Source organism: Phascolarctos cinereus, unplaced genomic scaffold (genome assembly GCF_003287225.1).
Source record: "Phascolarctos cinereus isolate Bilbo 61053 unplaced genomic scaffold, phaCin_HiC Scaffold_4;HRSCAF=312, whole genome shotgun sequence".
Lineage (NCBI taxonomy): Eukaryota > Metazoa > Chordata > Mammalia > Diprotodontia > Phascolarctidae > Phascolarctos > Phascolarctos cinereus.
Genome location: NW_027555847.1, coordinates 92,586,743 through 92,730,921, shown reverse-complemented (window position 1 = coordinate 92,730,921; position 144,179 = coordinate 92,586,743). Strand labels below are relative to the sequence as shown.

At 43.6% G+C, this 144,179-nt stretch overlaps 1 protein-coding gene, 1 long non-coding RNA gene and 3 pseudogenes across 9 annotated transcripts; 3 read left to right on the top strand and 2 right to left on the bottom strand.

Annotated features, from left to right (window-relative positions):
- Positions 1–9,898: 9,898 nt before the first annotated feature.
- LOC144456784 (ribosome biogenesis protein NSA2 homolog pseudogene) lies at positions 9,899–14,413 on the top strand (annotated as a pseudogene).
- A 25,665-nt stretch (positions 14,414–40,078) lies between these two features.
- PTH1R (parathyroid hormone 1 receptor) lies at positions 40,079–111,510 on the bottom strand. 8 transcript variants are annotated; one of them, XM_078152445.1, is made up of 16 exons: positions 111,299–111,379; positions 107,642–107,686; positions 99,578–99,685; positions 70,757–70,859; positions 66,194–66,319; positions 62,353–62,463; positions 61,350–61,468; positions 56,684–56,778; positions 53,812–53,998; positions 53,186–53,339; positions 48,854–48,914; positions 48,456–48,522; positions 44,742–44,836; positions 44,376–44,517; positions 41,463–41,504; positions 40,079–40,768 (listed from the first exon to the last, which is right to left on the bottom strand). In XM_078152445.1, the coding sequence occupies exons 3-16, from the start codon at positions 99,650–99,652 to the stop codon at positions 40,388–40,390; spliced, it is 1,758 nt and encodes a 585-aa protein (XP_078008571.1). In that variant the 5' UTR covers positions 99,653–99,685; positions 107,642–107,686; positions 111,299–111,379; the 3' UTR covers positions 40,079–40,387. The 8 variants fall into 8 exon arrangements, with proteins under 8 accessions (XP_078008571.1, XP_078008570.1, XP_020854758.1 ...); XM_078152444.1 differs by lacking the exon at positions 111,299–111,379 and adding an exon at positions 110,240–110,328; XM_020999099.2 differs by lacking the exon at positions 107,642–107,686 and having other exon boundaries at positions 111,299–111,389.
- On the top strand, positions 111,481–121,437 carry LOC144456783 (uncharacterized). Its single transcript, XR_013485877.1, has 3 exons — positions 111,481–113,638; positions 113,733–113,832; positions 116,429–121,437. It is a non-coding gene; the product is annotated as an uncharacterized LOC144456783 (long non-coding RNA).
- Positions 113,881–114,580, bottom strand: LOC110217093 (ER membrane protein complex subunit 8 pseudogene; annotated as a pseudogene).
- A 16,489-nt stretch (positions 121,438–137,926) lies between the features above and the next one.
- Positions 137,927–139,364, top strand: LOC144456504 (small ubiquitin-related modifier 2 pseudogene; annotated as a pseudogene).
- Positions 139,365–144,179: the final 4,815 nt, after the last annotated feature.

Genomic DNA, 144,179 nt, shown 5'->3' with positions numbered 1-144,179 from the left:
GTCTTAGACTTGGAGTTTGGCCTTATGTCATGTTTGTGGTACTTAGTAACACATTTCTTCATTGTGAAATGAGAGTGACAATACTGGCTTACATCCCAGGGGTTCCACAATCCTGACTGATGGCGGCCTCCCCTAACCTGCGATTTCAGGCAGGCCTCCCTACTCCTGACCGTTTTCTTGACAGTCTCACTAGCAATCAGTGTGTGGACCCTCTTGCCCTCTTCCTTGCTCCACCAGATTTAGAGTCAGAGGTCCTTGGTTTCACTATGTGCACCACCTTGGACAAGTTCTTTTATCTCTCTGACCTCAGTTTCCTCATCTGTATAATAAAACTTTTGGATCAGATGATCTCAAAAGACCTTTCAAAAATCTAAATTTTGTGGTTGATCTCTCTCTCTGGTCTTCACCCCTCCATTTCTCATTGTTTGAAACTACCAAAACTGCCAAAAACATCCCCCCCCAAAGTATTGGTCTGGGGCTGTCATTTCCTGGTCAGAAACCTTCATCTGCTCAACAAATATCTCTTATGCTCACCAGGCAGGTGTTAAGAGATATGAAGAAAGAAATTTAAATAATCTCTGCCCTCAATGAGTTTACATTCTTCTGGGGGCAAATGGGGTGGATACAGACAAATAAATATAAAATATACAAAGTTTTCCCCAAACCATTTTAGAGTGGGGGAGGAGTGCTCCCAACTGGGAGAGAGTCAGAAAGAGCCTCAAGCTGAATCTGGAAAGGAGTTAGAGGGTTGGTCAAAAGAGGTGGAAGTTAGAAGGTAATGCCTTCCAGGCATTAGAAATGGCCTTTCAAAAGTCACAGAGGGTGTTAGGAAAGGAGAAGCAGGTCCAGGGGCCTGGAATGTGGAGCTCAGGAGGAACCAGTGATGTGACTGGTGCCAGATTGTGAGGGCCTTAGATGGAATGTACCCTCAAAGGGTAGGGTTCTAACCTTAAAGAACTTTGCGGGGAGACCAAGAAAAATTTCTATCAGAACAAAACCAGGGGTTCTGAGAGTTGGAGAGGATCAGGGGAGAGCATTTCTGGCTTGGGGGACAGTTGGTACATGGAGATTAGAAGTGGGAGTATTGTGTGTGAGGAATGGCAAGGAAGCCAGAAGAGACTGTAGAGTTCATGGATTGGGGTAAAGTGTAAGGGGCTCGTCGGTGAAGGGCTTTAGACGCCCAAGGATTTTATATTGTCTACAGTTATTTTAAATGGAATCTCTCTTCCTATCTCTTGCAGCTGGCCTTTGTTGGTAGCATATAGAAATGCTGATGATTTTATGTGGGTTTGTTTTATATCCTGCAGCTTTGCTAAAGTTGTTAATTATTTCGTTTAATTTTTTTAGTTGACTCTCTAGGATTGTGAAGGGCTTTAAATGCCAAACAAAGGACTATGTATTTGATAGTGGAGATAATAGGGAACTGCTGGAGTTTATTAAGCAGGGCAGTGACTTATACTAAAGAAGAATCACAAGGGGCAGCTAGTTGGCGCAGCAGATAGAACACCAGCCCTGGAGTCAGGAGGAGCTGAGTTCAACACGAATCTGACACATGGTACTGACTAGCTGTGTGACCCTGAGCAAGTCACTTAACCCTGATTGCCTCACCAAAAAAAAAAAAGAAAGAAAAATCACTTTGGTAGCTGGGTGGAGGTTGGATTAGAGCTGGGAGAGAGGAAGCAGAGGACCAAGCAGGAGGAGATGGTATTGAAATAATCCAGACAAGAGCTGATGAAGGCCCTTCCTGCTGGGCGGTGGGGTGAGAGGGGCGGGTGGCTGTGTGATTTGAGACCACAAGGAATATGAGACATATTGTTCAGGTAGAATTGACGCTGTCCGTCTCAGGCCGTCTCTTTGGCTCACAAGATCCCCCGTGCCTGGAATGGATCTCACCCCCACTCCCCATTCCCTTCCCTGCCTTCTCCGTCTGATAAAATATTCTCCCCGCTTCAAGGCACAGTTTAGCTGCCACCTCCTCCTCGAGACCACTGGGGAGAAACGGGAGGCTGGCTGGGCTGCTAGAGATTCCAATGCAAAAACAAAAACTGTAGATGTTTATACTGAAATTATCTTACATCTCCTATTTACACTTTCGGTTTCCAGTGCTGATCAACAAACAATTTAGTTCGCAAACAATAGATTCCTATGCAAAGGCCTGCTTGGCACATGTGTGCAGAACTCTCAAATGCTGCTTCTTTAACAAGCAGAGCATTCCCATCTTCTCCTTTCTTTCTTCCCTCTTTCTCAATAATAACTCACATTTCTGTAATTCTTCAGGGTTTTATGTAATGCCCTTCTCACAACAGCTGTGGGACAAGAAGGAAGATGCAAGGAATATTCCTATTTTACAGATGGGAAAACTGAGGCCCAAGATGTTAAATGATGATCTGTTCAGCTAGGAAGTGTCTGAGGCAATCTGGTGCTCGATACTCACTACTTCCAGCTTCCTCTTCCTCATGTCTCCTCCCCCTCCCCCCCATTGTTTTTTCTTTTTTTTTAATTCTTCTCTTCCTCATTCTCTCCCCATTCCAATTTTTCTTTTGCCCACTAGCCAAAATAATCTTAACATTTTGTCTGATTATATCACTTCCCTGGCTTCTTGTTGCCTCTAGGATTATGAGGGAATTCCTCATTCATCGAGGTCCTTTTGTTCCCAAAGCTAATCCTCGGGTCCGTGACACATTTTTAATTAATTTTATTTTATTTTTTTCTTGTTGCTGAGGCAATTGGGGTTAAGTGACTTGCTCAGGGTCACACAGCTAGTGAGTATCATGTGTCTGAGGTCCTCCTGACTCCACGGCCGATGCTCTATCCCCTGCACCACCTAGCTGCCCCTCAGCGACACATTCCTGACAACCCTTAATGAGGGTGGCGGCCTTCATCTGAAGAATCAGATAACAGATAGGAGTTTGAGAATTAACCGAAATTCTCTTTAATTTCCTTTCAGAGCTGAGCTGGGTCTCCTTTTTAAGCTCTCTTTGCTGTTTTTTGTGACATGACAACATTCTGCTCTCTCCCTACCTCTTTGGCCACTCTGTTCCTCTCTTCTTTCCGACTTCTTATCTTCCTCCCATCACTTAGGAATGGTCTTCCTCCAAGACTGGATCCTTGGAGTCTTTCTCATCCCTTTCTACCCTCCTGTGGCATCGTCACACATTATGCTACTAATATCTCACGTCTCGGCAGATGACTCTCAAATCTTTATCTTGACATCTACCCCATATGTTGTACACTTAGTAAGTCTGGCTCCATCGATTCGGATCTTGCCTGGTTGTCTTGGGAGAGAGTTTCAAGAGAACGTTGAAAGCCTGAGGACCTAGCACAGTGTGTTGCACACAGTAGGTGCTTCATTAGTGTTTATTGAATTGAACCCAACAGCTGTTTATTCAGTTCTTACTGTTTGTGAGATCCCATATTCAGCACCTTGGTTACAGAGAGAAACAAACTTTGCTCTCAAGGATCTTATAGTCCCTTGGGATAGAGAAATGAATACTGATGCTATGATGTGAGTGGAAGGGAGGCAAATGCAAAGGAGATGCCCAGGCAAAATACTGCGAAGATTTTCAGATAAAGCTCTCTTTCACCTGGAAGTGGGAATGTCAGGGAAAGCTTCATGGAGGAGATAGTCTATGAACTAGCACTTGGAGTGAACACTTTGGCAGCCACTGATAAAATCCAAGTGCTGTGAATATGGTTTGAATACTTCCTACTCAGTTCTGGGTAGGGGGATACTCAGGGAGTGAACCGAGAACAGATGAGAAGCCCCTCGATTAAAAGGAGATGGACCTGATGGATGGGATGCCCAGCTGTGGGATCACACTTTAGGTCTGAGAAGGAACTTTGGGGTTATCTAGTTCAACTCTTTTATTTTACAGGGAGGGAAACTGAGGCCAGAGAGGGGAAGCGATTTGCCAAAGGTCACACAGGCAAAACAGATTCAAGCTCATTACCTTTGACTCTAGATCCAGTGTCCCTCCTCACCCCACCTTTATTTTCTTAATTTAAAAAAATTGAACATTCTGTTTCAACACATCATATGAAACCCTAACATACTCACAATTTACAACCTCAGAAAGCAGTTGAGCAAAACAGCATCAAAGAGCAGTTGAAATAGTTGGTACGTTCAGCCTTACAGTTTGAGGGGTTGACCCTTGTTGAAAGGAAGTGGGGGGGGTTGCGAGACTTCTGTTAGTCCCAATGTTTCCCAATGTTTGGGATCTGAGTTTTGTTGTTGCTGAAGCTGGTCTTCGTTTATATAACTGCAGGGATTGTGGTTCGCCATTCCTTTGCTTCTTCTGTGTTTACTCTTCCACTTTATGCATAGGATCAAAGAATTCCTGATTTGGAGTGGGAAGGGACCCTAGAGACCTCATAGACCAACCGTCATTTTATACCTGAGGAAACCTGGGATTCAGGGACTTTAAGACTTGCTTAAGGACACCCTGGCAGAGCTGGAACTCAAACTCAGATCCTCTGACTCCAGATGCAGCCTCTGGAAGCTCGGGGGGCATTCTCACCAAAGTTTACAGTCTCACTGATGAATGAAGCTGGCCCACCAGAGGTGGACTGACTCCATCATGCACTCCAGGTTCCAGGAATAGCTCTAAAGAGAGAGCAGGGTGGAGTCAGGAGTGATTCTCTGAAGCCTTTGGCTTGAGCCCTCCCTGGTGCTCTTCCCTAGGTAGCACAGAGGGTAGTGTGGGGCGGGGTGTGGTGGGGGGCTAGATGATCAAGTGAGATATTTGCAAAAGTGCCTGGCATATAGGTTCACAATAAATGCTTGTTCTCCTCCTTTCCTGAGGGTGGGTACTGTTACATTTTTGTCTTTGTATCTCCAGCACCTAGCGTAGTGCCTGTTGTGTATTAAGAGCTTAATAAATGCTGATTGATAGAGTGATGTCAGATTTTTATCAGAGATGTTTGGTGCAAAGATGTTTTTTCCCCCATTCAATATTTTTCCTCTTATTCTTGCTGTTTTTTTAATTGTGCAAAAGCTTTTTATTTTCCTGTCTTTTATAATATTTTTTACCTCGATTACAAATTCATCCCCTCTCCACAGTTGTGAAAAATATTACCTTCTCTTTTCCTCTAATTTTAATGGAGCAATATCCTTCCCCTCCCTCCCTCCCTCCCTTCCTTCCTTCCTTCCTACCTTCCTTCCTTCCTTCCTTCCTCTCTCTCTCTCTCTCTCTCTCTCTCTCTCTCTCTCTCTCTCTCTCTCTCTCTCTCTCTCTCTCTCTCTCTCTCTCCCCACCTTCCTTTCTTCCCTTATTTATCCATTTGGAAGCTTTTATACTACAAGGTGGAAGTAACATGATGTTCTAAACTTATTTCTGCTGAAACTGCTTTCTAGTTTTTCCAGTTGCTCTTGCTAAATAATTGTGTTCTTGAGTTTACTATGTATTAGTCTACTACTGTATGTGTTTCCTTCTAAGTCTTATCTTTGGTGTTTCATTGGTAATTTCAGTTTTTAAAAAAATCCAGTAACATATATACATATATATTTAAAACAACTACTACTTCATGACGTTATTTGAGATTTGTTTTTGCTAAACTTCTTTCAGTCCTACTTATTTTCATTATTGCCCTGTGTAGTTTTGATCTTTTGTTTCTTCATTATGAATTTTATTTTTGTCTACATCTATAAAGTATTCATTGGTACTTTGGTATAGCATTACATCTGTCAGTTAATTTCAGTAGTCTCATGTTTTTACTATATTGACCCGGCCTCATTCTGAATACCTTTTCACTTATTTAGGATTTGCTTTCTGTGAAAATTCTTTTATGTCTTGTGTTTTAATAAGTGCTTTGTGAGCTTTGGTAGATTGACTCCCAGGTGTTTAAAGGCATATTTGGTTATTATTTCAAATGGTAATTTGTGTTTCTAGCTCTCCTTGGTTTTTGTCAGTCATATGTAGAAAAGCTGATGATTTTCGTGAATTTGTTTTGTATTCCGCAACTTTGAGAAAACAATTAATGGTTCTTATTAATTTTTGTTGATTTCTTTAGGGTCTTCTAAACAATGTTAGAAATAGTTTTGCCTCCTCTTTGTTTTCTTTCTGCTTTATCCATCTTCAGTTTGGGGAATTGAGACCATTCCTATCTTATGGTTTGACAAAGTGCCTTCTTTCTGTCTTTTTGAAAATAATTTGTATAGCAGAGAAATAATTTTTTTCTTAATTATTGGATAGAATTTATAGGTCTTTGTGTTTTTTTTTTCCTGTGGGAATTCATTTATGGTTTTCCCAGTTTCTCTTTCTGAGATTTAGTTTTCTACATTACTTATTTCCTGTTTTGATAACTTTAGTATTTTGTATTTTTGTAGATATTTATCTCTCTTGTTTAAGTTTTCAGTTTATTGACATTCATTTCAGTCTATTAGATTCTGGCAGTTTCCTTTATTTCCCTTTCATTTGCTTTGAATTTTCCTTTCATTTTAAATTTTGTTAATTTACCTTTCATCTCTCATTTTTGGTCAAATTAGTGAAAAGGTTAGATTTTGTTAGTCTTTTAAAAGTCAGCTTTGTTTTAATTTTTTTAATTGATATCATTTGTTTTTTATGATACCTAAATTTCCTCATGTATCCCTTCTTCCCTCAGACAGCCTTCTGTTATAACAAATACTATTTTAAAAAAACAGAAAAGAAAGAAGAGGAAAACAGTCAATATAACCAATCAATATATTTTTTAAAAATCAGAAAATATGTGCAGTGATCCACACTCATGAACATTCTACCTCAGCAAAGTGAACCTATCTCCTCTTTGGGAACATTCTTGCTCTTTATAATTTTATAGCCTTCCTTTAAATTTTTTTCTTTTTAGTTATTGATCTTTTCATTTTTGTTGTAGTCATTGTGCATATTATCTTCCTGACTGATTACTTTGCTTTGCATCAGTTCATGTAAGCCTTTTGTTTTTTCTGGGTTGCCTATTTTGCCCAGTCTGAAAGGACAAGGAGCTACACAAGGGCCCGAACCTACTACTGATGGCAAATGGGAGTTTTGATTTGTTCCATTTCCAACCTGGGCTGGTTTACCCTTCTTTGGGCAGCCTGGTGTTCCCCTCACCACCTACTCCCCTTGTAGGGGTTCAGATATTGGTGCCCTATTTAGTTCAGACACCAGATGGGCTTAGATCGCTACAGCCTAGAACTCCTGAACTCAAGAGATCCATCAGCGTCAGCTTCCTCAATAGCTGGGATTATAGGTGTATGACACCTTGCTTTTCTCATGTAAGTCTTTCCATGCTTCTTTGTAGTCATGATATTTATTTTTTCTTATAGCAGAGCAGTATTCTATTATGTTTACGTACCACAATTAGTTTGATTATCCCCAAAAGCATCTACTTTGTTTCTAGTTCTTTATTACCATAAAAATGCTATTGTAAATACTTTTGTGTACATAAAGGGCTTTCTTTTTTAATCAATGACCTCCTTTGGTTATGAGCCTGGTAGTGCAATCTCTAGGTCAAAAGGAATGGGGATTTTAGTCATTTTAGTCGAAGTTGTTTTGATGTGCATATCCCTTATTATGAGTGAACATTCTTTCACAAAGTTACTAGTTTGCAATTCTTTTGAGAATTATTTGCTCATATCCTTTTATCTAGTTTTTAAAAAATTAGTTCAGTTGTTGAAAAAAGTTTAGGTGGTACAGGCACTGTTTTTTCACTTTTGTATTTGTATCCCTAGCGCTTAGCAGAGTGTTTGTCACCTAATAGATGCTTAATAAATTCTTCCTGATTGATTGATTATAGGTTTATGAATTTAAAATTTTGATCTATTGCTTGTACCTGTATCACTTCACTTTTGTACTGCCTGAGTCATTCTTTTCTTCATAGAATCCATTGTTTCCATGAAATTTTCCATTGTCTTTTCTATATCGTCAGTTCTCGTTTGCCTTCTTGAACTGTTCCTTCCATGATTTTATTTACAGTCTTATAGGTGTCAGGTCTCCTTCTGTATTTCTTACTGTGATCCTAAACCATTGTGGAGCTTTCTTCTTTATGTCCATTTCCTTTTCCAGAAGTTTGGTTGTTTTTGAGCCACTGTTCTTTCCTTCTGAACATTTCCCATTATTTCCAAATTTCCCCTCAATGTTTACTGTATTGAGACCTCTTTTTTTCCAAAGCTCTTTATTCAGTCATTTTGTTAGTTTTCCTGTAAAAGCTTATTTTCCTTCCCCTATTTTTAAAATCTGGCTCCTTTGTCATTGTTTGAGGTGGTTCAGAGGAATGGGGCTTATTCATGACCACTCTCTCAGCTACCTTGCCAGAACCCCTAAAATCAGTGTGTTTCCCATTACAACAGGCTGCCTTTGTCCTACAGATGGAAAAAGGATGGTAGACTTGGAGCATGATCTTTGGCTGCTAGATATGCTTTTAGAATCCATTGGATAGAGGGGGGCAGAGCCAAGATGGCAGAGTGAAAGCAGTGACTTGCTTGAGCTCTCCTCCAAACCCCTCCAAATACTCATAAAAAATGGCTCTAAACAAATTCTGAGCAGCAGAAGCCACAAAAAGACAGTGTGAAACAAATTTCCAGCCCAAGACAACCTGGATGATTGATCAGAAAGGTGTATGGCGCTGGGCTGGGAGCGCAGCGCGCCGTGGGCGTGCAAGCTGCAGCAAACCTGAAGCAGGCCTCAGAGGACTGAATCTCAGGCAGCTGTGGAGGTTTCCAGACTCCTCAATCCGCGAATGCCAAAGACAACTTAGAAGGTCAGTGGGAAAAGTCTGTTTCTGTCGGTGGTCAGAGAGGAAGGCGGGGTTTCAGCTCCATTCCCCAAGAGCTGGCCCTGGGGGGGCAGCTGCTTCCCAAGCTTCCGGCCCACAGACTGAGGGGGAATCCAGTGACTGATCAGAGAGGGAAAGCAGGGATCTCTTTGCCAGTGCTGAGGCAGGAATCTCTTGCTTTGCCCGTGTGTGGATCTGGGTCACAGTTCTGGGCCGCGGTGCTGGGGTGAGGAGAAGCACTAGCTGGTGGATCTTGGAGTGGCTGTGGAGAGGAACCCTTCCTCACAGTTACAGGACAGAAAGAAATACTTGTGGTCACAGGCCAGGAAAGGAGTAAACACCTCGCCCCTTATCATACCACCTTGGAAGAACTGAAAATTTACAGGTCCCTACAAGTATCTCTGAAAACAGCTATACAAACCTCTGAAGCTTGGGATAATACGTTCTCCACATTGGAGACTCTTACCTTAACAAAGAGTTTAAAACTCAAGTAATTGACTGGGATCATGAGCAAGCAGTGCAAAAAGAGTCAGACCATCGAATCTCACTTTGGTGAAAAAGAAGATCAAAATATACAACCAGAAGAAGACAACAAAGTCAAAGCTCCTACATCCAAAGCCTCCAAGAAAAATATGAATCAGTCCCAGGCCTTGGAAGAGCTCAAAAGGGATTTTGAGAAGCAAGTAAGGGAAGTAGAGGAAAAACTGAGAGTGATGCAAGAAAATCATGAAAAAAGTCAACAGCTTGCTAAAGGAGACCCAAAAAAATACTGAAGAAAATAACACCTTAAAAAATAGCCTAACCCAAATGGCAAAAGAGGTCCAAAAAGCCAGTGAGGAGGAAAATGCCCTAAAAAGAAAAATTGGCCAAATGGAAAAGGAAGTCCAAAAGCTTACTGAAGAAAATACTTCCTTAAAAATTAGAATAGAGCAATTGGAAGATAGTGACTTTATGAGAAATCATGACACAGTAACAAATCCAAAAGAATGAAAAATTAGAAAACAATGTGAAATATCTCATTGGAAAAACAACTGACCTGGAAAATAGATCCAGGAGAGAGAATTTAAAAATTATTGGACTATCTGAAAGCCATGATCAAAAAAAGAGCCTAGACATCATCTTTCAAGAAATTATCAAGGAAAACTGCCCTGATACGTTAGAACCAGAGGGCAAAATAGAAATGGAAAGAATCCACAGATCTCCTCCTGAAAGAGATCCCCAAAGGAAAACTCCTAGGAATATTATAGCTAAATTCCAGAGTTCCCAGGTCAAGGAGAAAATATTTCAAGCTGCCATAAGGAAACAGTTCAAGTACTGTGGAAACACAATCAGGATAACACAAGATTTAGCAGCTTCTACATTAAAGGACTACAGGGCATGGAATATAATATTCCGGAGGGCAAAGGAGATAGGATTACAACCAAGAATCACCTACCCAGCAAAATTGAGTATAATCTTTCAGGGGAAAAAAATTGTCATTCAGTGAAATAGAGGACTTTCAAGCATTCTTGATGAAAAGACCAGAGCTGAATAGAAAATCTGACTTTCAAATACAGGACTCCAGTGGAACATGAAGAGGTAAACAGGAAAGAGAAATCATAAGAGACTTATTAAAATTGAACTGTTTACATTCCTGAATAGAAAGATGATATTTATAACTCATGAGACCTTAGAATCATTTGGATACTTTTATGTAGCTGTCAAGTGAGGGTTGAGATGAAGGGAGAGCTCCAGTAGAAGAGATAATCTCCTTGTCTGCAAATCCATGAAAATAGATTCTATCACTTTCTCCAGGAACCTTTCTTTAGTCACTCCTTGGGCTCTGAGTAACAACCTTCCTTTCCCTTTGGATCAAACATAACCATTTATTTTATAACTCTATTGTGCTTACCTGTCCTATGTTACATTATAGTCATTATTTTACATTTACATTGCAGTCATTTACTACATTTACGTTATAGGCATTATTAGTTATATCTCCACAAAAGTGCTAATAATAATGGTAATAGCTAGTGTTTGGATAGCACTTTAAGCTTTACAGATATCTTATTTGATCCTCACAACAACTCTGGGCACTGTTATCATCCCCATTTGACAGATGAAGAAACTGAGGTCCAGCTAATAAAGTATCTCAGGCAGGATTTGAACTCAGATTTTCCCAACTCTAAGTCTAATCTATTAGTTAAGTCTAATCTATTCACTACACACCACATAATTGCCTTTGTTGCTACATAGTGATATGGAAATTGTCATGAATTCCTGAATGCTATTCTTGGAATGCAAACTGACAATTTTTCCATAGTGGAAAAGGCTTTGAGTATAATTCTTTTTATTTTTTAGAAGAGATTTTCTTTTTTTTTACCTTTAATTTAATTTTTCTCAATTACATGGAATCAAAAATAATTTTTAACATTTGTTTTTTTTAAAATTTGATTTCCAAATTCTCTTCCTCCCTTCTCCTCACCCCCTCCTTAGAAAGCAAGCAATTTGATATAGATTATACATGTGCAGTCATGCAAAACATTTACATATTAGTCATGTTGCAAAATAAAACACAAACAAAAAACCTAAAAATAATAAAGAAAGTTAAAAAAAACCCGTGCTTCAATCTGCATGCAGACTCCATCAGTTCTTTCTCTGAAGGTGAATAGCGTTTTTCATCATGAGTCCTTCAGAATTGTTTTGGATCGTTGAATTGCTGAGAATAGCTAAGTCATTCACAGTTGACCATCATATAGTTTTGTTATTACTGTGTACAAATATTGTGTACTGGTTCTGCTTATTTCATTTTGTATAAGCCTTCCCAGGGGTTTCTGAAAGCACCTTGCTCATCATTTCTTATAGCACAATAGCATTCCATCACAATAATATGCTACTACTTGTTCAGTCATTCCACAGCTGATGGGCATCCCCTCAATCTCCAATTCTTTGCCACCACAAAAGAGTTTATGTACTTATGCACATATACATATATTTGTACATATAGGTCATTTTCCTTTTTCTTTGATCTATTTGGAGTCCAGACCTCGTAGTGGTACTTCTGGATCAAGGGGTATGTACACTTTTATAGCCCTTTGGGCATAGTTCCAAATTGCTCTCCAGAACTGTTGAATCAGTTCATAGCTCCACCAATAATGCATCAGTGTCCCAATTTCCCCACATCCCCTCTAATATTTGTCATTTCCCTTTTCTGTCATATTAGCCAATCTGATAGATATGAGGTGGTACCTCAGAGTTGTTGTAATTTGCATTTCTCTAATCAATAGTGATATAGAGCATTTTTTTCACATGACTACAGATAGCTTTGATTTCTTCTTCTGAAAACTGCCTGTCCATATCCTCTGACCATTTATCAATTGGGGAATGACTCATATTCATGGAAATTTGACTGAGTTCTCTATATATATTTGAGAAATGAGGCCCCTATCAGAGAAACTTGCTGTAAAATACCCCCCCCAACTTTCCTGCTTTCCTTTTAATTTTGTTTGCATTGGTGGTGTTTGTGCAAATCCTTTTAAATTTGATGTAATCAAAATGATCCATTTTTAATATCTCATATTGAGTATAATTCTAGTAACAGACTGTGTTTGCTTTCTGAGGACCAGTTTTGCTAAGTATAAAAAGGCTTATGATACTTGGTGATGAATTATTTGGCTGGTGACCCATAAAAAAAGAAAATAGAAAATGTCTCTCAGGCTTTGTGGTTTCCCCTTCACTTTTGAAGTGATGGTGCAGAAGTGTGGGGAAAAGGACTAAGAGTGTTAAGAATCACATTGTTTTTAGACTGTCTGTAAACATTAAACTGTTGATTCTTGAACTGAGATTCTTGTCAATGACTAATGAGTTGACATACTCAGTGGAGAAATTGGATTAAATTAATCATGCATTCATAGTGTAAATGAAACTCGAAAATATTAGGATGTTGCAGCCATATGACTTCCAGGCAATAAAATGCAAATAAAGGAGTTGGTAGGACAATAAGCCATTTTCATGGGATGTTCTGTCATTGTAGCACTCATGATAAGTATTTGTGAAAAGATTACCAGGCTGCTCCTGTTATCGGACACCATTTTATCAGTAGAAATGACATTTAAGAAGAAGCATTACCACCTTTTTTCTTTTCCGGCTCCTGGGGAGTCGGACGCTAACTGCTAAGGGTCCGAAGTTTGGAAGCATTTTCGGCGGCTCTCCGATGGGCCCCCAGCCGTCAATATGCCACAGAACAAATACATAGAGTTACACCAAAAACGGTATGGCTACTGCTTGGATTACCATGAGAAAAAGAGAAAGAAGGAAAGCCGAGAGGCTCATGAATGTTCAAAGAAAGCAAAGAAAATGATTGGTCTGAAAGCCAAACTCTACCATAGACAGCATCATGCTGAGAAGATTCAGATGAAAAAGACTATCAAGATGCATGAGAAGAGAAATACCAAGTGAAAGAATGATGAAAAAACTCCCCAGGGAGCAGCATGTCTGCTGGACAGAGAGGGACAGTCCCGAGCCAAAGTTCTTTCCAACATGATTAAACAGAAACGAAAAGAGAAAGCTGGTAAATGGAAAGTGCAGTTGCCAAAAGTTCATGCCCAAGGAGAAACAGAAGTGTTAAAGGTTATTCGAACAGGAAAGAGAAAGAAGGCTTGGAAGAGAATGGTTACTAAAGTCTGCTTTGTTGGGGATGGCTTTACACGAAAACCACCAAAATATGAAAGATTTATTAGGCCAATGGGTTTATGTTCTAAGAAGGCTCATGTAACTCATCCTGAACTTAAAGCCACTTTTTGCCTACCTGTACTTGGTGTGAAGAAGAATCCCTGCTCCCCACTATATACAACTTTGGGTGTTATTACCAAAGGGACTGTCATTGAAGTGAATGTGAGTAAGCTGGGCCTTGTGACACAAGGAGGCAAAGTTATCTGGGGAAAATATGCACAGGTTACCAACAATCCAGAAAATGATGGATGCATAAATGCAGTCTTGTTTGTTTGAATGAAGTCCTACATCTTTGATACTTATTAAAGATTCTACAACGTATCAAGAAAACCACAACAGTTACTAAGTTGAACAGTCACAAAACAAAACCAAAGATACAATTCTACATATTGTTGTTTTGATTTGAGATTAACTTGGAAAAGAGATGAGACACTTTTCTATTCTTTTGAGACTTTTTCCCATTTTGGAGTGGCAATAAAAAAAGCTTGTACTTACTCTGAAAAATAAAAGAAGCATTACCATCTGCTTTGCTGATACATCCAAAGCTCCATGGGGACTTTTCATCTGATTTGCAGCTGAAACCTTCCACATATACAGTCTCCCACAGCAGAATGAAAGCTCTTCAGGTAGATTTCAGAAAACCTGGAAAGACTTATATGAACTGATGCTGAGTAAAATGAGCAGAACCAGGAGAACATTGTACACAGTAACCACAACATTGTGTGATGATCAACGATGACTGACTTAGTAATACAATGATCCAAGAAAATTCCAAAAGACTCATGATAGAAAATGCTATCCACATTCAGAGAAAGAACTATGGAGTATGAATGCAGATTGAAGCGTACCATTTTCACTTTTTTTTTGTTTTTTTTCTTATGGTTTTTCCCTTTTATTCTGATTCTTCTTTTACAATGTGACTAATGTGGAAATATGTTTAATATGATTGTACATGTGTAGCCTATATCAAATTGCATGCATCTTGGGGAGGGTAAAAGGGAGGGAGGGGGGAATTTAGAATTTAAAATCTTATAAATCTTATAAAAGTGAATGTTCAAAACTAAAAATAAATTAATAACAATTTTTAAAAAAGAGTGAGAGCTCTTTGGGAGTAGCACCTATTTTACTTTTCTTTTTGTATACTTAGCACAGTGCTTTGTGTGTAGTAAATCCTTAATAAATGCTTCATTCAGTCATGAAGATATTTGCAGCTTCTGTGCAGAGGATGGGGTGGTGAAATTCTATAAAGAACTTATGTGTATACACACACACACACACACACACACACACAAATACTTTAGTACTTGATGACTGGAGGTAAGGTGAGGTAGGGTCAGATGCCAAAAGAATGTTGGAAAATAAGGTTTGGTATCAAGAAGCCAAAGAATCCAAAGGCTTGTAGACTACACAGAAATCTCAAGCCTATGTATCATGAGTACTTCCTTCACTAAGAGAATTAGAAGGTGCTAGAAATGGTGAACACTAAAGAATATAATAAAAATTGGAATTGACTATATCTTATCAGAAAGGAAATGATAGCTGTCTCTGTACAGTCAGACCAATGACTTGTTAGAATAAAGGTTAATATCAAATGAGAAGAAAAAGCAAAAAGAAGAAAATGTGGCATATAATTTAAAAGGAAAAAAACCCTCTCTGACCATACCTACTTAAACAAGGTATTGATGCCCCACCCCTTAGATGTCAATGGATAAAAGAACAGACATTGATGGGAAGTTTTACCATTTCCTGTAAAAGTTTGCCGATGTAAAGAATTGCCACAACAAGGAGACCAAAAAAGTCTAGAAGTCACCTCAGTCAGCAAACACTCGATCTTCCTGCCAAGCAGAGAGAAATGGTAGCCAAGGGTAACACCAGCTTAGAATATAAGCTGACTTGTGAAATGTCATGGAGAAGGATGGTGGAAAAATATGAGCAATATTGTCTCATAAAACAGTGAGAAGTGGAGAGAAAAAACAAGTTGACAGAAAACTTGTCAAGAGACCCAATTAAGTCAGATTATTCCAAGGGCATTTAAGGAGGAAAATGGAAAGATGATAATAGATAAAAAATGGAAAAGATTTACAAACTTGTTATGAGTTAATAATGATAACTGATATCTGCATGGGACTCTAAGGTTTATAAAGGGCTTTATATAGATTATCTTCATTTTTCATTCATTGATTCATTCAATAAGCATTTATCAATATACCAGGCATTGGTATGGGAGGGAGGCAAAGGCAAACAAAGTAGTTCTTGCCCTGAGAAAACTAACATTCTGTTGATGGTGGTGAAGAATTATAGGTACATAGATAAGTCAATAATCACAAGAATGCTGTAAGCAGGTACTAATGAGGTTTTATCCCTATTTTATAGATGAAGAAATGGATGTCTTAAGAGTTAAAGTTACTCATAGACATTATATAGTCACACAGATAGTAAGGATTAGGAGTAGAATTTGAACCCAACTGTTGCTGACTTCAAGTCTAGCATTTTGTTTACCATACCACACTATCTCTCAGTGAGATGTGGCTGCCAAGAAAGTGAATTTAATCCTAAGCTGCATGAAGAAAGCACAGTGTCCAGGACAAGGAAGATGAGGGTCCTGTTGTCTGTCCTTTGCCCTGGTCAGGCCACATCTAGAACACTGTTCAGTTCTAGGTGCCACATTTTAGGCAGGGTAATATTAAATTGAAGCTGGCATCCAGATTATGACAATCAGGGGGGTGAGGGGCTTCAAGATCATGACATATGATGATCAGGAGAAGAATTGTGTTTAGCCTGGAGAAGTGAAGACTTGGAGGCAGGGGAACCAATTATCTCCAAATTTTTGAGCCAGCATTATTATGTGGGAGAAAGATTAGAGTTGTGAGGGTTGGTCACAGAGGCAAAGGACTTTGATAAGCCAGGAGAAGTGGAGTAAGATAGAAGCTCAATTTAAGAAAAACTTTCTAATAATTAGAGCTATCCAGAAGTGGAATGAGCTGCCTTGGGAGGTAATGGGCACCTCTTCCCTGGAGGTCTTCAAGTAAAGGGGGGTCATAGTGACATGTCGGGTATATTGTTGAGGGGTTTTGTGTTCGGGTATGGGTTGGGCTAGAAGGACTCTGAGGTTTCTTCTAACTTTGAGACTGTGATTTGTACAACAAACTGTTTTCTCCAAGGATAATGGAGCAACCACATTTGGACGCTAACATCACAGTCCCTAACATGACACATGGAGAAACAAAAGTGCCACTATAGACAATAAAATGTGAAGTCCATATCACATATACCTGGGAGGTTAGTATCTAAGTTGGCATAACTTGGGGGATGTTGAGGAAGTGATCTTCAAGATTTCTGAAAGAACAAAAGATACTGAATGATTGTGAAAAAATCACGGATGCTTACTATATGTGATTGAGAAGGTATCAGGAACATAGAGATAAGATACTCTCTTATCTCTACAAAAGCTTTATGAGCATGGCATACTCGTAGAAGATAGGACAGAACAGGGAGATTTTTGTAAATAATATTTTTAAGCAGATTATATCTGGATAAAATTTATAGGATGAGTTGTGGTCTATGCCCTGGAGGAAGAACCCATGTTGATCATATTATGGATCCATTGACGAAGTTACCCATGTTTTCTTTCCATCCTCTCCCCACTCCATTAGCCTGGGAGTTCCCTGAGGACAGCTATTGTGTCTTATCTAAACATTTAATCTCAGGGAGTTCCCCATACTCAGAGGTTCCCAAATTTATTTGGCCTACTGCCCCCTTTAAAAAAATTACTCAGTGCCCCTGGAAATATACTTTCTTTAACTCTTTAATGTTTTTTTTAAAATTTGCATCCTTTCAAAAAATATAAAATAGTCTTTTTAAAAAATGACATATTTATTGTGCTAAACAAAATGACAAGCAAGCAGATTTCAGAAAAACCTGGAAAGACTTGTATGGACTGATGCTGAGAGAAGTGAGCAGATCCAGAACATTGTACACAGTAACAGCCACGTCTTGCGATGACTGACTTTGATAGACTTAGCTCTTCTGAGCAATGCAAGGATCTAAGACATCTCCAAAAGTCTCATGATGGAAAATGCTATCCACATCCAAAGAAAGAACTATGGAGTTTGAATGCAGATCAAAGCATACTATTTGCTCTTTTTCTTCCTTCTGTTTTGTTTTGATTTTTCTTTCTTGTGGTTCCTCCTAGTGGTTCTAATTCTTCTTTGCAACATGACTAATGTGACAATAAAAGAATGATACATCTTAAACTTAATAATGTATTATAAATTTGTTTTTTTCCTGCATTGAAATTTTAATGACACAATATTGCATCATATAACCATATAATATCACGTTGCAAACAAGTCATTACACACACATATTCCTGCTGATGCATGCTGGACTTCCCAACAATGCATGACATGCTTACCTGCCAACACTTGCTTGTTAAGACCTGTTGGAGGACTTGATCGCTAATTGATTATAACTTGCATTTTGTGTGTTAGTTTGGAAAATAATGGAATCACTATGACTTTAACTTTGTTACACAACAGGTGAAACATATACAAACGGCTTTTCAAAAATTTCTTCTTTTCTCTTCTTTCCTTATGCTTCCACCACCTCTTCATTTTTATTCAATGTCCCCCAATTGCACTCAAGACTACTACTGCCCCCCGGATCATTCCAGTGCCCCCAGGCAGCACCATCACCCACTTTGGGTTTCTGTGCCCATTACTCTTGGCACATGATGGGATCATAGGATTATAGGATTTATAGTTGGAAGTGACCTTAGAGATCATATAACCTGTTCCTTTCATAGAGGAGGAAACTGAGGCTCAGAGAGCCTCTTACCCAGGGTCACACAAGGTAGTAAATAGTTGAGAGCCCTTGTATTACTGAGAAGGGTTAAGTCTATCAATATTAGTCATAGCACAACGTGACTGTTACTGTGGACAACGTTCTCCTGGTTCTGCTCATTTCACTCAGCATCAGACCATACAAATCTTTCCAGGTTTTTCTGAAGTCTACCTGCTCATCATTTCTTATAGCACAATAGTATTCCATTACATTTATATATCACAACTTGTTTAGCCATTCCCCAATTGATGGGCATCTCCTCAATTTCCAGTTCTTTGCCACCACAAAAAGAGCTGCTATAAATAGTTTTGTACACGTGGTTCTTTTCCCATTTGTATGATCTCTTTGGGATACAGGCCTAGAAGTGCTATTGCTGAGTCAAAGGGTATGCACATTTTTATAGCCCTTTGGGCATAGTTCCAAATTATTCTCTAAAATGGTTGGATCATTTCACAACTCCACCAACAATGCATTAATGTTCCAATCTTTCCACATCTTCTCCAACATTGATCATTTTCCTGTTTTGTCATATCGGTCAGATTCTCTTCTTGTTTGACTTATCTATGTTGTCTTTCCCTTTAGAATGTAAGCTCCTAGAGGGCAGGGACTATTTCTATTTTTTCTTTGCATCCTCACCTGCTTAGTGCAGTGTCTGGCACATTGACAAATGCTTATTGATTGCTATGATTTTGATCTTGAGCAAGTCAATTGAGATCTCTGGGTCTTGATTTCTTTATCAACCAAATTCTGAGGTTGGGCTGGATGATGTAATGCCCTTTTCAGTTTTGAATCACACAAGATTATAAGATTTAGGAAGGAAAGATCTCAGAGTTCATTACTAAAAGTATTATTAAACCCATTTTATAGATGAGACAGCTAAGCCTAAGGGAGCTTAACCAGCTTGCCACAGGATAGTAAGTGTTAAAGCTGGGCTTTAAACCCACGTCTCCACTTCCAAATTCAGTGCTCTTTCCCAGCCACATAATTTATTTCTATGAATAAAAACATAATAAAACACTCAGGGATGTCACAAAGCCACTCTCTTCTCCCTCCATTTTTTGGGTAGCAATCAGGGTTAAGTGACTTGCCCAGGGTCACACACCTAGTAAGTGTCTGAGGATGGGTTTGAACTCAGGTCTTCTTCACTCCAGGGCCAGTTTTCATTACCTGGCTGTTTTCCTCACCCTCATTTTTCCACAAAGCCTGACGTTCTTTGGAAGCTTTAGTTCTCAGAGACCATAAGGAGGATTAGCCCTAATATCAGGGCAAATCATTCCAAAGGAGGTTAAGCCCCTAGTGGTGTCCCTGTTTTCAGTTTCTTCGCTCTTTAATCCACCTTGATATTCCCAAAATACAGATCTTACTGTATCATCCCCCAATTTAACAATGACGACAACAACAACAACAACAATACTTTGGCAACTCCCTATTGCCTCTAGGAAAAACAAATACAGAATCCTCAGTCTGGCATTTAAAACCTATCACTACTATCTGGCTTCCACCTGCCTTTCCAGTCTTTCTCTGGTACTCTCCCTTCCTGCTAAATTCAGTTCCATCTCTAGCTTCCATATCTTTGCACAGGCCATCCTCCCTCTCCAGAAAGTGCACAGAGCCTCAAAGAAGTTAAAGGATTTGCCCAAGATAACACAGGCAGTTACTGCCAGGGCCAGAATTTGAACCCATGTCCTCTGACTCTAAGCTCCTCATTCTTATTCTCTACAACATGCTGTCTCTTGCTGCCTACTTATCTTTGTGCATGATATATTCCCCAGTAGGATGAAAATCTCTTGGAGGGTAGGAGCTGTTTCATTTTTATCTCTGTAGTATATAGTAGGTGCTAAATAAATGCTTGTTGGGTTGGACTGAAGGGTGGGCTGGATTTAAAGCCAGGATAGATCCTAAGCTCACCAGCCTGGAGGCAACACCAAGTGGAGATACCTAGTCAAGGTCAATGCAGCATCTGCCCCACACCCTGAGAATAGGTGAAGTCCAGAAGCCTGCGCTGTGGCCTTGCTACTATTTACTGGGAGCTGAAAGCTCCAAAATCACCTTTGCTGCTCCCTTATTGGCTTCTGTGTCTGCACCAAATAGCTGGGGGTTAGATGAGGGGCTGCAGGATATTGGCCTGGTCCCATGTGCAGTGGTCAGTAACTTTTTAAAAATATGTTTTCATTTATTTTGTTAATTATATGTAAACATATTTAATGTTTACTTTTTAACATTTTTAGTTTCAAATTCTTTCCCTCCCTCCACCCCTCATCCCTCCTTGAGAAGGTAAGCAATTTGATATAAATTATACATGTGCAGTCATGCAAAACATATTTCCATATTGGCCATGATGCAAAAAAAAAAAACAGACCAAAAAAGAAAAATAGAGTAAGAAAAGTTTGCATTCAGAGTTTATCAGTTTTCTCTCTGGAGGGGAAAGCATCTTTCATCATCATGGATCTTTTGGAATTGTCTCAGATCATTGTCTTGATTAGAGTAGCCAAGTCTTTCACAGGTGATCATCTTTACAATTTTGCTGTTGTGTTCAGCGCTCCCCTGGTTCTGCTCACTTTGCTTTGTATCAGTTTATATAAGTCTTCCCAGGTTTTTCTGAAACCATGCAGCTTATCATTTCTTATAGTACAATAGAATTCCATCACCATCTTATACTACAACTTGTTCAGCCGTGGTCAGTCACTTTGTAGTCTCACTTGTCTATACCTGTTGAGGGAGGGAGACAGGAAAAAAAGAAATGAAGAGATAGAGAAATTAGAGGCAGAAATGTAGGTGGGGAAAGACAGAAACAGAGGCAAAAACTTAGAATCAGAATCATGCAAAGACTTCTGGGGCTGATGAGGGAGAGTGCAGAATCAGTCTGAGCTGTGTCGGGTACCAGCCTGCCTGCAGGGAGAGAGTTGGATGAGATAATCCTTGTCTCCTCTTAATTTAGAAAAGTGCTTCCCTGGAATGGGCCCAGCAAGTCCCCTGGGTGGGACCCCAGTCTGTACCCCAAACACTCAGGGGTTTCTCCTCAGACTGGGGGCTTTCTGAGGATAGATGATGTGTCCACACTTTACTCTTCTCAGAGTCTGTCCCCCAAGTCTCTGCTCCAAGGGCTGCTGAGGCAATATTGTCACCTGCCTTCCTGGGCATTCTCCCTAAAATTTCTAGGAATCCTGTCCATGCCATTTGCTACTTGCAGGATGTTGAGCAAGTCATTTTATTCCCTGAGTCTCAGTTTCCTCATCTGTAAAAGGGGTGGGAGTTGACCTAGATGACCTCAAAGGCCTCATCTAACTCTAAATCTATTTCTTTTCTAGGGAGTTCACACTGGGTCAGAACTTTGTCTCATTTCACCTCCTTCAACTCTTCCTTTCCTGCTCAATTCCTAGTTCTCCCAGAGGCAGCCTCAGACCAGAGACTGAGACTATGTGACTAAGGATCTTCATGTTAAACCTTTCAGGGGACTACTGTCTCCTGACCGAAAAAAAGAAAGAAAGCAAGCAAGCCTTGGTGGGTAATTAAAAGCAGTTCACACTCTCAGTTTCAGCTGAAGGAAGGGATGGAGTGGGGTAGGGAGTCCCTGGCACCAAGGCTACTTGCTAGGACAGGATTCTTTTCCCACTGCAAGGTGATGGAAGAGGGCAACTTTTTAAGGTATATTCTGATTCCTTTCAGGGGAGATTTACTTCTTCCTGTCTTTTGACAAATGACTGAAAATTGCGCAGTTGAGACCTAAAATATCACGTTAACTTCAATTACCCAGGTCATTTGCTGGAGTAGTTTGAACCTCCATCGCTGGCGGGAAGCAAGGTCCTTCTCCTAGCCTGGAAGAGAAGACTGAGGGAAGCTATGTTACAGTGGGAAGAGCCCAGGACGTGGCTGCGAGGCCCATGAGTTCATATCCCATCTCTGACCCATAATATCTGTATGACATTGGTTCCCTGTGCCTCAGCTGCCTTGTCTGTAATTGCAAATGAAACGCTTGTTCTACCTACCTCTCAAGTTTATTGGAGGATCAGATGGATAAGCTCTGTGAGGTCTGGAATCATGTCTTATCAGAATTAGGTGAACTCCCCCAAGCCCAGCACAGGGGTCTACACTCAGTTTTAATAAGTATATATTGTTTGTCTGGCATATGTATGGTGTTTAATGAATGTATGTTGAGTTGAGTCCTCCTGACTCCAAATTCTTTCCACTGTCCAATGCTGCTTTACCCACTCTCCCTCTCCTCTTTCCCTTCCTTCTAAATTGGACAGTTGAGACCCAGGGAAGCCAAAGGAGTTGGCAAAACTCACACAGTGAGTCAGCACTGGAGAAGGTATGAGAGCCCCAAGGAGTCCAAATTCTTCATGCCAGCATTCAAGGCCCTCCACAATCTGGCCCCAGCCTTCCTTTCCAGGCTCATCTCCCAACACTTCCCAATATCTACCCCACACTTCAGCCAAACCAGCTGACTCACCCTGTTCTTCCTGGCCTCAGTACATACTTTTGCTCATACAGTTCTCTCAATTTGGAATGTTTCCCTGTTCTCCTCTGCCTCTCCGCTCCATGCTTCAAGTCAAGTGCCACTTCCACCAAGAAGCCCTCTCTGATTCTACCCCACTCCTACCCCCGCCCAGGGAAGGGTGATCTCTTGCCTCTGAGCTCTTATTCTCTTGACACTGGTGATGTCCTGTCCTCTGTAGCTAATTACTTGTCTACATGGTCTTGTTTTGTTGAGCAAGTCAGGACATCACCCCACGATGTTATCGGTCCTCTTTGAAAATGAAGGATGAACAACAACTTGTCAACAAGCTTTGTATCTCTGACACGTGTGAACAGGAACTGTGTCTCTAACCATTATTCCTACTATTGTCACCTGCCTTGCAACCTCTACAGTTTACAGAGCTCTCTGCTCATAACAGCTCAGGAAGGTAGGTCATATAGATATAATATCACCCCCATTTTACTGTGATTAAATTGAGACTCAGAGAGATGAGTGCCTTGTTCATACTTAATTAACAACATGGCTAATTAACACAAAGGCCATGTAGGTAATTTACAACAGGACTCAAACCGAAACTTGACTTATTCTTCTTTCTATTTCAAATCCAATTTTGTCCAGGAAGTTTTACCGGATGATTCCAATCAGCCAACGAATCAACATTTATTAGATGCCTACTATTTGCCAGTCATGGGGTCATACGTAAATCCTAATGCCCTATGGAGAGGAGAGCTATTTCTAGAAGCTACTCAGTAAATCCTGAAGTGGTTAAATGAGGACCACTATAAATCCTGATGCCTCCAAAGGCAATCGTTGAAGATCAAGTTCATTGGCTCTGTCAGGGTCTTGGTATTGATGCCGTTGTCGCCTCTTCTAAAACCCAGTCTTTGGGAGCTCTGCCAGAGGAGCACAGTGGAAGAAAGCTCTTTAAACCAAAACACTTAAGAAGATCCCACGCTACCAGCGGACTCTGTTGGGAGAGGGAGCAAGAGGAAGGTTCAGGGACCTGTTCTGCCCTCTGCTGTTCAATAGCTTTATCAGTGACTGGATGAAAGCCCAATATGTGGATGACAGGAAGCTGGGAAGGATTGGGGCAGGCTGAAATGATGGGCCAAATCTAACGTGATGAAGTTTAATAGGGATAAATGTGAAGCCCTGTGCTTGGGTTTCAAGATGGAGGAGATGTAGCTAGGCAGCAGTTTGTATGAAAAAGATCTAGGAGCTTTATTGGACTGAAAGCTCACTATGAGTTGGTGATGTGACATTGCAGCTCCAAAAGCTAGTGCAATCTTATGCTACATTAAAAGAAAGAGGAAGGTAATGTACCTCTAGTTAAACCATGTCTAGAATATTCAGTTCTAGGCACTATATTTTAGCAAGGAGGTAGATAAAGTAAAATAGAGCAACCAAGATGGAGAAGGGACCAGAGACCAATGCATATGATTTGTTGAAGGAACTGGGAATGTTTAGTCTGAAGAACAAGAGACTTGATGAAGGCGGAGGAGTAACAGTAGAATAATCACTGGCTCTGGAGCCAGGGACCTGGGTTCAAATCTGGCCTCAGAGGTTTATTACTTGTGTGACCTTAGGCGAGTCACTTAACCAGTCTGGGCCTCAGTTTCCTGATCTGTAAAATGGGGAGATTGGACCAGGTGGCTTCTGAGGTCCCTCCCGCCTCTAGAAGTATTTGACTTGGGTGAGGCAGAAGATAGAACATGACAGCAGTCTTCAAGTATTTGGAAGAGAGACTGGAACTTGTTTTGCTTGGCCCCAGAGCACAGAACTAGACACAGTGGGTAGAATTTGTGGGAAGGCATATTTGGGCTCAATGCGGTGGCACAAAGAAATCTTTCCTAACATTCAGAGCCATCCTAAAAGAATTGGGCTCCCTTGGGTGTTCAGGAGGATCCTTGTCCCTGGAGGCTGTCACGTAGAGGTTGGCTCACCATATGTCAGGGATGCTGTAGAAGGGACTCTTGCTTGTGTGGAAGGCTGGACTACATGGGCTCCAAGGTCACTTTCAGCAACAGAGAGCCCGAGATTCTGTGCTTCTGTGATTTCGAGAAAAGGCAAAGCAGAGGAGTCTTAATGATCAGATCTGCTTCTCTGCCTGTGTGTTTACATGTTCCCTGCGGCTTGGCTAGGGGAGCAGGTCTTGCGCCCTGGGCCTCTGGCCTCCCTCTCCCGCCCCGGAATGGTCTCGCTCCATTGACTGCCTGGCTCCAGCCCCTGCTCAAGGCAAACAGTTCTTGACCTCTCTCCAGCTTCTGCCTTCCCCAGCCAGGGCTCTTGTAAAGTTCTTCCAAGTTTTCGTATCCTCTTCGCCATCCACCTGGATGAAAATGGTCCAGGCAGGGGACAGATGGAGCTTGAAGTGGGGGCGGTGGGGGTGTAACTTGATCTTTCAGGGAGACCTCAGCTATCTGGAGAGATCTTAGTATTCAGAGGCAATGAGAGAGGCAAGGAGGCCTTAGTGTGTCTGAGGGGGAAGCACAAAGCCTACCTTCTCCTGGTCTGATGATGGAGAAATTGTTCCTGCCCCCAGGGAGCCCATGGTTTGAGGGGAGACACAAGCCTGTCCTCCACGTGCTCCCCTTCTGACCAGGGAGAGATAGATCCCATTCTTTCCAGGGGAATAGTGTCCTGCTGGGGCTGCCGGTGACTGGTCAGCATCAGAATGACTTACTGTATTTTATCATAAAATCTTGTTGCTTTTTCCCCTTTGAAGGGGCTATTTTTTTAAATGGCTGGATTTTTAAAAAAATTTGATTTTGGTGAGCTTAGGTCCTGGCTGTGTGAGTACTTCTCGCCTGGGCTGGTGGGGGGAGAAGGGAAAGTTCGAGGGATTGCCGCCAGGTGTGCTAAGTCAGGGTTGCTTCCCAAAACTGAGTGTTTCCAGATGGTGCATGCACCTTCTTGGAGTCTATTCCCGGGAGGGTTGGACAAGTCCTGGTGGATGGCCGTTCTGAGGCAGGGTGGCTCATGGTCCATCTCATGACTCAGCCAGAAGAGGTGACCATCAGTTCCATAGAGAATAGGGACTAGATCTGTGATTTCACTGATGCAAGGAACTCCTAGATGAGGACACTCCTTCTCCTAATGCAGGTCAGCACCTTTTCTGAAACTTTTATTCTTAGAGAGTTGCCTAGAGCAATGACCAGTTAAGTGACTTGGCTAGGTTGACACCTAGACAAATATGTGTCAGAGTCAGGACTTGAACCGTCTTTTCAGCTGAGACCAGCTTTCTGTCTATTATGCCATACTGCCTCTCTCTTTACAAAAGAATTCAATAAAACTCAGCAAATATTAAGTTCCTAGCAAGTGTCAGGCCTCAAGCTCAGGATAAGGGATGAAAAAGCTGATACCTATCCTACTCTTAGAGAGGTTATGATGGAATGGGAAGTAAAGTGCTGACACATACACATACACCTAGTTACAGTGCAAGGTAGAGGTAGGGAGAGGGAAAGGGAGAAAGAGAGAGGAAGAAAGAGAGGGTGAGAGAGGAAGGAGAGAGAGAAAAGAGAGAGAGAGAAAAGAGAGAGAGAGAGAGAGAGAGAGAGAGAGAGAGAGAGAGAGAGAGAGGGAGAGAGAGAGAGAGAGAGAGAGAGAGAGAGAGAGAGAGGGAGGTCCAGGCAGAGTGTTCTGAGATGATTCAAAGGTGGACGTGATTTTTACCTGGGGAGAAGATGTCAGGGAAAGCCTTATACAAGAGGTAGCATTTGAAGTGGGCCTTAGAAGGAGGGAATTTTAGGGAAAGCCTTTTTCCAGGTACATGTGACAGTGTCAGCCAGGATGCAGGAAAGGGTAGAGAGGGAACAGGGTGAGTACAGAAAAGAGATCCAGTTTCAATTTAGTATAGAGTGTATAGCATAGTAGTAGCATAAGATAAGACTGGAAAGGTTAGGGTGGTACCATATTGTGAAAGGCCTTGAATACCAAGTTATACTGTCACCAACCTGCCTCCTAGCATTGATAATAAGACAAGGTATTTAAGAGTCATAATGTGTGGTGGTGGTGGTGGTAGGGAACTCTCTCTATACAAATGCTTGAGCTATTGGTAACAAACAAGGTGATCTATATATTCTAAGGGAAGGAGGTACGTTTGACTTCACGACCAGTGAGGTTTGTTGGGTTGGAACCCGTGACTGGAATACAGCTCCAGAAGTGTATATCTTACTCATAAGGAATGAAATAGATTAAAGGGTCGGGGAAAAAGGGAGGAAAACCACTGCATATTGGGAAATATACTTGTGAATAAATTTAGGAACAGGAGTAGGGAAGCATGATGGAGAGAATTTGGGTAATGACTAACAGCGGGACAAAGAAAAATAATATTATTATGGGATTATACTGCAGACTGCCTGGCAAGAAGAAGAAATTAGATGAGGAATTTGGAAAAAGATCACAAGCCTGGAATCATCTTTGTCCCATTGAGGACACCTTTGGAGGTACTCATACCTTAGGGTATGGGTGTTGTGTATGGGGTGGTCAGGAAGACTAGTACCTCTGGTGTGAAAGTTTGCTGAGGTCTTTTTAGGACTGCTCATCCACCTTCAATGTCTACCTGGTTTAACCAGCTTTCCTCAGTGGCTCCAAGAAGCTGCAGCAGGCACAGTGGCCATAGCCTGATAAAACTGTCTTGACAGAGGAACTAAACCAGGTTGAGGATAATGGACAGGATTCAAACCTGTTGGTAAGGTAGGGGAATGTCTACCCCAAGCATATGAAGACTTCTCCCAGTGGAATGGATGGATGAGAGCAATTTGTTCCAATGGCCTTGAAGGCGGCTGAAGCTGGCACTGTGGAGAGCTTAGAGCTTGGTCAGACATCAAAGTCACCAAAGTCATCCATTGCATCCTGGGCCATTGCCCATCATTTTGACTTTTGCCTTGCCACTGTACTTTGATGACTAAGAAAGAGAGTGAGGCTGACAACTTTGTGTAACTCTGCCTCACTTAAATCCAATTCACTCACAAGTCAAGACATCACTCCATAATGTCACTGGTTCTCTTCGAAAGTGAAGGATAAAAACAACATTTAGGATCTAATTCATCACTCATACTGTGTCACCTCCATGATCTCTACCTCTTGTATTCCTTTCTGTTCATAATCTTTTTTTTTTTCTTGCATTTCTCCTTCTGTCTGACTCCTCTTAAATCTATTCTTCGCTCTCTTCTGGTTTCATTCCTCTTCTCTGCTTCATTTAGATCTTTTTTGCTGCTTCATCTTTCATCCTCCAGCCCCATAAGTGTGATTATTCCTCAAGGCTCTGTCCTGGGTCCTCATCTCATTCTGAGATCTCTCCTTATTGATCTCACCAGTTCCTATAAATTCAGTTATCATCCCTATCCAGATGATTCTCAAATGCAAAGCATTTCCTTACCTTTTCATTCCTGCATTGCTAACTACTAGACATGTCCTCTAGGATATATTATTGGCACCTCAAACTCAATCTGTCTAAAGTGGAGCTCATCATCTTTCTCCCTAAACATACTCTTTTTTTCCCCTGAACTTTTCATTTTTGTCCAGGACACCATCATTAATTCTCCAGGTAACCCAAGTTCACAACCTTGGAGACATCCATGACAGTCTCCCCTCTCTCATAGCCTCCCTCAGTTCAATGACTTATCAAGCCTTGTTGATTATACTTTCATGCCATCCCTTGCAATTGTCCCCTAATTTATATTCACATGGCTCTCACCCCACTTAAGGCCTTTACCTTCTCTTACCTGGATTCCTAGTATTTCCCTTCTCTAATCCATCCTTTCCATGGTTGCCAAAATAATTTTCCTAAGATAGGTGTGAATGTCACTTTCCTGCCCAAAAACCTTTTCTTTATTTCCTCTAGGATAAAATACAACTCTTCAGTTTGGCATTCAAAGCCATCCATGATCCAGCTCCAACTTACCTTTTCTGCATTATATCACATTACTCTCCACATTTCAGCCCAAATGGACTACTGTCTTTTTTCCCCTGAACTTGGAATTTCATTTACTACCTTTGTATTTTTGTGTAGCAATTGGCCATGCCTCAGTGATGCTTACTCTTCACACCTGATGCTTGGGTTTCTTACCTTCCTTCAAGGCTTACTCAAGCACATTCTCCTATGTGAACCCTATCCTGATGACCCTTCATCTGTCAGTGCTCTCTCTTCACAGTTGTCTTTGTATCATACTTATCTGTGTGTATGTTGCATTCCCCTCCCCCATTAGAATATAAGCTCCTTGGGGGCAGGGGCTTTTTTTTTTCATTTTTGAGTTTGTATTCCCAGTAGCCAGCACAATGTGTTGCACATACAGTAGGCACCTAATAAGTACTCATTGAACTGAATGGGTATAGAGGCATAATAGAATAGTAATGGGGGATTTCAATTATCCCAACATCTGTTCGAGTTCTTTCACTGCCAAAAGCAGAGCAGTTAATAATTTCTTGGCTTGCCTTTATGATAATTTCATCCTTCAAAAGTTGGAAGAAGTCATGAGAATGACTGCTGTTTTGGACCTGAGCAAGGAAGAGAAGTGGTTGTTGAATGGGAACCTTGATGGAAGAGGACAACTCCAACTCTGAATTTGTGGTAGGGTAGAGGAGGAAAACTAGGCATAGTCCGACCCCCACCCCAACAAGATTTTGGGCAAGAATATTTCAAAGGGCTCAGAGAAAGGATAGGTAGGATTCTATGGGCAAAAATTCTATAGGGAAAGTCATCCCAGGGGGGAAAATGGGAAGCTGCCAGGTGGCATTCTTCCTCCCATTGGCAGTCACTCTCCAGGTGAGCCCTTTCTTAACCCAGACCTTCCCACTAACCTTCCCACTCCCTCCCTTGGTAGCAGACTCTCCAGCAGTGGCCTCAATATGTTCCAGGGTCTCTGTCTCCCTACCAGAGGATGATGTCTCAGGGTTGATCCCTCCATATGACCTTATGTCCTGTTGTCACTCCTCTCAACAGAATTTATCTTAAAAAGTTGATTTTTATGATGCCTTTCATGTTGACTGTTCTGGGCACCAAAATTGTTAGTTATGTCTCTTGGATCATTTGAAAGGACTAGAGATGTTTAACCTGGAGGAGAGAAGGCTAAGAGGAGTGGGGCACAATGATTACCTTCAAGTATCTGAAGGGTTGTCACGTGGAAGTGAGGTTAGATTGGTTTCTTTTGGTCCCAGAAGGCCCTAGAGTAACTAGCTGGATTTTGGGTAGGCATGAACTTCCTAATAATCAGAGCTGTCCTGAGGTAGAATGGGTTGCCTCAAGTGGCAATGGATCCCCCATATTAGAGGTCTTCATATCAACTCTAAATGAGAACCTGTTGCTGCTATAGAAGGGATATTTGTTCAGGTTGGCCTTGATGGCCTCTGAGGTCCCTTCCAACGCTGAGCTTCTGTGTGAAGCTCTGTGAAGAGCAGTTTCTTATCAGAAAAAAGTTGGGGAACAGTGGTGTAGGTGATCCCTTCTTCTCCCCTCAAATTCTCTCCACCAGGAAGGCTCCCCAAAGGACTTCACCTGTGACTGTTGTGCATCAGAGAATTATACAAGGCAGGGCTGGAAGGGATCTCAGAGCCCATCTAGTCTAACTCCTTCCTGTTATAGCTAGAGGAACCGAAGCCCAGAGTGGTTAAATTATTTTCTCATTTACACAGTTGGTGGTAGACTTGGGACTAAAACCCAGTTCTCCTGACCTCCGGTCCATGTCTCTTTCCATTACACCATGTTACCTCTAGTTCCTCCCTTGGACCTCCAGGCCCCTGTATAAACTTTACTTATTTGCAATTCATCAGTCAGTTAAACAAACAGAATTCTTTGAATGCCTCCCAGAACAGGCTTGTGCTAAGAACTTGGGGATGGGAAAGGGAAAAGAAGGAGAGAACACATAGTCCCTGTCTGTGGGGAGCTAACAAACTGGTTGGGGAGATGATTATAGAATTACAGAATCTCAAAGCTAGCCTTGAGAATTATATGGTTCTATTCCAATCTGAGCAGGAATCTGGTCTATAATATCTGACAGCAGATGTCTAGTCTCAGCTTGAGAAAGTTCATTCTGTTCGTAGACAACTCTGATTGTTAAGTTTGTCCTTACATCAATGTCGTGTTTGGCTTTTAAAGCCCTTCAAGCATGGCTTGCTTCCTTTTCCTTCCATTTCTTCTAATTCCTTGACTTCTGCAAGGGCATATAATCTTTGGGATGGTCATCTTTCACTCTTTTGTTGAAGTGTTGTTGTTATTATTGTTGTTTATCTTTTGTTTTCCAAGAAGACCAATGACATTGTGAATGAGTGATGTCTTGACTTGCTCGTGAGTCTGTTTTAAGCAAAGCTGAGTTGGAATGGATAGATGATAACAGTTTGTTCCAGCAGCCATGAAGGTGGCTGAAGCAAGCGATGTGGAATACTTAGAGTTTAGTAAGACATCAAAGATGCCAAGTTCATCCACTGTGGTTGAAGTAAGAGGGATTTAGAATACTAGAATCATAAGATTGTGTATTTAGAGCCAATCTAATCTAACCCTCTCATTTTACTGGGGCCCAAAGAGTACAAATAACTCATCCAAGGTCATATAGGTAGTAAGTGTTAGAGTTAGGATTTGAACCCAGACCTTCTGATTCCAAATCTATTGCCCTCTCCACTACACCACAATCTCAGACTGTGTTATAGCACAGAGATGGAAGGATCTTAGGGACCATCCTTTCCAACAGCCCATTCTATCCAAAAATCCCTTTTAAAAATCCCTTGAGAGTCTATCCATTTGCAGCTTGTAGTAAAAAAATAGTGAATACTTGTAGTAAAGGGAAATTCACCACCTTACAAGAGAGCACCTTCCCCTTCTGGAGAGCTATTATTGCAGAAATGTATTTTCTTATGAAACAGATATGGCAGTTAAGATAAGAAAAGACTACCTTTCCCAGGAAGCCTGGGCCAAGAAAACAAATGATAATTGGAAGAGAACAAAGAGTCTTTCCCATCAGGCCATGTGGATATAGGACAGTAATTGATTGGTTTTGGTGGAATAAAGGAGGTGCTCTGCTGGATTCATGACCACATGGAGCAGAGAGTAATGACTGAGAGCCAGGTAGAGAATTATGGGTTGTAGACCTATGCCTGTGGTGATGGCAGCAGGGGAGCAGGAAATCCAAGACGCACACTTGGCTGTTAACCGATGTCTTCATCCCTAGGTCCTGTCCAGGGGCATATTTTGGGCATATTTTGCCTCCTAGATTGGAGCTGTGGAACTTGGAGGAACTTGAGTCCAAAACTACTCTAGGGAAAAGCAGGGTAGAGAGGGTAAGGAGATGAAACTGTCCTTCAGGAAAGTGGCCAACATAATTTTTGTTATTTTTCCTATTCACTTCTGCCATAATTAAATGTTTTACTACTTTACTGCTGTCCCTTACCTGGGCCTGTTAGCATGGTGAGGCAACCAAATACCTAGACATGAGTTAGTTAAATTCAGAAGGTTTCTCTTTTCTAACTGTGTGGGGCCAAAGAGAGCCAATACATGATTTACTATTAAAAATCTCTCACTATTTAAATGCCAGTTGTGGAGGGTCCTGACATAGTTGAATCCCAGATTGTACTTACACTGAGTTAAAATACGTCTCCCTCTTATTTCTCCCCATGGGTCCTCATTTTCTTCTCTGTATTCTAGATTCCACATAGAACAAATTATGTAGAATAAAACAGAATAAACTAAATTCCCTCTAATACTTTTTCCACATAGAAACCATTCAAATATTCATAGCATGATGCCATCTCAGAGGTGGAAGGACCCTCAGAAGTTGTCTGGTCCAAACTGAGCAATAATACCCTCTACAATAGCCAGTCTCTTCTTTTTTTTAAAATTTTTTTTTTGGCTAGGCAATGGGGTTAAGTGACTTGCCCAGGGTCACACAGCTAGTAAGTGTTATGTGTCTGAGGCTGGATTTGAACTCAGGTCCTCCTGAATTCAGGGCCAGTGCTCTATCCACTGCGCCACCTAGCTGCCCCTAGCCTGTCTCTTCTTGAAGACTTCCAGTGATGGAAAACTCTATACATTATATGGCAGCTCATCCTGCTTAGAGAGCTCTGGTTGTTAAGAAATCATACCTTACCTTTAACTTAAATCCGACAACTTGGCAACTTTCACTTATTGCTCCTGGATCTACCCGCTAGGGCCAAGTTGAACAAGTCTAACATGGCAACCTTTAAAGGACTTGAAGACATCTATCGTGTCCCTAACATCTCCCCACCATTACCTTTAAGACTTCTCCAGGCTAAAATCCCCCTTTCCTTCAGTTGATCCTTTATTGGCATAATTTACAGTCTTCTCACCACACTGGTCAGCCTCCTCTGGACTGACTCCAGGTTGCCAATGTGCCTCTTAAATTGTAGTGCCTAGATCTAAACATGATACCCCAGAGGTGAGACTATGTGTTCCCTATACCTTCTCTTGGATGGGCCAGACATCACCACTTCCTTCCATAAATCCTTGTATGACTTGGTTTCCGGTCCCCTCACCATTCTGATTGGTCACTAAGTGGTGTAGTGGATAGAGGGCTGAGCCTGGAGTCAGGAAGACCTGAGTTCAAATGCGACCTCAGACACTTATGAGCTGTGTGACCCTGGGCAAGTCATTTAACCATGTTTGCCTCAGTTTCCTCATTTGTAAAATGAGCTGGAAAAGGAAATGGCAAACCCCTCCAGTATCATTGCCAAGAAAATCCCAAATGGGGTCATGAAGAGTTGGACAGGACTGAAAAATGACTAAACAAGAACAGCAACTATCCCTCTAGCCCAGAGATTCAAGCTCAAATAATCACATGGTTTTGCCTGGCGATGGGGTGTAAAAGTTGGGAATAGACTGAGATAAAAGGGAGGATGTATAGGAGGCACACAGCTCATACCAGGGCTCTGCTTCATGGAAGCAGGAAATGTGAAGTCTTCATTGGGCTGAGGACTGGGAAAGGGTTCCACAGATTCTAGGGGGTCTTAGGCCTGTGGCTGAAGGATTTGTTCTCACAGGGTTCCCTTCTCAGTACCAACCACACCAAGCTTGCAGGGCTAGGGCAGAGAGAGAGAGAGAGAGAGAGAGAGAGAGAGAGAGAGAGAGAGAGAGAGAGAGAGAGAGAGAGAGAGAGAGAGAGAGAGAGAGAGAGAGAGAGAGAGAGAGAGAGAGAGAGTGTGTGTGTGTGGTGTAATTGCTCCCTCCTTCCCCTGAAGCATGATAACTTTTAATAGAGGTGGAGTCCTCTTCTCTCCCAAACTCAGGCTTTTTTCTCCCTCTCTCCCCCAACCGCCTCCATACACACCTTGTGAGAGTGGGTATAGAGCACCCACTGTCAGTGCCAGGGGCAGGCGCCAGCCAACAGCCATATAGGGATGTGGTGGCCTCATTAATGAGAATTTCCTGCTAATTAAAAGCTTCCCCAGGGGACTTCTTGGCTCCTACCTGAGCCACCTCTCCCCCCTCCCCACAGACTTATGGCCAGTGGTTGCTGAGGATTCCTTCTATATGGGCACCTAGAGGGATGAGCTGGCTGGAGAGGCAAGTTCAGGTTTGGGAGGGACAGTGTTTGTTTACAGAGCCAGCACAGGTTTATCTAATTCTGCTTTCTGATGCTCTTGTGGTGATCCTGGTGTTCCCCATTTACCCACTGCATTCATGCATGGGGCCTGAGAAAAAGAACCTTTTGATTCAACTGCTCTGCTGTAACAACTGGGGCTATAGCCAGAGCTCCCTGTTTACCTTCCTAAAGGGGGCAGGCAGGGCTGGGTGGGGGGGAGGCAAGGACTGAGAAGGCCAGGCAGCATCTGGAATTGAGAGACCAGATGGAAGGTACAGAGGCATTGGGATGTGTGAGCAGGGAAAAGGGTCCTGTCTGTCCTTGTCCCCAGCCCCAGGGAGCCAAGGGCCAAAGGGATGGAGGGGGATAGGATTCTCTGTACAAGAGTCACCTTTGTCTTTATGGTCAAGATCATTACCATCATAAGCATACGTAATCATCACTATTACATCATCTCCATCTCTCCATCCTCACCAACTTCATCATCTCCATCTCTCCATCCCCATCATCACCAACTCCATCATCTCCATCCCTCCATCCCCATCATCACCAACTCCATCATCTCCATCCCTCCATCCCCATCATCACCAACTCCATCATCTCCATCATTACCAGCTCATCTTGATCATCTCCATTACTACCACTGTTCTCATCACCATCATTACTATAACTATCACACACCAAGTAAGTAGCAGAGCTAGGATTTTAAACCAAATCTTCTGACTCCAAATTAAAAGTTGTTTCCATAGCACCACTCCCTGAGCCTACTGTGCTTAGGAATCTGGGGACTTCAGTAAAATGAGATTAATAGTCCTTATATTACCTGAGGTATAAAGTATCCTGCTAGGTTGTTGTGAGGAGAGTCCTTAGTAAATAAATCTTAAAGCATCACAGAAGAGCTGCTATTGTTGTTATTATCATGATTATCTTTGTTATTCTATATCCCTGTCTCCTGGTACTGGCCTCTTTCCGTGGTGAGCCTCTTGGATCAAGCCTTTGAGGGAAAAATGGAGAGACGACACTGCCCACTGGCTTTCTAAAGAGCCAGAAGGTAGCTAGGTGGCAAAGTGGATAGAGTACTGGCCCTGGAATCAGGAGGACCTGAGTTCAAATCTGGTATCAGACTAGACACTTGACACTTGACACTTGCTATCTGTGTGATCCTGGACAAGTCACTTAACCCTAATTGCCTTGCCAAAAAGACAAAACAAACAAACAAAAAAGAAGAAGTAAAGAGCCACGTGTGGTCTTTGTGTGGAAGTAAGTGAGTGGGAAGTGCTGCATGGGAGTGAGGTGCTGGGGGAAGGAGACTGAATCTCTTAGAAGGATGTTCTATTCAGTGGTAGCCTTTGATCTACAGTGGCTTCTATGGTCACAGTTCCCTGAATGCCCTGAAGAACAGTGTTGGGAGACTAGGGAGTGAGAGTCAGAAAGCAAACCTTCCTCTCTTTCCAGTTCCAGTGCCTGGGGTAAGGGTGCATGATTAGCATTAGGCAAAGACTTATGTCCCAATAACTGGGAGTGGAAAGAAAGGGGCCAAAGCTCAGAGTAGCCCACAGAGCTCCTCCAAGATTGGGGTTTTTTGGGGTCCGCTCTGGAACATGTTCCGGGTTAGTTGATCATTTTATCCATACCCCTGCATCCCACGAGGAAGACCACAAACACATCTAAGAGAAATAGTTGTGTCTTCTAAAACACAAGTGGATCCTGAACTCCCCTCTCCCACTATACACACACTCACTCTTTCTCTCACACACACACATACACACTCAGATATCATGAAAAGTCTTGTTTAGGGGACTCTGGAAGAGACAAGGTGAGGGAGACCCTGGTTGGAGTGGTGCCATTGCTATTGTCCCCTTAACAGTCTCTCTAGGGGCCTTCTCTCCTGGTCATCCACCACCTCCTTCTGGTGCCTCCCACTCTGGACCCACCCTGGGAGCTTAATTCCCTGTGATCACTGTGTGGTCTCTCTTTTCAAGGTCATATTCCCTGAGTCTTGAAAGGTGACCATCTGAGGCAGCATCATGGCACAGTGGGAGGAGCACTGGAGCTGGAGACACAGTATCTGCTCCTACCTGAGTGACACTGGGCAAGTAACTTCCCTTCTCTTGGCCTCAAACATAAAACAAAGAGGTTGGACTAGAGGATCTCCCAGGTACCCACCAGCTCTAATGCCTGTGAACTCAATGATGAGAGAAGCTCACTTTTGGCCATGTGCTATGAGGCAGGACCTTCACCTTGCCTCCCTCAGGGCTGCTGACTTTAATGCTTGTCATATTGTGGGGATGTAATCCATCAAATGGGGTAAAAACCCACCTGTCGGTAATCTGTCCTTAGACTCCAGTTACTACAGGATCCAGTTGCAGTTGATAAGTGTTGGTCTCTTTATAAGTTGGAAGCACATGACTTCTCCCTAACCCTGACGTTTCTACTCCAGCTAAGTTCATTTGCCATTGTCCCTGCTTCCTGGAGGGTCATGCCCTTTCCTTTACCTGTTCACATTCTATACTGGCCAACATCCAGTCCCAATGAAAGTTGACCTACATTGGAATAGGCCAACCTGGAAGCTAGTGAGCCTTTTGTCACTAGTAGTGTGGAGGCAGAGCTATTCTTCATGAGATGTGAAATTGGACAAGGTTATATGTCTAGCTGCTTTAAGATTTACAAAGCACTTTTCTCACAACTCTGTGATGGAGTTAGTGTAAGAAGTGTTATTTCCATTTTACAGAAGGGGAAACTGAGGTTCATAAAGGTGAAATGACTTGACCAGGGTCACGTAACTACTAAGTGTCATCAATGGGACAGTTAAGGTTCTTTTCAGTTCCAGAATGCTGTGATTCCATTACTCTCCTTCCTACATTCTAAGGTTCTGGACTATTTGCTGTTCCTTGAATGTGGCATTCCACCTCTGAGTGGCCTCCATGCACGAGCTGTCCCCTGTGCCTGGCGTGCGCTCCCTTCTTCACCTTAGCTCTTAGGAGCTCTAGCTTCCTTCAAGGCTTACCTCATGTGTGACCTCCGAAAAGGACCTTTTCTCGATATTCCCAGTTGTTATTGTGCACTCTCTGTCTCTGTGTCTCTATCTCTGTCTGTCTCTGTCTCTCCTCTCTCTCTCTCTCTCTCTCTCTCTCTCTCTCTCTCTCTCTCTCTCTCTCTTTCTCCTCAGATTATACTGCTTACTTATTCAAAGGTAAATGGAATGAAGCTTCATGAAAGCAAGGACTGTTTTTCCTTTTGTTATTTGTATCTTCTCCAGTGCCCAGCACAGAGAAAGCCCCTAATTAGTGATGATTGAACTGGGGAAGGGAATAATCATTTATATAGCACCTACTATGTGCCAGGCACTGTGTTTAGTGATTTACACATATTATCCCATTTGATCCTCACAATAGCCCTTCAAGGCAAGTACTTTTTCCTATCTCCATTTAACAGTTGAGGAGGCTGAGGCAGGGAGAAGTAAACTGACTAGCCTAAGGTCACACAGCTAGATAGTGTCTAAGGCTGCATTTGAATTCAAGTCTTCCTTACTCTAGGCCTAATGCTCTATCTACTGTGCTGCCTAGGTGTCTAAATTGACATGATTATGCTTTAAGAGGACCTACAGATTCCAAATGGGATAAAAAAGTCTGCTTTTAAGGGGATACAGGTCAGGGGACCCAATCCAAGTGCCCCAGTGCCCAGGAAAGGAGTTTAATTCAAAGAAGTTCTGTGGGCAGACTCTAGGGATGCCACTGAATTGGACATTCATTTGGTTGAAGAGAAAGCAGTTCTGGCCTAGGATAGAGACAGAGGGAGGGAGGACCCTGTTTCCTCAATGATCGGGGGAGATAAGAGCAATAGTTCTGGCTCGAATGGAGGTAGAAATCAGGGCAGACTAGGAAGGGAATTGTAGATGACTATAAAAGCTGGCTCTGTGGGTGAACCTGTGCCGAAGAAGTTCTCTGAGCTCTGACTGGAGACATGAAAGGCTTTATCCAACCATTGACTTGTATGAAGACATAGATAGCAGTTTATCAGATGGGAGGGTGTCACCCCCTTCCCTTCTGAATAGAGAAGGGACTTATTCTGGCATTGATTGAGTGGAAGGATTCAGGTTAACTGACTTGTGGAAGGTCACATATCTAGTAGGTGTCTGAGGCTAGATTTGAACTCAGGGCTTTCTAACTCCAGGCCTGGTGCTCTATCCGCTGTGCCACCTAGTAGCTGTGTGACTCCATGCCTGTGTGACCTCCAGAAATGGCCCTCTTTTAACCTCAGTTTCTTCATTTGCAAAATGAGCATAGTACTTATACTACCTAGCCCACAAGGCTCCAAGATCATAGAGCAGAGACTGAGAGCTAGAAGAGACTTTAGAGGCTCTCTAGTCCCCTCTGGGCAGGATTTGAACCAGGTCTTCTGACCTTTCATGATCCAGCATGATTTCACTGTATCACACTTTACGGTTTTGGTTCAATGTGTCTCACTTTGAACAGAGTGACTGAAGAAGAGGCAGGAAAACATAGAATTAGGGAGGCCTTGAAGAGAGGCCATTGAAGAGGGAGGTGGCAAATTTTGGTTGCTTAGGAGTATTTCAGGGTCGGAAGTATTGGAGAGAAATTATACAGCTCCTGTGGACTTTCTACAGTAACTCTTGTATCTGCTGCCATGGTCGTTTCCCTAGGTCAGTCCTCCTAACTGGTCTCCTTTATCCAAGACCTTTCCAAACTTATTTCCCCTTCTTCCTTCTCTTATACTCATCCAAACAAGACCGCTCTTCGCCTGCTGTTCTTATCCCACCTTGTCCCATCTTCACATCTTTGCTCATGTGATTTCTCCATACCTGGAATCAACTCTCCCTTTCCCACTTTGCCCTGATATCTTGACCTGCTGAAGTTCCTTTCTTCCTGGTCTAGTTCAACTATCACTTCCTCCATGAAGACTTCTCCGGTGACTCCCCGGCTGGAAGTAATCTCTTACTCATTAATTTTTTGTCACAGTGTGTTGCCTGGACCCCTCTTATATACTTATTGCTCTATCCCTTCTATTATAGAGTTATTTGTGTATATGCCTTTCCCAGCTTTGAGAACAGAAGTAGCAAGGTGTAGAGTGTGCATGAGACTTGGAGTTAGGAAAGTGATGGACTCAACCCCCTCCTCTTATTGTCTTATTGTCTGTGTGATGCTGGGTAAGTCAGCCCATTTGAACCTTAATTTCCCTATTTGTAAAATGAAGCTAAGGAAGTCCCACATTACCATGCATGGTAGTTATGAGGAAGAAACTCTGTAAATGTTAAAATGCTCTAGAAATGTGTACTATTGGTGTTTCTGTATCCCCAGTGCCTTATGCGTGGTAGGCATTTAATACACTTTTGTCAAATTGAATTGAATCAACATAAAATGGGTTCTGCCATCCCTGAGCTCATGAAAGATGCAAAAGTGAGAACACGTTGGATACTGTCTGGGGAATCAGTGTTTCTTGTGGACTGGCAATTATTATGAACTTCCCTCTGGAACAAGCTCAGGTCTTCTCCCTCAGGGTCTCCCAGATCTGATGAGGGACCTGAAGGTTGATGTTTTTGGAGACCAGACTATCTATTCAGCTTCTGTCCCCAGCAGTCAAGGAGTTACCCCTGAGGATTTCTTCCAGCCCTCCCAGAATAGCTTTCTCCCTCTACTGTGTCCTGGTTAGGGTGACATGAGGATCCAGCCACAAGATGCCCCTTCCCCCCATCACTTAGCTCAAAACAAACACATAGCCTTTTTTCTTTTCCTTTCTTTCCTTTTTTTCTTTTTTTTTCTTCTTGGTGTTTTTTCTCCCTGACCTCCACAGCTTCCCCTCCCTTCAATGGAGTATCTGTCCATCCCCCAGGTGGCCCCAGCTCCATTCCTGGTCCTGAGAAGGCAGCCATGGCCCCTTGAGCCTGTGTACTGACCAGGCCTGAGAGCATCTCCTTGACCCCAGGCTCAGTCAGAGGGATGTCTGGTTTGGCTTGCACTTGGGAATGTGGGGTCCGCAGGGCCCCTGGGGGGGCCTGGCCTGAGTACAAGGGTGGGGGCAGGCCTCAGAGTTCAGGCTCAAGCCCAGGGTCTCTGCCCCCTGGATAGGTGGGGGATATAGGTCACATGACTGTTTCCCTCTCCTCCTCCAAAAGTGGAGGGGGCTGTTCCCCCACCATTGGCTCATAGATTCCAGAGCCATTGAGGTACCCGTCATCCTTGGTGCCAGGCTCTGGGCCAGATGAAGGCAATGAGTTCTCAGAAATGGAGCCGTGTTTCACATAGCCAGGCAGCTGGTGATGGCCATTGGCATTAGCTCCAGCCCCAGGAGCTAGTCGTGGGCTGAGGGACAAGGCCAGCCCCCCTCGGGGTCCCACATTGGTGACACTTGTGTGCGAAACCATGGGGCCATAGCTGTAGGTGCTGCTGCCGCTCCGGGCCTTCCGCTTGAAGTCCAAAGCCAGGGTCCATCGGCTCCATGACTTCTTGATCTCTGCTTGTACCTTGTGGGGAAGGATGAGAGACAGGAAGATCCGCCTCAATGACCCTCCATTCTCAGTGTATGGAAAGAAGTTGGCTTGGGGGTCAGGAGAGGCCTGAGTCCGAATTCTGCCTTCGGCATTCACTAACTGAGTGACCATGAGTAAAAGACTCAACTTCTCATTGGGTTAATAATACCTATACCTCCTACTCCACAGGCTAGTGGTGAGGGTCTAAGGAGGTCACGTTCCTTAAGTCACTCTAAAAAGCTTAAAATTGGGTGCCTTGCCTGGACCTCTGCTTTGCAGCTAGGTGGCTCAGTGGATATAGGGCTGGGAGTCAGGAAGGCTTGAGTTCAAATCTGGCCTGAATAATTTAGTAGCTGTGTGACTTTGGGCAAGTTACTTAACTGCTGACTGCCTCAGTTTCCTCAGCTGTAAACTAGGGGTAATACTAGCACCTACCAGACCAAATGAGCTATTTGTAAAGCACTTAGCACAGTACCTGGCACACAGCAGGTGACTAATAAATGTTTGTTTCTTCCCCCCTTCCTTACAATTCTTCCTCTTGTCATGTTTGGTACACATACTGCATCCCCCTGACAAGTCTCTAAGCTCCCTGAGGGCAAGGGACATGGTTTCATAATCTCATTTCATGTTTATTTCCACTGGGCAAGCAGAGGGCACATTCCAGGGATGGGGCAGGATTCACACTTACCTCTCCATTGCAGAAACAGTATATTATGGCAACAAAAAATCCCTGGGGAAAGAGACAGAAAGACAGGAAGGTCAGGGATGCCTTGAATAGTTTTCTCAGAATCTCTACTGCCTGACCCACCTCCCATCTCTCTAAAGCCTTCCACTTCCAGGAAGACCTCCCTGCTAAGCTGAGTCGAAGCCCCATGTCCAGAACATCCTTCCCAGATTTAACTACAGCTTGGGGTAGGGAAGGAGTAAAAAGTCCACCCTATTTTTAAAAGTTCTCCAGAGAAGGAAGATTTCAGCACCCCCTTTTCACTCCGGGTTGGGATCTCAGTATACTAAGAAAGCAACGGGAAATTCTCTCCCTGTTTCCAGTAATAGAGTGGGACAAATGTAATTAATGACATTTTACAAGATAATTCACAAATTGCATTTGTCATATTGAATTAGATTTATTCCCCAACTTCTGCCCCTTTGCCCCCTCTGAAAATGAAATTACATCTCTTGACCACTAGGGGGAATTTTTATGTAGAAATTGTATGTAGTCTGTGAAACTAAGATTGTAAAAGTTGGAGGTGGGGGATGGGGGTAGGGGCAGTTGGATGGACATTTTCACGGGTGCAAGTCATTATAAAATGATGGATAATGGCCTGCAAATTTCACAATTGACAACAACTAGTTTAACTGGCTCTATGAATCTTTGACAGGCTCCTGGTGCTTGTGTAAGACTCAACTTTGGGGGCAGCTAGGTGGTGCAGTGGATAGAGCTCCGGCCTTGGAGTCAGGAGGACCTGAGTTCAAATCTGACCTCAGACACTTGACACTTAACTAGCTATGTGACCCTGGGCAAGTCACTTAACCCCAATTGCCTCACCAAAAAAAAAAAAAGCAAAAAAAAAAGACTCAACTTTGCTACTGCAGAATAGAAGAGTGTTGATTTCTTTTCCTTTTGGGAGGTTGTACAGGATTGAGTACCCTGGAGGAAACTCCATCCTTGCAGGGTCTGGAGATTGTCCTGGATACTACAACAGTTTTCCAGTTGGTCTCCCTGCCTCAAGTCCCTTCCCACTCCAGTCCAAGTATGGTACAGGTCTGACCATGTCACCCCATACCCCCCATTCAATAAACTCCAAAGACTCCTTCCTATCTTTAGGACCAAATATAAAATCCTCCATTTGGTTTTCAAAGCCCTTTGTAAACCGATCCTTTCTTCCTTTCCAGTCTTCTTATATCTTACTCTCACTGATGTACTCTGCAATCCAGTGACGCTTGCCTCTTTGGCTGTTCCTGGCACAAGGTATTCTGTCTGCTGTCTCTGGGCACTTTGTCAACTGTTTCAATGCCTGGAATGCTCTCCCTCCTTATTTCTGACTCCTGGCTTCCTTGGCTTCCTTCAAATCCAGCTAAAAATGACCTTTTGCAAGAAGCCTTTCCCAATCCCCCTTAATTCTAGTGCCTTTCCTCTGTGATTATCTTCAATTAATCCTGAATAGATCTTGTTTGTACATAGCTGCTTTCATGTGGTCTCCTCTATTAGACTGTGAGCTCCTTTGAGAGCAGAAACTGGTTTTTGCCTTTCTTTGTATCCCCAGGGCTTAGCATATCGTAGGTGTTTAATAAATGCTTGTCAACTTGTCCCAACTTTATTCTTGTGTATGAAGTTGTGTGTTTGCCATGAGGGCAGCTCCTCAGGCACTGGTCTAGTTTCCTACCTAGGCAGGTGGGTTTCAGCTTGTGTCACTGCCAAGGCATCACCACCCTTCCAGTCACCCAGGTTTGCAACTCCCTAAAGCACAGATCTGACTATCTTGCCCACTTCCCTGCTGAAAAAAAAGACTTTAGTGGCTCTTTGTTGCCTCGAGGATAAAATATAAAATCCTCATCATCTTGGCATTGAAACCTTCACAGTCGGATTCCAGCCTACCTTTCCAGACTTAGATAGAGTAGTATTCCCCTTGGAGGGTTTGAGCCACCTGAGTTTCCTTCCCTCAGATTCCACTTTGTGCTTTTGCACTGGCTGCCTCCTCACTCTCCCCATGCCTGGAATGTTCTCCTTTCTCACCTCCTCTTTTAGAATTCCTAGCCCCCTTGGCCTCAGCTCAGGTGCTAGCCTCTTCAAGGCCTCTGATGATTCCCCAGGTAGAATGCAAACTCCTTGAGGGCAGTTTAATTTTAATTTTTCTGTTTCTGTGTTCTCAGGGCTTAGCAAATTGCCTTGCACAGACTAAGTAGGTAATGAATTGTTGAGTGTTTTGTGGCTGAGAATATGATTCTAACACACCTCCCCCACCACCCACAGTTGCTTCTGTGAGTTATTGGGGAAGGCTGCAGCTAAGCTGGCCTAGGTGTGGAACATTTATAGTCTTAGCTCTATCAGCTCACCCATCAGATCCTCTTTTCTACAGCTAAAAAAAAAACCCACCTATTTACTACTGTTTATACCTCTGTACCCTCTCTGCCCAAAACTTCTTATAGAGCTAAGGGGTGGTGTGGGATGTGTGGAGGTTGGGGGCCACATGTTACCCCCAGATTCCCCTTGGGTCCCTCAGTGCAGTCTCTAGTGGACCTCAAGTACTGCCTGATTAACCACATTTCTGCTATAAGGGGGCAGAGGATTTATGGAAACAAGAATGGCAAAGTGAAAGTTTGGCTGAATGTGCCTGCAAGGATGTGCTACAACTCATTGTTAAATTTTTGCCATATTGACATCTAGGAGATTGGCAAATGCTACAAATCAGGGCTTGGTTTATTGTTCTGCTGATTGCCCAGACTTAAGAAGGTGGTGAACAAAATGTTACCGCAGTAGATTAAAATTTAAAGTGTCACACATTTTCCCAAGAGACAATTGTTAAAACATTTACCAGTCCTGTCCCTACTCCGCAATAGGCCAGTGATCTGCAGTGCCCAAGGACCCGATGGCCACACCTACCTGGAATGAATTGAAGAGCATTTCATAGTGCATTTGGATTTGCCAAAGAATCCCTGATACGTCTGTGTACGGCATGGCCATGAAGACGATGTAGTGCACCCCAAACAGCGGCATAAGCACTAGTGTGGACTTCAGCAGCTTTCTGCAAGAGGAGGTGGCTGGTCAAGGTCAAGGTCAATATCAAGGTCAAGATCAACCCTTCCTCCCTCTCCATCTGTAACTTTGCTTGTCTTTCAAGACCCAGTCCAAGTGCATTCTCCTCTAGGAAGTTTGCAATGTAGCAAATGAAGGGCTGGGGGTTGGAAGAGGGTCCTGATTAGGGCCACTCATGGGGAGATGAAATATGGGGCAAAGGAGGAGGCTCACCTGTACTGTTGCCTTGTGTCACATCTCCCTGCATTGGTCTCCCGGAGTTTAGTAGCTAGTACTCTGATTATATTGATAAAAAGAATAAAGTTCACCTGTGGGAGAGAAAAAATGGAATATTCTAATTTAGGGAGAAGGGATTTCCTAGTTCTTTGTAGCTGGGGGAAAAGGGACAGCCTTGTGGACCCTTTCCCCTGGGAGAAAGAGTATCAGGGGTCTGATTTCAATGTACTAGAAGAGAAAGAAAGCTGGTCTTGGGAGTCACAAGTTCAAATTCCAGGGTTGACACTTAGGAGCTGTGTGACCTTGGGAAAATTGCTTAATTTCTCTGGGTTTCAATTCTTCTATCTATCAAATGGGTAGTTTGGACAAAATGCCTCCATTCCCTTCCAGGTCTTACATTCTGTGATGCTGTGGGACATGTGGAACTCCCGGGGAAGAACACTGCCTGCTGCCCTTCCTCCTACTTATTCTACCTCCCAAGCATTGTCTCCTTCTGGGTCCTAAAAGTCAGATCTCCCATGAAACCTTTCCAGAATATGCCAGTATGTCAAAGACCTGTGATTTCGTTGGTATAGGAATACTCAGCACGAACTCTATAACCTTATTAAATACTTGTTGAGTAGTCATGCTTCCTGAGTCTCAGAGAGGAAGAGAGGTCCAAGATGGACTCTATCCACAGTTATATAGCTAATTAAATGCCAGAGGCAGGATTTAAACCTGAGTCATCCTGACTCCAAATTCAGTACTCTATTCATTATACAACACTGTAGTCACCTTCCACAGGACCAGAGGGATCAGGCTTGGAGAGGCCTTAGATGTAATTTAGATATAATAATACAGGTATAATTTAGTTCCTCATCTTCATTTAACAGATGAGGAAACTGAGACCTAAGAATGAGGAAATATGATAGATTGATTGAGAAGACTGATGAGAAAGCTGACTTGCTCAAGATCACTTGGCTAGTAAAAAGTAGGACCTTAAACATGAGTTCGATTCCAAATCTTCTGTTCTTTCCACTGGACCAGTCTTTTCTATACCCTCTGCTTTCTCTAGCCTGCCTCTTATACTCAGAGCCTGGGGAAAGATCCAAAGAGGGGCCATCTAGTCTTTATTGTTCAGTTATTTTCAGTTGTGTCTGACTCTTCATGACTCCATTTGGGGTTTTCTTGGCAAAGATACTGTAGTGGTTTGCCATTTTCTTTTCTAGCCCGTTTTACAGATGAGGAAAATGAGGCAAACAGCGTTAAGTGCCCAGGCTCACACAGCTAGTAAGTGTCTGAAGTCAGTTTGAACTCAGGAAGATGAGTCTTCCTTACTCCAGGCTTGGTGCTCTATTTACTGTGCCACGTAGTTGCCCATAATTGGATAGATAGACCTACATGCCTGGTTGGCATGAGATTGGTCAGGTCTTCTGTTGGCAGCTGGGCTGTTGCAACAGCTTTTTAACTGAATCTCTTGGACTCAATGGCCTTTTCTATCCAGCATGTTCAGCACATCCCACCAGGATACTCTCAAGTGAAATAACATATGTAAATTTCTCTGGAAACTTTAAAGCACTCTATAAACATCAGCTATCACTGTTATGATTATTCTTAACAAGCAGATGGCATATACTAGATGGTCCTTAAGACCCTGCACCTCATTCCCCCCATGATTTCCTCTTTTTCAAAGATTTCCCCATGTCCTTCTCTCCATCCCCCAATCCCCAGGTCTCAGCCTGGCATTCAAGGCCTTCCATCAGGAATGTGCTGGTAAATGTTTAATAACTCTCAAAAAAAAAAATCTGCAGGCCATACTTTTAAGTTCAATCTGCATCATTAACATCTTCTCTGTCACTATATTAAGTCAGCACAAAGCAATAAATCAAGCCCTGATTTGTAGTTTGCTCATTTCTAAGGTGTAAATAAGTATTCACACTGAAAATTTAACAACTGGCTGGCTCCAGCACACCCCTGGTGCCCCCAGGCTCCATCTTCCTTATATCACATGACTCCTCTTTTGAGCCCTTTACTCAAGTCAGGCCAGACTCCTCATTATCAGTCCCTCCTAAGTCCCAGTCCTCCAAAGGCCCATTCTTTGCCTCTCTCCTGCCTACGGCTCAATCTGTCCAAATCTTACTTGTCCTTCAAGTTCCTCTGAAGTTTCCCCTACCCATCCCACCCACCATGATCTCTTCCTCCTCAGAGCTCCCACAACACCTACTCTCTACAGCCCTCACTTGGCCGTAGACACAAATGAACTAGAATTGCAATGGTTTTTTCCTGAGTGTAAGTTTGGTTTCCCTATCTAAAATAGAAGTACCCTGAAGAAGGGAATGTGTGTTTCATATGCCAGAGTTAGAAGGCACCCCAGACACGTGTCTGGTCCAACTTGTACCTGAGTAGAGATTTCCTTTGCAACATCCCTGACAAATGACTCATCCACCCTCTGCCTGGAGGCCTCCTGTCACGTGGAGTTGACGACTTCCCTCTGGTGTCTTTCCTCATCTCTGTATACAGCTCGTTTGTGCATAGTGGTTTATTGTTTCCCTCATTAGAATTAGGAATTGTCTATTACCTTTCTTTGTATTCCCAGTGTTTGGCATAGCCTCGCATGCAGTAGGCACTTAATAAATGTCTATGGATAGACAAATACAGAGAAGACTGGGCATTTGTGGGCAAGAATGGGGGGGTAGAATTGAAGATTGCATTCACTTAGTGCCTGGCACATAGTAGGCACTTACTAAATGTTTATTTATTGATTGGTTTAGGTGAATCAACTTCCTAACAAGACCCCAGGGCTGGATAGCAGTTCGTTTGAAAACAGGATTTGGGGTTCTTAGTGGATGACAAGCTTGCTGTGAATCAACAGTGTGATATGGTCACCAAAAAAAGCTGATGTGAGGTTGAGCTGCTCCAAGATTAGCACAGCTTCCACAAATGATGAGGTGCTAGCCCTGTCGTCTTTTACCAGAATCAGATCATATCCCAGAGTACTCTGTTCTCGGGGCACCATATTTTTATAAAGGACATTTACGAGCTGAAGGGCAAATAGAATGATCAAGGATTTTGAATCCATTTCATAGAGAATGGGTTGGAGGAACAGGGAGGAACCCGAGAAGAGAAGGCTCAGTGATGAGTGGGACAACATGATAGATGTGTTGAAAGGCTGCCATGTTGGAGAGGGATTTTACTTGTCTTGTTCAAGCCTAGAGGATGGAGCTAGGAGCCATGAGTGAAAGTTACAAAAAGGCAAGTGTAAGTCTGTTCTCAGGAAAAACTTCCCGGCTATTTTAGAGTTCTCCCCAAATAGCATACTCCTTCTCCCTGGTGACTTTCCAGAAGAGGCTAGGTGACTACTTGTTGGGTGGGTTTATAGAAGGGATTCTTTTCCCCACAGTGGGCTTGACTAGCTGGCTGCTGAGATCCCTTCCAACTCTAATTCTGGGGTTCAGTTCTCCCTGAGGGCATGACCTGTATTTCCCCATCAGACCAAGGCAGTTTGGTCTCTCCATCCAAAATGGAAGCTCCCTGAGGGAGGGTCCATGTGATTCATACACATCTCAGATGAATACAGGTGGAAGGGATCCCAGACTCCATTAGGTCCAACCTGTACAATGGTTCCAACAGCCTTGAAGGCCAGCAACATGTTTCCCACACAGGTTGGAGCTCCTTGAAGGCGGGGGCCGCATGCCCATGGACCTCCCTCCTCATCCCCCAGGCCCTGCTCACCACAATAGCTGCCAGGATGGGCACCTGTATGATCCACTTCTTATTCCCCGAACTCAGGTCCCAGCACCTGGGGAGACAGACAGGCTCACTGTGATCAGCCCCCAGGGGCATTCCTGATGGGTTCCCCCCACCCTGGGCACAGATCTTCCTTAGACCACTCCTCTAAGTTCCATGCTTAAAGTAGCGTGTGCAAAGTACTTGGAAGCACCCTAATTTGGTGTCTATAGAAGGCCCCCACCCTGTTAAACCACCCCCTGAAGTATCCTTCATAGGGGACATAATTGGCTTTCTGATGCTGGTGTCATAGGGTATGGCCTTGGAACCTAAGACAGTCCTGTTCTGAGGCTCCCCCCAAAACTCCAGGGCCCGAAAGACCCCAAGGGAGGCCCCAGACTTACTCGGTGTTGGCTAGTGTGGCCCTCACGATCACCCACACAGCGACAAACACGGCAGGGAGGCCTGGGGAGGAGAGCAGAGAAGAAATACAGAGAAGAGGAAAGAAGGGAGGGGAGAGATATAGAGGAGGAAGAGAGGAGACATATAGAAGAAGAAATGAGAGATGCAGAAGAGGTGGAGAAGACAGAGGAAAGAAGAGACAGAGGAGAGGAGAGGAGGCATGAGGCCCCGGCTCTCCTACCCTCCCACCCTTCAACAGTGAGTCAGCCCATGGTAAGACCCCCCCCTTTCCCTTTCCCTGGCCTCTGAGCCTTGATTTACGTCTTTGAATACAGATGGAAGGCACAGGAATGTCTAGAGAGGGAAGAGGGGTGGGAGGAGGAGAGAGTATATATCAGAGAGGAAAGATGAGGGGGAGAACAAGGATGGTAGGGAGGAGAAATGCTGACATTGAGACTTGAGGAGAGGTAGAAGAGATGTGAGAGATGGCAAGATTAGAGAGGGAAGTAAAGAAGAAGGGGATGGGAGATGGAAAGGAATCACTGAATTGCAGAGTTGGAAGGCAACGTGGTGACTATCTAGTCCAAGATGGCACAGAGAGACAAGGGAGGGAAGAAAAATGAGAATGGGTGAGAAAAATGGTGGATGGTGAGGGTAGGGAAGGAGGCAGTGTTGGAAGGGATGGGAGTGAAGGTCTGGCATAGGCTGAGGATAGCTGGTCACTAGGGCGGGAATACCCAGAGGTATGAACTCTGTGGGTTGTAGCTGCTCTCCAGTCTCAAAATGGGGGGGTTCTAGGAGTTGTGGTCTCCAGGATCAAGACTATTTTGATGACTAATCAGAGAGCATCCGGCCTCCCTAAACTAACACTTTGTATTTTGTCTCCAGCCATTGTGTCTTTGCACTGATTTTCCTCCATCCCTGGAATGATGCTTTCCCTGTTAGAGTCTCTGGCTTCCTTCAAGGCTAAGTTCATGTGCCATCTCTCCTGGGCAGTCTTTCCAGTTTCCCTAGTTGTTAGAGTTGTCCTCTCCTCATATGAACCTCACTCTATGTATCTTTTTATATGATGCATCCTCTCAGTAGACTGTAAGCCCCTTGGGGGGTAGCAGTCATTTAATCTTTGTATCTTGAGGACCACTTTACATATAGCAGGTGCTTAGTAAATGCTTGCTGGATTCTATTGGACTGGAAACCTGTCTATTATGTGACCCCTTTTCCTCTGCTTTCCTTTCTCCTCTGCTTTCCCCTCCCCCTTCCCTTTTCACTCCCACTATGTGTCTGATGATGTGTATGGGCACATACTCCATCAGGTTTAAAGAATTCATCCTTCTCTTCCCGGATTTCCTTGTTTTGGTTCCTCTTCCAATTATTGGCTGTGAACCTTGGTAGTTACTGTCCTTGCTAGCATATCCTCCTTCACCCGAAGGCCCAGGTTATGCTCGCTCTCCTGATCTGAGCTTCCTTGGTCCCTCAAAGAGGTAAGGAGGGGTCTTTTCTGTCTGGCCTTCCAGGTCCACCCCTTGGCTTCAGATAGAAGCTGTATCCACTTGAACTCCAGCTCAACAGGATCTCTTTTTGATGACCCACTCAGCTGTCCTGCTGTACTTGCCTCTCCTCTGATTCAGGAATGTGGCTTTCTGCTCAGTTCCCCTTATCTTTGGGTCTTTCTCCCGGACTCTTCATCCTCTTTTCAACTTCTGAACCCCTCAGTTTTCCTAAAAGCTATCATCTCAGCACAAACTACCACATTATTGAACTGTCTCCCTTACCCTACCTCGAGCACCAGCAGCCCAGATGGTTGGCTCAGAGGTCACCTCTGCCAGGTTCATATAAATAGGGGGAGAAAATCCTAATTTAGCACTTAGGGAGCTAAATTGTCCTGGTGGAAGAGCTGTGGAGAGGGAAGTGGCCCTATATACTATCTGTATGGTCATGGTATTTCCTCTTCTGGGCCTCAGTTTCCTCATCTGTAAAATGAGAGGGTTGAATCTCATGACCTACCTACGGACCCACACACCCTGTCTCAGTGCTGCTGTCTTTCCTAGAAGCACTTTTGTTTCCCAGCCCCACAGCAACATTCATTCTCTGACAGCCTGATCTCCACCATTAGTTCGTAATCATCTCAGTGGAGAACATAGCTACTTGAAAATTCACACATAAAACTCACACAAGTACATAACATACAAACATAAATGTACACACAGATAGAAAAATGTATACTTATACACATGTGATATGAACACACCCATACACCCATGCACACAGATACACCTAGTCCACATGGGCATGCATGAGATCCCACAAACATATGTATACAGAGCCACATGCATGCACACTCGGCTGCTCTCATGGTTACAAATGCACACAGAGATACAGACACATGCATGCGCACATAGATTCAGATCCTTATATACATCCTTACACATCCATATGCACATACACAATTACTCCCCTGTGGGCACAGAAAGGGTTCCCTGGGTGGGCACTGATGCTGTCAGTGACTCTTATAGTATCCACATTGTATGCGCTGTGCATAGTAGTGAAAACACACAGTGTGTACAATGCAGGTTCTATAAAGTCAGGTGTGTCCCCCCTCAGGGCTCGCCCCTGTGGTCTCATTCAAACAAGTGAGGCCCACACACTGTGCTAGCATGGCCCAGCCAATACTACACATCACAGCCAGCACCATCCCCCAACAAACCCTGGTAGCCTCCCATCGGGTCTCAGCTCAAGAACCTTTCCTGGCTCCTTGTGGCCCATCTAATCTCAGGCAAACTCCTTGGCCTGAACTTTAATTCTACTGCTGTGAGCTCCCCAGTATGGTCAATGGATATACTTCACTGGGCTGACCATAGTCCTGGTCAGAAGATCACACCTTTATATATTCTATGATGGGCAAGGGCTAGGCTTTTGCCAGGTAGCTTTGTGCTAAGATCCAGTGACCACTGGTCTCCCTGAATTGAGTGAAGGTAGTGGGGGAAGAGATTTCTGGAGGAAGTAGAAACATACAGCCAAAGCCACTACGCTACCATAAGTATCCAACTGTTAGGAGTAGCAATGATGGTGGGGAGGGAGAGAGAGAGGGAGGGCACAGCCACCTTAGCAGATAACAGAATAACAGAATTTTTAGGGCAAGAAAGGGCCTTGGAAATAGAGTGGTCTGTAGGGAGAACTCAGGTCTTGTACTTTTCAATTTAGGATTCTCTTTCTCCTATACTATGCAGTTTTTTTATCCCTCCATACGCCTGCCATTGTTGGGGCTGCCTGCTCATAATGAGCTGGTCCAGGGTGTGGTGGGCAGAGTAGGGTACCCATTTTGTAGAGGTGCCACTAAAGTCTGTGTATTCCTATGGAGATGGGGCTGGTGGGGCTCCTCTGGGAATTCCAGTGGTCTTGATCACAGGCTGTCAGATGGATGGGTGGGGAGAAGGGCTAACATCCCAAATTCCAGGAATATCTTCTGCCAGAGACAGGACAAGAGAACTGCTAGGCAAGGGCTAGACAGGTGTCTCTGGTCATCATCTGCTGACCCCTGTTTTCTGGTTGCAGACTGAGTTCTGACCCTAGTCACAGATTAAGCTCTGGAGCTGGCCTCGTTGGAGGTTGGAGCTCGAAGAGACTTGAGAGTCCAACCCCCTCATTTTACAGATGAGGAAACTGAGGTTCAGAGTAGAAGGGATTCGCCTGCTGAAGGCAGAGCTGAGCTTGACTCCAATCTCAGTGCTTCAATCCTGCAATGTACCCTGTCTCTTTAGTCCTCTCTGTGGCAGTGACCAGCTCTTGCGCCCTGGTCCCATACTCATTTTCTGTCACATTTCATTCCCACAAGTGCTCCTGCTGCCTGGGGACAACCAAGTGATTCTAGGTCTATGTGGGTGACTGCCTGAGGCTCTTGTATGTGGAGGCTGGACAGACAGTGTACATGAGTGTGTAAGAGGAATTTCCTGGTGTAGGAACAGAATTATGAGGCAGCTACAGGACAGGCATGCAGGGCAGATATAATGTGATACATACATGCACAGGGAGTTCTCACGATGCAGTTATATAATCACATACATGCATAGAGACATACCCAGACACATGCAGACACAATGTATACATCAGTCTATAGAGCTGCAAAATGTATGTATGCTCACATGCAGATACACGTGCTCTCACACACCAAAACAAAAATATACACATACCTTCCCTCACAGACACACAGACACACACATACACACACTTGCACACAGCCACAAGCAGGCACGAATGCACATGGATAGCTGTATTAGGTCATTGCCAAGAACAAGATGGGATGGACAGGTGGGCCTTTAGCATCCCAGTGGACGTACCCCAGCCGAATAACGTGAAACCCCAGAGATACTTTTTCTCAGAGAAAAAAGCCATGAAGATGAGGCTGTGAAGGTATAGGCCTTCCACCAGGATCCAGTAGTAGTTGGTGGTCAGGAAATAAAGGAAGACGGTTACTGCCACTCTGCAGCCCACCTGGATTGAGAAGAGACAATGGGCAGGGAGTTAGATGGAGTCGGTGGTGCTCCCAGGGCAACCTTGTCTTAATCTACGCCCCAGGTGGAGAAGTATTCTGTTAGCACTGGAAGTAGTCCTCCATGGACAACCCAAAATGGGAGGAGGCATGTGCTTGGTGCCCCTCCGTATTTCACTTCCACCCTTAGAAGACTGAGCCACTTGCTTATATCTGGTTACGTTCAGGCTAGTGTATAAATTACTTTGCACTTTCATGTGTTTGTATGTTGGGGGTGAAGTTAGTGTTTGGACCTCTGAAAAGCCTTCTGGGGTACACTCTTCTGTGGGAGGGGCCAGTAGTGGGGAGGGACACTGAAAGTGGGAAACATAAGAGAGGGAATGTCTAAAGGGGCAGCAGATGAGGATCTGGGGGGCACAGTAGTTGGGCTGGGCAAGAAGGGATGAGACGTAGGCTGGGGCCTGGGACACTCACTAAACCCGCCTTATCAGTAGGGGGAGACTCCGGGAAGGCCCTCAGCTCCTCCTCAGTGATGCGCTTGATTTCGTCTGGGGAATCCCCTGAGTAGAGCACGGCATCCTTGATGAAGATGCTTATGGCCCGGAGTATGAAGGACACGAAGAGGTGCATGTGAATGTAGTTTCGGGTGCAATGCAGCCTCCTGGAGGGGGCACAAGGAACAGGGCATCAGGTTAGCGGATGCTCACAGTGATCTACAAGTCACAGGAAGCGCTGACCCCTTTCCTGCTCTGTCCTCTCCTCATGTTCCAGGTCCCCTTGTCTTTGTCTTTGCTGAGCATAGGGGAGAATGAACCATTTCTGTAACAATAACAATGGTAATAGTAGCTCCCATGTCACTCGAGATTTGATATTGACATCCTCTTTCTTCTTCATTAATTCTGTGACATGGGTAATAGAAGGATCATTGTCCCCAATTTATAGGTGAGGTTCAGGAAGGTCAGTTAGTTGCTTTTTAGCCTCAAAGTGAAGGTTGGTTGGCCTCCTAGAAGAGAAAGTGAAAAGGCTGGAGGACCAGAGGATCAGAGCTTTAGAGCTGGAAGGGACTTTAGGGGTCACCTAGTCTAATCTCCTCATTTTATATATAGAGAAACTGAGGCCCAAAGAGGTTAAGTGATCAGCACACATCCAAACAGGGATTGAGTAGCAGAACAGGGAATAAAAGTTATATCCAGATAAGAAGAAAGATTGATCTACTGGGGGAAATGATGGCTAGCATTCCAGAATAAAAAAAATTCACTGGTTTTGGATCGTCTATGCATTGCGTGGATGATGGAAAGGAGACTGCATATTCTATCTTATTTGCCTTTCAATAAACTGCCACCTAAGTCCCTGCCCTTATGCTCATCAAGTTCAGCATCACTGAAGTTGTTTGCATCAGGTTGATGAAGCTGCCATTAAGTCCTGAGCTGTTGAAGGCTGGGCCAGCAGGGCAGAAGCATGGCTAATTTCCCACCAATTTGGAAAGGTTTCAAGGACAGGCTTGGGGATAGAGTGTCAGTCTGTTACCTGAGGACCAGCCTAGCTAAGTTTGGGAAGGGTGATCACCACAGGGAGAGATTTATTTTGGTCATAGAAAATGAATAATTGTCTATTGAGATGTACTCTTTTATCCCATGACACTGGCCTCCTGCCTCTGAGAGATCCTCCGTCTCTCAGCTCTGGGCATTTTCTTTGGCTGTCCCCTGGGCTTGGAATGCTTTTCCTCCTCCACCCAGACTACTGATCTCTTTAGTTTCCTTTAAGCCTTCCTCAATCCCTCTTAATTCCAGTGTCTTCCTTCTGTTAATTATTTCCTATTTATCTTGTATATAGCTCATTCTGTATATATTTGTTTGCATTAGATTGTAAGCTCCTTGAGGGCGGGGACTTTCTTTTGTCTCTTTTTGTATCCCCAGCACTTAGCACAGTGCTTGGCACATAGCAGGCACTTAATAAATGTGCATTGATTGAGTGATTGATCGATTGGGAGGTATATTATGGATTCATAGGATTATTAGAGTTGGACGAGACCTTAGAGTTCATCTGGGCTTTGAGACAGGAAGGCCCGGGTTCAGTTTCCATGTTGGATTACTATCTGCATGTTAATCTTTCTGTGACTCAGTTTCTCCATCTATGAAATGAGGAGGTTGGATTAGATCTCCTCTGAGGTCACTTCCAGGATTAACTCTGTGATCCAATGAAGTCCTCTCACTTTATGGATGAAGAAATTGAGGTCTAGAAAATCTGAGTGACTTGCTCATGGTCATACAGGGAATGACTGAGAAATTCTCTGAATTCTGAGAGAGAACTGAGATTCAAAGCGAGGTCCTCTGTTTCTCAATCCAGAGCTCTTCTCACCATGCCACACTATGTTGGCAGAGGAAATGACTCTCCTGATGAAATCCCAGATCTTTGGAAATACTGTGGTATTGAAGTAATTCTATTAATAACAATGATAATAATAGTAACAACTGGAATTCATAAAGCACTTTAGTAACAAAGCACTTAACATCCATTATGTAGATAAATTCGTGGGTCTAAATGTACAAACCACATTCACTCACTGAGGAGAGAAAACAATGGGCCTGAATTAGAATTCAGTTGAGTTTTACATTCTTTTGCTTTTCTGAATTCTCATCTCTCTGCGGTGTCCCACCGGCCCTTGCATCCCCAAATGCCCCAAACTGGGCTTCTTCTGGGATCACAGGACTGGAGAATGTCAGAGCTAGAAGGGACCGAATTGAACCACTGCTTTGCCTTACTCATGATTTCTTTCTTTCTTTTTTTTTTTTTTAAGAAGGGGGAGAGAACTGACTATTATTCCAGGCCTGATTCTGACGAATAAGGGGAAACTTGTTGCCAGAAAAAGAAATTATAGGACCCTCAGGAGGAAGTGACCTCTCCATCTGAGAGTCTGTAATAGATGAGAGGAAAATCAGTCCTACTGTGATGGGAACCTTACATTTTTGGAGTACAGTTTTCAGAGATCAGAGAAAGGGCAGTTAACATCCCAGGGCCCAAAATTCTACAGGGCAAATTCACCTAGGAGACAAGGGGAGCTCTGAAGAATGCCCACACGTGCTTCCAGAGTGTCTACTCTCCCCCGGAATCTACAACCCGCCTAGCAAAGATGGAGATGGGATTGTGGTTTCCTACCAGGCACTATACATACTTTCTCGGTATTTTCCTCGGTCCTGCTCTCAGGCCACACCCCATATCATTCCCTGCTCTGGGCTCCTGGCTCCTTGGTTTTTCCCTGTGTCATTATCCAGTTGGGTTCTGGGCATCGAGGGAGTGGGAAATGGGGGCCTCTCAGATCTTAGTAACTAAGGCTTCGGCGCCTTACCTAAAGTAACCCAGGATCAGCACAGCCACGGTGAGGGAGCCCAGAGAGGTGGAGTAGCCCACAGTGTACATCATTCCCAGGCGATCGAAGACTTCCTGAAGGTCAAACAGAAAAGAGTCAGTGGGAAGAGGATAGCAAGGGCCTCTACCAGTCCATATTTAGGGTCACTGTGGGGAAAGTGTGCTGCCACATCGAGATCAGCATCAAGGAAGGAAAGAGATAAGAGTCTTGTCCTCAGGGAATCTTTTGGCTGAGAAGGGGGAGGCATAAATCCTGCCCTAAGGGGGCCTCTTGTCTAAGGAAGGGGGTAAGGGAACCAATGCAGAGATTGTAGACATATAACAGTATATTTATAACACACATATAGTTATGTATGTAAATATGTGTGTGTATATACATGAATGCATATATTCTTACACATATAATATGTATTGTATATATGCACATGTGTGTATGTGTACACATGCATGTGTGTGTATTTGTATGTGGTATATACATACATACATACACACACATATACACATATAAGATGTTAGATTATCCTTATCAGGAAGGAGATGGGGGTGCAGGCTGGACGCCGAATGGCTTGGGGAGACGAGAGGCAGGAGGAATCAATCAGGAAGAGGTTCCTGGAGGAAAATTTTGAACAGGGCTTTTGTTTTGTGCTCATTTCTTATGTTCCCCTCAGACAAGGGGCTCCCTGAAGGCAATACCCTTATTTGCCCTTTCAGACTGGGGACTAGTGTTTCCCCAATACCTCCAAGAACCAAAGAGCAACTCTAGCAAGGTGGGAGCTGGAGCTGGGGGGTTATCCCCATTCCCTCGCCTGGTTGGGTGCAGTTGCCCCCTCGGAGGCTGGCCCGATGCCTAGAGCTGAGAAGGAAGTGGCTGATGTCACCGGGCCTGGATCCCAGTGCTTCGTCTTGATCTCAGGTTCTGGACCACATGTGAGCCAGGGCTCTCTCCACCTCCCCTGTCCAGTGGTAGCTGAGCAGCCCTTCCTGGAAATCTCGCCACCGGCCAGGCCAGTGCCAACATAAGGGGCTGGGAAAGAGGGAATGGGAGTCTGGCCAGGTAGTACTGGGGCACTGGGGGAAATTTCATCAGGGAAGATGGAGTCTATAAACTAGAAGGCAGAAAGGGCAGATGGGGTAACCCGACTCAGCAGAGACTCTCCATAGGTAGAGTTTCTTAGTTTAGCGTCCTTGATCTGGGGATGGGGATGGCCCCCCTCTGAAGGGGCAGTTTGGAGGGAAGGAAAGACAAACAGATGGACAGAGACAGCCCTCTCTTCTGTCCATACCTTTGCTGAGATTTGCTCCCCTGATTGGAGTGAATGACCCCGCCCCCTCCATCTTCTGTTGAAATCCCTCCCTTCTTTCAACTTAGATGCCTTCTCTTTCATGAAATCTTCCTTGATACAGGTCCCCCTGAAGTCTCCTGTCCATCCCGTCCCACCCCCCTTTGCTGGAGGTGATCTGTCCTCACATCTCCCCCTGGGATTTGCCCAGACCTTTCATTTTCACTTATTTCAGCTTCCTTCTATTAGAGTTTTCCATGTAATTATCCTTCCCCCCTGTTCCCCTTGGAATAGGATCTCTGTCAAGTTTATCTTTCATCTCCCCAGCACCAAGCACAGCACAGCTATATGATAAATGTTTACTGAATTGGCTTGAGGCAGATTCTGAGATGGAAAGATTGAGACAGGGACAGGGAAAGAGAAAGGGGGAGACATATAGGGACAGCAGCAGGGACAGAAAGAGGCAGAGAATGACAGAGACGGAAGATTGATGAAGGGACAGAGAGACAAGGACAGTCAGAGAAAAGGTTATACACCCAAAGAAACAGAAATAAAGTAAGTAAAAAGGAGGGACACCCAGAGGGAGACAGAGATATTAGGCCAAGATAGAGAGGAGAGGCAGATAGAGCTCAAGAAATGTTGAGTTTGGGAGGGGGAAAGTTAGGGATAGAGAGGAGGAGGGGAGGGGCCAAGGGACTGGCAAAGAAAAGCTGGGGAGGTGGGGCAGGCCAGGGCCACGCCAGCGGCTGGTAGCTGTGTGATGCTCATTAAGGACGACGCAGCCTGAATGCTGAGCGGAGGAAAAACCAAGCTGTTGTTGTTGGCTTCTTGCCCTGCCCCAAGCCCTCGGAAATAAATCAGAGGCAGGAGGCCCAACCCCGCCTGCTTGCCTGGCCACCAGGGCCTTCCCGTCAGGGAGAGAAGAGGGGGGCTGAAGCCCAGCCACAGACTGGGAGGAGAGGAATGAATCTGTTGTCCTGGTCCCCAAAGCAGGCCGGGGAGGCCCCTTATCCCCCTCTTCCCTTCCTATTTCATTTCAGTCACTTTTCCCTGGCCTCTCCACAAGGGACATGAAAATCCCCATTGTGTGTTCCTTGGCAGGCCCTGCAGACTGGGGTATCAAGGGGTGTCAGCCATATGGGGTTGGAGTCTACATCCCCTAGGCCTCTTCTATGAGTACAGGTGTTGATTATATTGGCCAGTTATCACCTTGGAAGGCCCTTTGAGCAAGTCCTGCCCCCTACATCTGGCACTTATGGTGGGTTCCAGGCTCAGCTCTGATGTTTACTAGTTCTGTGATCCTTGGTTGGCTGATCAACCTCTGATCTGGGAGGCAGGGATAATCACACTTCTTATCTCACAAAGTCTATTGTAAGGAAGACACTATAAATCTGAAAGTGCTAAAGGAAATGTGAGTTATTGTTAAGGACAGAAAGAGAGGGACAGAAGAAAAATAAAAGGGTAAAGGATTAAGTTTTGGGGTTACCCTGCACACACACACACACACATATATACATACTTATACATACACATATATGTATAGATGTATATCAGTGTATGTATGTATGTGTGTACATATCTATCTTTCTATCTATCTGTCTTTCACCTTCCCAAAGGATTGAACGAGGAAGTGAAGCTCTGGCTAGAACTGGTGGGATTGAGGTCAGACACCAGGAAGAACATTCAGATGCTTATTGGGGAATACCATGAATTATAGTTATCCGTCTTTGCATCTTATCCCCCTACCAGACTGTCAGCTCCATGAAGGCAACAATGTTCTTACCTAAACTTTCTGTCTCCCTCAGTGCCTAGAACAGTGTTTGGCCTCAATGGTTAGAGAATGTGAGGCTAAATGGAGAAGTAAATGGTGGTGGTGGTGGTGAATTCACTCTTTCTGGGAGAGCTTAAAGAATAGGAGAGACTTGACTATGTTCCTAGTACTGGACCCCAGTTCAGTCCACCCCAGCCCATTTGTGGCTGTGCTAGTCACCATGGGAAAACAGAGAAATGATGAGATGGCCACTTGTCAGCCCAGGGAAGGAAAAGTGGAGGAATAAGGCAGGAGCTTAGGGCCAGCTCATGGTCTCTTTAGGGTTCTAGGGGCAGTGCCAAGTCCAAAAGGCAGGGCAGAAACCTTGGCCCAGGAAGTTGGAGCTCTGAGAACTATCTCCCAGGGACCTTGGGAGAAGGTATCACTACCTCTCCTAATGAGTAGATGTGTAGCACATCATCTTTTTCTGATGCAAGGGGATAGAGTTGACCCTTCTCTTTCCCACGATCTCTATGTCATCTCACTTTGGTCTCTGCTTTCCTCTGCTTGGGTGAAGAGAGGGACAGAGCAGCCCCTTGGTTTTCTAGGCAAACTACAATGTCCCCAGGTTTCCGCCTTTATCGAATACTCTGGCCCTTTGTAGGTAGGGCTGGGAGTAGCTTTGAGAGGGATCCTGGGGAGGGTGGGGAGAGGGGGGCAGGGGATTAGAACTAAGTGTCTGGGATACTTTAAACCTCTAAATAGCCTCTCACCCAACTGTCTCCAACTTTTATTTAACTCATTTCCTGTCCAAGAACTTTCAGTAGCTCCCCATTGGAGGATAAATTCCCCCCATCCCTTAGTCCAGCATTTGAAGCCTTTCATAATTTGGCCCCAGTCCTCCCATCCAGTCTTCTTTCTCTGCATCCCTTTACTTGAGCTCAGCTGCTGCTTTCTCTACTTGCCCTATGCATAGGTCAAACTAATTTCTCTCCCTGTATTTTTGATTCCTCCCCCTCCTCCCTGTCCCTACAGGGACCCTTCTAGCCCTGATGTTCAATAAGGCCCCTTCCGAGGGCCCTCCCAGCTCTGACATTCTGGGATTTGTTTATCTTTCTCCAATTACTTTGACCCTCACTGAGTTCCCTCTTTCAAATTCCTTTCTAGCTAGAACCACAAAATTTCCCAGTTGTTCATACATTGTCTTATGTGTTCAATATGCATGAGTTTTAGACTGTAAGTTCTTTGAGGACAGTGCTACATCTCCCCCTTAGGTTAGGGGCTCCATCAGGGTGGATCCTGCATCTCTCCTTCAGATCAGAGGCTCCCTGAGGTCAAGAGCTGCATCTCTCCACTCTGTGAGGGGAGACCTGAGTTCAGGGACTGAGCTGTCCAAATGGACCTTAAGTGACCTTTGGGAAACTTGGTTCATAGTTGGTAAGGGACAGAGGAACAAGACACGGTTGTCAGAACCCTGGAGAAAGCGAGGGGGAAGGGTCAGTGAGGGGCTGGGGAATCCTCCGGATTCTGAGCTAAGTTCCCCACTGGGCATGGAGGGAAGGTGCCCTAGGCTTGGGTCAGAGTGTAGCACAGAGGATGAAGACATAAACACGTACCCGGTCCCGGGTTTCGTTGTTCAGAAACTTGACACACTCGGTGTAATTCGCCCATGTCAGGTTGTTCCCAGGCACCAGCTCCCAGCTGCCATTGCTGTCACAGCGCCGATAGGCTCGGCCTGGCCAAGGAAGGGAGAAGGGACAGGAGGCCCTGTGGGTGAGGAGATGGGCCAGCAGGCAGCTGGGACCATTCCTCCCCATTCCTGGGGAATAGTCTTCCTCCAGAAAGCCTTCCCATATGGTCATTGCCTCCTCAGCTTCCCACTCTCCCCTCCTTGGTGAGACATGAAAGAAGGCAGAGTATGTCCTGCCCAGTAATTCTGAGGGGGTTCCAGAAACTGCCTTAGTTATGGGGACGGGTAAGCTGGGAAGGACAATGAGGAAAGGCTGAAGACTGAATTAAGGTGAGAGAGGATACAGGAAAGAGAACGGGAGGGGCTGAGGATGAGAAGGAAGAGGGCAGAGGGAAAAATGCCATGAAGAGAGAGGAGAGAATCAGAAGGACTCAGAAAAAATAAAAGGCAAAGAGAAGCAGCAGAAGGGAGGGAAGAGACAATGAAGAGAGAACTGAAAAGAGAGGAAAGGTGAGAGGAGAAAAGCTGCAGAAGAAAGGACAGAAGGATGAGATAAGAGGAAAGAAGACAGAAGGGAGAGGTAAGGAGAATATGAGAAAGGAAAGAGGAATGACATGTGGAAAGAAGATTGAAGGGAGAAGATGGGGGAGAAGAAAGAGAAGATAGAGGAGGGAGGATTAAGAAGAAAAAGGAGAGAGAGAAGAGAGAACAGAGAAAATAGGAAAGGGAAAGAACAGAGTGAGGGAAAGAGGGGAGAGAAGGGAGAAAGAAAGATGAGAGGGAAGGGAAAGGCAGAAAAGTCACTGAAGAAACCAGGTCCCAGATATAGTCATTCTGTGCCCGTGGACAAGGGAGGGTTTCACACCTAGACCTCTGAAGCTCCCTTCTGGCAGAGGTGAAAGCTGGTAGCAGGGCTGAGGTGGGTGTACCTTTGTGGTTGAAGTCGTAGATGTAGTCAGGGCAGGGCACGGCCACCACCTTGCCTGGCACTCCAGCAGGCCAGCACAGAATGTTGTCCCACTCAGGTAGGCAGAAGCCATCTGTGGGGGCATAGATACTATTGGAGACCCACGTGGCCAGACACATGGACCAACGTCCAGAGGCATTCCAGTGAGGGAAGAGAGCTGGTTGCAGGCCAGGCCCAAAGTCAAATGGCGTAGTTTGCTCTTCAGCCCTCCTTACCCTCTACCCACTGCTCACCCGTGGCTTGACTCAGAATCTCAGAATGTCAGAGCTGGAAGAGACCTAAGGACATACTATCAGAGTTGCAATGGATCTTAGAACATAGAATGCCATGGCTGAAAGGGTCCTCAGAACAGAACAAGAGACTGTTAGGGCAGGAAGGGACCTTAAAACATAGTGTATAGATTGTCAGAGGCAGAAAGGACCTTAGAACAATAATAGCTAATGCTTTAAGGTTTGCAAAGTGATTTACAGATATTTTATCCTCACAACAACCCTGGGAGGTAGATGCTTTTATTATCCCTATTTTATAGATGAGGAAACTGAGACACAGAGAGTAACTTGCCCAAGGTCACACAGTGAGTAAGAAGCTAGGTTTGAACTCAGGTCTTCTTGAATTCAAGAACAATGCTCTATTCACTGTGCCACCTAGCTGCCTCCTAAGAGCAAAGGCTGTCAGGATTATAAGGGGCATTATGAGCACCTAGAACCCAGACTGCTGAAAGGGACCTGAGAACCTAGAATTTTAGAGTAGAAAGGAGCCTCAGGGATTATGAAGTTCAACCCTCTCATCTTACAGATCAGGAAACTGAGGTTCACAGAGATGTGAAGTGATTTGCAAGCTCACATAGCTAGTTTTTTGTAGATCTGGAGTAGAATCCAGATCTGACTTTCAGCCGAGGGCTCTTTTCCCCAATAGAAATACCCCTCTCCCCCAACTCATCTAGGGTCCCCAATGATAGTTCCTCAGATCCAGGCCTTCCTTCCTCTTCCACCCTGCCTTGGCCATTCTTCCATCCCTTGCCAGCCTAGCTCACAGGGAGCTACCATGAAAAACAAGACCATACTAGAAATTAATGTGTACTTGTGTTGATAGCCGAGAATTGCTTCAAGTGAGTGAGACTTTCTTCTCGAGGGCCCCTGTGTAGCTAGAATAAGGACTCCTATTTCTAATAGCACGTTAAGGACTTATAACGTGTTCTTTCACCACCACTCAGTAAGGCAGGGAGGTCAAATATTAGAATTCCCATTTTATAGATGGTGAAATTGATACCCTGAGAAAGTAATATACTCAGGGTCCCACTGCCAATAAGTAGTAATGCCACAATTCCAGTCAAAATCTCCTTGTTTTAGATCATCTGGCTGCTCTGCCTCTACAGGAAGTGACATGGCCTGGGGTTCAGAAGTCTTGGGTTCCAGTCTAGGCTCTGCTGTTTGCTGTATAGCCTTGGGTAAGTCCTTTACCCTCTCCGAGACTCCCCAGTTTCTATCATTTAGTAATGAAGGCCTTCACAAGGAAGTTGTTGGGATAGAATGAAGCATCTGTAATTAGACATTGCTATTTTTTTTTCATAGAGGACCCTAGAGAGGGAGATGCCTTAACCCAAAAGAAGGAAACACTAATGGTAGACACTCAGGCAGTAGACCAGGCTGACAGGAGAGATTTCGTGGGTGCAGAGGCCTCCCTGGAGAATTTCCCACTACCCAGAGTAGATAGCTGCCTCCCTCCCTGTAGTCAAGGCTGATTGGGTTACACAGCTGCTATGTGACCCCAGGTGGCTCATGAACTCACCATCTTGCTTGCTCCATTTCCACTGGGGGGAGTCCTCCCACCCCAGGAAATGCCTCTGACCCCTCTCCTAGCCTTTTCCAATAATCCCCTCTCCTTCCCACCACAGGATACTAACCGCTGGATTGTTCCCCACCCCACCCCCACTCCCCAACCTGGAAAGAGGCCTTCACAGCCGGCCCCCATGAAAAGGAACTCTGTCCTAGGCCTGGTGCATCCTCTTGGCCACATCCCTTCCCAAGGCTCCCCCCAACTCCTGTTTCCCAAATACCTCACCCCACAATACCCCCTTGTCTCTTTGACACCCCCCCTGCTGGGGGGAGTGTGTGAGGGATCCTGTGGCCTGGGGAGGGGGCCAGGAGGATGGGAAGCCACCCCAGGTAACCACTGCTCCACAGATGTGGCTGCAGCTGGAATCTAGCTCCAAAAGGCCACTGGGCACCAAATGACCTTGAGTTCTGCTTTCTCTACACGTCATCTCTCCCTCACCTGTCTGTCTTGCTCTTTGCCTTTCCTCTTTGCCTTTTTTCCTCTCTTTTTCACTCTTTTTTCTTTCCTTCCTTCCTTCCCTCCCTCCTTTCTTTCTTCTTTCTTTTCTCCCCCATTTCTTGCTCTCTTACCTGTTTTTTCTCATTTTCTCTCTCTCCCTTACACCTCTTTTCCTTAGCCTCTTTCTCCTCATTTCTTTATACAGACCTCTTTTTCTTTCTCCTCTCTGCCTTTTTCTCCCACATCTCTTGCTTTCCTCACTTTTTCTTCAATTCCAGATCTGCATTTTTTTAGGGTTCCTGGCTATGATCTACCCCTTCTCCTAGCCTATTTTCTTTGGATTGTGGATAGGAGGGAGGGAACTGCCTTGGCTGGGAACAGGGCTTCCTCAGCCCTTTCCCACTCTCCTCCCCCTGGAACTATGTCCCTTTTCTGGGCCTTTTCTCTTTCCCAACCTGGGCCAAAATTTTCCCAGCTGTCCTTCTAGGTCCCAGTGCTGCTCCTCTCCCTCTTTCTAACTTGAGATCTCTTCCAGGGAGGCTTTCAGGATTAATCGCATGAGGAGTGGCCTCTTCCAGCTTCTGAAGGCTGGCTCTCTCTTCCCCTTCTCCACTCCCAAATGTCCAGATCCTTGAAATGTATTTAAAATCAATGCTTCCACTGAATATTTGTGTTTCTATCTTAACCAGACAAATCTGTTTGTCTGGTCTATAAGCTGTTCCCTGCCCCCCAAATAGTCTGGGGACCAAATCTGTGCCCCCTGCTCTGTCAGGTTACTCAGACTGAATCCTGGCTCCAACACTATGTGACCTTGAACAAGGTATTGTCCATCTTTGGGGCTCAGTTTTCCCATCTATAAAATGATTGGGTTGGAGTCAGTGAGTTCCAAGGTCTCGTACATCTCTAACAATCTACAGATTTATGAAGCTTTCCCACCCTTTGACCTCTCTGCTTTCTTGACTCTTCTCCATCCTTCCTATTCCAGTTCAAGGATCATCTCCTCCAGGAAGTCTTCCCTGCAGACTTCTTGGAGTCCCCATTCCTATCCCTTCTTATCCCATGGAGCCTGATTGCTTCCAACAATGCCTTACGCCTCCTTTACTTTGCTTATTCACCTATTTTAAGCAAACCCAGGAAAATACTAAGTGATCAGTCTTGGGATTTTGGATCTGTGAGGGACCTCAAAAGATCACGTACTCCCAACCCACCATTTTACAAAGGGGGAAATGAAGGTCCAACAGAGGGAAGTAAGCTGCCCAAAGTCACAGAGCGAGGCCGTGGCTGAACTGTTACTAAAAGCGAAGTGTTCCAGCTCAGTCCTTAGCTCTCTCTCCTATCCCATATTGTCTTATATCTTTGCTTCCTCTTATCACAGGTCAGGTTACAATTAGATATGCAGAGAAGTTAATAAAGAGGCGAGGTGGCAGAAAGGGAAGAGTCAGGAACTGGGTGCCCCAGTGGGAAGCCTTTCTGAGCCCTCCTTGCCCACCTGCCCTGGGGAGACAGTGGCTTATGGGGATGGTACCTACCCTGGCGCCGGCTCCCGTCAGAAACTTCCCCAGCCTCCTCTGCCTGGGAATAAAGCTTTTCTGCAGGTTTCTCCTTCTTTGCCTTTCCAGACCTTGACATCCAGTCTTTGGCTGATTCAGCAAGTTCTGGCAGATAAACAAGGGGGTGCGTGCATGTGATTATTCTGCACAAAGGCTCTAACTGGCCTCTTTGTCTCCCCTCACCCCAAACTCTACTGGGCCCCCCCATCTGATTGATATGAGACTACCTTCCCAAAGGCAGGGGGTTGAACAAAATGACCCCATAGCACGTCAGAGAAGTGTTAGACCCCACTGAGTGTGGGTCTACTGATGGGGTGGGGTGGGAGTCAGTAAGCATTATGGCTGTAGAAAGGCTTCCGATTAGTTGCAAGGGGGTAGGGATGGATTGAGAAGCAAAAGTAAACCGAGGCAATGATGAAGTCAACCAAACTCCTGTGTCAGTTAAAGAGCTAAAATCTGTGTCCTTAAAAAAATGTTTAGATCACTTGAACATACAATTGATCATTTAATTAAACCGAGTAAAGGGAATGAGGGCAAGGTTAAGGAGAAAAGTGAAGTTAGAGGTTGCACGTCTGTCATCAAAGATCAAGGGAGCTTGAGTAGAGATGAAATCCATAATAGGGCAAAGAGGATTCCAGGGATGGGCTCTAGGCACAGAACTGAAGAGTGGAGGTATTCCGTGAGCTCCTCCCTCCTTCCCAGATGCCAGACCATCGATTAAGAGGGCATGGAGATGGGGAGGAGGCAGATCTGTTTCAGGCCTCAGCCCAACTCCTGCTCCCCTCTCAACTAAGTATTGCTCTTAGGGGATTGGCCCTCTACCTGCTGGGAAAGAGGCTCCTTATCTGAGACTTCTGCTCCCAGGCGCGGGGTAGGGAGGTCCTGTACATGGGGATGTCTGAGGATCTCCTTCCCCACCCTCTGCATGGAAGATTCCCAGCTTCTATCCTGGCTGGAAAGGACTTCCTCACATCTGACTCAAATCCCTCTCACTACAGCGTCAAGGCTGCTTCCTCTTGCTGGGCCTCCAATATCTGGAAACCATTGGGATGGCTGGGATGCTGTTGGATTGGCTAGGCCCTGGCCACAAAGGGGAGGGGGAGAGAGAGAGGGAGCAGGAGAGGAGAAAGGAGAAGGGAAGAGAAAGGGGGAAAGGGAGGGAAGGAGAGAGAGACTGAGAGAGGAGGAGGGAGGATGTGGAGGAGAGAGAGAAAGAGAGAGAGAGAGAGAGAGAGAGAGAGAGAGAGAGAGAGAGAGAGAGAGAGAGAGAGAGAGAGAGAGAGAGAGAGAGAGAGAGGGGCACACAGGGAGAGTCTGTCTAGACTGGTGTGTAGTATTTTTAAGCTGCTATTATTGTTCCTTCCCTTTTGCCTTGAGCCAGGTGGGGAACACATTAAAAGGAGGGGGGTGTTTCAGGGAATCCCTGAGTAGTTTCTGCTGGGGGAGGGACAACGGAGAGTTGAGGAGGACGTTTGGGAAAGGAAGGCGATGGGCAAAAAGTCTGGCAGTGGGCAGGCTGACTGGGGCAGGAATGAGAGGGGGAGGGTCTTTGGATGGAAACTGTGTTTGTAGAAGAGCTGAGGAAACTGGAGTGGGTAGGGGAGGAGGAAAATGGGGGGAGGAGTGTGAGAGGTAAGAAAGAGACAGAAACAGAAACAGATAGACAAAAACAAATAGCAAGGAACAGAGACACAGAGACACGCATAGACAGAGAGAAAGAGAAGGGTCCAGAGGGGATCTGTCTGTGTGTAGGGCTTGTGTGTATAGGGATGCATATGGTTGTGGGTTTGTGTGTTCAGTCCAGATGATGGTCCACAGCTGAGAAATCAAGGTGGAAGGGGGGAAAGTCAAGGCTCCATCCCTGACTGACAAGTTATCCTGCCCCAGGCCGAGTCCTAGCCCTGGTCACAGACAGAGCCCTGACTCCAGCCCCAGGCTGAGTCCTGACCTCTGTCAAAGACGAAGCACTGACTGACAGTCCCTCCTTCGCCATCAGACTTCTCCCCCTTTAGATTCTCAGAGCTGGACCTCTTTCTCAGAGAACTCCCTTTCTCTCACAACTCAACTTACACATCCCTCCCTTATATATAGGATACTCAGTGGAGGTGGGGGAGAGGAGGGAAGGGAGAAGGAGAGGTAGGTATGCACCAAACCTAGGTCTGGGGGAGCCCAGCCCAGCCCAGCTGTGTGACATGAGCTTCATCTCAGGACTATCTTTAATCTAGCTAAGCCACCTACAGCAGAACAGGTCATAGGCCCTAGTCTAGGAAAGGGGAATCCTTGTCTTGACCCTACTCTCTCAAGTTAGGGGTGCCCTGAAGGCAGAGGCTGGGGCCATCTCCCCCCAGGCCAGGGGGCTCCGCCTCAGACCCAGGATTCACTACCGGCAGAGGCTGTGTTCCCCTGGCGCTGCCCCCCCCCCCGACCAGGGGGCTCCCACTCAGACCCAGGATTCACTGCTGGCAGAGGCTGTATTCCCCTCAGACCAGCGGCTCCCAGAGGACAAGGGGCGTGTCTCCCTCTCTGCCCAGGGGCTCCCTGTGCGTTCCAAAAAACTGAAGGAATGATTAACACTTGGCTTGGCAGCTTCTTCTCTTCTCAAAAAAGAAAACCCTAGAGCTTGAATGACCCATGTGCCTCCTTGATAATGGAAAGTGGACTCTTGCTGTGGAAGTCCCTCGCTTCAGGTGACAGGGACATTGACCTTTCTCCCTTCTTGTCATATTGGGTACTATGGATTTCCTCACTGCCCCATCACCTTCTAATACCCCCTCCCCAACCAGTCCCTGGGGGGCTGGGAACGGAAGGGAGGAAATAGCTGTGTCTGTCTTCTGTTTGGTGGCCTGGACACCACTAATAATATTAGAGAGACAAGAATTGGTGGTTTTAATGGTGCCTAATTAGCCCCAATCAGTGCTTCCTGGAATTGTAGTCTGGGCCCCTTAGGGAGCAGAGAAAGGGGAGGAAAGGAGGAGATAAATGGGCTGGAGGGAGTGAGGGGAGCAGCCACTCAGGGAGTCCTCAGTCTGAGGGGAGAGACAAAGTCCTTTCCCTAGCGGAGCCTCTGCAAGGAAGGGGAAGAATAGGCCCCTGCCCTCTGGGAGCCCTTACTGAGTGAAGGAGACAGGACCCTGCCCTCAGGAAGTTACTGGTGTGAGCTGAGCAAAGTTATGGGCCCATCTAGGGTAGGGGATGTTTGTACTAAAGTTAATGAAGGAGGAGGCTTCCAAATCTCAGAAGGAGTTCGATGAGTATGAAGACAGTAAGACAATCTTATTAGGATTATTTGGAAGGGCTCCAGAGGACAAACCTAGGGCTAAGTAGGTAGAAGTTACAGGGAGGCTGATTTTGGCTGGGTGTAGACACAGCTGCCTAACGATGTGAAAAGAGTGTACTGAGCCGCTCTGGGACGTGGGAAGTGCCCTGTCAGAAGAAGGGTCCAAGTAAGAGCTCAAGGATCCTTCTATCAAGGAAGCTGTCAAAGGGGATTCCCACACTGGTTTGTCCTAAACCTCTAAGATTCCTTCCAGTTCAGAGACTTGGTGATTTTATTATTCCAAGGCTCTAGAATATTTTAAGATGCTAAGTTTATAATTCTAAGAACCCACTGTCCAGGGATGGCCTTAATTTGCCACAGGAAAGGGTCCCAGCAACAGTATCAAGTGGAAACAGCTTTGGCAGGTGTTTGGGGACCTTTCTGTGAGCTGGAATCCAATGCCATCCTCCCCCAGCCTTGTATAGTAGAAAGACCCTTGGACTTGCTACCAGGAAGACCTGAGTGTGAGTTCTTCTTTGATACCTAGGAGATGTGCCACTGTGGGAAAAATAGTTAGCATCCCTGTACCTCAGTTTTCCCACCTGTGATATGAGAAAAATAACATTCCATGCCTCCCTAATCAACCACTGAGAGCATACTCTGTTAGAGACATTTTGTGAGCAGGAGTCTGAGCCCTTGGATGTGACCTTTGCGTGGCCTATTTGGAGATACCACACACACACACTGGCCTTTTACCCCCTCCCCACATCAACCACAGTAGATTCCTTTACTGGTCTCCCCTGCTATTCTTTTCCTTCCCAGGAGGTTATATTCACATATACCTACCCCAACAACAAACAAAACAAAAAAATCCACGTACAATAGCTCTCACAAAGCCACATGCATACACATACAACCAGACACGATGCAGCAAGTGATATGCACACACTTACATGCAACCCTCCCCCCCCAGCTAAATATGCAGCCACACATGGAACATCCACATGGAAGAAGACTGAGGGGGAGATGCCCTGAACAGGAGTTGAAGTCCTGTCCCATTCCAGTAAAGGCAGGTATCTGGAGGCGGACTGTATCTGGAGGGGGACTGAAGAGAGAAAGCTCTATCTGAGAAGGGGCTTCTCTGCCGCCCAGCTTTTGCTTTCTTCCTTCTCCTTCCCCTGCAGCAGCCTCAGAAGTGTGGCACAGAAGAAAGAGCTAGCCTCTTAGCGAGGTGTGTGTACATGAAGTCCGCTGTCATGCTGCATGCTGGGAAACTCCTAACTCACCAGAGACCCTGAGTACCTCCTTGACCAGCTGCTCGCACTGGGCGTGGGCATTGCGCAGGAGGACGATCTGATCCTCCTTGGTTACAACGTCATCGACATCCACCTGTGGCGAGGAAGGAGGAAGAAGGAGGGGTAGGTTAGATCACAGGCAGGAGAAGGCGCCGGACCCTTTTTCTAGCATCCAGCGATGACTTCCCGCTCCCTCCCTTCTTCCTCCCTGTCTTCAGCAGATGCTTCCTGATGGGAATTCATCGCCTCTGTGGTCTGGAAGGTTTGTTATAATGGGGGTTTTGGGCTAGGAGTCAGGAAACCAGGGTTCAAGTCCTGGCTTTGATCCATCACTGGATGAACTTGGCAATCCCCGTTACCCCTCAGAGCCTTGTTACCTTGTCTGTGAAATAAGGAGGAGAGTAGGGGCAGTCGAAATGATCCCCCAAGATCCCTTTCAGCTCTATTCATCATGGCATTGTTTTGTTTTCTAAGGATCCTGCTTAATTCCTCCTCTATTTAGTGTTCTGTGGTGTCGCAGAAAGAGTATTAAATTAAATGAAGAAGAGAATAAACATTTGTACAACATCTATTATGTACCAGACACTGTGCTAAATGCTTTAAAATACATCATTTCACTTGATCCTCGCAATAACCCTGGGAAATAGGTGCTATTATTATTCCTGTTTTACAGTTGAGGAAAGTGAGGCAAACTGAAGTTAAGTGACTTACTTACGGTCATATAGCTAGCATATATAGCTATATAGCTAGTCTGAGGTTAGATTTGATTTCAGGTCTTCTTGACTTTAGGCCAACCCTCTATTCACTGGGCCACCTAGCTTTAACTTCTGATTTTGCCACTTATTAGCTGTGAGGCCTTAGGCCAGTAATTTCTCCTTTCTGAGCCTCAATTTCCTTCTCAGTAAAACTAAGGGGGTTGGATTCAGGGGTTCTTGACTGAGGTTCTCGCAATTGATTTTTAAATTGAAGATTATTTTGATGGTTTTCAAGTTGTAATCTGATATATCATTTTATGCATTTAACAACATTATTCAGAGAAGGATTCCCTAACCTTCAGACTGCGCAGAGGGGTCCAGGACACAAAAAAGGTTGAGAACCTCTGGTTCAGATAGTCTCTAGAGACCTTTTGTTTTCCATGACTAGGTGACATTGACATTCTAAGGTTTATATCAACTGGGTAAGGTGGCTAGTGCAAAGATGATCATCCCAATTTTCCCGGGGAAACTGAGGCTTAGAAAAAGATAATATGATCAGTTGAACTAGATGGCCTCTAAATGGCTTTGCTATCCAATGATTCTCTGACTTGTCCAAGGTCATACACAGCTGGCATCTTGGTCTTCTGACTCCTATGCTGGCATATTCCCACTACCTCGTGATACCCCTACTGTCTCTTAAATGGGACATAGAGAGTTATTGGGCGGGGGGGGGGGGAGGAAAAGGGGAAAAGGTCTGTCTGGTCTATTATTGCCAATCAACCCTGGAGGACTCTTCTCTAAATATTCTCCAAATTCTTCCTGCTTATTTCCCCAAGAGGCATCAAGGTGGTGCAATGGATAGAGTGTTGGATTTTCAGTCAGGAAGACTTGAGTTTGAAACTCTGCCTCAGATACTTACTAGCTGTATGACCTTGGGCAAGTCACTAAACCAGTCTCAGTTACCCCATTTTTGAGGATAATAATAGCACTCACCTCCCTGGGTAATTGTGAGGATGAAATGGAGTAACATATATAAAGTAGTTGCCAGCCTTAAAGTGCTGTCTAGATGCTAGCTATTATTATTATTATGTCTTAGACCTGACCATGCTGCTTCCAACCTCAGCAGCTTCCAGTGACTGCCTTTTCTACCATAAACAAATAAAACAAAAAACCTTAATTGATACCTTTAAAAAAATACCGTAGCATTTCCTGATACCCACCCTCCCTCCCTCCCTCCTCCCCACTATACTGTTAAACTCTTCCTGGAAAAAAAGAAAAGAAAAGAAAAACATTTCAGGAAAATTGACCCACAAACATGATAGTGTATGTAACATTCAGCAGCTATAGACCCTCACCTTGCTGCATTTTGCAATTTCCCTCTCGTTTCTAGGGCTTGAGTGGAGAGACCACTTCCCCCTCTTTGCCCTAATCTATAAGGTTTGATTCTTAGGAATTACTCCTTATTGGATTAAACTGTTTAGATTGGGAAGAAACCTTAAACAATAATAATGTCAACAGAACATATGGCCGAAGTCTAACAGATTCATTTATGGGAACAGAGGGGTTCATGAAAATGATATGAGATCAGGTCATTTCTTACTAGAAATTACAGAAAGCTCATTCTTAAGGAGTCCAGGCTTAATTTATTGATGCAGACTTTGCAAGGAAATAGTAGAAACTGTTCAATCTATCACAGCTGGTTTCAAAAGTGTAGTGCCTACTCACTACCTAGCAAGACTCTTGAGGTCCCAGAATTTATCTAATTCACTAGGGACTCTACTGCCTTTTCTTTCTGAATTAATACAACTCTACTACAAATGCCAATCTCAAAGTAGCCTTGAGAATTCTACAAATAAACTACTGAAACTGGAGTATTATCAGAGACAAAATGATCTCTCTTGTCCCTCCCAAATATGACACTGACCCACAGAAATTTCAGAGCTAGCATCTTTTTTTTTTTTTGGCTAGGCAATGGAGTCAAGTGACTTGCCCAAGGTCACACAGCTAGTAAGTGTTATGTGTCTGAGTCTGAATTTGAACTCAGATCCTCCTGAATCCAGGGCTGGTGCTCTATCCGCTGTGCCACCTAGCTGCCCCAAGAACTGTCATCTTTTAATAGATGCTGCTATACTGAAAAAGAGTAACCTCCAAACTATGTGAAGTGAAGATTTCTCAAAATACAGAGACCTAGTGAAAGCCTTCAAACCCATGAGAGACTGGAATGAGGTAGATATCAAACATACACATGGTCCTGTCTACTGCGTGAGTGATCCTAAGGAAGCTTTCAGCTCTTCTAATACTACATCTTAGTACTTTTATTCAATTATTTAAAAAATCAATCATTTTATCCACCTGTGCAACAGTCCTGTAACGCTAAGTAATAATGGCTAACATTTATATAGAGTGTTAAGGTTTGTAAAGAGCCTTACAAATATCTCATTTGACCCTCCCAACAAACCTGGAAGGTAGCTGGTATTATTATCTCCATTTTACAGATGAGGAAACTGAGGCAGGCCAAAGTTAAGGCACTTGCCTAGGGTCACACACTTATTAAGTGTCTGAGGTCACGTTTGAACTCAGGTCTTCCTGGGGTCCTCCAGTGCTCTACCCACTTCACCACCTGGCAACAAAAGAATAATACCAGGAGAGCAATTTGTCCCAGGATCATTTCTGTCTGAGCTCCATTGTATGAAAAGATGAGATTGAGATCCTAGCCTTAGCTGATCTTTGTAAACTTTACAACTTACAAAGTACTTTGTATACAGTCATCTCACTGAATCTTCACAACAACCCTGTAAGGTGGGTATTCTAGGTATTGTTCAGACTTGCCTGACTCTTCCTTTTGAGGTTTTCTTGGCAAAGATACTGGAGTGGTTTGCCGTTTCCTTCTCCAGCTCATTTTACAGATGAGGAAACTGAGGCTAACAAGGTTAAGGGACTTACTCAGGGTCATGCAGCTAGTTTCTGAGGCTGGGTTTGAACTTGAGAAGATGGGTCTTCCTGACTAGCACTCTATGTACTGTGGCGCTACCTAGCTGCCTTATTCTAGGTATTATCCTATTATTACAAATGAGGAAACTGGGACTCAGAGGAGATGTGGGTTTTGAACTGTAAGCGTCCATAAAAGCAATCCAGCCCAACTGTCTCATTTTTATGAATGAGGAACCTGGACATCAGGGAGGTTAATCGTTTGCTTGAAGCCCAGTGTACCTTGACCATGTTCATTCACATAGCTACTAATTCTCATAAAATGTTATAGCCGGACAGAATCTTAGAATTCAGAACACAGGATGCTTGAGCAAGATGAGCCCTTTGAATATAGAATTTTGGAGCTGGAAGAAGACTCCAAGATCACCTACCTCAAACTTTTCAGTTTACATGCAGGGAAACTGAGGCCCAAAGTCATGAGGTGGTTTAGCTAAGGTCAGACAACAGAGCTGGGATTGGAACCCAGGCTACCTGATTCTAAGACCATATTTTAAAGTCTTTCCAAGTTTCATGTTCTAAGGTGTCTAAAGAGTACTGATTTAGAGTCCAGGGACCTGGGCCTGAATCTTAACTTTGCTACTTACTACCAGTATGAGCCTGAGTAAGTAACTTCCTCTCACTAGACCTCTAGTTTCCTCCCCTTATAAAATAAGGGCACGAGACCAGATAACCTCTAAACTCTTTTTTAAAGGCTTAAGTCCTATGACCTCCAGCTCTGGCTATCTAAGATGAGTCTATGAGGAAGTCCAAGTTCCTGCCAGGTTTTTGCCCCTGGCCTCAAGGCTCAGTGTCTCCTCCCACGTTCTCCCTGCCATCATTCCCTGGAGGAGCCTGGTTCCTGCCCAGTCCCACCAGACATCCAATGAACAGAGAAGACTCTTTCAGCCCAAAGGGATCCAATCCCTGAAGCCTGGGGACATTCCATTCATAAAGCCTAGGGACATTCCATGTCCTGGGCTGCTCCCTGAGAAACTGGAGACAGTCACTATTGTTCCAGAAGAACCCTGGAGACCAGGGACAAAGTGCTACACATATGTTGTTGTTTAGTCATTTCAGTTGTGTCCAACTCTTACTGACCCCATTTGGGGTTTTCTTGGCAGAGATGAACTTCTCCAGTTCATTTTACAGATGAGGAAACTGAGGCAAACAGGGTTAAGTGACTTGTCCAGGGTCACACAGCTAGTAAGTATCTGAGGACCAGATCTGAACTCAGGTTTTGTTGACTTCAGGCCCAGTGCTCCATCCGCTACACCACCTAGCCACACATGTAGTCTTCAGCAAAGGGTCATGGGGGACTCAGGGCTGTCCTGAAGAGTGAATGAATGGGGATGGTCTGAGGTTTGGCTGTTTTTATCTGTCTTTGCATCTTTCTTGTCCTGCTTATCATTCCCTTCCCCCCAGTAATTTATTGGTCTTGGAGATGAAGACTGACATTTTTAGGTGCATGATCCTGAAATCCTCCATTTTTTCTTCTCTGAGCCTCAGTTTTCTTATCTGTAAAAGGAGGAGAATAATAATGGGACCAACTGCCTCAGAGAGTTATGGTGAGGAAAGCACTTTATAAACTACTCTAATAGTTATTCATCCTGAGGTGAGGGGGTTGGAGATTTAAATACTAGCTGGGTTGGGTATTTAAAACATATTTAATTTAAATATTGGATATTTAAAGACGGTTTCTTATCAGCTTTAACAATCTATGTTCTATGTCTGTTCTAAGATTCCTTCTAGCTCTGACATTCTGTATTCTAAAGGCCTCTCTCCACTCTAACATTCTATGTTCTATTAAGCACTTCCTATCTGTGAAGCACGTTAAAGGCCTGGGGTACAAATACAAGCAAAAAGAAAGCCAGTTCCTGTCCTCAAAGAGCTTATGTTCTAATAGCCGAAGACTGTAGCTCTAGCGCTCTATGAGTCTAAGAAGGATGATATTTCAGAGCGTATGAGAAGCCAGTTAAGGAGATATTTTGGGGGAGGGAGTAGGGGAGGAGCATTTCTGGTGCCTTCACATTTTACCACCCTCTCTGCTTATATCTTTCCGTATAAAAAAAATGAAGCCATCTGGCTATGGGAACGGGCCATAGAGATACATTCACTGCATCTTCTCTGGTTTAGAATCTCAAATGTAAATATATGCCAATAATCATACAAAGAAAACAATATAATTTCTCTTTCCCTCCCCTTTTCCTGGGCAGCAATGTCCTTCTCCAAGTGGGGATAGTGTATTATCTCATGTGAGATTCAGAAAACCACATCATCTAAGAAGTTGGAAGGAAGGCCACATAGTCAGACCTGAGTAATCCTCCTCTGGGAGAAGGTTGTGTTTAGGTTACAGCTGGGGCCCTGGAAACCTCCCTTCATTCATTTCTGACTCACAACTCTGGGGCCCAAAGGGTTAATGTTGCTGCCTGTTAAGAGTATTCCACTTCCTCACACCAAGGCCCCAGATCTCACACCTACCTGGAAACCCCTTTCTTGGGGCCTCCAGATGACTTGCGGGGCATGGGAAAAGGAGGGCTAGAAGGTGGAGGAGAGGGCTGGCCAGGAAGGTCAAGTCCAGACTCTCAAAATCTCCAGGGTGGCCACAAATAATGACAAAATTAATAGCAGCTCCTATTTCTAGACCCATTTCAGTGCTACAATTGATACATGAATTAAATTATGAATAATATTATTAATAAACCACTCACATTTCAATAGCACTTGATAGCTAATAAGGGATTGTCCCAGAACCACAGAATCTCAGAATTAGAAGGCGCTTCAAAGACCATTTGGTTTAACCCCATCCTGAACACCAGTGATCCCTAACAGCTCACCAGCCTTTGCCTGAAAATCTCAGATGAATGAGGTGTTGCCTCCATTCATTCTTCTTTGCTAGGAAGCCTCGGTGGTTCTGATTATTAAGAAATGTTTCCCTACACCGAGCCTAACCTTGCCTCTTTGCAATGTCCACCCTTTCTTCCTAATTCTGCCTTCCGGGGCCAGATGTCAGAAGTCCAATAGATCCCTCTTTCATAAGACTGTCCTTCAATAAGTCAATGAGTCTCCCTCGGTTTACTCCTCTAGACCCCAGGTTCTTCATCTCTAAAATGAGGGGGTTGGACAACATAGCCTGTGAGAGGCCCCTTCCAGCTCCAAGTCCGTGATCGTGTGATTCCCAAATGCGGGGGTCTGTGAGTCCCCCATAAGTGCTGACCATCGAGTCAGAAGAGCTGGTTTTAAATTCTGCTTCAGATACTAGCTGTGTGTCCCTGGGCAAGTCACTTAATCTGCCCAAGCCTGTTTTCTTAGCAGTAAAATGGAAATAATGATAGCCTCTACTTCACAGGATTGTGAGGATCAAATGTGACAATGTGTGCCAAAGGCTTTGCAAATCTTAAAGCATTAAAAGGTGAGCTATTTTTATTACTATTGTTATGATTGCGCAGCTAGTTGGCACAGTGGATTGAGCGCCCTGCCTGCAGTCAGGTAGACCTGAATTCGAAATTGACCTCAGACACTTGCTAGCTGTGTGACCCTGGGCAGGTCACTTAACCCTGTCTGCTTCAGTTTCCTCATCTGTAAAATGACCTGGAAAAGGAAATGGCAGACCACTCCAGTATCTTTGCTAAGAAAACCCCACATGGGGTCACAAAGAGTCAGATACGACTAAAATGACTGAACAACAATAACAACGACATTATTATTACTAAGGTGTAGAGGAGTCTGGTCTGGATGATCAGAATGGGAAACGACACTGACAAACTGGGATATCCTTGATGTATTGGAGATGTTGCCATTGTCCTCTTCTTCTTCATATAAAATCATTCTTCTCGTCTTTGATGAAGTTCAGATAGACGTGGTCCTGGGGCAACCCGCTATCCTGCTACTATTCCTTTCTTTAAAGATTTTTTTTTTTGGCTAGGCAATGGGGTTAAGTGACTTGCCCAGGGTCACACAGCTAGTAAGTGTTATGTGTCTGAGGCCGGATTTGAACTAGGTCCTCCTGACTCCAGAACTGGTGTTCTATCCACTGTGCCACCTAGCGGCCCCCTACTATTCCTTTCTACTCAGTGTTCTAAAGACTATTGCATAGGTGAATAGAATAACTGCTTTTTGTAGCTGAATAAAAATATTTGGATGTCAGGTATTCCTCACTGAAAATATCCTTAGTAAAACTCCAGTAGCAGACAGTATGATGAGAATGATATGTACCTCATCCTGCTGCCACAAGATGTTGATTTCTTATACTTTGTCTCTATATTTTAAACATGTTTTATTCCATGCCATTTAGAGATTATGCATATTTGGGATGGAGACATCTATCAGGAATTTTTTTTTAATTGGTTAGGTCGGGGCAACAGTACTGTCGATGATAATGGGCTGGTTTCAATACAGTTTATTGGTTGAGTTCTACAGGATAAATTGAGATCTGTATTTCTAGAATGGAGATTAGTCATCCCAGTCAATGATTGTAGAATTCCAGACACCAGGTCATCTTGCTAGGTACATGGCAGGTCTTAATTTTTTACCATCTGCAATGAGATTGCACAGATTCCACTATTTCTTTGAATCATCTTCATTGATTACTAAGTCTGTGCTCCTTAAGTACAATCTTTCTATAATTTCTGGTGGCAATGATCCGGTCCTGAATTACCAGCCTAAACCCCTGTTTCCATAAACAAATCAGCCATTGGTTATGCACTTCATGTCAACCTACTGTTGGCTTAATTCATGTGAATATTACTCTTTTGACTGCACTCTTGGATCTTGGCCATTTCATAGGCTTCCTCCCAAGGCAAACCACTTCTGGTTACATTCAGCAAATCTCGTGGTGTGCACCTGTTATTGGCATTTACTGTTGCTTGGCGAATTGATAACTGCTTGTTCCAAAAGTATTTCTGCAAATTTTTAACCTGTTTGCAATATGTTCTAAGAATGTCTTTCAATCTTCTTCCATTTCACAAGGAAGTGTTAAGAAAATCATAGCTGGATAGTTTTGGAATGCAAATTCAATTCAATTCAGTCCAATCCAAGTCAATTCAAACCTTTTACTAAGTACTTACTGGGTGCAGAGGATTGAAAAGTAAAGGGCATCAGCTTCTGTAGGACTTTGAATGCCAGGAAAAGGAAGCTGACATTTACTAAGGAGGCGGTTGGGAGCCATTGAAGATTTTTGAGCCGAGTAAAATGCCCAGCTAGATATGTAGATAAAGAAGATGTCTGGTAGCATGGGAAGGATACATAGGAAAAGATAAATGGTGGAGGCAAGAGACCTTCTAAGAGATAGTTTGTGGTATTGGAAAAAAAACAAACCTCATTGATCTTAAAGTCACCTGCATATGAATATTTGTTATGTCTCTCACTAATTACGTGATCTTGGGCAAATCACTTTCATGCTTTGGGCTTCTCTTTCCTCTCTCTAAAATGAGGGGAATGGATAAGATGATCTTTACAGCCTCTTCCAAGTCTGATGCTCTGTAATTTGGGGAAGCCATTACAGTGGTCGAGGCAGATAGTAATGGCCTGACCCAACGGGGTCTAAGTGGGTCTTATCTGAATGGGGGAGTATCTGGGAATTCCCAGACTTGATAAAGAAGGTGATCAAGGAAGCAGAGATTCAGCACACAGTGAAAAGTTTGGAAGTTTTCCCCAATTACCTTTTCTCCCTCTTTCCCTCTCTTCCCTTCTCTCCTGATCATACAGGGTACAGACAGCATCTCTTCTCAGACAGCCGTGGAACCCCAAACAGAGATGGGCCACATAAAGTTGCTGGGAGTGAAACCCTCACCTTCCCTGTGTATGAGGGAGAAATGGCAAGTTTGGATTTCTAAAGCCTCCTCCTGGGCTGCAGGCTGTGGGGATGCAGTATCAAGGAAGGTGACCCAGGCAAGGGTTCCTTTGAGAGGGAGGGAGGACAAGTGAAGTAGGAGTTAAGAGACTGGAGGAGCTTGGAGGGAGAGTTGAGGAGGAGAAGGGGGAGTCTGGGGCTGGAGGGAGAAGTTAATTGACCACATCTCTCTGGCACTAAAGGCTTCCAGGGCCAATGATGATTCAATTGGCTCTGAAGAGAGTTGATTTCTCCTAGTTTCAGTTAGCAGTGAGTGTGTACGTATGAGTCCTTGATAAATGTGTGTGTGTATACATATATATGTGAGTATATATATATATATATATGTGTGTGTGTGTGTGTGTGTGTGTGTATACATATACATATATACACACACACACACATATATATATACACATGCAGGTTTGTGTGACTTTGTATGTATATACCTGTGCAGGTGAATGTATTTGTGGGTAAATGTCTATGAGTGCATGCATGTATGCATATGCATTTGTGTTTCAGGGTGCCAATAAAGGTATATTTGTCATATCTGTGGATTTCATATGTGTCTTCTGTGTGTCTGTGTCCATTGTGGTACCTAAACATCTGGGTATATGGGCTCTTGTGTGTGTGTGTGTCTACTTTCTGTTCTGGATATAAATACATAGGTCTGTCTAAATATGTGTGTTTCTCTGTTTCTGAGTTCATAATTATATCTGTGTGTGCCTTACTATATGCATCTCTATATGTGCCTAAGTGTCCATGACTCTGTGTGTGTGTGTGTGTGTGTGTGTGTGTGTGTGTGTGTGTGTTCGTATGCTGTGAGAGGAAGAGAGGGCCCGGGTGGGGGGGCTCCCTCACAGCAGGCTTGGCTCCAGACTTCCCTCAATTGGAAACAAATGCCTGTTCCCCGCCTTCTCCTCCTGGCTTTCCCGAGGGCTTAGGGCCCAGCCACAAGCTCCCCAAGCCCCGCCACTCACCTTGGCTCTTGCCCAGCCAACATGGCGTGACACATCTACCCACAGCATTCCTCAGCCCCCTAGGGATTGAATCTACTCTTATTTCTTTTCAATTCCCCCTTCCCAAGCTACCAGCAAGGACTAAGGGTCCAGAGAGATAGGGAGAAGGTGGGTTTAGACAGGGCCAGAAAAAAGGCAGCTAGTTGGTGAGGCAGGAGATGTGGAATTGGGGAGGTGATGAAGGCTGAGCATTGAAGACCGTGGGGAGGGGCAGTGGCTGGCTGGGAGAAGCTGCTGAAAATATGTTTATGGGAAAAGGAGAGGGAAAGAGGACATGATCTCTGGACTCACTCACTGGCTATTTGGTATTTCTAGTTCTGGAGTGTTTTTTTCCTAGTCTTCTCCATGAAGCCTTCTTTGCTTAATCCCATTCTGATCATTTCTTTCGTTGGCATCTACACACCACAAAGGTCTCCATTTGCACCATAATTATTTGAATTTGTTGAGATGTTGTCATTGCTGTGTTTTGTGTCTGTTTTCACTGTATTTTCTCCATTGGGCTGGGACTTCTTTGAGGGTAGGGGCTCTGTCTCCTAAAAATCACCACCACCCTTATTGTCATCACCATATTTACATTTACATTTACCGTTACCATTACCACTACCACCATCATCACTGTCACCACTGACATTATCACCACCATCATTATCACTGTCACCATGACCATAATCTAAGTGCTATCTGGCTTTTCTGGTTGATATGAACAGAACATGAACATGAATCCTTCTTTACGTGTTGTCTTCCCCAAATAGAATGGGAACTCCATGAGAAATTTTCTATTTGTATCTCCACGACTTAGCACAATGCTTGACACATGGTAAGCACTTAATAAAGACATGCTTTTCCATTCCAGCTCCATCATTGCCATTTTCACCATTGTCATCTCTGTCCTGATCACCATCACCATTACCATCTTCAGTGCCATCACCACCATCATTTCATCTTTATCACTGCTACCACCATTAACATCACAATCTCCACCATTGCTATCACCACTATCATTATTTTCCCCATCTTCATGCCTGTCACCTCTCATCACCATCATAATTCTTCTTTTTAAATTTTTTTTTTGGCAAGGCAGTCGGGGTTAAGTGACTTGCCCAGGGTCACACAGCTAGGAGATGTCAAGTATCTGAGGCTGGATTTGAATTCAGATCCTCCTGACACCAGGGCCGGTGCTCTATCTACTGTGCCACCTAGCTGCCCCCACCATCATATTCTTGTCGTCATCTTTATCCTCTTCCACACTATCACCGAGGGATGTTTGCACCTTGTGCACTTGTAATCTTCGGGATTGGCTTGGAGAGACCTTACCCCCGTCTCCTCTAGATCCCAGTTTCCTTGGAAAAAAAGTAATAGCAGAGTTGGTGATGGGGTTCTGCTCCCTGTCATTTATGTAGTAACCCAGGTGAAGGAATGGGTCTTTCCTCCCTAGATCTCCCCACTCAGAACCTAGGCTACATATCCTCTTGGTGTGACTGGCCAGCTGAATGATCCCTTGAGCAACTGATAATTTGACTGATGAATAGAATGACTGATTGATTGAACAGCTACCTAGCTGACCAACCAGGTGACTTGAATGACTGGCTGATAGGCCAACCAATGATTGAATGCCTCACTGCTTGTATGATTGACTGACAAACCCATAATTGGACATTATAGCTGACTTGATGGCTTCCATGCCAATCAATTAACCAAAAAGCTGGCTGACCAAATGACATACTCAGTAATCTCTGGGGGTTTCTAGTCTTTTCTTTGCCACCCTGCCAGAGAGCTGGGCCCAGGGCCAAAGCTGAGCATTCCGAGAGGAGACATACCTAGCTCAGACTGCAGCTATCTGTTCCCAGAGCACCCTGCCTTTTCCATGCGCTCCACGAGCACATGGTAATGATGCTTAGTTATACAATTGTATTCTGTTGTGAAATTTGGGATTGAGATCTGGACTATTTCTGTGTGGTTTATTTGGCCAACAGGTAGGGGGATTCTGGTTCAGGTTGGACTGGATGGTCTCTGGGGCCCCTTCCAGCTCTGAGATTTGGTGACGCTGAGTAACAACACATGTTTTTGTAGCATGTTAGATCATCTACAGGCACTCATTCTATTCTGAACATATGCAAAACCTGCATTCATGAGGATCTGACTAGACCTAAATGTCTCTATATGTCTCTGAATGCTTACTATCTACCTGGGTGACCTCGGACAAGTCATTTAACCTCAAGTAGGTCTCAGTTTCCTCATCTGTTTTATGAGGAGATTGGACTATATGACCTCAGAAGTTTCTTCCCAAGCTAGATCTATGATCCTATGTGTTTGGGGTGAATTTGTACGGGGTGTCTGTGAGTCTGTCATCATCAGTCTTTATTGTTAAGAGGTCAGGATGTCCAAACTGAGCCCTAACTCTGGTCACAGACAAGCCCTGAATCTTGACTCTATTTGTATGTCTGTGTGTTTTGTCTGTGTGTTGTGTATTTCTCTGTATTGTCTAAGTCTCTGTGTATCATGTGTTTGTACTGGGTACATCTTTATGGATTTGCACATGTGGTAGGTTTCTCTGTGTGTGTCTTCCTGGCCTTATGTTTTCTCCCTGAGTCAGGCCTTTTGCTTTTCTCATTCCCTAGCCTGGATGGCTCCAGATGTCTCCAGCCAGCTGTTGTCCCTTCCCCCTTCACTTGGCTCCCAGCCTGGCCTTCTCCCCTTGTTCAGAGGATTTCATGTCACCCACCTTTCCTTTTGGGGTCACATTTCTGAGGTCAGAGTGGGGGAGTAGGGGTGGGACAGTCTGTCCAAGAATCCGTTACTGCTCTGCAAGGCAGGGCCTGTTTGGTTAAGAGAAACCCCTGTTCTCTGCTGCCCCCAACCTGCTGTTCAATGAAGAGGGATTGAGGCTAGACCCACAGAGACACTGACCTCGGAAGGAGCAGTGGTATAGCAGAGGCACTAGGGTCTGGGAGAACCTCTGTAAGACCTGTGAGCTGGACAACTGACCCAACTCTCTAGCCCTGCAATTCCCACTGTAGCTCCTTTGGTTCCTCATACTCAGGCGACAGAAGCATCAGAAACCCACCGAGGATGGGGACCCTGTCCACTGAAGTTAGAATGAGAAAGTGACTCAGGATTAGACCAGAAGCAGATACAAGCCCAACGTTCCTTCACAGGCCAGTGTCTTTCCTACCTCTGCATTTTCCCAGGCTTTCCCCCCTGGCTGGAGCACTCCCTCTTTCTCTCAGCCTCTTCAGATTCTCCCCAGTTCTTCAAAGGCCAGCTCAAGTCTTGTCTCCTCTAAGAAATCTTCCTTGACCGTACAGGGCGAGCTCTTGTTCTGAGTTTCTACAACCTTGACTGTAGCACCCTAATGCACCTTGCTGTGCACTTATTCAAGACTGGCTTGGAAAGACCTCACCCCTGTCTCCTTTAGACCCCAGTTTCCTTGGAAAAAAGTAATAGCAGAGTTGAGGATGGGGTTCTGCTTCTGTCATTTATGTAGTAACACAGGTGAAGGAATGTGTCTTTCCTTCCTGGATCTCCCCACTCAGAACCTACCAAACCACCAAAGAATCACCAAATCTCAGAGCTGGAAGGGGCCCCAGAGACCATCCAGTCCAACTTGAACAAGAATCCTCCTACATGTTGGCCAAATAAACCACACAGAAATAGTCTAGATCTTAATCCCAAATTTCACAACAGAATACAATTGTATAACTAAGCATCATGGCCTACTTTGGATTATTTCTAGTTAATTCCTATTTTTAATTATATTCCCCTGGATCCAACTAGTGACCCACTGATGGCAGATAATGTGGCTTCTACTCCTTTCTTTCCCTAATAATGTCTATCACTGGATTGAATACAGAGGAGCTTAATAAGAATTTACTGGATGAATGGTTGTGTGTGAGTGAATAGATAGTGAATGAATAAGTGAATTGTGGTGAATGAATGAATGAACCAGTGAATAGTGAGTGAATGAATTAGTGAAATGAATGAATGAATGAATGAATGAACCAAAGAGTGAATGAATGAATGATTAGTGAGTGAGTAAAGGCATCCTTCCCTCTAGGTCTTTAATAGGACTATTGGTTCTCCTCTGACCATATGGCATTAAGAGGGCTTGAGGAGATGACCTGTGGAAGTAGCTTTAAGATACATTGGGAGGCAGGCTAGCATCCTGTGGGAGAAAGGGTATCCAGAAATTGTGCTACCACCAACTAGTCCCTGGCTTAGGAGATCACAGATAATGTCAAAATCAATGCAAGGGCAAAATCTTAGGCAGTGAGAACATGTGTCTGCCCCTCAAGAGGCTGTCTGCCTGGGCAGCTCTCTCCTCACCTTGGGTGGCCATCATGGCCCTGGAAGTATAGATGTAGTCCTGGACAACTGAGTATGACCATCATCCTCCTCCTTCCTATATACAACATTATGCCTTGGTTGTCTGGCTGGGGGCAGTATTGAGGGGTCATCCTCACCCACAACATATGGTCCTTTGGTCTTCTTAGTGAGCATTTGAAAGGTTAAAGATAATATAAAAGAATAAAACAGCAAGACACCAGCCAATTGATGAAGATGCCTAAATAGCTGGTGATCCCAGGTGGTGGAATTATCCTAGACCAGAGCTTCTTGAGTTTTTTGTGTTACGGACCGCTTTCAACAGTCTGTTGAAACCTACGAGCCCCTTCTCAGAATAATGCCTTAGGATGCATAAAGAACAGATGCAAAGGAAAGGATTTATATTGAAATGTAGTTATCAAAGCATATTTTAAAAAAAAAACAATTGAGTTAAGAACCCCAAGTTAAGAACCCCTGGGTCAGATGGAAGGTTACGCGTTGATTTCAGAGTCCCTCCCTCCTTCTCTCTATCCCTCCCCACCCCCCTGGCTTATTTCTGGCTTCAGACTGGCCCAGGGCCAAGGGTTTGCTGTCCATCCCTCTGGTGGTCAATCCTGCTTATTGGACTCTGGGCTTTCCCTCTACCCTTTCCACAAGGAAGAGTCTTATCTCCTGACAGGGAAGCAGAAAAAATGCTGACAGATTCAGAAAGGACAGATATTGACATCCTCCCCTCACATCACCTCTTCTCCCACAGGACTAGCTCCACACTCCCCTTCACAGACCACCCCCTCATGCCAAGGTGGACCTGAAACTAGTAGAGAAGTGGGTCCTGGCTTAAAGGTGATCCTAGGGGTCTGACGCCTTTTAATGGGGAGAGTCCTGTATTTGGAGAACCTGGGCTTGAATCCTGCTATGGGAAGGTTGCTAGGCATGGAGTTAGGAGAGATGTTGGCTTTGATGCTTATTAACTCCATGAACCTAGGCAAGTCCCCTTGGCTTTCTAATCCTAAGTTTCCTCATCTATAAAATGAAAGTAATAACACTTGTAGATAACAGGGATGTTTTCAGGAAGGGCTTTGTAGACCTTAAAATTTGCATTTTAATTAATATGGGTTATTTGAATTGTTACCTGTGTGTTTCAGGGGAAATAATTTCCCTTCTCTGGGCTCCTATTTCCTCTTCTATAAAATGAAGGGGTTGGACTACTAGTGCTAAGGTCTTCTAGCTCTGACTTTATCTCCCACCCACCCCTTGGGGAAGAAGAGCTAGGTTTCTCTGGGCTATCTGCCTGGAGGTCATGGCATTCAAACCCTACCTTTGTGCACAGTGGTCACTGCTCTCCTCTCCGGACTGGTAGGAGAAGACAAAGGGTTTAGTAACATGAAGGTGAAAACATTGCAGCCTCTGTGGGCTGGCAGGACTTCTGGGGCTCACTTCCTTAGGGAGCTCCTGGTCTTAGTGGGGTGACATGGTTCCTACTCTCATGGAACTCCACAGAGAGAGGTGAGGGGGCCCAGAGAAAGGGACAGCCATTTACAAGTTTGCAATGTTATCTTCCTTACAATAAGATAGCCCTGGAGGGTAGCTAGTACAGATGTTATTATCCCCACTTTGCAAATGAAGACACTGATGTCCATGGAGAGAAAGAATTGTTTAAGGTCACACAGCTGATGAGTATCAGAGGTTAAGTTTTAAGCTCAGATGTCTCTTGACTCCAGACCCAAAGATCTTACCATAGTACTATAGGATAACCTCCAGCTATGGAGGATCGAAGGGTGGGGGTAGAAGAGTGATGATGGTGGTAGAAAGGGTAGTGGGTGTCAGTGAGGGGAAATGACTCTGATCTCTCCTTCCCAGCAATATGATCTAAGCCTTCAGCTGCCCACCGCACTCTCCCCCCTTGCCGAAGGCCAACCTCTTTGTTCCAGCTCCGTCTCCCCTCTGAGGAGTGGGAAGGTTGGTGTCTGGGAAAGGTCCTGCCACCTAAGACAAACAAACAGCCCTCTCTAACTACTCGCTGTGCAGACTCATCTGCTTTGCCCAACTTCTCTTTTCTCCCTGCCTGAGGCCCTAGGGGCTTGAAGGAGGTGAGGGCGAGGAGGGAAGGAAGGGGAGAAGTGGAACCAGATATTTGCAATCTCAGGAGAGGCCTGTCCAAGGGAGATAGAGATCTGCAGTGAGAAGGCCCAGGGCCAGTACCAGCATCAGACCTCCTGAATACTGGAGAGAGGAAAGAATGAACAAAACGTTGGCTCATTTACCTTTTCCCCCAGAGCTTGCAGCAGTGAACCTCTGCAGAGGAGGAGGGTGGGATGACAGCGGTAATGGTCCTGATGGTAGATGAGAGCACTAAATGGGGGCCGGGGGTTAATGGTAAGTGGTAATAACAGCTAACATAGCCCTTTAAGATTTGTAAAGTGCTTTATATACACCCTCATTTAATCTTTGCAACAATCCTGAGAGGTAGGTGCTATTAGTATCTTCATTTTAAAGATGAGGAAACTGAGGCTGAGATTTAATCCTGCCTGAGGCAGGATTTGAACTCAGGCCTTCCTGACTCCAGGTCCAACTGTGGTTTCTATTGAACCACTGTGATTCAGAGCAGTACTTATTCCACTAGCTTTGGAGTCAGGAGAACTGGGTCCTGGGGGGTATGCTGGAGCCAGCTCATTGAGAGCCCAATTGTTAAATTTTTAGTGTCAGCATTTACACCTGGGAAATCAGTAAACACAACAGACCAGGACTTGCTTTATTGTTCTGTGGATTGTCTAGACTCTAGACTTAGGAAAGTGGTGGAGAAAAATAGGAATGATGCAGCTTCAATATACAAGTGTATCACGTGTACATTATTCTCCCTGGAGAGCCAGCTGTTAAACATTCATCAGCACACCTCTTGTCTAGGTTTACATCTTGCCCTTCTAGAAATCTAATCTTCTGGCATTAGGCTGCTCATTGGTAAAATGGGAGGAGATAGTAGTAATAGCTTAATAAATAGCTGCTGATCGATTGACTTGTGCTACTACTTCCTATAATGGTTGTGAGGAAGCAGCTTTGTAAACCTTTAAGTGCTATAGAAATAGAAACTATTTGGGGGGATGGTGGTAGGGGACAGTGGCGATAATTACAATAGCTGACATCTCTAGAGTACTCTGATGTTCATTTGAGCCTCCTAACAATGCTGTGAGCTAGGATCTACTGGCATTATCTACTTAACAGGTAAGGAAACTGAGGCTTGGATAGGAGTAGTAGGTAGCTCATGACCCTACAGCTGGAAAGTGTTGGAAAGTTTTGAACCAGGTGTCTTCTGGCATCCCTGGTATTGATGATTGAAGGTGATGCATAGTAGGTGATAATGGTGATGAGGAAAGGAAACAGGTGATGGTAGGTGGTATTGGTGTGAAGTGATGAGGAGGGATGGTGTTGTGGGTAAAGGATGGTGGCACTAGGGAATTCTGGCAGCTGGGGTGCAGGAAAAGCACTGAGACCTTGGAGAAGGAAGGATGGCTTTCCCTCACCTCCCCTTCTCTTGAGCCCCACTGCCAAATTTCACATTGCGCCCGTCTCAGCTCTCAGGAAGGTGCTGAATTCTCATCCTCTAGAGAAAACCTCAGGGGGTAATGAAAGGGCTCTCTTTCTCAGCTTCCTCACACTTCCTACTTGCCCCCACTCTGGGGATCTGGGCCCTAGGAATTCATTTCTTGAGGTTATTAGACCTACTCCCCTTGCCTCCATGTAAGGCAGCCCCCTCCAGGGAATAGAGACATCTCTGCTTGACTCTAGGACTGGGGAAGGGTGGAGAAAGAGACTCAGTGGCTTTCCTCATACAGTAGTATGGGCACTGGGCAGTTCTTCCTGAGGTCTATCCTAAATCTTTGCTGAAGACTTTTGAGTTATTTCTCTCTCTAATCTGCCCCTAGGGGGAGTGCCATGCACATTCAGTAAAGGACTGACAGATGGATATCCTATTTATAAACTGATTGGAATTTCACAGGATGGAGGGATGGGAGCTGGAAGGGACACCACAGACAATTTAGTCCAACCCCTTATTTTCTCAGAAGAAGAAACTGAGTCTCAAGGAGATAGAGACAGCACAGTGCAATGAAATTAAAGTTAGCAGCCTAGGTTCAAATCCCTCCCTTGTCACTGTCTTTGTGACCTTGGGCAAGTTGTTGAATGGTCCACAGTCTCTTTGGGAAAAAAAAAAGGAAATTAGATGACCTCTAAGCTCCCTTCTGGCTCTTAATGTATAATCTTAAGGAAGTGATTTCTCAGGGTTACATGGCTCCTGAGAGATAGTTCTGTGATTCGAACCCAAGCCCTCTGACTCTAAATTCAGTGGGTATTTTTTCGCCCTTTTCTCTAAGATGAGTTGTGACAGTGCTGAGGAGACACAGGCACTAAGAGAGACAAGTTTCACTTCTCTGACCTTCCTTTTCTTTCCCCCATCCTCTGCGCAGATCTTTTCCATATGGAAAGACTTTCTGAAGACAACAGAGTTTGATGGAAAGGGTATTGGAACTGGAATTGGGAAGCCCTCCTGGGTATGAGTCCTGGCTCTCTGACTTTCTATGTGATGTTGGTAAGCCACCTTCTCTGAGCCTCCATTTTCTTATCTGTAAAATGGGGATAATACACTGTCCAACTTACAGGTCTGGAAGAAAAGTTCTTTGTAAGTTTCAAATTTTTATAGAAATGAAAGTTATTACTGTTATTATTGAAGGAGAAAAAAGGAAAACAAGGAATGAGGCAGCTGGAGATTCTGCTCCCAAACTTCACAGAGGCCATCTGCTTTCTTTTGTACCTCCTACACAAAGTTCTTGAACTTCAAACTCTTTTCCTCCAATCTCCCCTCCTGTGTCGGGTAATTTATTCCTGCTGTCTCTCACACAGTAGCTGAAGCCTGGATACCCTTCGTTGCTTGCCAATAAGCATCCTCCAAAATGGTCCTCATCACTGGACCGTGCTTTCTATCTCAGATCAAGAGATTGTCCATCCCTTGGAATAATCTTGTTCCCACAACCAAGTGAGAGACTCAGACTGTAAAGTCATCCTGGCACAATGGGAAAAGAGGATCTTAATACAGGTTTAGTGATGGCGATAGGGATGATGATGGTGATAGAGAGTGGTGAAGGTGATAGAGAAGGTGGAGATGGAGATGATGATTGATCGTGTTAGAGTAATGATGGTGATAGTGATTGGGGGGAAGCAGTGATGATGATACTAAGTGTGCTAGATGATGGTGACAGTGATAGAGAAGGTGGTGATGGGGATGGATATGATAGTTGATAGTGTTAGAGAGGGTGATGAGGGTTATAGGGAAGGGGAAAGGGATGACAGTGATGGTGGTAGAGAAGGTAGTGATAATGATAGGGTGATGATGAGGATGGTGATAGGGTAGTGATGATGCTAGAGAAGGTGAGGGTGGTGATAGAAGGTAGTGATGATGCTAGAGAAGGTGAGGGTGGTGATAGAGGGTAATGATGATGCTATAGAAGGTGAGGGTGATGATGGTGATGGTAATGATAGTATGGTGATAATGATGCCTGATGAGAAAAGCAGGATCTTAGTGGAGCTCCACTTTCCCTGATATCATTTTCCCAAGTATGACACTAGTGTCTAATTCAGAATAGCGATAGCTTCACTGCCATGGTTATTGCCTTTGAATGCATTCTGTAGCTATTGAAGTAAGAGAGACATTGCTTACTTGGGCTAGGAGCCTGGCCCAGATTCAGGGAGTAAGGAGATCAATAGTTATTGAAAAGGCAGACAGCAGGAAATACACACTTGCGGATCATCAGCATGGAGGCGCCTTCATATGTCTCAGTGTGAAAGCTGAGCCCTGTGGCCAAGGCACAGGATGGGATAGGGTGGGTGGGAAATCTGATGTAAACATCTCTCACTCTTCCCTACTTCTTTGACCTCCTTTCCTGCCTTCACCCTTCCTGCCTTTTCCTTCTGGACAACAGACAACCACGAAGAGCCAGGTCCCCTAGGGAATGGTCCCAGGCAGTTTGAGAGACCCCACCCCATATGCTACATTAGTGTTTCTGCCCCTACATCAGCTGATCCTTCTTCCTCAGCCTTAGGAAAGGTGTGGGTGTCAACCAAGAGATTGGCAGCCCAATGATCCTGCTGGTGGGGAGAGCTGTGAGCTAGGAGGCAGCTTCAACTCACAAGCTGTATGATCTTGACAAATCCTTCACCTCTCAAGGCTCCAAGTTCCCCATTTGTAAAATGACCCAGGCAAACTGGATGATCTCTAATATCTTTTTAACTCTGACAGTTTATGAGACTGTGGGGCAGGAGACAGAGGTGCCCCATTCCCATGCCCTATCCTGACCCACTGAAGCTGATAAGTACGAAGTTGTTTTCTTCTCTCCCGGGACCTTCCTAACAGGTAGTCTATCTCACACCGCAGAGGAGGCTGGAATATAACAGCTCATTGTCATATGTACATGATTTTGGGTCCTGCATCCTTATTTTCCCAGAATGGGATAGGATCTCCCAACACCCTTAGGACCATATCTACCCTTAATCTAAGCTGCTTCTTCTCAGAGCTTTTGGCTGGGGCCAGAAGCTGTGTTTAAACAGGCAACGAATCAATCAATAAACATTTATGAAGCACCTACTCTGTGCTAGGTATGGTACTAGGTACTGATGATACAAATATAAGGAATGATTCTGAGAAAATGTTTAACCTAGGGGAAGGAGAGGAAAATACAATAAGTCAAAGTTCATTCACAGCTTCCTTTAAAAAATTCCTAATGAAATGACATTCTCCCCTACATCTCTGTCCCCCATCAATCCCTGCATTCCAGAGAAAGAGATATTTAAAGGGATTATGTTCTTTTCCACCAATGTCCACCACCCAAACTTGTTGCTGTCCAAGAATAATATTATTAGTAATATTGGCAATTATCTTGTTATAGTGGGAAGAATTATAATCTTAGAGAAAGAAGAGCTGGATCCAAGTTCCAATTTTGCCACTTATAAGCTATATGACCTTGGCCAAGTCAGTTCTGAGTCTCTCTGAGGCTCAGTTTCCTTATCTATAAAATAAGGATAATGTTTACACTACCTACCCTACAGTGTGGAAAGCTCTTTGTAAACCTTACATGGACTCTCCCCTCTAGCCTGGATTGCTTCCTCTTGTATTCCTTAAGTCACCCACTATGGTCACTCCTGAATTAAACAGAACTCCTGCCAAAATGACCTCTGTCTTCCTCTCCTCCTTACCAAGTTCTCCTCATCCTTAAGGTCCAGCTTTAGCCTCACCTCCTCCAGGTAGCCTTCCTGGACTCCTCCCCACCTTCATTTCCAGCTCACACTAACCCATCTCTCCTCTGAACTTCTGAAGCCCTGGTGGTGTGTATACTCTATGATAACTGAACACACGGGAATGTGGAATTAAGTTATTTTGGCATCTGTGTGAATCTGGTCTCTCCAGCCAGACTGGCAGCTCCCCAAGGGCAGCCTTTTCTTTTCCTTTTCCCTCCCCCCACCCAAATAATAACAACAACAAACACAAACAAACCTGAGTGCAAGGCTGGGTATATAATAAGGATTCACTGAATAAATATATATTGATTGAACAAAGTTTTTTTTTAAAACCCATAAATTATTCAGCTGCCTATGAAGATATGCCCTTTGTGCACTGAATTGCTTGGGACAGAATATGAGAGGCAGTTTGGTGTAGGGCAGTGACATCAAAGTCAAATAGAAGGGGGAAGGGGCACTGAACATCCCCATGGGCAGCATTTGACTTAGTTTTAAAATGTAACGTTATCTGTGTTTTATAGCATTTTATTATGTTGTTAAATATTTCCTAATTACATTTTAATCTGGTTTTGGCACACTAGGGAGATTTGCAGTTTGAGTCTTAACACTACGGCTAAAGGACATAAAGCCCTGGACTTGGCATCAGAAGACCTGTTTTCATTCCTAGATGTAGTACAAGTCGTGTGACCTTAGCCAAGTCACCTACTCCTCTCTAAGCCAAATTCCCCTGATATGTTAGTACAATGGCACAACAATACTGGAACTGGCGTCTGGGATTGTCAGGAGGAAAGGATTTTGCAAACTTTCAAACTGTATAGAAATGGGACTTTAAAAAAAAAAGTGAACTACAGAAAGAGATCATTCTGTCTAGCTCCTTCAGCCCAGAAAAGGGAAAATGACTTGTTGGAGGTCATACAGCAAGTTAGTAGCAGGGTTAAGACTAGAACCCACGTCTCCTCACTCCCAGATTTCTACTATGATGCCCCATATTAACTAAGGAAGCATTGAGTGGCTGCCATGGGAAATAGGATGGGAAGAACTCCTCCCCTTCATTTCCCAATCTCTCTTCACTCCATATTGATTCTCTGATCTAGGAAAGAAAGCGTGGCCCTTTAGTCTTTCCTCTGACCTTCCCACAAGCTGCTACTCTTACACTATCTAATATGGCCTTTTCATCCTCTGAGAGCGCAAAGTCATCTCACAGAACACTCCCTCCAGGAAGACTTTAATGGAACCCACTAAACTATGCTCCCTCTGTACCTTGCTTCAGCACAGAGACACCCTGAGTGGGCATACAACTCCTTTACACCGAATGGGAGGTTGCATTGAAAACATTTTTGTTTTTGTGTCTAAGATGTCTGGCTTGCTCTCCTGGTCAGATTGGGAACTTCCTGGGAGTAGGAGCTGTTTTTCACCCTTGTCCTGTCTCCCTAACCTAGTCAGGATGAGCTCTAATCCAGGCACAAACCAAGCCTGGATCCCAGTCATCGATCATGCCCTAACCCTACCAGTTATCTCAAAAAACTCAGGGAGTGAATGAGCTGCAGGGGAGAGTAGGAGTGAAAGTGGGGATGACTCTGTGACCCACCCTTATTGCTAGAGCCAAGTCCCACTGCTGGGAAGGGGAGATGAGGCAGAGTGGCGTCGAGTGGCAGGTTTTTGTGTCTTCTCTGTCTCCACTTTGCCTCACTGATGAGCAGCCCTGGGCTTGGCTGGAGAGCTAAATAATCCATCAGTGTTTGTGTCTTGTACAAAGTGGATGGGTCCATTGTCGAGAAAATATCTTGATTGATCCCTGACATGGGAAGGATGGTACAGACCGAGCTCAGCAAGAGGAAAACTGGAAGTTGGCCAGACTCTCACTCAGGGCTCAGACCCCTGGTAGATGGCCAGAAATAGATAAGGTGATAGCTGGGGAAGGAGGGGAAAGAAGGAGGAAAGGAGATCTCTTTGGGCACAGAAAACCGACAGCAGTGTGACAGACAGTATCTCCTAATACTTGCACTGAATTCTTCGTTGCTGGAGCCCCTGTTCCTTCGATGAGCTCCTCATCCCTTCATGGAACTCTATTCTTCTCTTCACTAAGCACTTATCTCTTCGTCCCCATCACTGAGCCCCTATTCCTTATAAAAATTCGAGCTCTTTTCACAGACTCTCCAACCAAATCCTTGAGCCCCATTCCTCTCATTAACCCTTCATCTCCCTCACTGAACCTTCAACCCACTCACTGACCTCCTGTCATCTCATCACAAAGCCCTTAGCCCCAAAATTAAGCTCTTGGCACTTAGAATTGGAGAATCTCATCACCTTCCCTCGTTTGTAAAATGGTGATGATAAATGTAATGCTGACCTCAAATGAGATAATATATGGAAAACATTACATAAATGTCAGTTATTATTATTGGTGATTGGGAGGGGCATTGGGGGCTCAAGACCCTGCTGGTTCCTCATAGGACATGAACCTTAAAGTGGTACTCTATGGCCAGAGGGAACTTAGAATCCTTTCCTTAAACTGGAAGGGAACTTAGAGAAAACCTAGCCCAAACCCCTTCCTTTTACAAATAAGGAAACTGAGGCCCAAATAGGTTAAGTGACTTGTGTGAAGTAACACAGGTACTAAATGGGAAAATTTTCATTTGAACTCAGGTGTGATAACTCCAAACCCAGGGAACGGTTCCTATTTCCCATGCATGTTCCCTGGATCCCAACTTTTCAAACACACTTTGATGCTTCTTAGACTCCATCTATACAGCTGTGCATATTTTAAAACTGCTGTCTTGAATAATTTTCATCTAAATACAAATTCTCACTTACATTAAAACCCACTGACCCCAGGATTCATATTTTTTTCCTCCTCTTATTCCTAAACACCATACTACATTTGTCCAGACACTGAATGTGGATCCCTCCAAATTTCTGTCTCTGTTTCTGTCTCGTCACTCTCTCTCCATTCTCTCTCTCTTCACCATCACCCTTCATCTCTCTAGCTCATACACACACACAGAGGAGCATATATTCCCACACTTGGACATATACATATACATGCACACTCACACATACATATAAATTTTGACATACCATATTTCCTAACAAACAATTGAAGACACTCATACCCATATATTCATTCATATGCATAGAGACACATACATTTTCATTGTCAGAGATATATACACATATAAACATAGGCATGTAATACCTACTCATGCTTACACACACATGCACATACATATGTATGTATGTGTATATGTAATATAAAGATACACTTGTATGTTTTCATACTGTCTGACACCATAACACATCTGACACTCACACTCTCAGGATCCTCACTTCAGATAGACTCAATGATGCTCTTCCCACTGGCCCCAGTGAACCTAGCTTCCCTCTAAAAGTATGAAATCCAACATACTCTAGATGTCAGCCTCTTGGGACTGAAGGGAAAAACAGGTAGGATATGGCTCAGGCTCTAGGGCCAGATGAGATGTCTGGAACCCAGAAATGGCTTGACTCTTGTCTTATCTCAACCTGGCACTGGCCTTGTTTGTCAGGGGGACAGACAGGCTGTGGCTGGGGCTGGGACCCTATCCTTCCCAATGAGAATCTGATTTCCACCTCCTCTAACCAGCCCAAGGAGCACTAGAAGACCACACCCCAGTCTTCGAGTCCAGATGCTCTCTGGGGGCTAGCTGTGCTTCTAGCTACAAACAGAGTAAGAGAGAGCAATTTAAATGTAAGCTATTACAGATAAATCACAGAGCTGGAAGTATTTTGATACATGCACAATTGCATATTTAATAGGAAATTATATCTGTATCCTCTGAAACAGAAGGGGGAAAAAAGGTCACCATCATTGAAATCATAGAATGATACAACCTCCGAACTGGAGGGGTGCCTTAAGGATTATCTTATCATTCACCCTCATTTTTCAGATGAAGGCACTGAGGTTTATAGACGGGAGTTACCTTTCCTATGGTGAGACTAGCTGTTGGCAGGGTTGGCATCTGAAGACCTTGGACCCAGGTCTTTTGGCCCCAAATCTAGCGATCTTCCTATTACAGGAAATGTTGTCTCAGAAGCCCCATTTGCCGACGATTAGTCCAGTCCCCAAGTTCTAACCGTCTATGAATTATTACAATTATGATTATTATTAGCAAAAGGCTTAGTCGATCAGGAGTTAGCTAGGTCAGAGAATAGTATCCCGAGAGGGTGGAATACAGGATGCTACACTGTTGACGGGATGAGGTGGGGAGAGTGGAGGGAAACTGGGGTGGGGAGAAGAAGAGAAAGAATTACTTGGGTAGAGTGTAGTTGTGAAGTGGGAGAAGATGGATCACTGGGAACCCTTGATGAAGGTGTTGTGTGAGGCAGTCCCTGCCCTGAAACTTACTGTGTGGCCTTCGGACACTCATTTTCCTTCTCTTGGCCTCAGCTTCCTCATCTGTGAAGTGATGGGGTTCAGCTAGGCGCTGAGATTTGTTCCAGCTCTAAATGCTATAATATCTGTGATCCCATGAAATGGCAAGTGGATGGTACAGAAAACTAGCCAGATGGTACAGAAAACTAGCCATATGGTTCTCATGGCATCTTACCATGAGGACTAAGCATTGGGATCATTGGCTCATAGAATTTTTGAATCTCTAAGATGGATAAGGACCTTCCAGATCATAGAATTATAGGATTTAAAGCTGGAAGGGACCTAGAGATCAGCTAGTCTAGCCCCCTCTTTTCTTCTAGATCAGCAGGAATCCTTTTTACAAATTTCTCTCCAGCCTTTCTTCTGGGGAGACTTAGAGGCATGTCTGTGATCTAGCTTAAAAAAAAAAAGGTGCTCTCTCTCTCTCTCCCTTTATTCTTTCCTTTTTTCTCTCTGCCACTGTCCTTCTGTCTTTTCCTATCTTTCCCTCCTTTCCCTATCTCTCTCCTTCTCTGTCTCTCCCTCTATATTGATTCCTTCTTTCTCTCTCTTTTTTTTTCAGTCTTTCTCCTTGTCCCTCTTTTTTCACTCTGTCCCAAGTTTTCTCTGTTCAGTTCTATCTCCATTTCTTTCTTCTCCATCCCTCTACCTCCTTCTAGTTTAACCTGTCTCTCTGTCTCCCAGTATTTTCTCAGCCCATAGACAAGGCACTAATCCTCCCCTTGAGATTTGTCACCTCATTTACTTGAGTTCCCATTTAGAATAAATAAGCAGCTCTCGTGAGTCAGGAGATAGATCTTTAAGGGAGCTTGGATATGGGATCCTGCTCCTTCAGAGGTATACCCTCTCCCAAGTCATTTATGGCTCTCCTGATGCCATCCATAGACAACCTTTCTGAGTACTAGGAGAGTTGAAATGTTCCGTGAAGGAGAAGCATTCTCCCTAGCCTAAGACCCACCCCAACATCCTGTACTCTTGCTGGCTGGGATTATACTCTTGGTGAGAAAGCCTAAAGCTGACCTCCTGGAGATTTCAAGGAACCCCTATATAACTAAGCTGCCAAGAAACCTCAGAAGTACTGGTAAATACAGGATAATCAAAGGACTTGGAACTAGGGAATGCTTAAATACAATATGACCAGGGCCCAGTTAAAAGGAACCTCCAACACAGGACCCCTGGGAAGGGGAGCCTTTGGCACAGGTCTGCCAACTGTCTTTAGGGAGAAGATCTAAATGCATTGATACCAAAAAGCCCTGGGGAGGACCCTTTAGACACAGGAGACCCCAAGGGACTTCTGGAAGGGGAATTTCTAAACAGCAACCAAGGATTCCAGAGGGAACTGCTAAGCACAGCATAGTTAAGGACTACTGTGGTTCACCTCCAAACACAGAGCTGCCAAGAACTCATGGGGGAGATGTAGACAAGATACCCAGAAATGATGGAAGGGGGACCCTGGTAACACAGACAGTACAAACTCCTTTGGAGAGGGAAACCCTGAACACAGATCCACCAAAGACCTTTAGGGAGGAGGTCTTAACCAGAACTTCCTAGAACCCCGGAGGAGACCGCCTTAGACACAGAGCTAACAAAATGCCTGGGGATGGGAACCCTAAACTCAGAATGACCAAGGGCTCCTGGGGCAACTCTTAAAAATAGATTCATCAAGGGTTTCTGGGGTAGATCCCTAAACACTGTTATACTAAGGATACCTAAGAGAATGTCTAAAAACAAGGCCACCAAGAACCCCTGGGAGGGACACCTTAGACACAGACCCAACAAGGACTCCCTGGGGAAGCCCTAAAAACAGACCAACAGCTTCTGAGAGGAACCCACAAATACATAGTCATAATATCCATGGAGCTCAAATAGAGCTCCCAAGGACCTTTTGGGGACCCTTACATAGCTGCCAAGGGAGATGAGAGTCTTAAAAGCAAAGCCATCAAGTTCCCCTGAAGGAACTCTTCAACTTTGCCCCCCAAACTCTTAAAGAACTCTAGCTCATCTCCATCTCCCTCTCCAGTCCAGCTCCTTTTCCTAAGAGGTGACCTCTTCACCCTCCCTTTCTCCCTCTCCCCCCCCCATGTTTGCCTCAGGCTGTCATCTCCAGCCACGAGTCTGCCTCTGGGTGAGGATGAAGGTGTCTGCAAATTCCAGGACAGTGGAGAGACAGGAGACCCCTTCCCTAGACGGGTCTGCTCCTGTCCTGTCCCCCCCCTTTACACACCTCCCCCGCCCCCGCCCACGGAAGGAGAAAACGGTCGGAAGGTCTGAGGGAGTTACAGAGGGACTTACCAGTGCGTACACGGAGCTGAGCACGGAGCAGCAGAGGAGCAAGGCAAGGCTGTGCGAGATCCGGGGCGCTCCCATCGCCGCCGTTCCCTAGGGCCGAGTCCAGCGGGGCTGGGGACAGAATGGGCCGGGCCAGAACAGGCGGGCCGGGCCAGGAGGGAGGGGTGGCGGTGATGGCGAGGAGAGAAGGGAAGGCCTGCGGGTTAGCCGAGGGGGCGCAGGAGGCGTCTTCGCCCCCCTCGCCCCCCTCTCTCCCTTTGCCCTCTTTCTTCTGGATCTCCGGGGGTTCGTTCCTAGACCTAGGCTGCAAGAAAGAGGCGGAGGCAGAGGCTACCGCCCTGAGGCTCTGGACGTCCCCTCCCGAGGCTCTGGAAAGCCCCAGAGCCCGGCACTGGCTCCATGTGCTGGGCGAACGCGACCGAGTCGGAGAGCAAGCGGAGAGGGCGAGAAGAGCGCAGTGCGCTGGGTTAGCTTGCTGGGTATCTGCCTCGGAGCAGGGAAATCACATCCATATGTCAGAGCCGCTTTTCTCCCCCTCCCAGTCCCGCCCCCAACTTCCCCCCTCCCCTTAATGGGAAGTTCGAGTCGTGGTTTTGTCCAACGCTCTGGGGGTGGGGTGGGGGTAGCAAAGACGGGGGTGTGGCCTGGGGGTTGCAGAGGCTGCAGGGGGTTGGGATCCTGGGGGGCTACGAGGGAGAGGGGCCTGGGGCGATGTGGACTAAGGAGTACGGGGGTTGTGGATGCCGGTCTCCTTGTGTGTGTGGAGGGGTGGAGGCTAGGGGGTGTGGGAGCCGGCACGTGGGGGTGTTGAGGGGGTAAAAAGGGAGCTGGGGTAGGAGTGGTATGGGGAGTGGTAATGAGGTGGGGATGAGAATGGAGAGGAGAGAGATGGGGGTGGGTGGGATGCGATTAAGGAGTGGATTGGGAAAGGGGTAGTAGGAGGATGAGATGGGTTGGGGAAGGGGAGTGGTCAGGCGGGGGTGGGGGAGGAGGAGTGGTTTGGACTGGGGGGAAAGGGGGAATGGGCTGGGGAAGGGGAGTGGTCGGGGCCCAGAGGGGGAGTGGGCGGGACTGGGTAAAGGGTGGTCGCCGAAGTCCGGGTGTATTTTTAGATCTGGTAATTTTATCTTTTCCAGGTTTCTAGGGAACGGGGGAAGGAGAGCGGCGAAGGAGACAGTGAAGGGGAGGGGAAGGATGGGGGTTGTGGGGTAGCGTTTTTCTGCAATTTAAACAGCGCCTGGTCGTGGGGGGAGAAAGTCTTGTTTAACTTTGCAACAACACTCAAACCTACAGTAGTCGGAGGCTGGCGGCCGCCAGCTCCCGTCCCCAGCCCCGGCCCCTTCTCCTCCCATCCCTTCCCTCTTTTCCCTCCCTTCCCTCCCTTCCCGGGCCTGGCCCGCCGGCCCGGCGGCTTCCCTCTCATTCCCTCATTTTCAGTCTTTGGGCCCAGGATCTGCTTCCCCTCCTTCCCCCAGCCCCCTCGCACTGTCTGCCTGTCCAACTCAGTCTCTGTCTTTCTTTTTTCTTCCGCCTGAGTCTGCCGGTCTCTCGGGCTCCCTTTCAGTCTGTTTCCCTCTCAGTCTCCCTAGATCTTTTTTCTCCGACTTTCTCTGCCTTCCTCCAGGCGTCCCCCTCCCCTCCGTTTGGGTCTCTCTCAGTGTCTGTCTCTCCTTACCTCCCCTCTCCCTTTCTCTTTCTGTAGTTGCTCTCTCCATCTGTCTCTTCTCAGTCTCTGCCTCCACCTCTGTCTCTTTTTCTTTCAGTCTCTGGTTCTGATGTCCTTCTCCCTCTTCGCTCTGTCTCGCCCCCACCCCCATCCCCCGAAAATATTTGCAAGTTTCCAAAAAAGCCCCGAAGCGGAGAGGGAGGAGGGCGGGCTCTGGGCCCTGGGGCTGCTACCCTAGCAGGCTGCCCCAAGACGGCGTCATAGGAAGGGAAAGGTACAGGACCCCCGGCCTGCTCGGCTCCCCATCTGTCCTAACTCCGAGCTCCCAGCACATCCACTCCACCCTCACATTACATGCACACTCCACACAAATACACACACTAACACTTACTCTGAGACGGTAGCCTCTGGCCCCACTTTGCCATGGATGTCGGGGACCCCCCGACGGCCCCCCGAGGACAGCGCCCCGTCCGCGATCCCGGGGGGACTTCATCAGGCGCCGGGGCCCCTTCCTACTCCCCCTCCCTGCCCCCGCCCTCCTCCTGCTCCTCCCCACCTCGTCCACCCCACTCCTCTGGTCCTCGGCCTCCTTTCTCTCTTTCCAGGCTGTCTCTCTCCCTAATTCTGTTTCCACGTCTGTTTTTCCTGCCTCGCTCTTTCTCTGTCCCTTTCTCGCTGTCTTTTCCTCTGGTTCCCTTCTTCGCTACCCAGCTACTCCGGCCCGGAACACTACACTGACAGTGTTTACAGGGAGGGGAGGGGGAGGAGGAGGACGAAGGGGAGAGGAGGGATGAATTGGGGGAGGAGTCCTGAAGTCCAGGTTATAGGGCAGGGAGGGGGACGCCATGAGCCCCCCACCCCCACCCCAATAACCTCCGAACCCAGACCGTGAGTCCTTTCCACAGTTTGTGTGTGCTGGATGCTGATGGAATCCAGGGCATTTGTTCCAACATTCCCGCTGGACCGGTTCATTCATATCCCCTGGTGGCCCGGGGAATTGGCTTTGGGGAGAGGGAGTTGATTTTTTTTCTTTCTTTTCCCCCACCCCACGCCCCCCACTTCAGGTTTTGGGTTCTTGAGAAGAGGATGGCTGGGGAAGGGAAATTTAGGCAGAACACAGAGGGATTATGCCCCCATTCCAGGGTCTACGTGGCCCTAGAGAATGGGGCTGCCCCTCTGTGGTCCTTAGTGTGTCCATCAGTCCCTTCACCACTCTATCCTTTGGTCCTTTCCCAGTTCACTCCGAAAGGTGGGGGCTCCCGACGACCCACTTTATTATTTTTTTTCCCATGAAATTGCTATTGGGTTAATTTTTTTCCCCCTTCTAATTGCAACAGCCCCTCAGCGTCTGAATAGGTGCCTTCAGTTCCTTCATGAAAAGGCCCCTCTTTCCAGGGCCGGAGCAAGGTTTCCTGGTAAAGCCAGAAACCTCTCTCTCTCTCTCTCTCCCTCTCTCTCTGTCTCTCTCTCTCTCTCTCTCTCTCTCTCTCTCTCTCTCTCTCTCTCTCTCTCTCTCCTCTTTTCTATTTATATCTCTCTTCTCTTTTTTCCTGTTCTGCCCTTTCTGCATCCCTTTACTCTTTTCTTTCTTCTCACTTTGAAATCTTTCTTTCCCTCTTCCTTGTCTCTCTTCTCCTTGCTTTCCTTTATCTTCTTCTCTCTCTCAAGCCCACCTTGGGTAGCTTATATAGGTAGAGGGGCTGTGAGATCTGAGAGGCAGGTAGATCTATAGCAACTCCCCTCCCTTCTTTTTCAGTCTAGGTCCTCAGACACAAAGCATTGAAAAGGCAGGAAATTGGAGGGCTGGGTTCTTGAGGGCAGGGAGCCCAGCTCTTTATTTGAAAGCCCTCTTTCCTCACTTCCCTTCACTGAGATACCTCTGGTAGTTAGAAAAAGAGGAAAGATCCAGAGGAGGGGAGGCCTCCTGTGGATTTTTTGGGTAAAGACAGGGATAATAAGATTCTAGTCTTGGGTTACAAGGTGAGAAAGGAAAGGGGAGAATTTGAAACCTCTAGAGCTGGCTTTGAGGTGAGCTAGTGGAATCTCCTGCCATTCCTCCCTTCCTCCCCATTCATTTAAGAACTAGGAAACTGAAGCCTAGAGAGAGGAAATGACTTGCCTAGGGTCATATATCTAGTTAATAAGAGAACTGGAACTAGAACCCAGGTCTTCTGATTCTTAGCTGGAGGCTCTTTGTATTACACATAGGATGAAGGACCAGAGATGGGCTCTTTGAGGGATGTAGGGGCTCAGGGAACCTTTCAGATGGAAAGACATATCCTTTCAAAAGGAAAGGATATATGACTAGTGAGAGGGATGCTGCTGCTGCTTGTTCTAAAAGAGGACTATGACATCAGGGAGGAGATGCGATGAAATGTGAGGGAACTGGATTTCAGTGAGGGAGAACTGTTCGAAGTCACCAACCTCACTTTATCCTCTGGAGCCGTCTGGGTCCAGGGGCTAGATATAGATCAGGATGACTGGAGATGGCCTAGTACCTTCTTTAAGAGGCCTTTCCTGACTACCCCAGTCCATACCATGAAAGCTTACTGGAGGAAATGGGTTCTGACTCAGTTATAGAAATGGGGGAGTGGTCCAGTATACGGTCTTGTGCTACCATTGGTTAAGTGGAAATGGATGAGATGAATTTCACAGAGGGGTTTGGAAGAGAGAAATACCAATATTTTATCAGGACATAGCTGATCAAGAGCACAGTAAAGGCCCATTCCCTAGGGATGATAGAGTTTCCATTTTCCTCTCTGAGGAATATGGCCATCATGGACTCTAAAGTGAAATGGACTCTTTCCCCCAATACTTTCAGTGGCCACTTAAAGGAAAATAGTGAAAGTACTGGGTGAAAGAATCCATTTCACTTTAGAGTCCAAATCCCCCTGAGCCATTTTTATTTGCTCATTTTCAGTCTGAAGATTATTTTCCTTGATAGAGATAAGAGAAACAAAATAGGTGTTGGGTGGTGTTGTATACAATGGAAAGTTCACTGAACTGAAATCAGAAGACCTGGATTTGAGTGTTGGTTTATTTTTCTACCTGTGTGATCTTGGGCAAGTCCTTTGCTCTCTATGAGTCTCAATTTCATTATCTATAAAGTGGGGGCATTAAGTGGAAATTGAATCTAAAGTCTCTTCTGGCTCTAATATTCTGTGATTTTGTAATCTAACAGATTCATTATCTCTCCCAACTGGACCTGCCACTTCCTTGTTCTTTGCATCTCACCCTAGATAGTAGTAGTTGCTGCACTGAAATAAATCAACAGTGACTTTTACATTGTCTTTTAGATGCCATTCAGAATAGTTATCATTCTTAAGACTTCCACTTTGGAAACTTTCTCTGAATGAACTTTTATGTCCTTCTTCTCTTGTGTTTGGGAGATGGGAACTAATGATACGTCAACTAGCACTCCTGGGAGATAGATAGGGGTAACAGTCATTGTGTAGTGAATGTCAAAAGGGTTTAATAGCTGATTTAATTTCTTATTTCCTTATATTGTTTCATAAGCTGTCTTTTATTTTGAATTCCTGTATCATCTGGCTTGGTTTGATATAAAGAAGTAAATTTATGGGAACTCCAAGCTATGAATTTGAATAGGTGACTACTCTGATAATAGCATGTAGCTGAGTGCAGCTATGAGGGAGGCCACAATAGGGGGACCCAGTACACATTTGGAAAAGATCTGAATTTGGAGGGGGATTGTAAGTTCAATGTGAGTGTGACATGGTAGCAAAAATGCTAATGCTACTACAAGCTGCACTGAGAAGACTGGTATACAAGATGATAGTTCTCCTATCCTAGACCATACCTAGAATATTGGCACCATATTTTAAGAAGGGCATTGAAAAACTGGAGTTTGCCAATTAGAACTTTTTAAAAGTAAAATGGCTGCCTTGGGAGTTAGGGAATTCCTGGAGGTTTTTAAATGGAGGTTGTATGACCATTTGTTGGTGATGTTGTAGAAGTGTTTTGCATTCAGGGACCAGTTGGGCAAGGTAGCCTCTGGGGTCCCTAACTGTCAAATTCTGTAATCCTGTGAGTTAAATGCCCAGATCCAGAAGAATTATACCCGAAGGATGGTGCTGAAAAATTTTAAAATGTGATTCTGAAACTGTTGTTAATAATACCTGAAAAATCATGGAGAAGTCTCAGAAGACTATAGGTAGGTAAATGTTATCTTGATTTTTTTACAGAAGAAGAATGGGGATGAGGAAATAGATTCTGAAAACTATATGCCTGTGATTTAACCTTGATCCCCAATAAAATTCTAGAAGGAATTATTAAGCAAATTATTTTGAACACTTAGAAAAGAAAAAAGGGATCACTAGAAACCAGCATAGGTTCAGCAAGAGCAAGCAAGTCGTGCCAGACTCATTTTTTTTTTTACATGAAGTTACTAGAGTGGTAGATTGGAAGAATTTCATAGAGAATTTATATAGATCTTAACCAAGAATTTTGCCACGTCTCTCATAATATATTGGATGAGGTGAAGAAATGCTAGATGAGTTGTAGTACAATTGAGTAGATACACAGCTGGTAGAACATTTTGTATCCCCAAGCTATTGGGTTTTTTTGGATCAATGTCAACTTGGAGAGAGGTATGTCATAATCCACTCCAAGGCTGTCATTGGTTTTGCTTTGTTAAATGTTTTGGTCGATGTCTTGGATGAAAATCATTCACCTGAGTCCTCCTCTGATGTGTAATCATGGCGCAGAGATGACCCTGAGTCCCTGAAGGAAATGTTGGAAAGGTTCCAACTCTGTCATGTTCTCTACCAAGCTGGAAAGGCTTTAATGACAGCTCAAAGGCTGGCTGTCATTCAACAGAGAGATTCATTGACGGAAGGTTGCCCAAGAGAGGATGATTTTTTTTCCAACCGTGGCCATTTATTGAGGTGAGGAAGGGTGGTGTTCTGTATCAACGGACGAAATACCTACACCAATTAAGAAAGAAGCACTGGATAAAGACATGGATGGCAAGTCCATTACAATGTGTAGATGACATGAGGCTAGGAAGGATAACTTGAAAAACGGGAGTGGGATGGTGTGAGACAGGCTGAAATGAATCCTCCAGAGGGTGACTGGAATGTCAAAGGGCATAGAGGCCATTCCACATGATAAGCATGTGAAGGAATTGGGGATGTTTAACTTAAAAAAAAAGACTGCAAGGGGAGACCACAAATTTAAAATATCTGAAGGCTTGTCATATAAAGAGACTTAGTCTGCTGGGTTCCAGAAGTAAGAACCAGGAATAATGATAGAAATGGCAGAGAAATAGATTTTGGCTCAAGAAAGTTCAATTTCACAAACATTTATTAAGTGCCTACTTCATTCAAGGTGCTGTGCAAGGAGTGTCAGGTCAAATTTCCTACAAATTATAGCTGTCCTGAAATGGAGAAGTAGAACTTGTATGGTCATTGGTCAAAGATGTTGTAGAAGGGTTCCTGTTTCAGCAGATGTTAATCTTGCTGGTCCCTTGAGGTCCCTTCCAGCTCTGAGAGTTTATGATTTTATGAAACAATTAGAGGACAGTGTAACAGTGAGGAATTAAAAGCTCAGACACATTACTGATAATAATTGCTGTAAAGATTCTGAGAAGAATTGCAGAATGATTAGAGAAAAAAATCACATGGCTTGGAGTGATGGAGGAAGGCTGCCTGGAGGAGGACTTTGATTTGAGAGGCTCAAATGATAGAGTATGCAGGATAGATTATCAAGGTGACAAGAGAAGGCTAAAAAGGTGAGAGGAGCTAAAAAGTGGGTCTGTGACCAGAGTTAGGGTTTAGCCAATGACTTAAGGTTAGGGATCAGCTAGTTATCAGGGCCAAGGGTCAGTCAATGACCTGGGTTAGACCTCAGCCTGTGACTGGTATTAGGTTTCTGTCTGTGAGCAGAATTAGTTGCCAGTGGATGACTAGGGCTCAGGCTCATGCTAGAGAAAGGGAACACTGTTTTCTCTTCTTGAGATAACTTGATCTGTAGACATATGGTCAATTTATGAATTTGACCTATGATTTCTTTATTCTTTCTCTCTGGTTCTCTATTTCTGTTCTGGTGCTCTGACCACATGCTCACAACATACCATCTTGTGACCTGGGAGGAAAGTTAGTTGCTGCCCTGAGTTAGGGTCTGGTTTGGGGGCTCTGACCAACTTGGACCTTGGGACAGGGGCACTGGGGTGTTTGAGACAGAGAGAATGGAGCTGGAGGGAGGGTCAAGGTGAGCAGACTCCAGAGAGAACTCCATTTATTAAGATTTTTGAATGGGAAGGAACCTCAGTGGGTATTTAGTTCAACTCGTACCTAGCCAGGAATCCCCTTTATAACACTCCTGGCAAATTCTCATCTAGTCTCTATTTGAAGAAGTTCAGTAATAGTGAACTCATTACATACCCGGGCAGTTCATTTTTTCCCCTCTCTGGTCTTCAGTCTCCTCATCTGCAAAGTAAAGGTTTTGGACTGATGACTTCTAAGGTCCCATTCAGCATGCATATTCTGCCTTATGATTCTCTTGCAGTGACTGTGCGTGGGGGTGGGGTGGGGGTGGGAAGGGAAAATATACAGGACCTTGTTAGTCCTTTTATCGAGGGGAGGAGAAAACTTGGAGAATGGAGGAATCAGCAAGTGGAGTAAAATATGACCTATAGTCAGCCTGTTTCTTAGCCCTAAAACCTGGAAGCCCTGGCTGGATTTGGAAACAGGCAGGCTTCTGTCTACGAATATATAAATACTTGAGGGTTAAGCAAATATAGCCAGACATTCAACGGGACCCTAGAGAAGAAGGTCCCTGCCAAGGCTTGTCCCAGTTCCAAATAACTCTCTAGAGTTGAGGACTTTGCTTAGTTAATCTCTGGTCAGAGTGAGTCAGTTAGTCAACATTTATTAAGTGCCTACTGTGTACCAGGTACGTTGCTAAACCCGGAAGCACAAAGAAAGGCAAAATATGGTCCGAGGGGCACATGGGCTTATCCAGGCAGACTCTGTGCAAGACTTGGTGGATGAAGTCCCTAGAGAAATGCAGTCTTGAATTCAGGACGTCTCTAGCTGGCTAGAGTCGGCACAGTTAGTGGAAGTGCCAGGATACTTTCCAATTATAGGATTTCAAGCAAATCATTCCCCTTCTCCCTCAATTTCCTCTTCTGTTAAATGGGGATGATCATATTGGATTTCTTCCCTCCCAGAGGTACTGTGAGGAAAGTGGATTGTAGAAATGTGGGTTACCAGTATGATAATCAATGATTATGAATACAATTAGCTACATATGTCCTGCTTGAAAATTTTGGTCACATCGCTTTGTTGGGACAGTAGAATGAGTGCTGAGTTTAGACTCTAAAGACCTGGGTTTAAATCCTAATTGTTACTACTCGTGTGACATTGGACAAATAAGTTTCTCAGCCTCTTTGGGCCTCCTTTGCTGTGAAACAAGCGAGCTTAGGCTAAGTGACCTCTAAGGCTTTACAGATCTCCATCCATGATCCTAGTGAACTTTTCTCTGAGTGTTCTTTCACACATTTCCCACTTGAGACAAAGAACATGCTCCCCTCCTGTCTCTGACTCTCAGAGCCCTCTTGCTTCAAGATTCAGCTCAGGGGTGAGGAGGCACTTCTTCCAAATTCTACCTGCTGCCAGCTTCCTTCTGCATTTACCTTGCCTTCTTTCCTGTGTATGGGTTGCACCCCAAAGTAGAATGTTATCACCTTGAGGACAGGGACTGTGACCTTTCTGTTTCTGTCTTGGCTTTGTATACCCAGCAGACAGAGTGACTTGACCTTTAGAAGTGCCTAATAAATGTTTGACAAATTGAATTCCCCCTCAGGGTCTCAGTTATTTTCCTTGTAAAACAAGAAGCTGGCTGAGGGGATGATCCAAGGTCCTTCCTGTTCAAAAGTTCTAATGTGGGTTCAAAAATTCTATTTTTGTCATGAGGGTCTGTCCACTGGAAAAAAACCAAACCCGCCTCTCCACCCCCCACCTTCCATTTCCGTACTGAAATTCCATCATTAGCTATTTATTGCTTTTGCTTGAGGCGGACTCTTCTCTCCCACCCCTTACCCCAACGTCCCCGTAAAGATGCAATTATTTTACCTTGGAAGTGATACATTAACCTGTTAGCACCCACAGATCCATTAGCAGGAATTAGTTAACCAAATTAGGCAAGTACAGAGCCCGGAGGGGATGAAATGCAAGGCAGGTCAGTTTCTGAGAAGGGAAGGGGGCAGTAATAATAATAATAACTGCAGTCCACATTTCTATAAGGTTCTAAGGAACACACTTTCCTCACAACAACCACGTAAAGGATGCAATTATCCCCCTTTTACAGATGGGGAAACTGAGCTCGAGGCAATTATTTGCTTAAGGTCACACAGCTGGTAACTGCTAGAATTAGGAAATTAGGACTGGAGCCAGGTGCCCTGACAGGTTTTTTAGGCAGGGAACTCCTGAAAGAAATGGTACACTGAGGAAAGGTGGGTACTCAATAGATAGAAGTCTCTGTCCATTAATGGGCCCGATGATCCTGAAAGATCTGTCTTTGGGTAACCATTATAAGCATGACCATGTGTCCCTGGGCTGAGGCCCTTGAGTTAAATTGAATTGAATGGATTTATATTTTTCACTGAATTGAATTTTTAATGGAATGGGATTGAATTGCTCTGTCTACCACTGAGAGTAAATTGTCCCCTCCCCTCCCCCCCTCCCCCCACTCCCTCCTCCTTCTAACACTCATAGCCAAGGCTTTTGGGATTAAAGAATGGAGGCCAAGGGAGGCCGGGGCTACTGGCTTAGAGCCAGTATGGGAGAACGGAGCGGAGGTAGAGAGTTTGGCTCTTCCCCTTTGCTGGCTCCAGCATCCTCAGCCCCTGTGTGTAAGGCACCAGCCAAGGTACACAGGGCTGCCCTGAGCCAGGACCCAGCGTGAGTAGCAAACAGGAAAACCACTGCCTTTGCTCACTGGACTCTGCAGTTGTGTGCCCACCGACCCAAGCTGCTCACCTGCCCGTCCTCTTTTCTCCAGGGATTTCACTCCTCCGCCCCTTCCTGGAGGGGGAAAGTTTGATTCCCTCATTCTGGAAGGCTCTGACCCTGGTCACAGACTGGTCCCTAATCCAGTCCCAGATTGAACCCTAACCCTGATTACAGACTGAGCCTTAATCCTGGACACAGACTGAGCCCTGACCCCAATTATAGAATGAGCCCTAAACCCTAGTCACATGCCTCATATTCCTGGGAAGGATGGTATTTGCTGAGTGAGGAGTGAGGGGGGGTGGTTTGGGGGTGGAGGAGGGATCGAAGCTCACACCCCTCCTCCCCTCTCCCCTGCCCCCTCTGAAGCTCCGTCAGGCACCTAGGACAGAGGTGAGCCCTTCCCTACATAGGACACACACAGACCATACTCTGAGTCTCACTTGAAGGTGAAAACAGGAGAGAAAGGGACAGAGAGGAAGGGATGAGCTAGAGCTGGAAGGGGCATAGAAGATTATCTAGTCAACCCTTTCCTTTTACAGAGAAGGAAACTGAGGCCTAGAGAGGCATAATGTATACAGAGAGTCAGTGGCAGAGCCGAGACTTGAACCTAGGCCTCTTTGCACTATTCAGTTTTCCAAATTCCCATCATTTCTGCCCCATCTCCAGCTCAAGGTTAAACCCACCTTCCCTGAAACATGACAGTCAATTCTCAATGAGACCCTGGATCTTTTGAAACTGCGTGTAATTATTCCAAGTGAAGAATTCAAAGCACCAAATTTAATAACGTCCACCCAACAAACACTAGACAGTCCCCACACAACAGGCAATAAAGTGGACTGTTCACATTGATTTTGAAATATAGAGTTACCCTCCTAGCTCCACGTGCTCACAGACAAACCAAGACATTTCCATAGGATGACCCCTATCCATCCCTTTTGTCTTATTCTAGCCATGCCAGAAGAAAGGAGAAATAATCTCCCTTGGGACATTGGGCCCTGGCCCCAGAAAGCCTGGCCAGGGGCCCTCTGCCTATGACTTTCTCAACAACACCCAAGGCTTAAATAGATCCCAACTCCCCAGACTCACCCACAAGCTGATGTGCCAGCTCAGTGGGCTGGCCCCTGGACTACCAACAGGATGGCTGTGCCCAGATTGGGGGGCACCAGGAGTTAACGATAAGCAGCAGCCTCTGAGGCACCTGGTCCTGCCGAGGAGGAGAGGAGGAGGATGGGGATGGGCAGGGAGGAGGAAAAAGGGGAGGGGGGGACAGGAGGGCATGGAGGAGAAGAAAGTCTGAGTCAGAGCTTTTAAAAAAACACAACAATTTTAATTAATTTTTTGTGAAGCACCATATCTGCTGGGGAACTTTGCTCCCCTGACCACTGGTGTAGCACCAGGGCAAAGGTCAGGCTGGCACAGTGCCTAATGCATTCTTTTCCTCCCTTCAGGACCTAGCTATGGGATTCTCTATCAGTCTCTGTCATTCTGGCCCTGTCTCTCTCTGTCCATATGTCTCTCCTGTCTCTGTCTCCTTACCTCTATTTCTTTTTGCCTTTGTCTCTGTTTTTCTGTGTCCCCAACTCTCCTGCTCTTCCTTTGTTCCTATGTTTCTTTTTCCTCCTCCTCCTTCCTCTCTGTCTCTGTCTCTGTCTCTGTGTCTGTTTCTCTCTTTTCTCTCCTCTCCCCCTCACCCCTCTTCCTTTGTCTGTTCCTTCTGTTTCTGTATCACCTTGTCTTTCTGTTCCTCTCTGTCCCTGTCCCTCCCTGTCTGCCTTTTTCTCCCTTAATTCTTTCAGGTTTAACAGGAATGGACTCTCTGTTTCTCTGTGTGTGGGTCCAATTCTTTTTGTCTCTCTGCGTTCCTCTCTCTTGCTCTGCCTTTCTCACACTCTATATTTGTCTGTTTTTCTGCCAGTGGATTTGTCTCTCTCCCCGTACCTCTGCCTCGGTGCTATCACATACTTTATATTCTTATTTTGTGTTTTGTTCAACATTGTTATCAATGACTGGGATAAAGACAGAGATGTCAGGCTTATCAGACTCAGTAATGATAGCAAATATGTTGGACAACAGAACCAGGATCCAAAGAGATCTGAAAGGTTGGAACAATGGATAAAAATTTAATGGGGTAAATGTAAATTCTTATGCTTGGGTTTAATAAATTAATTACACAAGTATAGGATGGGGGAGGAGTGACAAGATAACAATTTATCTGAAAAGATCTGGGGTTTCTGGGGTAAGCGTGCTCGATATGAGTTCACAGTGCATCATGGCAGGCGGCCAGAGATGCTAAATTCATCTGAGCATGCATTAATAGAAATATAGTATACAGAACAAGGGAGGTGATGATCCTGCTGTCCAATACTCCAGTCAAATCCTATTTAGAATATTGTGTTCAGTTCTGAAGGCCACATTTTTTGGAAGGACATTGACAAACTGGAGAGTGTCCTGGGGAAGCTCAGCCCAGGTGGGATCTCTTCCAAGAAGCTTTCCTGGAACTCACCAGAGCCTGCGAACCACCAAAGAGAAGGAACCAAGTTGTATGTTCTTCTTTTGGGGTAAACTCAGTCAGGTCCCTGGAAAGTCCATTAGCAGGTACTTGGTGACTAGGATGCCCTACTGGTTTCCCTCTTTCCTTGATGTTTTCTTTTATCATGGTACCCCTGAGCGTGAGAGCCTGGTGAACTGGTATTTGTAGGCCTGTAGCTAGCAAATTCCATCCTTTTCCTCCCCTAATTATTGTGATTCCTAGTCACCAGCTGCCTAAATAAAAACCTTCCTTCTCCTTCCACTCCCCATTAAACTCAGTTCAACCCTCCTGAGCCTTGCCTTCTCCCCCACTGCATCTCCTACTTTTCTAATCTTCTTACACTTTACTCCCCAAACCAAACTCTTAGTTCTAGTTGTTCCACAAACAAAACACTCCATCTTTTGGCATTTTCCTAGCTATCCCTCATGCTTGAAATGGTCTCCCTTCTTGGCTCTGACTACTGACCTCCCTGGTTTCCTTTTAAGTACCAACTAAAATTCTACCTTCTACAGGAAGCCTTCCTCTAACACCTTCTTATTCCAGGGCTTTTTTTTTTGAAAAATTATTTCCTATTTATCCTATATATATAGCTGCTTGCTTTGTATATTGTTTCCTCCATTAGATTGTAAACTTCTTGAAGGCAGAGACTTTTTGTATCCCCAGTGCTTAGAACAGTTCTTGTTACATAGCAGGTACTTAATAATAAATGTTGATTGATTGCACTCTCTTGAACTCCATTCCATCATAAACAAATTTCCTGTGACTTTAGGATTCTTCTTTTCACATGTTTTTGCACTCATGGAAACCTGATGGTCCAGAAGACACTATCCCTGGCCAACTTTGGAAATATTGGTGTGCCTTTTTTTTAATAATCCCTAACACATTGACCCAAGAAGGTGAGTAGACATACTCCTTGCTTTTTTTTTTAACTGTTACTTCTGTTCTTTCCCTCATGCTCCCATCACTAAGCCACCCTCCTCTTCTTTGCAGTTTACTTCACCCATCTCTCCTTTAAAAAGATGACCACTTAGACACAGTGCCTCTTTTGAGCCACATGCCATTTCTTAAAACTGCTACCTTTCCACACAAGGTATGAGATATTTTCTATTTATATTTAAAAATATTTCTTTTTTCCTCTTCAGTGTAGTGGAAACGCCCATAAATCAGTCAGTGGAATCCCTCCATAACATAGGTGTAGAACAGCTTTATTGTTCTCTGGATTTGTCCAATTATTTCCAATGTTGTCCATGTGGTTATCAAAATCCACAAGGGTTTCATAGGACCTGCTGTCCAAGAGAGATGTGGAGATCCTCTGGGCTTCTGGTCAGTCTTCACAATAGTCATAGCATGGATCTCTGCACCGCCATGTGTTTTCATGATGCTCATACACATAAATCGTGGGTGCTGTGCATTCCATTGTAAACTTCGTGTTGTCTACCATGATGAGTATGGTGTCATTGAAACCCTTTGCAATTCTGGAAGCTACCTTCTCAGCAACCTGGTTTGAACTGGCATCCTTTACACATTCATTAGCTTGGTAATAACTAGCAATCACAGATATTATCTTTGCACCATGAATCAATCAAGGTGAGGGCCACCTCCAGCAGGGGGCCAGTGCCAGGGTGCCGTGGAAGAGGGGGATGCAGTCCACAAGGAGAGTCCAGTGTGGGTTCAGACTGCCTGTCTGATGGCCAATTCTTGTGAGGCTTCTGCTTCTCAGCTAACTGAAGCCCGTTGACGGCACAGTGGGGGTACTTGGTCCCGTGCGGCACCATCTTGCAGTAGGCTTGGATGGTCAGCGTGGCTCGGCCCCTATGGCATCTGCGGCCTCTCAGCATAGACGGATGGTTCAGCTGCCTGGCTGGTCCCCGTCCTTAGCTTTTGCCCTTAGAAGGGACTTCAGTGTGCGTACTGATGTCCCCTCAAACACCCTGGCCTCCAAATTCATTAAATTCCTCCTATGAACTGTAGCTTCATTCCACCTCAGCCACAGACAGGGATGCTTGATCTCCCCATTACTAACAGTGACGTCACTTCTGTGACGTAGAACTCTGAGATTCCTCTCTCTGATCACAACCTCCTACCAACTTCCATCTTGCTTTCTGCCTCAATTCCTCCTAAACCTCTCCTTCGTCCTCACCATGACCTCTAATCATTCTATCTTTTCCTTCTGTATTAGTCCATCACCCCTGCTCTAGCTTAACTTGCCTCCTTTTGTAGTCTTGACCCTATAGTTAACTGGTTCAACTATATATTATCTTCTACCCTTATAGAAGGGCCCCTGGACTACCAGCTCTACCTTCTTGTCCTGCCAGGGCTCATGATTTGCCAACCCCCAGCCATGGGTTACTACCACCATCTGCCTTTTACTTTTCTCTTCTAGACACCTAGCACACAGTAAGCTCTTATTAAATGTTTGTTGAATTAAATTAAACTTAGGTTGACTAGGATGGAGAGGGGACTGGACGCTAGGACATATGGAGAGCCATTGAATGTTTAGCTTGGAGATGTGAAGACTTAGAAGTATTTGAAGACTTCAACTATTTTTTTTTATTTTGTTTTTTGGTGAGGCAATCAGGGTTAAGTGACTTGCTCAGGGTCACACAGCTAGTAAGTGTTAGGTGTCTGAGGCCGGATGTGAACTCAGGTTCTCCTGATTCCAAGGCTGGAGCTCTATCTACTTTGCCACCTAGCTTGCCCCAAGACTTCAAAGCAGCTAGGTAGCACAGTGGATGGACCGCTGAACTTGGAGTCATGAAGACCTGAATTCAAATCTGTCCTCAGATACTTCCTAGCTATGTGACCCTGGGCAAGTCATTTATCTTCTGTCTCAGTTTTCTTATCTGTAACATGGAGATAATAATGCCTCCCAGGGTTGTTGTGAGGATCACATGATGTATAAATACTAGTTATTATTATATTTCGAAGGGGTTGCCATGTGCTGAAGGGGTTATATTTGTTCTGCTTGTCCCTAAAAGTAGCATTGGGTGGGAGTTGCAGAGAGAAAGATTTAGGCTTTATATGAGAAATAACTTCTAAATAATCAGAACTGTCCAAGAGGTGAATGGGATGCCTTTGGGAAGTAATGAACATCATACCACTGCAGGTCTTCTAGTGGAGGCTGGATCACCACTTCTTGGGGGAATATTGTAGGTGAGATTCCTGTTCTGGTATGAGTTTGGCTAGATGGCCTGCCAGTGCCTTCTAGCTCTGAATCTAGCTATCTAGAATATCGTGCCCATATTTTAGGAAACACTAAGATTCTGGGCCCATGTTTGGAGCAAGTAGAGCTTTTTTCTACCTATAGTGGAGGCTGGCCATGGGTGAAGGTCTGATGGCCTCACATCAAGAGACACAGAAAAGAGTTAGAGAAGGGGATTATAAGTGACTTGGGGAATGGTGATGGTGGGTGAGATAGGTAAGGCCCCCATAGGTCAGAATGAGACTGTCTACAGATCATTATTTTTATAGAGGGAATGAAAAGGGTGACACTCATTCTGCTCCTTAAGTATTATACACTGGGTGGTGGGCTTCCTCTGATGGAGAAACTTCCCCTACAAAGAGAAACTTTAGGGATCTAAGCCAGGTCTTGACTTGCTTCATTGTTGGGGTCTTGGTGTGTATGGTGGCAGGGAACACAGGATTTTAGGGTTGAGAATATCTAATTTAATTTTCTTACTTTTCAGATAAGGAAAATGAGGCCAGAAGAGGATAAGTATTCTGACCCAGGTCATCCATCTAAGAGGTAGAAGAGCAAAGATTCAAAGGCACAGAGGCATCACAGAATTTCAGAGCTGGAAGTTATGTGAGAGGCCAACTTATATTGGAAAAAAGATCTCCTCTATAACACACCTGACAGGTGGTTTTTCAACCTCTGTTTGAGATTTTCACTGCCATTGAGGTAATCTAGTAAACTTTTGGCTAGCTCTGATTGTTAGGTATTTTTTTCTTGCACCAAACCTAAATCTGCCTCTTTGCAACTTCCACCATTAGCTGTCAGTTCTACCCTCTGGGGCCACGTCTAGTCAGTTTTCTGCATGACCACCTTTAGAAAGTTGAACACAAACTGTAACGGCTCTTCTAATCTTCTTTTCCCCAGGCTAAACATCCTCGCTTCTTTCAGCCAGTCCTCATATGGCATGATCTTTGAGTTATTCACCATTTTGGTTGCCTTACTCTTCATGAGGGAGTTGGGCATCCCCAGCTTATCAGTAACCCTCTGAAAATACTGTGACCCACGTTGAACGTCAAGTTCCAGATGTGGGCTGAGCAGAGCAGAGTACAGTGAGACTCTTACTTTTAGCCCTGGACACCGTGACTCTCAACATAAGCTAAGATCCCATTATGGACATTGCCTCTCAATGTAGACTCCAATAGTGTTTTTATTCGTCTTTTCACACTGTCAACTCATCTTTTTCAGATAAAATACTAGTTAGTTAAGCCTTCTTCATCTTATATCTGTGGTTGTGCTTTTTTAACTGAATGCAAAAACCTACAATTGTCCTTGTTAAGTTTCATCTTCTTAAACTCTGCTTGGTGTTCTAGCCTTTTGAGATTTATTTTTTGTTTCCATGTTCTCTTCATCAAATGTATTAACTATCTCTCGCAGCTTTCTGTGTTATTATTAATTACACCATTAATTGGCCAGCTAGGTGGTACAGTGGATAGAGTCCTGGGCCTGTAGTCAGGAGGACTGATTTCTCTGAATTCAAATCCAGCCTTAGACACTTACTAGCTGTGTGACCCTGGGCAAATCACTTAACTCTGCCTCAGTTCCTCATCTGTAAAATGAACTGGAGGAGGAAATGGCAGCCACTCCAGTATCTCCACCAAGAAAACCCTAAATGGGATCATGAAGAGTTGGACACAACTGAAATGACTCAGCAACACCAATCACAAACACAATTAATTGTGTGAATTATTAAGCATGCTGTCTAGGCCTTTATCTAAGTTGTTGATAAAGCTATGAAACAGCATGGGATCTGGGACAGACACCGGGGGCAGCCACTCCACTACAAACTTACTTTCAAGTTGATATCAAGATGCTAAAGGTGACTCTTTGGGTCTGGCCATTTAACAAGTTTTGAACCTTTTAAACTACACTATTGTCTCTATTTTCTTGTCCTTTTCACAAGAAGAGCTTGAGAGACATTGCTCAATGTTTAAAAAAAAAACAAACTGGGAAGACTATTTTTACAACATTCACTTGATCTGCCAGCCTAGTACTCTGACCCTTCAGTATTTCAATGTGTCTGTGATACTGACGTGAGTACTCTCTCCAGTGACACCATTTGCAATCCATCCATGCCCTCCTACCCTGTTCACCTTTTTAGAAATCCTATAAATCCACAATACAGGACAGGGACATTCTTCTAAATCTCCTGACATTATGTCAAAATGTTTCAACCTAAGAAGTAACTCATTATCTTCCGCCCAAAACTCATCCCTTTTCCTAACTTTCCTATTTCTGTCAAGGATACCACGGCCCTTCCAATCACCTATATTCAAAAAAGAGAGTCATTATCAACTCTTCATTCTCACTCACACCCCACATCCAATCAGTTATTAGCTTGTCAATTACACCTCCACAACATCTGTAATGTTGGTGCCCTTATCTCCTTTGACAACTCCACCAACCTAGTTCAAGCCCTCACTTCCTCTCACTGGCCCATCACTATTTCCACCTAATTGCTCTGCCTGGCTTAAGACCTTTCCCTCTCTTCTCCATCCTCTACCCAGCTGTCAAATTGATATTCCTCGAGTTTGAGCTTGTCACCTCCTTGCTCCACAAGTTCCAGGGGCTTCCTATCACCTCTACTGTAGATGACAAATTCCTCTCTTTGATACGTAGAGACCTTCATAGTCTGACTCCATCTTATCTTTCCAGGCAGATTTCACATTACTTCCCCTCACATACTCTACATTCCAGTTAAATAGGCCTATTTACTGTTCCCTGCACATAGAATTACACGTTTTACTTCTATACCTTTGTATGGGCTGTTTCCCAGATCGGGAATGCTCTCCCCTTTCACGGCTGCTTCTTAAAATTTCTAGCCTCTTTCAGGACTCAGCTCAGTGTCTATAACCTACATGGAGCTTCCCCTGGATGACCACCTCCCCTCCCACAGGAGTGCTCTCCTTCCTCCTGAAATTGCTTTGCTTTTATTTTCCATATATTTTGTATCAACTTTTCTCTGTGCATGCTGTTTCCCTCCAATAACATGTGAGGTTCTTGAAAACAGGGACTATTTTGGTTTTACTTCTGTATCTTTAGTGTCTGGCATATATGCACTTCACAAATGCTTGTTGAAGTGAATTGAATTATGTAGCTCATTAGTACATATATTTTGACAGATATTGTAGATAGACAATAAACTGGGCCAAGAATTGAATAGGAAGCAGAGAGCAGACTGGTTTGCATCTGGGAAACTGAAGACTGCTTTTAATTTTCGTAAGCTCCCTGAAACAAAGGGCCATCATTTTTTTTAAACATCAATATTCTTCCAGGAGCCTTTCCAATAAGATCAGGGGTGAAGTAAGGAGCCCATTATCACCATTATTATTCAATATAGTACTAGAAATGTTAGCCATAGCAATAAGAGAAGAAAAAGAAATAGAAGGAATTAGAATAGGTAATGAAGAAACAAAACTATCACTCTTTGCAGATGATATGATGGTATACTTAGAGAACCCTAAAGAATCAACTAAAAAACTACTTGAAATAATTAACTTTAGCAAAGTTGTAGGATATAAGATACACCCACATAGATCATCAGCATTTCTTTATATGACCAACAAAGTTCAGCAGCAAGAGATAGAAAGAGAAATTCCACTTAAAATAATTATAAACAACATAAAATTGGGCATCTACCTGCCAAGGCACACCCAAGAACACAATTATAAAACACTTTTCATACAAATAAAATCAGATTTAAACAATTGGAAAAATATCAATGGCTCATGGGTAGGCTGAACCAATATAATAAAAATGACAATTCTATCTAAGTTAATTTACTTATTCAGTGCCATACCAATCAAACTACCAAAAATCATTTTATAGAGCCAGAAAAAAAAACACAATTCATCTGGAAGAACAAAAGTTCAAGAATACCGAAGGAATTAGTGAAAAAAAATGCAAAGGAAGGTGGCCTAGCAATACCAGATCTAAAACTGTATTATAAAGCAGTAATCATCAAAACTATCTGGTACCTGCTAAGAAATAGAGTGGTGGATCAGTAGAATAGATGAGGTACACAAGACACAGTGGTAAATGACCATAGTAACCTAGTATTTGATAAGCCCAAAGACCCCAGCCTTTGGGATAAGAACTCATTATTTGACAAAAACTACTGAGAAAACTGGAAAACAATAGGGCACAAACTAGGTGTAGACCAATATCTTACACCATATACCAAGATAAGGTCAAAATGGGTACATGATTTAGACATAAAGGGTAATACCATAAGCAAATTAGAAGTCAAGGAATAGTTTACCTGTCAGTTCTATGGAGAAGGGAAGAATTCATGACTAAACAAGAGATAGAGAGCATTATGAAATATAAAATAGATAATTTTGATTATATTACATTAAAAAGCTTTTGAACAAGTAAAACCAATTCGACAAAGATTAGAAGGAAAGCAGAAAGCTGGGAAACAATATTTATAGCAAGTGTCTCTGACAAAGGCCTCGTTTCCCAAATATATAGAAAACTGAGTCAAATTTATAAGAATATAAGCCATTTCCCAATTGATAAATGGTCAAAGGATAAGAACAGGCAGCTTTCTGATGAAGAAATCAAAGCTATTTATAGGCATATGAAGAAGTGCTCTAAATCACTTTTGATTGGAGAAATGCAAATTAAAACAACTCTGAGGTAACCTCACACCTATCAGATTGGCTAATATGACAAAAAAGGAAAATGATAAATGTTGGAGAAGATGTGGGAAAATTGGGACACTAATGCACTGCTGGTGAAACTATGAAATGATCAAACCATTCTGGAGAGAAATTTGGAACTATGCCCAGATTGCAACCAAACTGTGCATACCCTTTGATCCAACAATACCATTACTAGGTCTGTATCCCAAAGAGATCATAAAAAAGGGAAAAGGACCTACATGTGCAAAAATATTTATAGCAGCCCTTTTATGGTGTCAAAATATTGGAAATTGAGGGGATGCCCATCAACTGGGGAATGGTTGAATAAGTTGTGGTATATGAATGTAATGGAATATTATCATGCAATAAGAAATGATGAACAAGCAGATTTCAGAAAAACGTGGAAAGAAAAGACTTGTACAAACTGATGTAAAGTGAGATGAGGAGAACCAGGAAAACATTGTACACAGTATCAGCAACAGTGTGTGATGATCAACTATGAATGACTCAGCTCTTCTCAGCAACACAGTGATCCAAGACAAGTACAAAGGACTCGTGAAGTAAGATGGTATCCACATCCAGATAAAGAACTGATGGACTCTGAATGCAGAGTGAAGTATTTTTTCACTTGCTTTATTGCTTTTTTTGTGTTTTTTCCTTTTAATCTGTTTTTTCTTTCATAACTGTGACAAATATAGAAATATGTTTTACATGATAGCATATGTGTAACCTATATCAAATTGGCTACCATTTTCAGAAGAGGGAAGGAGAGGGAGGGAGAGAGGGAGAAAAATTTGGAACTCAAAATCTTGTAAAAATGAACACTGAAAATTGTCTTGACATGTAATTAGGAAAATAAATAAAATACTATTAAAATATTCTTCCAGGATGTTGTATGGCTGTAACTCAATAATCCTGTATATCCTGTAACATAACAGTCTCTGAAGAGTTAAAGTTATGAGTCTCCCAAGGGGCAATGGTGGGACACAGTGGGCAAAAATAGTCTGCCTCATGCTACGTACAAGGAATGGTATCTTTGAAGTGACGTAAAAGATATCATCAAACAGATTAGGGTCATTTTAAAGATCATGCTATAAAAATGTTAGAAGAGAAACAGATCATGTACCTCTCACAGCTGGGGTAGGAGGTGTATTCTTCACCAAACAAGAGATAAAGGCAATTACAAAAAAAAAAATAGAATCACTTTGATTATTGAAACTGAAAAGATTCTGTATAGACAACATTAAAGTAGCTAGGATAAGAAGGGAAGTGGTTGAATGGGGGGAAAATCTTTGTATCAAATTTCCCTGATAAGGGTTTGGTGTCCAAGATATATAAACAATGGATAAATATGTATAAGACTAATAGCCATTCCACAATAGCTAAATGGTCAAAGGATATGAACAAACAGAAAAAGAACTGCAAAGTATTCACAATCACATGAAAGAATGTTTCTATACAAAATAAAGCAACCCTGAGGTTTTACCTCACACCCTGAAAATTGACAAAAATGACAAAAAATAGCAATGGTTAATGTTGGAGTATTGTGGAAAGATAGGCACACTAATACATTGTTGGTGGAACTATGAAATGGTAAAACCTGTTTGGAAAGCAATTTGGAATTATGCAAACAAAGTGACTAAAATGTCCATACTCTTTTAACTAGAGACCCTATTACTGGGCTTATACACTAAGGAAGTCATCAAGAAATCACAAGTCCCTATATACATCAAAATATTTATGGCAGCACTTTTTGTGATAGCTAAGAATTAGAAATAAAGTAGATGCCTATCAAGTAAGGAATGATGAAACAAATTGTAGTACATGAATGAAATGGAATATTATTATGCTGTAAGAAATGATGTGTGATGCATACAGAGAAGCATTTTTATGCTTTATACAGAGAAAGATTTATATGAATTGATGCAGAGTGAAGTAAGCAGAATGAAGAAAGCAGTATACATAGTAACTACACCAATGTAAATGGAAAGAATAACACCTCCCCCCCAAATCAAAAGTAAATGTAACAAAATTATAAAGATGAAGCAGGACTTAAATGAAGAGAGACAAGAAGACATCTACCCATACATAGAAGTGGGAAGTCCATAGGTGTTATACATTGTATATGTTGTCATACTTTTTCAATGTATTGATCAGTTGTGCTGATTTTTTCTCTCTCTAAAAAATACTATTTGTCATAGGAGAGGGCGGGAATACTTGAGTAAGTGGTACATGGGATAACTATGATGATGTAAGAAAAAGTATCAATAAAAACTTAAAAATTTTAAAGAGATTGGGTCAATGCAGTGGTATAGTGAGTAGAAAGTCGGACTTGAAGTTTGAAAGATCTGAGTTCAAATCCTGCCTCACTAGCTATGTGAAGCTAGGTAAGTCACTTAACCACAAATATATCTATATCTATATGCTGTAGAAGAAATCTATCTTCCTCTTATTCAATTCTAGGCTCAATTCTTTATCTACTTTTAAAAATTATTGTTTATTTTTTTCTACATTCATTTTAAAAAAATTTTCAGTTTCAAATTCTCATTCTACCATTCACCCCTCCCCCATTCATTGTGAAGGCAAGAAATATGATACCAATTACACATGTGAAATCACGCAAACCATATTTCCATGTTAGCCATGTCGTAAAACAAAAACAAGAAAAATAAAGAAAGTGAAAAAACTGTGCTTCAATCTGCATTCAGACTCCAGTTCTTTCTCTGGAGGAGGATAGCATTTTCATCATAAGTCCTTTAGTCTTGAATCATTGTATTGATCAGAATAGCTAAGTTATTCATTATTTATCAAAGTACAATATTGCTGTTACTGTGTATAATGTTCTTGTGATTCTCTTCATTTCACTTTGTATCAGTTTATATGTCTTCCCAGGTTTTTTGAAAGCATCTTGCTCATCATTTCTTATAACACAATAGTATTCCATCACATTCATATATCACAACTTATTCAGCCATTCTCTAATTGATGGGCATCCCCTGAATTTTGAATTTTTGAATTTAAAACTTTAAAAAAAATTTTTTTGAGTTCCAAATCTCTTCCTCCTTCTCCCCTCATTGAGAAAGCAAGGAATTTGATATAAGTTATACATATGCAGTCATGCAAACCATATTTACATATCAGCCATGTTGTGAAAGACAAAAAAAGAACCCAAGAAAAATAATGAAAATTTTTTTTAAAAATTAAAAAAATTTTTTAAAAGTATGCTTTGATCTGTATTCAAACTCCATCAGTTCTTTCTCTGGAGGTGGATAGCATTTTTCATTGTGAGCTCTTTGGAATTGTCTTAGATCATTGTGCTGCTGAGAATAATTAAGCCATTCACAGCTGATCATTGTACAGTAATGTTGTTATGATGTATAATGTTCTCCTGGTTCTCCTCACTTCACTTTGTGTCAGTTCATATAAGTCTTTCCAGGTTCTTCTGAAATCTACCTGCTCATTATTTCTTTTAGAACAATAGTATTCCATTACATTCATATACCACAACTTGTTCAGCCATTTCCCAATTGATAGCATTCCCTCAATTTCCAGTTCTTTGCTATCACAAAAAGAGCTCCTATAAATATGTTTGTACATATAGATCCTTTTCCGTTTTCTTTGATCTCTCTGGGATACAGAAATAGTAGTGATATTGCGGTGTCAAAGGTTAGGCACAGTTTTATAGCCCTTTCATCATAGTTCCAAATTGCTCTCCAAAATGGTTGGATCAGTTCACAACTCCGCCAACAGTACATTAGTGTGCCAATTTTTCCACATCCTCTCCAACATTTATCATTTTCCTGTTTTGTCATGTTAGCCAATCTGATGGTTGTGAGATGGCACCTCAGAGTTGTTTTAATTTTCATTTCTCTAATCAATAGTACTTTAGCGTATTTTTCATATGGCTATTGATAGCTTTGATTTTTTCTTCTGAAAACTGCTTGTTCATATCCTTGGACCATTTATCAATTGGGGAATGACTCATATTTTTATAAATTTGACTCAGTTCTCTACATTTTTGAGAAATAAGGACTTTATCAGAGAAATTTGCTGTATTTTTTTCCAGTTTCCTGTTTCCCTTCTAATTTTGTCTGCTTTGGTTTTGTTTGTGCAAAAACTTTTAAATAATCACAATTGTCCATTTTATATCCTGTGATCCTCTCTGTCTCTTATATGGTCATAAATTCTTCCCTTATCCATAGACCTGACAGGTAAAACTTTCTATTCTTCCCTAATTTGCTTATGATTTCACCCTTTATGTCTAAACCATGTACCCATTTTAACCTTGTCATTGCATATTGTGTGAGATGTTGGTCTATACCTAATTTTTGCCAAACTGCTTTCCAATTTTTTAAGCAATTTTCATCAAATAGTGATTTTTTTTGTCTCCAAAGTTTGGAACTTTGTGTTTATCAAACACTAGATTATTATGATCATTTACCACTGTGTCTTGTGTAGCTAATCTATTCCACTGATCCAGCACTCTATCTCTTAGCCAATGCCAGATTTCTTTGATGATTACCACTTTGTAACATAAATTTGAGATCTAGTATGGCTAGGCCACCTTTCTTCACATTTTTTCCATTAATTTCCTTTATATTCTTAACCTTTTGTTCTTCTAGATGAAGTTTGTTATTTTTTTCTAGCTCTACAAAATAATTTTTTTGGTAGTTTGGTATGGCATTGAATAAGTAAATTAATTTAGGTAAAATTATAATTTTTATTATATTGGCTTGGCCTGCTCATGAACAATTAATATTTCTCAAATTATTTAGATCTGTCTTTATTTGTGTGAAAAATGTTTTGTAATTGTGTTCATATTATTCCTGGGTTTGTCTTGGCAGGTAGACTCCCAAGTATTTTATATTGCCTGCAGTTGTTTTAAATGGGATTTCTCTATCTCTTGCTACTGGGCTTTGTTAGTAATATATAGAAATGCTAGTTATTTATGCAAATTTGTTTTATATTCTGCAATTTTGCTGAAGCCGTTAATTGTTTTACTAGTTTTTTAGTTGATTCTCTAGGATTTCTTTTTTTCTTCCCCTAGAATTTCTTTATCTACTTTTACTATCTGTCCCATAATATGGTGTACTGATGAACAAACTCTATAAGCTTTCCATTTAAATGTATGCCATAATCTGGTCAGTCAACGTAATTTACCACTTAGTCTTTCCTGTGTGGATGGTCAGGAAAAATTCTTTTTAGTGGTGGCAAGTTATCTTCCAGGTGCCTTTGCAGTAGTATGGGACTTGCTGCAACCAGCGCAATGTTATCTACAAATAGGAGCACTTAGTGGACTACCACCCTTATAGTGGTGAGCACCTTTAATGAGTATATGCCTTACTATTTTATACTTTAACTTGTGATGAATGATTATGGGGTTGTTGAACAGGGCTATTTTTATTGTGATATACACAGACACACACACACACACATAGATACATATATAATTTTTTTTTAAAGAATCTTGACTTATTGGATTGGAAAAGAGCTTTTAAGTCAGTATTTTGCTCTATTGTATCAATTGCTTTTTCATAGTCAATTGGAATCCTATATCTTCTACATTTTTCAGTCAATTATAAAATAATAAAGATGTGGTCCATTTGAAAATATAGACTGTAGAAGCCTGCTTGTTCCTTATTAATATACTTATTAAGGATGCTCTCTATTTGCATATAGATTACTCTCATAAAATTTGCATAGATGGGAGAGTAGGAATATAGGTCAATAATTCTTAATTTCCTCTCAGTTGCCTTTTTTCAATATTAATAAGGTCCTAGAATTTTCCTATGACTTTGGTGTCTTCCCATTCTTCATATACCTTGTATACCAACCCTTCCATTCCCTCACAAATGGTGTTAGGCAGCTAGGTGGCACAGTGGATAAAGCACCAGGCCTGGAGTTAGGAAGACCTGAGTTCAAATCCAGCCTCGGACACTAATGAGCTGTGTGACCCTGGCCAAATCACTTATCCCTGTTTGCCTTAGTTTCCTCTTCTGTAAAATGAGCTGGAGAAGGAAGTGGCAAGCCACTTCAGTATCTTTGCTATGAAAACCCCAAATGGGGTCACAAAGGGTCGAACACAACTCAACAACAAAAAAGATTTTTTCCATGCCTTTAGTATCTAACCATTCTTCAGATACCTTGTATACCAACCCTTCCATACACTCACAACTGTGTCACTCCCAGCATGGATATCTTTTTTATAAACGTGGTTTAATGTGGTTGCTTTTCCCATTTTTGTTTTCTTTAGTACCATTTTTATCTCTCCTACAAGCATATCTAGGACTGTGATGTTAGAGTATAAGTGTCTCTCCCCACTCCAGCTCAACTTCTATTCAGTCACTAACGTGATTCTCCTAAAGCCCTGGGCTGACCATGTCACCCACTGTATTCAATAAACTCCAGTGGCTCCCTATTGCCTGCAGAATCAAATACAAAATGTTCTTGGTGTTCAAATCACTTCATAACCTGAAACACCCCACTTCAGTCTTCTCACACCTTACTCCCCACCATGTACTCTTTGATCCAGCAACGCTAGCCTCCTTGCTGTTCCACTAACAAGATGCTCCATCTCTTGGCTCTAGGCATTTTCCCTGGTTGTCTTCCAAACTTAGAACACTCTCCCTCCTCATCTGTTCCTATTGGCTTCCATTAAGTCTCAATTAAAATCCCATCTTTTACTGGAAACCTTTCCCAGTCTCTCTTAATTCTAGTGTCTTTCCTCCCTTAGTTATTTCCTATTTATCCTGTACATTTCATTTTTGCATATATTTGTTTGCTGTCTTCTTCATTAAACTGTGAACTCCTTGAGGGCATGGACTATCTTTTGCCTTTTTGTGTGTGTCTCTAGTACATAGCACGGTGTTTGGCATCTAGTATGCACTTAATAAATGTTTATTAATTGGTTGGATTTGGCTGCCATCTTTCTCTGCCTAAAAAGTAAGTAAATTTTTATTATATTGGTTCCTCTTACTCATGAGCAATTAATATTTTCCCGATTATTTAGGTCCGTCTTTGTTTATGTAAATAGTGATTTATAGTTGTATTTATAAAGTTCTTGTGTATATTTTGGGAGATAGACTCCCACAAGTACTTTATGCATTCTGTAGTAATTTAAAATGGAATTTCTCTTTCTATCTCTTCCTGTTAGATTTTGTTAGTATTATATGGAAATGCTAATGATTTGTATAGATCTATACTATGCCCTGTAGGTTTTTTGATATTATTGTTTCAATTAATTTCTTATTTAGCCACATCATAACAAATTGAAGAAACGTGAGAGAAAAGTTCATGACCAAGCATGGAATAGTGAGGAGCATAAAAGGCAAAATGGATAATTTTAAATAAGTGAAATTTAAAAGCTTTTGCACAAACAAATCTAATAAAGCTAAAGTTAAAAGGGAAACAGTTAAATGGGGAAAATGTTTTCCTCAAGTTTCTCTGATAAAGGTCTCATTTCTAAAGTATATAAGGAACTGATTCAAATTTATAATAAAAGAGCCATTTCCCAAATGGTAAATGGTCTAAGTATATAAACAGACAATTTTCACAACAAGAAAATCAGGCAATTTATAGTCATATTAAAAATGCTGCAATTCACTACTAACTAAAGAAATGCAAATTAAAGCAATTCTGAGATTCTGCTTCATACCCAGTACAGTAACAAAGATGCCAAAAGGGAAACTGATAAATATTGGAGCGCCTATGTGAAAATAAGCACACCAATGTGCTGTAGGTGGAGCTGTGAATGGGTACAATTCTTCTGATGAATATTTTGGAACTATACACAAAACGTTACTAAACAGTGTATGTGTGTCTTTTGACCCAGATGTACCACTGCTGTACCCAAAAGAGATTAAAGAAATAGGAAAAGGTCCTATATGTGCAAAAATATTTTTTGCAGCTCTTTTTATGGTGACAAAAAACTGGAAACTAATGGGATGCCCATCAACTGAGGAATGACTGTATAAGTTATATATATATATAACTGGGATGTAGAAGTATTGTGCTGTAAGAAAAGAGGAAATAAATGATCTTTAAAAGACATGGAAAGACGTTTATAAATTGATGCATAGTGAAATAAGCAGGACTAGAAGAATAATTTATACTAAGATAAATATTATAAAAATGAACAGTTTTGAGGACCTTTATAAACTAATGAAGAATGAAAATGAGCAGAACCAGGAGAATAATTTATGCAATAACAACACTGTAAAAACAAACAACTTTGAAAAATGAAGGATATTATCAACACAATGACCAACATGATATCAGAGGACTGATGATGCACCATGCTTTCCATTACAGAGAGATGACAGATTTAGGGAGCAGAATCAGACATATATTTTTGTATATAGCCATTGAAGGAATTTGTTTTGCTTGACTATGCATATTTTTTAGAATGAATTTCTTGATCTTTTTCAATGGGGTAGGGATGGGAGGGAGAGAAAATACGTTTCTGTTAATGAAGAAAAAATAGAGACATGGAGGGAACTACAGATACGCAATGCTGTGTGTATTTTTGGATAAGGTCACCGTATTATTAGTTTTACTTGGTTATAATAGCCCTTTCATGAAGTAGGAGTAATCTGTAAATATTTGTAATGTAAAAACAAAACACACCAACAAAATAAAGTGAAATTAAAAAGAGAAATAAGAAAATAAAGTGTTAGTTGACTCAGTTTTTTCAGACCCTTTTGATATTCTTGTGGCAATTAATTGGCATTAGTTAAATTTCTGCATGAAATTGTTATACTTAGTGTGGATGCCATCTTTGTTGCCTATTTCCCATTTTTCATGCTTTGTTACTTGTTTAAATAGTTCTCCTTGCTAAGCATTTCTAGGTCTTTCAACCCATCCCACTGTTTGAATTGTATACCATATCTTTTTCTTCTTCTTATTTCTTTGCTCTGATAAGTCAGCGGTCTGACTGCACACAGATGGTTAACTCTAGGATAATCCTCACACCAGAAGTATTTTCCTGCATGTTAAATTTTAATCAGTTTTTGTTTTGGTGGGAAGTGATATTTGTTGCTGATCAAACCCAGAAGCTGCTTCTTCTTCTTCTTCTTCTTCTTCTTCTTCTTCTCCTCCTCCTCCTCTTCGTCTTTATCATCTTTGTCTTCTCCTCCTTCATCTTCATCTTCATTATCTCCTCCTCCTCCTCCTCCTTCTGCTCCTCCTCCTCCTCCTCCTCCTCTTTCCTTCCTGAACTGCTTTCCAATTTATTTCTCACCATCCTCAACTTTTCTCACTCTTGTGCTGAAGTCATTGAATAGCATTGTGTACAGTGATTCAATCTGGAGAGTCTTATTGAATACACCATAGGATTTCTTTACTTTGTCATCCTTTGCAATAGATGTTGCAGCATATAAGCTGCAATTATTTTCATGGTGTTTTTTTGTGCAAATCTGAATCATGAGTACAAGAATATGAGATGATCACTTATCCTATGAAATAATGTTTCTTGTTTCCTTTGGGAATATTAAAAACCAACTTATCAACTCCTTTCTTTGCCCTATCTAAGAGTATTTGTGAACCATCCCTCTATTTGGCTAAAATTTCCCTCATTTAAAAGATAATACTGTTCATTATCACTTGTGACTCATTTTCACAAGATTTTATAAATGGATTTGTAGTGGTGTTGGATTTGGCCTCCATTTCGCTCTGCCTGGAAAGTAAGTCAAGTGTTGGCTAGCTCAGAGTTTTTCGTTTGTTTATGGCAAGAATGTCAAGGTTAATATGATTTTGTTTTTCCAACGGTATGTCTACTAATCATTGGTTATTGGCCTCACATTCAGAACACTAAATTAAGATTTATAGAGAATCTAAAAGCTATGTAATTCATGGCATCCTCTGCCCCTTTTCTGCCACTTGGCCACCATTACTGCAGAAGTAGAAGGGGCAGAGGACTGAGGGCCATTTTGTATTGTTCTTTGTTTCATAGGCTGCCAAAGCCAAAGAATTCAGCACTCATTGGGAGCCCAGGGTTTATAGTCTAGATCTTGAATACAGCAACTATGCCACTTTTCTAGATTAAATACCCTCATTTCCTTGAGATAGTGTAGTCAATAGGGGATTTGACTTGAAGGCCAGAAGATTTAGGCTGAAATTCAGCCTCAAATTCTCACTAACTGTGTGACCCTGGGCTGATCACTTAATCACTCTGAGTCTCAGTTTCTTCATCTGTAAAGTGAAGGTGTTGGATTCCACACTTAATATCTATTCTAACTCTAAATCAATGATCCTTATGAAATGATTAATCATCAGATAGCAGCATTCTGGCACCTTTTTCTTTCCCAATTAAGGGGCATCTTTAAATATGACTTCTTTATAATTATACATATTTTTCATGCTGGAAAATGCCTCCCTCACATTCCATGGGGACTGATTTTGTAAGGAGTCAAGCTACATGGGAATAAGTACAAATTCAAATTCAATAAATATGTATTAAGTACTAACTGCATGTAAAGTGAGGCAGCTGGTGGCCCAGTTTTTTTTTTAATATGAAGCCTAAATTTGCTTCTTTGCAACTTCTACACATTGCTCCTGATTCTGTCCTCTGGGGCCAAGCAGAAGAAGCCTAATGACTTCTCTGCCTGACACCCTTTAAATACTTGAAGACAGCTATTGTGTCCCCTCTGGCTCTTCTCTTTACCATCCCTAGTGCTTTCAACCATCCTACTATGACAGGGACTTGAGGCCATCCACCACCCTGGTCGCTCTCCTCTGGATCCTCTTCATCTTACCAATAACCTTCTTGAAATGTGGCACCCAAAGCTGAAGGCAAATTTTTGTTCCACGTGTGTAGAGAAACACTTGTTAACCAATACACTGGCTGAAGAACAGAATTAGCCATCTGTGTATAGTCAAATCACTGACTCACCAGAGCAAAGGAGTAAGAAAAAGAAGACTTGTCTAGAGTCACTCAACTAATAAGCAGCAAAGATGGCACTTAAAGCTAGCTAGGTCTTCCTAACTCCAAATCCAGCACTCGCCCCCTTTGTCATGCTGCCTCAATGAGTGGTCCCAGTAGGAATCTAGTCTACATCTCCAACAAGGGGTCTCCCAGTCTCCTCTTGAGGATCTCCATCATAGACTGTCAGAGCTGGAAGATCCTTTAGAACACAGAAAATATCATTCAGAAGTGGAAAGAACCTTAGAAATGATCTAGTCCAATCTTCCCATTTTATAGATTCCTACTGAAGTCTGAGTTGAATGAAATGGCCTCCAGGGTCTGGTCTAGGTCTGGGATGGTATATATCCTACACCTTTCAGTTTGTGGAGCCTTAGGCAAAGCTGTCTATCCTGACTACGTGAGGCTTAAGTCAACTGTGAATCCTTCCATCAAGCTCTCATGAAACAAGACCACTCATTGAGGCAGTGTGACAAAGGGGGAGAAAGTCCTTTTCATCTCTAAATCTGTGATCCCATCATCCTATAATTGCCTGCCCCCCAAGGTGAGAAAGTCTCTTTGGGACCAGGTCTGACACTTCCCATACTTAATACTCAGAAAATCTATTGGTGGAGGCACCATCCGCTTCTTTACCTCAGCCAGACCTATTTTCTTGGTTTTCCCTTCCTCCCTCTCTACTGTATGTCAACTTACATACCAAGTTCATTCCTGATTCCCTGATTTTACTGTTTTTCTCACATAAGGAGATCTCAAAACCTGAATAGGACTTGCTGGTGCATCTACATATAAAAGGCCAGGAATGTGGTTAGGTAGGAGACTATAACCTTTGTCCCCACCCCTTCTCCCCCAGTTTAGCTTTTGAACTTGCTTAGATTTATCTGAATAGCAGAGGTAACATGTTGGGCCTCCAAAGATGGTAAGGGATTAGACCACCATTTGTTTCCTTGACAGAGTTCACTCCCAGATGGGCTGCTGACACAGGATTCTATAAGGGGAATTAAACAGGAAGCCACAAAGATTTTCTAATCCTAAACTAGAGAACAGCCTTTGGCAGAAATTCAAGCCTTAGTGACCAGGAAACATAATTTAAAAAGCAGACTTAAGCATGAAGGTACTAACTGGTTAGGAATAGTCCAACTTTGCTTCCTAGAGAGCTGGGCCTGGGAAGGGGGTTAAGACTCTTCTGGAAAGAAAAGCCCCTTTTAGGCAAGGCTTTAAGAAGAAGACAGACCTCTAGTCCAGAGGGAAAAAATAAAAAGACTGAGAAAGGTTACTTTTCTGCTAGTTAAGTGACTGGGCATATTAGGGTTTTTGCTTTTCTAATAGAACTAGAATAGGGAAACCAGCTAGGCTTTACCTACAAGGACCATGTCAGAGTTTCTCATCCTTTGAGGAAGTAATAGCAGCTAAGGCCTCCAGCTGAAGCTGAGAACAGAGCGATGTTCCAGGCTGTCTCTCTCTACCTCTACCTTCAGGGCAGGGACCAAGACTCCTCTTTCTTTTGTCTTCATAGCATCAGAGCCCAGCACAAGACTAGGCACATAGGAGGCATTCAATATAGACTTGTTGAAATGAATCTTACCACATCTGTGGTAGATCTTGTTTTTCAACTTCTAATTAGATTAGATAGGCCACAGAACCAGTTGAAAATTGGAATGCCTGGACCAGATGATGTTGGGCTCCTGGCTGGGTCTCAGTTACCTGGCCTATAGAATGAGGGAGATTGGACTAGGTCACTCTAAGGTTCTTTCCATTTTTGAATGATGTTTTCGGTGTTCTAAGGAACCTTCCAGATCTGATAATCTATGATAAAATGAAATGAAAGCCAGGTGATCCCTCTTTTTAATCTGGCAGCTACCCTTTATCCTTGACCCAAGGCTCAAAATGGCTCCTGAGAGCCAATAGTTAAATTATCTCTGTGAGCATTAACATCTTGGATATTGGCAACAGCTACAAATCAGAGCATGATTTATGTTTTGTTGATGACTAGACTTAAGAAAATGCTAATAATGTGAATTGAGCTTAAAAATGTATGATCTGTATTTTTTTTCTTTTCTAGGGAGATGGTTGTTAAACAGTTACCAGCCCACACTTGCCCTGATGTTACCCCTCCGATGTCATTTCTGATTCTTTCCTCATTATAAATACAGGGATTGATTCACCTCTATTCTGAGAATAGGAACAAAATAGAAAAAAAAATAGGGACATTGGGAAAGGTTAGGAGGGCACCCTGGCCTCTCCTGCCTAAGACTGGTTTGGGGCTGAATTTTATAGGCAGAAAAGTCTCCGTGGGTCTAGAGATTGGGGGAGGGCAAGTGGTAATGATTCCTGGAGACATTCAGTCAAAGGAGGCATGTGAGATCAACGGTCCAGAACTAACCAGTGCCCTTGGCCTGAAGGCAGGTCAGTTGGAGAGGTAGCTCGGACCTCAGTCCTCTAATAGGTGGGACAGCCAGGAGGGTAGGTGAACAAGAGAAATGGCTCCCTGGAACCTGTCCTTTCCTCTGATCTAGCCCCATTCTCCCATACTGCTTCAAGTCATACATCACAGGTAGAGAATTGGAAAGAGCCTCAGGGGTCACCGGGTCTGACTCTGTCGTTTTACAGAGGGTGAAATGGTAATTCAAAGAGTTATAATTGTCTTACCCAAAGTCACCTAGAGAGTAAGTACCTCAGAACTTCCCATGAAGCCTGAGGTCTCCCTTCCTTCTCTTCTACAGGAAGAGGTACTACTTAGCCTTGCCCCCGAAGGCAAAGGACACAGTACTCACTGAACTTGGAGAAGACCCCTTTCTCATGCTAATTTTCTTCCCTCCACATCTTACTCCCTGTCTGCTCCCCTTTCCTGAGTAGTTGCTATGTTAGTTTATTCTTCTCCATCAGACTGGCTGCCATATTGGCTTGTCTGTCACTGCTTGAGTGTTTGTCATGTTGACATGCAGGAAGCATATAAGTCCCTCTTTACCCGTCTGAGCAAGGAAGGTAAGACTGAAAACTCATGGGACAGGAGCTGTGGCTGCTAACATTCCTGTTCCAACAATTGTCAACGTCCTTCCTAAAATATGGCACCCACAAATGGTATCTGACCAGAATTTGAGTGCAGTGAGATTTTCGTTTTGTTTTTTGTTTTAGGCAATTGGGGTTAAGTGACTCGCCCAGGGTCAGACAGCTAGTTAAGTGTCTAGTGTTTAGTCTGAGGTCGGATTTGAACTCAGGTCCTCCTGACTTCAGGGCTGGTGCTCTATCCACTGCCCCCTTTTTTGTTTTGTTTTTGTTTTTTGTTTTTTGCAGTGAGATTTTCACTCCCTTCTTCTAGATTCTATACTTTTCAGTGGAGCCTAAGATCATGTTAGTTTTTTGTTCTCATATTATATACTGACATATTGAGCCTTTAGTCCTTTAACTATGAATTGTTATCTAGCTTTGCTTCCTCTTTCTTGTAACCAGTTGATTTTTTAAAACAAATTAGAGGACTTGGCAATTATTTCTAGAAGATTTCATTATCTTAGTTTATGGATCATAGATCTGGAACTATAAGGTCATCTAGACCAATCTGTCACTTTATCAATGAGGAAACTGAGGCCTAGGTGTTTTAGGTGATTTGCCCAAGCTCACAAAAGTATAAGTGTTAGAGGTCAGATTTGAATCCAGGTCCTTCCACTCTGGAACCAGACTGTTTTGGATTCTGACTTTGTTTTCTGGTGCGTTATTGGTCCTCCCCAGCAAATTGGATAAACCTGCCCTTCTATGTTTTCCTCCAAGTCACTGATAAATTTGTTGAACAATTATGCCGATATGTAATTATGTTGATGTCTTCCAGAGGGCTGGTAAATGAGGCACTCCACAAATTGCTAATGGATAATTGAAGGATGCTTTCCAGCTTCTCCAGAACAGACTAGATAGCTTTAGGCCATGGTAAACAATAACTAAAAGGTAAAAACAGGAACAGGGGTGGTGAGTGTATAGCAGTTAACAGATTACAGTTAGAGAAAGAGAGCATGAAGCTATGGGGAGCTAGACGGTAGGACAGAGTGGCTGCTTCCAGAGCTGGGAGAGCTTGGCAGGCATCAAGGAGAAGATGTGGGGGACTAGATGTGGCTGTTGCTTCTCTGGATTCAGGAGACAGTATAGGAGGGGCTCTAGGAAAGTTCAGCCTGGAGGGGATAAAGAACAAGAAGGATATGGCAGAAAGCAAATGACCACTCAGGGAGTCAAGGAGAATCATAATAGAGAAATAGAATCCCAGAACTGAGAGGGACCTTAGAATATAGAACCAAGAATGTTAGAACTAAAACTTGCCTGAGAATGTAGAACATCAGAACTGGAAGGAACATAGAACACAGAACTGGAAGGGATAAGAAACCATGGTAGATAAAGCATTCAGACAATGGTTGAGAAACCTGGCATTTACCCTGGCCCCCTCCATCCTTCCTCTCTAGCTTTCGAAAGCAATCTCAATGTGCAATTTCAGCATTCTCTGCCATCAGGCTTTACACAAATAGAAGAATGGACCTTTTGTTGCTTTTCTGCATCATACACATTTTTTTCTTTTGGTGGCCCACACTCGCCAGTACCGTAGTCATTTAGTTGTGCGACTAACCAAATTTCTACTGATTCAGAGCACATGGGTTGTTTCCTGAAACTGTTTCTAATCTCCCTGTGACATGAGACACCTACACTCAACACTCTGAGTAGTATCATTTTCCCAGCTTATGCAACATGGTGCACTGAACAGATTGCTGGGCTTAGAGTCAGGAAGAGCTGGCTTCAAATCTCTGCCTGACATGGGCTAAGCAAGTTACTCAACCTATTAACCTCAGTTTCTTTATCAGTAAAGGTGACTGGATGACCTTAGGAGCCCTTCCAGCTATAAATCTATTTCCTTTGGAGTCAGTCCCATTGACTGAGTCCCTGTGACTATGAACCAGAGTCCTCAGTCATTGGGACTGCCTCCAATGAGGCAGGAGGGGTTCCCTGCATCCTCTTGGAGAGGTGCTGGGGTGCACCTCTGTGGAGATGAAGTTTCAACAGATGAAATTTCAAGCCTTGTAATGGAAAACTGGGGCAGCTAATGGTGCAGTGGATAGAATGCCGGGCCTGGAGTTAGGAAGACTCATCTTCAGGAGTTCAAATCTGGCCTCAGTCACTAACTAGCTGTGTCATGGGCAAGCCACTTAATCCTCTTTGACTCAGTTCCTCATCTATAAAATAAGCTGGAGAAGGAAATAGCAAACTACTTCAGTATCTTTGTTAAGAAAACCCCAAATGCAGTCAAAAAGAGTTGGACGTAACTAAACAACAATAATTGAAAACTGACCATCATGATCTCAAGTTGAGATCATCTAACTGATGGCCAGGAAGGTGCTAATGTGAACAGCTCCCCAGACTAACACCCCTTACAAGGTCTCATTAGAACCTCATACCAACCTGATGGGAGGGGAACTTGAGATTTTGTCATCCTCATTTGACTGATGAGAAGACTGAGGCTCTCTGTCTGTTGCAGTTTCTTTCTTCCTTCAAGGTGCAGTCTTTGGAGACATCTCTGTCTTGAATGTGATTCCACCCCAGGATTTCTCATTCACTTCACTTTATCAGTGTCTCTCATTGGTACACATTTCACACTGCCTTGTATTATAGTTATGTATGCACCTGTCTTTCCATTGTCCTTTCTTTTTTATTCTGAGCCTAATAATTATTAGCAAATGTAAACATTTCAATTTATAAAGGAGAATAAAAAATGGATCGTACCCAAAACTGTAAACTTGTGTTACATAATATGTATACACGTGTTCATGTATGTATACATATTATGTACACAGGGCAATTTTGTTACTACTTCACATATATGAAATTTAATACAATAATAACAAAATTACCCTGTTTGTGTCCCCTTCTCCATTTTCTTTCCCTTGTGCATTTAAAATGTTTTATTGGTGTTCTTTTCTTTCTCATTCTCCTTTTTCTTTTGGGCGTCTTTATCACCATCCACTATCCTTGCCCAGGTCTTTCCACTGAGACACATTGGCTATGTCTTAAATATCAGTTATTCTATATCTCTAATCTATCTCATTATTTCTTCTACCCTGGAATCATGGCTTATATCCTCTTTATTTATCTGTATCCCCAAAGGGCCTCAAATATATTTAAGCAAATATATTTAAGACCTTAAGCAATTTTGGTGGAGTTGGATTAAATGTTTCCTCCTCCCTACCACAACTCTGATACCCAATCCAGAACTTTACCCCACGAGAGCATCTGACCACTCACTGGCATGTCTGCCTTGCCCTAAAAGGGTAGGGTGTTAAGAGTCTTCATGATAAGCCAAGGTGGGGGTTGAAAGAGTAGACAGACATACAGACAGATGGACAGGGCAGAGACATGAGCAAACATGGGGTGGAGCCAGGAAATTGTATGTCAAGTCCCTTGGTCCCACTGAGGTGGGGGAGAGAAACATTGCTCAGACTTAACTCCTGTTTATAGCTGCTCTAGCCTTCTCCCAAGCTGAAGGATCCTATTCATCTGGGCAGCCCCTAAAAACCCTTCCCCAAGCTTGGGAAAGATTCCTGAAATTCTGGTTTGCCCAGGGATAGCCGTCTCCTTCCCTTTACTCCCCCCCTCACCCCCAATACACATGCACATCTTTGGTTTAGGCTGGAGGGGACAGGAAGGACCTGGTCTGGACTGTCCTGAAGCAGGAAGGGGGAGGCATAGCCGCAGGAAGGAGGTGGGGGCAGCAGTGCCAGATTTACAACCTTATAGCCTATAGCTTGTGGATTCCAAGTAGAAAATCATAGCTAATTTCATGTTTTTAAAAATTGATTTTCAAGGAGAACTGGCTTGAAAATAGACTTTATCATCATCCTCGTCCTCATCATTGGAGTTCCCATTTCTATAGAGCCTTAAATTTATAAAGGAATTTTCTTAGCAATCATCCCAGTAGGAAGGTGGTGTGAGGATTTTTATCCCTATTTTGCAGATGAGGAAACTGTGGCCCAGAGAAGAAAAGTAACTCGTCCAGAGTCACACAGCTAGGAAGGGGGAGAACCAGGACTGAACCCAGGCTTTTCCATTCCAAATCCAGTGCATAGTCTTATAGTCCTTGATATCACCATCTTGATAGGACAGATAGACTCAATGACTACGTCATATTTGTTATACTGTGTTTTCAAATAATTATCATTATAATTTATGTTTAGTGTTGTGACAAGAGGCACTGGGTTTGATATTGGGGGCCTGAGGGTTTTTTTTAACTTTAAATTGTATTTATTCCCCAATTACATATCAAGAAAATTTTAGCATTCATTTTTACAAGATTTTGAGTTCCAAGCACCTTCACTGCTGCTGCCTCCTCCTCCTCTTCTCCTTCCTCCTCCTCCCCTTCCTCACCATCACCACCATCATCTTCTTCCTCCTCCTGCTGCTCCTGCTCCTGCCGCTGCTACTTCTCTGCCCCCACCCCCCTTCCCCTTTCCCTTGGAGCGGACCATCCTGGTGCCTTTTTTTGAAGCAGCGGCTGAGAAGACCCCCTGGACCTGCCTTGGCTGGCGAAAAGTCAAAGGAAGGAGTCAAGACTGAAAACAACGACCGCATCAATTTCAAGGTAGCAGGGCAAGATGATTTGGTGGTGCAATTTAAGATTAAGAGGCACACACCACTTAGTAAACTAATGAAAGCCTATCGTGAACAACAGGGTTTGTCAGTGAGACAGATCAGATTCCGATCTGATGTGCAAACCAATCAATGAAACAGACTCACCTGCACAGTTGGAAATGGAGGCTAAAGATACAACTAATATATTCCAGCAGCAGACAGGAGGCACTTACTAAAAAGAGAACATGCAACTCTGCTTCAGAACTGTGCTCCCAAGGAAAACAATACATGCACAATTAGAAAACCACGATTTGGTTCACCCACCTCCTGAGTACTGCAGTATAGTTTTCTTTCCTTTGATTCCCTTCCCCCATTCCTTTATTGTACATAAAGTAACCGGTGCATGTGCACAGGCATAATGTGTATTTTTTTTTAACTAAATGGCCAATGGTATGTTTTGATCAACATCAAATAGAGATGGAGAGGGGAAAAAACAAACTGGTTCTGTGAAAATATCCCTTTTCTCTATTAGTAGCATGCTTATTTAACTTCTGTCTTTATATTCCAGTAAGTTATTTTGCTCTCACTGTTTAACAACAACAACAACAACAAAAAAAAAACCCACAAAAAAAATTCTTGCATACCTTGTTTGATTGGATAATTTCAATGTTTTTCTTTTATCATTGTAATACCAAAGGCGATTTTATAATGCTTTTGTACATAGCTGTTACATGTAGGGCAATCTGTGTCCCTCAGTAGGGATAAATTACTATAAAGAAATCAATCCTAGATAATTTTCCCTTCAAGTCAAACATCTTGTATAAAAAAAAAGATTTTGAGTACAAATTTTTCTCCCTCCCTCCTCTCCCCTCCCCTCTTCTGAAAATGTTAGGTAGTTTGATATGGTTTATACATGTGCTATCACGTAAAGCACATTTCCATATTCATCACGGTTATGGAAGAACAGGAAGTACAGGAGTGTCCCAATTTCCCCATATCCTCTTCAACATTTATCATTTTCCTTTTTTGTCATATTAGCCGATCTTATTGGTGTGAGGTAATATTTCAGAGTTGTTTTAATTTGCATTTCTCCAATCAAAAATGATTTAGAGCACATCTTTGCATGCCTATAGATAGCTTTGATTTTTTTATCTGAAAATTGCCTGTTCACATCCTTTGACCATTTATCAATTGCAAAATGGGTTGTATTCTCACAAATTTGACTTCTCTACGTATTTGAGAAATGAACTTTACCAGAGACACTCATTGTAAAGATTGTTCCCCCGCTTTCTTCTTTCCTTCTAATCTTGGTTGCATTGGTTTTGTTTGTACAAAAGCTTTTTAGGGGCAGCTAGGTGGCGCAGTGGATAGAACACCAGCCCTGAAGTCAGGAGGACCTGAGTTCAAATCTTGCCTCAGACCAAACACTTGACACTTATTAGCTGTGTGACCCTGGGCAAGTCACTTAACCCCAATTGCCTAAAAGAAAGAAAAACAAAAGCTTTTCAATTTAATATGATCAAAATTATCTAGTCTACATTTCATAATGCTCTCTATCTCTTGTTTGGCCATAAATTCTTCCCCTCCCTATAGATCTGACAGGTAGACTATTCCTTGCTCTTCTAATTTGATTGCTTCATTGTCTATGGTACCTTTAAACAAGATGTTATCTCTTTTTTTAGGTCTATTTTTAATTAGGTCTATTTTTGCTTTTACTCTGTCTAAGATTAGAATTGCTACCCCTGTTTGTTTGCTTTTTTTTTTTAACTTCAGCATAGATTCTACTCCAGCTCCTTACCTTTGCTCTTTGTCTCTCTGCTTCAGGTGTTTCTTGTAAGCAACATATGGTAGGATTCTGTTTTTGGATCCACTCTGCTATCTACTTCCATTTTATAGGAGAGTTCATTCCATTAACATTCACAGTTATGATTCCTATTTGTGTATTTCCCTCTATCCAATTCTTCTTCCTGTTTGTCCTCTCTCCTTTCACCCTTTCCCTCATAAACAATATTTTGCTTCTGTCTGCCACCTCCCCTGATCTGCTCTCCCTTCTGTCAGTTCCCTCCACCACCTTTACTTAATATCCTCCTCTCCTACTTCACTGTCGGGTAAGATAGATTTCTATATTCAATTTGTATATATTATTCCCTCTTTGAGCCAATACTGATGAGACTAAGATTTAAGTGATGCCTAATCGCCCAACCCCCCATCTTCCCCTCCACTGTAATAGGTCTTTCTCACCTCTTCATGTGAGATAATGGGGACCTGAGTTTGAATCCTTCCGGTATTTACTGTGAGTATTATCTTAATCAAGTCATTTACTTACATGGGCTTTACTTACATTTACTACATGGGCCTCATTTTCCTCAATGATAAAATGAAGGCATTAGAGAAGATGATTTCTAAAATCCCTGTTAGCTCTGAATTCTGTGATTCTATGATCCTATGAAAAAGATGCTTAGGCTTGCTATGCGGGGAAAAAAGCAGCTGTATGATAGTTAAGAGAGCTAAGTGGCTCAGTGGCTCAATGGATAGAATGCTGGGCCTGGAGTCAGGAAGACTCATCTTCCTGAGTTCAAATCTGGCCTTAGACAATTGCTAGCTGTGTGACCCTGGGCAAGTCACTTAACCCTGTTTGCCTCACTTTCCTCATTTGTAAAATGAGCTAGAGAAGTAAATGGCAAACCACTCCAGTATTTTTGTCAAGAAAATTCCAAATGGGGTAACGAAGTGTTGAACGTAACTGAAAATGATAGTCAAACAAACTGGAAGTAATTAAGAAGTCTTGTTTCAGGGGCCAACTCCTTTGGTGAGGGGACGGTAGCAGCAATGGCAAAGATCACAGTCCAACAGCAGGGGCAGTCATGAGTGGACAGTGGATGGTCTGTCCCACAGAAAGTCTGATCTTTGCCTCCATGGAGTTTGAGGAGGAAGGCATCCCCAAGATGGGGGCTCCAGGGTAATGGGATTCTGGGAACAGTGGCCACCGTGTGGGGGTGGATCATGCATCTTGGTAACAAGGCTTAGCTTTGTCAACAATTCAGTTCCAATTCAATTCAATTTAGTTTATAGTTCATAGATAGTCCTTAGATTTTAAGAGTTTGAAAGGACTTTAGAGGTCATCTAGTCCAACCCCTTCATTTTACAGGTGAGGAAACTGAGGCTCAGAGAGGGGCAAGTAACCCCCAGGTTACACAGCCATCCAGGGGCATAGCTAAGGTTCAAGCCCTGTGCTGCTGTCTCCCAAACCAGTGACATTTACAGTTTAAGTTCAATACAACAAATATTTATTAAGACCTTACTATGTGCCAGATCCTTTGTGGACTCTCAGTGATAGAAAGATGGAAAAGAAAACTTATGGGCTGATGAGGAGGAGAATAGGGCACACACACAAATTCGCGTTATATAAGGTAGAGAATGATGGTTGAAGGAAAGATATAGGCAAAGCGTCTTAGGGTCAGTTGTGGAGAATGAGATCATTTTTAGATGGGGCAGGGGGAAATCAGAGTACTTTATCCATGATAAGGGATTCAGTCAATTTTTCCTAAAGATAACAGAGTTGATTTTCATTCTGGGGGGAGGGAAAAGGTGATTTCTCCCTGATCCCCACCTGAGAGGGAGAAAGTAACTTCTCCCTCAATTTCCTGCTTCCCACTTTGAAAAACTAGTTAATGATGATAATTGAGAAAAGTAAGTGCCAAGCTTAAGTTGCCTGAGAAAGGAGTTCTTGGATCTTCAAGTTCCTGGCTTCCTTCTGACTTCCTATTTCTTTTTTTCTGAGAACTATGGGTCAGACTAAAGTTGCCGAGAATGGACTTTCATTGCCCAAGATAAGGTGGAACTTGGGACGTTGTAATAGCTCCTACAGAAGCACATGGCAGTGGTGGACATGTGTTTTCACTTGGCCCTAGAGGAGAGATCCTGAGAGTAGGTTTCCCAGGCATGGGTGTTATTTCATAACTTACTTTCCTGAGTTTGAGGATTAAACACTATACTCCCAGAGGCACTTCTTGGATGGTATGCTTCTGATAAGAGGAAGAGATTAACTAAGGTGACTCCCATAGACAGACAGGAGGCACATCACTTGGGGCCAAAAGATCTAGTAGCTTTGGCATGAATTGCTGAGGTAGGACAGATCCTATATGAATGAATGAATGAATAGAAAAAAACATTTATTAGATGCTTGGACTATGATAAGTTCTAGGGATACAAAAAGTAAGACAATCTATGTTCTCAGAGAGCTCACATTTGAAGTGGAGGAGGCAACATAGATAGCAGGTTCTGCAGGACGGAAGGTCCTGGTGGTCCTAAGATGGCAAAGCCAAGGTGTCCCTGGGGAGATCAGATGGTCATGTCTAAGGGTCTGGATAGTGTGGTGACAGGACAGATAGTAAAGGTCTTTTGCCTTTCTGACTTTCCCTCTCCCTTTCACTATGGGAGGTTCCTCTTAATCTTTTCATCAGCAGGAAGGTTGGGGAGGGCAACTCAAAGTGCCCACTTCCCTTGGGCCTGCCAGGTGAGAAAATCTGTTTGTTCAGCAGCCCCCAAAGTGGGGGATATTCCTCTCTGAGACCTTGTCATGGTATAAAAATAATCTTGGGATCTTCCAGCAGATTGAAAATTATGGCAAAATCTACCAGGTTTGGAAAGGCTTTGAGTGTGGGTCAATGACAGACTTTTTTCATCTGCCTGTCAGAGGACCAGCCTAGCTAAGTGTAAAGACAGTCATCCCAAGAAGGCTGGCCACCAAGGAATGAATTTTCTCAGCATTGGTAACCCATGAAACCATTTCCTAAGACAAGGAAGGGCATCAATCTGTTTGTGCCAGGAGCAACCTCTCCAAAGAGACCGAGCATCCCAGGTTTCCACATGTGCTCTGAAGGAAATCTCTGATCGTTTTCATTGGCTCATCATAAGATTTGTATGCTAGTTTGAAGGCTTAGTTAGTTGCATCCTCACTGTATTAAATATCTCTATTTCCTTCAACTGTCAGTATAGTCTTCTGTCCGCCCGCCATCTTGGTTGTCCTCATCTGGGTATAGTCAAGCTTA

What these genes read in the sequence shown, in the direction of transcription:
- PTH1R (XM_078152442.1), bottom strand. Translation starts at nt 111,490, where the DNA reads ATGCCCTCCTGTCCCCCCCTCCCCTTTTTCCTCCTCCCTGCCCATCCC. An exon ending in TGACGGGAGCCGGCGCCAGG is followed by an intron (nt 62,464 to 66,193) that starts GTAGGTACCATC and finishes ATGCCCCCACAG; the next exon opens with ATGGCTTCTGCCTACCTGAG. An exon ending in CTGATCCTGGGTTACTTTAG is followed by an intron (nt 53,999 to 56,683) that starts GTAAGGCGCCGA and finishes TGCCCCCTCCAG; the next exon opens with GAGGCTGCATTGCACCCGAA.